General features: G+C 32.6%; 2 protein-coding genes across 4 annotated transcripts; both read left to right on the plus strand.

Moving 5' to 3' along the window:
• The first annotated feature begins 8,345 nt into the window (after positions 1 to 8,345).
• LOC127718413 (multiple epidermal growth factor-like domains protein 10) lies at positions 8,346 to 25,224 on the plus strand. The gene is made up of 7 exons (XM_052224428.1): positions 8,346 to 8,531; positions 12,195 to 12,265; positions 12,799 to 12,960; positions 13,433 to 13,561; positions 14,636 to 14,764; positions 15,333 to 15,471; positions 21,292 to 25,224. The coding sequence occupies exons 1-7, from the start codon at positions 8,407 to 8,409 to the stop codon at positions 21,815 to 21,817; spliced, it is 1,281 nt and encodes a 426-aa protein (XP_052080388.1). The 5' UTR covers positions 8,346 to 8,406; the 3' UTR covers positions 21,818 to 25,224.
• Positions 25,225 to 29,655: 4,431 nt separating this feature from the next.
• Positions 29,656 to 104,389, plus strand: LOC127718412 (serine/threonine-protein phosphatase 6 regulatory ankyrin repeat subunit A-like). Of its 3 annotated transcripts, none has more exons than XM_052224426.1 (28): positions 29,656 to 29,757; positions 36,981 to 37,088; positions 37,548 to 37,734; positions 40,268 to 40,576; positions 47,814 to 47,895; positions 52,641 to 52,693; positions 52,990 to 53,100; positions 58,515 to 58,604; positions 62,214 to 62,288; positions 63,069 to 63,118; positions 63,681 to 63,769; positions 68,420 to 68,563; positions 70,926 to 71,049; positions 71,854 to 71,927; positions 75,874 to 76,014; positions 77,689 to 77,797; positions 78,955 to 79,064; positions 81,792 to 81,941; positions 82,854 to 82,932; positions 83,454 to 83,539; positions 84,978 to 85,118; positions 85,470 to 85,560; positions 93,335 to 93,420; positions 94,788 to 94,922; positions 98,318 to 98,471; positions 99,843 to 99,937; positions 100,376 to 100,516; positions 104,144 to 104,389. In XM_052224426.1, the coding sequence occupies exons 2-28, from the start codon at positions 37,059 to 37,061 to the stop codon at positions 104,256 to 104,258; spliced, it is 3,051 nt and encodes a 1,016-aa protein (XP_052080386.1). In that variant the 5' UTR covers positions 29,656 to 29,757; positions 36,981 to 37,058; the 3' UTR covers positions 104,259 to 104,389. The 3 variants fall into 3 exon arrangements, with proteins under 3 accessions (XP_052080386.1, XP_052080385.1, XP_052080387.1); XM_052224425.1 differs by having other exon boundaries at positions 29,687 to 29,761; XM_052224427.1 differs by lacking the exons at positions 99,843 to 99,937; positions 100,376 to 100,516; positions 104,144 to 104,389 and adding an exon at positions 95,938 to 95,980 and having other exon boundaries at positions 29,687 to 29,761; positions 98,318 to 98,454.
• The last annotated feature ends 39,790 nt before the right edge of the window (positions 104,390 to 144,179 follow it).

A 144,179-nucleotide genomic window follows, 5' to 3' on the forward strand; every position in this document is an offset into this window, starting at 1 on the left:
AAATCATAAATGATAAATTTTGAAACCGAAACTGTAAAGGCAAAAGACATACAAAACATAAAATGACATACGAGGGTCATTCTTGAGTGAGGACTTGATTATTCTGCTTAAACATTTATCTTGGAGTAACGGATGAATCTTCGGGTTTTTACCATTTTTAGTAATATGGGATATGCAACTGTTGTTTCTATACATTAAAACATTTTACTGTCTGTTTGGGTTGAGGAATGTATACTGTTTTTAACATTAGTTAACTTATTTTGCCAGTTGTTGTTTACTTTTTGACTAATCCAAAATTTTTGGATTTAAAACATTATATTATTATATTCATTTGATTATTCAACTACTATGCAATCAATATCTATTAATTGTTTTTTTTTTTAACTATTTGTTAATCATTTATGCTATTTTGTTATGCTTTGCATTTTTTCCCTTTAGTCATCATGACACCTACTATTACATATAAACATACCGTTAACCAAACAGTTTTTACGTATAAAAACTTTTCAGTTGACTTTGCAGCAACTCATTTAAGTGGATTTTAAAATTTAATTGTGCATTCAAATAATAGAAGATCCGATTTGACAATTTTTTTATAATTAGCTGAATACACGGAACTATTGCTTCATGTTATTTTGATAAATAATTGACCATGTATCAAAACTTTGCGCTTGAGAATTTAATATAAAAAACCAAATATTTTTTTTTCATTCCTTTTGAAGACATTAACTTATAAAACAACGTATTCAAAAAATAAGCCGTGAATAAAAAAAACGCATTATATCAAATATGACTTGAACAATATTAACAACTTCCATTATGTAGGGATGAATTTGATTTGGTCCAATTTTTTTTTCATTTAAATACGTTAATAAAATTCTCATTAAAAATAGTTACTGATAAATTGTTCCTTTTGTCCACTTCTCACAACTACTTGGGAAGATTTCAAAGAGCCTTTCTTGAATCCCATGAATGTTTTAATGGAACAGCTCTTATAATTAGTAGTAATACCATATGTTCATTTATTCTTATGCTTGTCCTAAATTGTAAAAAGGGACATATACAGAATCAAATACTTCTTATTGTTTGATAAAATAAGATTTGAGATTTGTGTAGAAAATGTTGGATTTAACCTGGTTTTATAGCTAGCTTAACCTCTCACTTGTGTGACAGTCGTATAGAATTCCATTCTATTGACATCTAATTGTTTGCAAAACAAACAGACATTATCGTACTTTGACCTATAATGGTTTACTTTTATAAATTGTTACTTGGATGGAGGGTTGTCTCATTGGCACTCATACCACATCTTCCTGTATCTAATAATAGGGAAAAATTGCAAAAAAAAGGGTACAGCAGTCGACATTGTTTTATAATCATAATAATTATAAAAGAAACAAATATGGCAACAAAGAAAAACAAAATAACATATAGACACTCTGTAGATATTATATTAGCAAAAATGAAAGACAAGAATACAAAAAGTGGCCATATCACGATAACATAATGGCGAGATGTATGTATACCGAGCCACGCCTAAGGATATTATCAAAAGTGGACTAAACAGTGAAGGTTGAAAATATACAAAGACAAACAAGTTCAGTCAGTGATTTCAATGTACTTATATATATATATTTATTGCCATAACTTAATTGATTTTATCCCTCCGGCCCAAACATTTATGCATCGATCCATTTTTTAGATACGACATCCGGGTGCGGGATTGTCTCGCTGTGTTGAAACCCAATTTATGGCCTTTGCATGCCTTCTTCTTTTTGGTCGCGTTGTTGTCTCTTTGACACATACCTCGTTTCCATTCTCAATTTCCTATTGCATATCAGGAATTATAACATACTATGATATACAATGATTCTAAATGATGTGATATAATAGAAAGGATGCCAGGAAATACAGTAATCAGAGATTTGTCTCAGCAGGTTTATTTTACAGTAAAAAGTAAAATCACAAAAAAACCGAACTCAGAGTATAAATTCAAAACGTATAGTCCCTAACCAAATGGCAAAATCAAAAGCTCAAACATATCAAGCGAATGGATAACAACTGTCTTATTCCTGACTTGGTACAGGCATTTCTTATGTAGAAAATGGTGGATTAAACCTGGTTAACGGGTTGATACACGAAAATTAAGCTACTAACATTTTGGAGAAACTTAATATATATCTAACTAACTGGGTGGTTTTTAAAGACCTTGACTGGCTAGTAAGCCCTTGCATGGTCGGCTCGGTGCCAGAAAATTAAGCTACTAATATTTCAGAAAACTTGATATATATCTAACTAGCTGGGCGGTTTTTAACTACATAGACTGGCTGTTAAGCCCTTGCTCGGTCGGTTCGGTGCCCAAAGGCGTTTGGTTAGCATTTAGATATTTTGTTGTCAAGTTGGAAAAATTGGGTTTTGTAGTGTATGATTTACACCAAGCAAAATGGTTTTTGTCATCGAAAGTAGTACGCCATTGAGCCATCTATCATAAGAAAATGCCTGCACCAAGTCAGAAATATGACATTTGTTTTCCATTCGTTTGATGTGTTTGTGCTTTTGATTTTGCCATTTGATTAGGGACTTTCCGTTTTGAATTTTCCTCGGAGTTCAGTATTTTTGTGATTTAACTTTTCAGTAAACCAACATCGTAGATAGCGGATAAAGTGGAGCCGACCAAGCACGTTCTTTCAGCTGTACTGACTGAGACGTGACTGGAGATGATGATGATGATGATGATGATGATGATGATGATGATGATGGATTGATATATATCATATGACAGTGCATAGATAAATACAGCCCAAACATCACTAATTATAAGAGGCGTACAGACCACACAATCTTTAACAGATTTTACAAATTAAACATTGACAAACAACAATATAGGTATTTTCAAATATATTCACACCAAGTTACAATATAATGGAATTTGATGCAACTGTCATATAAGTGAGAGGTTTAGCTAGCTATAAAACCAGGTTCAATCCACCATTTTCTACATAAGAAAATGCCTGTACCAAGTCAGGAATATGACAGTTGTTATCCACTGGTTTGATGTGTTTGAGCTTTTGATTTTGCCATTTGACTTTCCTTTTCAAATTTTCCTCGTAGTTCGGTATTTTTGTGATTTTACTTTTTACAATGGGTATTTCTCTGGGAAAATGGTCTTTTCATTAGATGATATTGCACTTAAAACTAGTTTTACATGTGTTACTTGTGGAGCAGGATCTGCTTACCCTTTAGGAACATGTGAAATCACCCCAAGTTTTTGATGGGGTTCGTGTTGCTCAGTCTTTAGTTTTTGTATGGCATGTTTTGTGTACTGTTGTTTGTCTGTTTGTTTTTCCTTTTTTAGCCATGGTGTTGTCAGTTTATTTTCCACTTATGAGTTTGAATGTCCTTTTGGTATCTTTCGCCTCTCCTTTAAACTGTCTTTAGTCACTACGGTAACTCATAGATGTATTTTTGTGTATTTTGATTTTCATGCATAACACCTATCTGATGAGTCGAGTGAATTTCATCTGATGTTTTACAGTTTGATTTTATCTTGTATAGTTCAAGGTAAGTGTAAAGGTTTGATTGTTCCGAGACATGTTTCAGACCAGTCACCGATTGCTGTCTACCTTAACTCTAATCAGCTTAAATCATGGCTTTTGGTTTCTCTTTATGCCTTTTATGTCAACGAGTACTCGAGTATTCGAGTATTGCTCGGTAGTACCGAATATCGAATACCAAAACGATACACGACTAATCGGTTTCCTGTTAGAATATTGATGTATTCTTTATATAAAATTGATCTTCTTGAGAACATCTTCGGAAAATTAAAGAGACATCACTGATTATTTCATACCAGTAAATAAAATGCATTTTGTTTTGAAAGCTTGTGCTAAATTGTCATTTAAAGTGCCTCCGAAAATACGTGGGCTATACCTAGGCTAACACTTTAAACTAAACATTTCGTAACATCGGTACCGTCAGAACAAATATTTTCGTCTGCAAGACTGTAATTTTCAAAGTTGCAAAACCGACTATCCCCAATAACAGTTGACAAGAAAATGTTTCCAAATAAAACAAATTCATTGCATCCTTTGGTGACTCTCAGTGAGCACCTTAACTTCTAATCCTTACACCTTTGTAACTTTAAATATGCTTTCTTAAGAGGGTACAGAACACCTAAGAAATGACAACTCTTACTCATAGCCTGTTTCGTTGCAGCGTTTTAATATCACATGCAATATGCAAGATTTTAAGAGATCCAGATCAGAATGTTTACATTGTTGCTAAGAGCAGACGTACACCTATTGTTATTCGTTTAAACTTTGAATTCATTTATAGTAAATAAACTCATCATAGATACCAGGATTGAAATTTTGTATTTGCGCCAGACGCGCGTTTCGTCTACAAAAACCTCATCAGTGAAGCTCGAATAAAAAAAAGTCAAAAAGGGCAAATAAAGTACGAAGTTGAAGAGCAATGAGTAACACATTTTCCATAAATGAATCTTCAAAGAGGCCAAACAGGAAAATTTCAATGCAAAATAAATTTAAAAAAGAAATGCAGGAGGTCAGATTTTTATCAAATGGGCAAATGAACTTCATTATGAAGGGAAACAGAAGGACCAAGACGTATTTGGCATCTTTATTGACCACTACAACTATATTCATAACTTCATTGATATAGCAGCAGATACTGAAGTTACTAATCCCCTGTATGGGAAACCACAATCCTAGGTTTTGGGGGAGAAGAAAGTTGAACTAGATCTGCTTGCATCGAGCTTGCATCAGGCATGTACTGTTTTAAGACCCCTCTCCAACTCTCCAATACAGTAGGGGAAAAGTAATTTGGGCCTAGCGGCGTTTGAATAATCTCCCTTATTCATAGAAAGGAAAAATGGGCTCACGAAAGAGAAATGACTTTGTGCGGTTTATAACGAATTAAAAAAGTATGCCTGTGCTGTCTTAAAACTTCTATGAAATTATCAGAATGACTCCAATCAGAAATCTGAATATCCTATTGTTTAAAGTTAGTCTGACTTCATTACCATGTTTTTGTTTTAGATACGCAGAGAGGGTACACAATACGACTCGTGTTTATATCAAAAGAAAGTAAAAATGCCTAATAATAGATTATACCCAGATAAATAAATAAGCCAAGGACAATTCTGCTTCTATTCGTACCAAATTGATTAAAATCAAACCAGAATTGACTCCACGATACTTTTTTTGAAAACCGTAGTGCATCATTTACAAGTCGAGGAATAAAATCAACAACAAAAAATACCCATCAGATTCAGTCCACAAAACTTTACACAGAAACTAAGAATTGAGCACTCTAACATTTATCTCAATAAGAAAAAAACTATATCATTCAACTCTCAGTTTTCAACTTTATCCTTCAACAGATGAAGAAAATAAACAGGTGTCTTCTACTCCGTCCGCAATTTTTGGGGAAAGTAAAATCTAACTTTAGAACCATGGTTGAAATTGAAACTACACATGTATGGTAAAAATAGAACATGTTATTTCTGCTTTATCAAATTCTAATGTCGAAAGGAAAGCGAAAGTTGTTTTCTTTTACTGTGCTTTTGGTTATCTTTCCAAAGTAGCGAATGCAATTTTGAAGTAAAGTTTCTCTTCTCAAGTCTCTATTCAAAATAATGACCGAATAGAGTATAAATGGGGCAAAAAAATAATGTGACACTTGTAACTGCAATTTGTTATTTGGTGGAATGAGAGGTGAAATGAGTTAAGACTCTGACCGGGTACATTTTGATAGCATTTTACAGACTGATTTGTTCTATTTTGTATCCAATTTTCATAACCTCTGTAGAAAAACTATCAAATTCTATGTTTAACGCACTTGATTATACATGATTATCTCACACGGTCAGCTCTATTCTATCACCTAGTTCAAATTTTCAAGAGCCGTAGTTCTTTGCATCAATGGATTCGTCGTTATATTTTGGAATCGTATATCATTTTTTTTTTTAAATCTGTGGACCAACAAAATAGAAAATTATAATGTAAAAATATCTGCCGATTTTTAAGATTTTCCCTATGTATCCTTTGCATTTTTGGCGTCTCATGCTGTTAATTTCAACAGCCTGTATCTCAAAAACAAAAACGGTTACCCCTTTTTTATTTTATTTTCTGCTGTACTTTTACAAGCAGAATCCGAATGTGAAATTAAAAACAAATCTGTGGAGTGGTTAAGTACGTACACTTCGCCTTCATCGAAACTAAGCCTTTTTTGATTTTTTTATAGAAACTATATGTATTTGTTGTCTTGATAACAGATAATTTATGTATTTTGTATGCATGGAATTTGTTGATATGTCATAATGTGTGTCTATATTGTTGTATGGTTGATTTGAATAGCTCATTAGAGCTTGTGTAATATGTGTTTGTTTACTAAATATCGACTCTCAATAAAACTTTGACTTCAATTGAATTGAATTAACAAGCCAAATATCTCTGACCTAGGTCAAAAGACACCAAGTCATGGCCTGCTCAAGTGTTTATTGCGAAAAATACATTTATCGTCCTCGATGTAAAAGTTCAAAGTCATATGAATGTCATAATTGTAAGGGCAGCACACCGCCTCATGATGATACATCCACATGCCAAAGATTTAAGGTCTAGGTAAAAAGACAAAACAGTTATGGCCTGGTCGTGTTTCTTGCTAAAAAATACATTAAGTTGACCTTGAGGTCAAATTTGAAGGTTTTACGAAGGTCATCATGATACAAGACACTTAACCTCTCGATGATACATCCACATGCCAAATATCTATGGCATAGATCAAAAGACAAAAAAGTTATGGCCCATATGTACTATCAGAATGGATCTTGCTCTTATTTATTGAGGGTGGGGGTATATTTTAAACTTTAAAAAAGAAAAAAAATCTGGTGGTTAAATATTTATAAATTTTTGCAAGAATAACAGACTGATATAGCACTACAAATGGTTAGTTTAAAAAAAAAAAAATTAAACGACACATTTTATTTTTTTTTTATTTTTTCTTCAAATACTTGACCCATCATAGTCATTTTTGGCGGCTGAATCTGAGACCCCCCTTTTTTAGTTCGGACAAAAATTTAAATCTAGAATAAAAAAACTTACAAGTAAAGGGTATCGGTGAACTAAAATTCGCCTCAGTTTTCACTATAAACTATGCCATTGTCAATTTAGGATAATTTTTCAAAAATATTAACATATAAATATACCCCTATATCAAAAGTTCTGAAACTTCCAAGCTTGGTCAATATTAGCATGTAAAAGATGCCACATTTGAGTTGCCAAATCTTTTAAACTGATAATTCAAATCTTTTGAAATTTTTATAAGATGTTTAGCTAGGCCTAGTTCATCAATGAGAGAAAAACAAGAAAAATTAAACGACAGGTTTTTTTTAGGTGTATGGTGTTGGGTACCCCCTTAACGATTACCAAATATTTTGTTTGATATGGTTTTTCCTTGTTGTAATTTTTAAACAGGTGTTCATTATATTATATTGATTAGATTATTGTTTTTTTTATTTAATTAGTACTTGTTGGTAATGAGCTATTGCTTATGGTGTGTATTTCTTTGTCCACGATACTTATGTAGATGGTTTTTGTCCGTTGAACTACAAACCACCGAATGTAAATTACATATTTTTGTGTTCCCGTGTTGTTGATATATTCTCGAGCGAGTACTCGAGTATCGCTCGATAAAAGTAACGAGTACTTAATTAGAAATTGTTCACCGAGTTGACATCTCTACTATTATGTATTACTACATGTATATGATATAGCTTTTGTGTATTGATGAAGGGTATAAAGTGACTTATAGTAATGTTGTTTGCATCATATTCCTTTTCGGTCTTTGTTGGATAGTCGTCTCATTGGCAATTTTATCACATCTCTCCTTTTTTTGGATCAAAAGAAAATATTCATATTCGATAATTTTTTTCCGTTAAAAAAATCTTTACTATATAATTTTCGGTTTTGAAGTCAAAGGCAGGATCAATTTTTCCTGAATAAATTACACTACAGAGTCATTAAAATTACACTATATTTCAGCTTCATTTACAGGTATCTTCTTCGCGTTACCATAAATTAACGACGTATTTATAAACATAAAAGTCCTATATTCAATAAATAAAATCTGAGTGAATTAAAGAAAAAAAAGGTATAATGTAAAAGCTCAAATTGTAACCAAACGAATCGATATTCTTCCCCTGATAAAAAGGAAAAGGATACAATGATTTCACGACGCCAATATGGAATATATTTATTTCCTTAATCACTTAAATCAGTGTCATCCAATTAACATCGCATGATACGGAAGTATGAAATATAGTACATTGTATTAATTGGAAATGATATATGAGATATCATATTTCCTTGATATTGGACAGACAAAAACATGAGCGCTATGGAATTTAAAACATTTTTCGTGAAAGTGACATGTCTTTTGTTTTTGAGCAGGGAAATCTTATGTTTATTGAACAGAAAAGATCCGAATGTGTGTGAAATATATGCTTCTGGGGGGTAAGTATTTTTTCTCTCTTTTTTCTTATTCGATTCAAAGCAACGTCGTCAGTAATTATCCCCAGCTTCAATAAGTTTATTTTTCTACAAAAACAAATGTCTGTAAGGAATTTCTACTATCTTAAATCTTAAATTTAGTTTTATTATAAGTATCAGTTAATTGTCATTTGTAGCAGTATTTTAGTTATTTGTACAAGGCCAACTGTAAACCGCTTTGCGATTCTGATAGTATGAGAAGATCATCAGCAATCCTAAGACTACTGATTAATGTTTGATAAAAGGCAATCGCTTGGTAAAAAATCGCACTTGCAATCAAAACGCTGAATTTTCTGACCAGTTATGACTTTCGTTCGGACTAGTTATTGCACATAGATATTGTCATGGAATATAAGCTGCTTTATAATTAGTAGTAGTTCAAAAGGAAGAAATATTCTGTAATATTGTTCAAACCGAAAGAAATTTTACAGTATTTGTTCCTGGCAGAATAAAAGATATAGAATAAAATTGAGAATGGAAATGGGGAATGTGTCAAAGAGACAACAACCCGACCACAGAACAGACAACAGCAGAAGGCCACCAACAGGTCTTCAATGCAGCGAGAAATTCCCGCACCCGGAGGCGTCCTTCAGCTGGCCCCTAAACAAATATATATACTAGTTCAGTGATAATGAACGCCATACTAAACTCCAAATTGTACACAAGAAACTAAAATTAAAAATAATACAAGACTAACAAAGGCTAGAGGCTCCTGACTTGGGACAGGCGCAAAAATGCGGCGGGGTTAAACATGTTTATGAGATCTCAACCCTCCTCCTATACCTCTAGCCAATGTAGAAAAGTAAACGCATAACAATACGCACATTAAAATTCAGTTCAAGAGAAGTCCGAGTCTGATGTCAGAAGATGTAACCAAAGAAAATAAACAAAATGACAATAATACATAAATAACAACAGACTACTAGCAGTTAACTGACATGCCAGCTCCAGACTTCAATTAAACTGATTGAAAGATTATGTCTTCATCATATGAATATCAGGCACAATCCTTCCCGTTAGGGGTTTAGTATCATACCATCATAACATATATGAGAAGAACATAACCCGTGTCATGCCAACAACTGGTTTTTAAATAAATGTGTTTAGTGCCGATGCAAAGATCCTATAAGTGAATCAATATTAACGCCAAAATATGCAATCTTTAATGACCTGACAACAGTATCGTAACTATATCCCTTCTTAATAAGTCTATTTAAAGGTTTTGTTAGTTTCAGAGGTGAATACTGACATTTTTGTGCTTTATAAAGAATATTTCCATAAAAAATTGGATGTGAAATACCTGAACGTATAAGAAGTCTGCATGTTGAGCTATATTTACGAATGATGTCCTTATACCGATGATAAAATTTAGTAAATGTTTTGACTAGTTTGTGATATCGAAAACCCTGGTGTAATAATTTTTCAGTAATACATAAATTTCTCTCGTTAAAATCTAAAACATTGTTACATACACGAGCGAATCGTACAAGTTGAGATATATAAACACCGTAAGATGGTGACAAGGGAACGTCACCATCTAAAAATGGATAATTAACGATAGGAAATGAAAAATCATCTCTTTTATCATATATTTTAGTATTAAGCTTTCCGTTAATGATATAGATATCAAGATCGAGGAAAAGGCAGTGGTCATTGTTAGTATTAGCTTTATTTAAAGTAAGTTCAACAGGATAAATTTCTTTAGTATACATACTGAAGTCGTCATTATTGAGAGCCAAAATATCATCCAAATATCTAAAAGTATTATTAAATTTGTGTATCAGATGTTGTTTCGATGGGTCTTTACTGATTTTTGTCATAAATTGTAACTCATAGCAATGTTTGTATCAACAGGAACAGATATTCAAGCATTGTATATATAACACATAAGTTGCTAATATCGGTTAATGTAGTAAATTCGTTAACTACTCGAGTTACATTTTCAAAAAAGAAGTCTTATATATATCAAAAAACGATTTAATGAGAGATAAAAATATGGACGAAAAATCTACTTAAAGCAGGCCCATTACTACTAGTACATGATTTCCAAATATGTGCCAGTTTTTTTTAATTTGCTTGTTAAAGTTATTAACAGTAATCCTGATGGTAGCTAGACTGGCTTTTTGTCTTTTCGTGATTTTTGTTTGTTGTCACTTTGACACATATTTATACTTTACATAGACAATTTAAATCTGGCGGTAAAAAATAAACCAAAATACATTTTTAACTTCTTCCGCCCGGTAGTATAAATCTTAAGACGACGTTTCTTTGCTTGTGTTGGATGTATAAATAGACAGCCACGTCCGATCGATTGGGGAAGTTAAATCCCACGCCTCATGTAGGGAGAGTATCACACCCTCGGCCCAAAAATATCCTTTGAAACACTTTTCTGAGGCTCTCTAGGTTGTCTGTAGCAAAGTACGATTTCTGCTATATCCGAACTGCATACCCTCACTTGCAAGTGGCAGTCAAAAATTTCTGTCCTTCATCCCCATCGACCTACATTTCAGAACCAACCCGAGGCAACTTAGTAATTGTTAATTTGTTCTCGTCCTGAATATATTTGAAATAACTGTAACTGGCTCAATGAAACATGCAACAATCAATCAATTAATCAACATTAACTTTGTTTTGTGTACATTTCTTGTCAGTTTCTGTGAGCTGATTTTGTTAACATGAAATTTTTGTATTATTTGAATATCAAATCACACATGTGTTGTTAGTTTTTAAAATGAGTCATTTCCAGACTTCACCAGAGTAATGAAATCAAAACATTTGACTTCTACGAGGGTCTGGATAGGGGGTACTTCATTTCCTGTGTATGCTGTGCAATAGTCAAATAGATAAACAATACTTGAACTTTTTAAGAAGAAACATCATGGGTAAACACTAATGGCTCTCTATCTATATTGGGGAAGTATTTGGTGATGAACGTTTCATAAATAAAAATATATCAAATCTGTTTAAGTAATACCGTATAGCGGGTTTATTTTGCGGGTGTAAAATTTCGCGATTAAGGGGCTACAAAGTATACGAAAAAATTTTGCGGTTTTAATTTTGGCGGATTCTTAATTCCCAATTAAATATTTTGGCGAACACTGAAATACTGTGAAATATTAATATAAGCGTCTCAAATTTGCCTGTCTCGTGCTATTTTTGCTAGTTGAAGTTCGTCTTTGAACAAGAAAATCAAACTGCGAGCAAATAACCTTAATATCATTCAATAAAACAAGTTTCTATTGCCGACATGGAAAAAAAAGATAGATCGTTCACAAATCTCTTACGGTATTACAAAGTACCGAATTGAATGAACGTTTGCATACATTTTCACGGAATTTATTTTCCGTGATTTTTATTTATCTACCAAATTAAGCAAAAAAGCAAAAAAAAAAAAATACCCCGCGAAAATACCACGCTATGCGATAATTGTTTCGTTAAGTTAAACGTTCTTCCAATTCTTTGCAATATACAAATGTGCACGTGACTAAAGAATTACGGTTGCTTAATTTGTTTGAATTTTCTTTTCTTGGGTACTAGTATATTTGTTCCCTCCTTTTGAATATCAGAAATGTCTATCTCCATTCAACCTCTTAATATATATTGGAAGGGTCTTGTTTTTTAATTTAGTGATGACATCTCGGAAGCATATACAGTGGAATGCTGTCTCAATTACTATGAAGAGGACGACATCTGCAAACGTATGTATTTTGTGCTTCTAAGTTTATATATCAGCATACTTAATTTAGATTATGTTAGTGTATTTATTTTTTATTATTTTATTTTTGAACAATGCAGCGTAATCTCACATAGATAAATATTCATATACACATGATTTGATTATTTGGTGTTATAATTGCATGCGTTTGATGTGTTTGAGTTTTTGATCTTGTCTTTTTATAAAGGAATTTCTTTGGAGTTCGGTGTTTTTGTTATTTTACTTTTTGCAGATCTTTGAAAGCTACTTTTTGATAGCTACTTTGCAACGCAATTTTTTGGAAGGACTAATAGTCCGATACTTACTGGCCTGATAAAGAATGGTATGTGTAAGCCTCCAGATGTTGTTGGGTTGCGGTCTAATTGACATTTACACTACGCCTTTTTATATTCATGACGATCTTCATCCTTTATGGGATACTGATTTTTTTCACAAAATTAAGGTATTGTTCATAATAATATGCTCATTCTAATTTGCCCTAGATTTTAATAACGCATTCTTAGACATTTGTTTCAGCCTGTAGACCCGGAAAGTTTGGACGTCAATGTTCGGAAACATGCATATATGGATATTTCGGCATTCAGTGTAAAGGTGTATGTAACTGTACCCGACATGAAGGTTGTTATCCGGTGGAAGGGTGTAAATGTATAGACTTCACGGGGAAAAACTGTAAATATAGTAAGCTTAACCGTTATTTACAAAGTTAAATCTATTTGGGAATTTTGGTTTTTTATTATTTTTATTTTTATATACCTCACATGTAAAACGTAATAGAGCAGATACTGAGAGATAAATATTCTGTCGTTAGATTATATGTATGACCATAGTAATAACATTCCTCTTTCAATTTCTACAAAATATGCTTGAAACTTCATCAACCTTAGTTTTAAAATATTAAGTGAGTACCACTTTTTATTTAAAGAAATCAATGTGTCAAATGTCATGTAGCTTTTGCTTTTTGAGATTTATAATATTAAATGAATGTAAACAATTCGTACCATTTCTTAGTATTCGCACTTTTTGCGAATACCATGTGTTAAAATTTCAGATAGTTTTGCATTCAAAGTTGCATGTTAAACACAAACTATAACTCGTGTGAGAATGAATTGACAATTCATGAATAATGATTCTTTTTCCCTGGTTAAAATAGCATGTCCAGAAGGATATTACGGAGAAAACTGTGTAAATGTCTGCCATTGTTTACGTGGAATAAGTTGTGACTCTGTAACAGGAAGTTGCCTCTGTCCTGCTGGATTAACGGGTCCTACATGTTCCACAAGTAAGTTGCAAAGCCTTCATCCCTATCGATTACTATACAAGTACAATTATAGGACTTACTCTTGGTTAAGATAGCCTGCCAAATACCTGTTTACTCAATGTCACTTTCTGTTGACTGCTACAAACGTCACATGTTTAATGTGATGTAATGGCGCATGGAACACCACTATATGAGAAGAAATAAAAAGATCATAAGCTCCCCCCCCCCCCCCCCAAAAAAAAAAACAAGAAAAAAAAAATAAGAAAAAAATAAATAAAAACAATTAGGCAGACAAAAATAACGGTCATAAGAAATTATGCAACAGACAAACTGCAGTGCATCGAGCATAACCCATAAATACACCGAGCAACACACAACTCACCTTTAATCGTTTGGATCTTATGTGCTGAGGAAGGACCATCAGATTCTTAGGGTTTCAATATTATCACTCGTCGTATATATATTTTGCTCATTTATAGAAAAGTCATAAAAGATAAAAGCAGAGGGGGACAAATTAAGCATTAATATATGTCTGCAACAAGATATTTCGAAAATGTCTCTTTTTATCTAAAGCAGCAGGATGAATACCCAGGTGACTATTTCTGACGGAAGTAAACTTTGGAGTGCTGAATGCAAAACCAAATGAAATAGTCTTTAAGGTTAAACAACCTGGTTCAAATAAAGAATCACTATTATAACAAACAAAAAAAGGGCAAAACAATTTATTATTAATACGTGGTAAACTACAAACTGTCGTGTTCATTACAAACAGACCCAGTAAGCGTCATTCATTTTTATACCAACGCAACACAAGTTCTTAGGGGTTATATGAATCATGATGTCCGTCAGTCGTCAGTCTGTTTGTCTGTTCATGTGTCTTGTTATCGCAACATTTCGTAGTCCGTGTGTCTGTCCATATGACTTGTAAGCGCAGCTTCTCCTATCACACTTAATCAATAATAATGAAATTTTACACAGTTGTTGAACACTATGTAAACTTGTCGATACATCAATTTTTAATTGATTTAATTTTTTTATTCAATAAATGTTATAAAATGATATAAGAATTGAATTCATAATTTGTGTCTATTTCAGAATGTTCTAAGGGCATTTATGGAGAAAATTGCTCTTTCAATTGTTCTTGTCCAACTTATTCTGTCTGTGACAGTGTAAGTGGTAATTGTTCATGCAGTCCTGGTTTTACAGGTGAAACCTGCGCCAAAAGTGAGTACATGTATAACATTTTCTCCAAGAGTGGTCGATTGAAACAGTGGTGTCTTGAACGTGTGATAAGATTTTGTGTTGGGAAAGATAGGTTTCGATATGACGTAGTTTGAGTTTGAGTTATTTTCCTTGGTCGCCATTTCGGAGCTGTAAATGGTTAATTTTTTTATTTGACTTACCAAATCGAAACATGAAGTATAACCAAATCCGATAAGTGATTCCTTCTAAATCGCAGTGATGAATCAAGCAAGACAAAAACAAAAAATTGAAACTGATAAGAAAAAATCTTTTTCTAAAGCCTTATAACTGACTTATGAATGAATTTGTGCAAACAGACTTCTAATAAGGCATTTTATGACCATACCTCCGTATTTACAGAAATGAGTTATGCAGTATGTGTTAATAAATTAATGCTTTCAGAAGGCGAATATTCTGTATAAATTAAATAATTGTGTTTTGACTTTTGAAGATTAAACTTGCTATTGCTTTAAATAACCTAATGCTCTATGTCAATACCAACCTATAGTCTTACAAAATAGGAGCATTCATAAACTTATGTAAATTGTAGGATGTCCCAGTGATTTTTTTGGACAGAACTGTTCTCAAAGATGTCAATGTGTAAATGGTCTGTCATGCCATCCAGTTCATGGAACGTGCCGATGCCAAAACGGTACCCACGATTGCGACAAACCGAATCTTAGTAGCAGGTAATATTTCTCTCAAATACAGAATTTGTTCCGTCGATCGTAAAACAAGGAAGTAAGCAATACTTAATGACGAGAATGAGAAAACAGAACTAAGAAGACATTAACGCCTGTATACACGTAATTGAATATTTAAGCATTTACGCCAATGTATAACATAAGTCTAGAACGACAACATTTCTTGATGAATTTAACTAAACTTTTGGTATATTATGCTTGTGAAATGTTAGGACTCTTATTTTAACGTACAATCCCGAATATTCTGTAATTCTGAATTATAATTTGATATAAAATAAAGAGCAATGATATGATGGCAAATGAGACAACTATCCAACAGAGTCCAAATGACATAGGTTTTAGTAAGTATAGGTCACCATACGACCTTCAACAATGAGCAAAACCTATACCATATAGTCAGCTACAAGACACCGACATGATAAAATGTGAAACAAAAAAAAACACAACAGCCTGGTGTATGACAAACAATGGAAAATAAACAAGTACAACATACAGCAACCAACGACAACCACAGAAGTATGCTCCTGACTTGGTACGGGCTTATATATAGAACGTAGCGGTGGAAAGAATGTCTCGGAGCTCTTACCCTCCACTTACCTCGGACAGTGGCGTAACAGCACAATATAAGAACAAACTTTTTAATTTGTTTCATATGTCGCTGTGTATTGTTTACAAAATGCAATAAAAAGAGGTTACTGTAGTTAACCGATGTTCAAAACACTCAAATCCAATTTGAACATACAAACCAAGATAACAATAAACGGATTTAACTGCATGAAATTCACCATAAACCAGACAAAATGCACCGACAGGGTTAGCGTGGCACACGCTATGTATGCATGCCATGCATATCCAGACTTAGTAAAATGACACGATAATGAATAGGAAATTATCGTTAAATTTAAAGATCAGACGAACGTTTTGATTGTTAAAGAACTTAGACCAGGGAAAACACATACCTTGTTGTTTGAATGAATTGATTGATTATTGTTTGCTCTACGTCAAGTGGCAAACATTACGTGCATGTTTAGGAAGAGAACAAATTGATAATAAATACAGTAGGTGAGCCCTCAAATTATAGGTGGAACATTCGGAATGTCACGAGAAAAGCAGGGTATATTTGATAGGACAGAAAAAAAAAATGAAAACATCACGTAATGAATTCCATGCTTCCGAAGCGCTTTTCTGGATTACCCTTCATCATGAACGCTCAAAACCAAACTGTATCCTTGCAACAGGACACTTATTGATACCGCAAAAGAGTTATTCTATACACGAGGCATCGGATTTGACACAATGATCAAACCCATACGCATATCAAGCTAAAGTAGACTCGACTTGACAAATGTAAAATAATTCAAACGAGAAAACGATTAATGCACTAAACAATAAACGAAAGAGAAATATAATTAAAAACCAATTGTTCGTCTTTCCACCCGAAACGATATATTTGATATGAAAATCATAAAATTTAGTTTAACAAGTCATTCTCAGGGTCAAATGATTGCTTATTGTATACTGATTCCAAAAATATATGGTTTCTATACACTTTTGTTTGAAATAAGGGAGATAATTAGTTACTTCCGGTTTTAAAAATGTCACTTCCGGTATTATTTGATAGTTTACTTGACACTGATTCCAAATATATATGGTTCTATATACTTTTACATTAAATAAGTACAAAAATGAGCTACTTCCTGTTTACACAAGGTCACTTCCGTTGGTTTTTTTCAGGGTCATATGGCTTGCAACCTTATGCACAAAGTGCCATGGCTTTATCATGTATACCAATGAAGTTAAAGCAAAGGTCGAAATCTAGAACGTCCAATTTACCTATGGCCTTGACCTCAATTTCAAGGTCATTAACCAAGGACCTCAAATCAAAAGATCCTAGGTCTTTATTATATATGGTTAATGAGTTATATCATCATACGCATTATATTAAATATAAGAGGGGATAAACTCTCATCAAATGTCAACGTACCTTTTCAACCAAAATTTAATTGTTACGACATGTCGCGACTAACAATTTAGTAAAAATATGTTGTCGTTATCTAATGCAGTTTTTGAAAAGTGAAAATAAGCCAAAATCAAAATTTAGAATATGACCTTGACCTTTGACATTGATCGTATTTTTCTTTTTTTTTGGACCAAGAACCTTAAATCCAAAGACTCTAGGTCTCTATCACTTATGATTTACCAGTTACTAATGCATATCACTTATATCAAATGCATAAGGGGAAATAACTCTCAAATGGAGTCTTCGGATAGCTTCGGTCCAAATGATCATCCTAATCCTGAATATATAACGAGCAATTTGGTAAAACAAATTTGTCGTATTCTTATACGGTTGCGAAGGAGTAGTTGACACAAGAAAAACAGTGTTTGGGGAGATAACTCTTACACAGAAAGTGTTCCGTTAAGCGGTGTCAGTTTTAAAAGCGTATACACTGTTCCATATCATATACCAAATTTCTAAGCGACATCTTATGAAACAACAATACTGCGCAAGAAAAAAAATTTGGCGGAAGAAAAAAAAAAAAATAATAATTGAAAAACCAATTGTTCAGAGAACAATTGAAGGTCTTTTCACTTCTTACGATTTATTTTGATATGTAAATATTAAAATTTGGTTTAAATTGTCAATTCCAGTGTCAAATGATAGCTCATTGTTTGCTGATTCAAAAAATATATGGTTTCTATACAATTTTGTTTGAAATAAGGGAGGCATTTTTTTACTTCCGGTCTGTAAAATGTCACTTCCAGTATTATTTGATAGTTTATTTGAAACTGTTTCAAAAATATATTGTTCTATATACTTTTACATGAAATAAGTACAAAAAATTGCCACTTCCGGTTCACACATGGTCACTTCCGGTTTGCTTTTTGAAAGTCATATAGCTTGTAACCTAATACACAAAGTTCTATCACTTAATGGTGTACAAATATGAATTTAAAGCAAAAGTCAAAATCTAGAACGTCAAATTTACCTATGACCTTGACCTAAATTTGAACGTCATAAAAGAAGGACCTCAAATCAAAAGACCCTAAGTCTTTAATATGTATGGTTAATGAGTTATATCACTATACGCATAATTCTATAAGAGGGGCGAAAACTCCCAATTAATGTCTACGAACCCTTTCAACCAAAATTTATGAGTTACGACATGTCACAAATGAATTTAATAAAAATATGTTGTCTATATCTTGTACGGTTTATGAAAAGAAGTGAGAATAAGCCAAAATCAAAATTTAGAATATGACTTTAAACTGTGACCTTGATCTATTTTTTTTCTGGACAAAGGACCTCAAATCATAAGACCCTTGGTCTCTATCACTTATGGTTTGCCAGTTACAAATGCAAATCACTTATATCAAATGCATAAGGGGAAATAACTCTCATATGGAGTCTTTGTATAGCATCGGTCCAAATGATCATCCTAATCCTGAAGATATAACGAGCAATTTGGTAAAATAAATTTGTCATAATCTTTTACGGTTGCGAAGGAGTAGTGGCCACAAGAAAAACAGTGTTTGGGTAGATAACTCTTACAACGTAAGGTATTTGGTTACGCAGTTGTCAGTTTTAAAAGCGTATAAACTATACGATATCATATTCTAAATATCTAAGCGACATCTTATGAAACAACAAAACTACGCAAGAAGAAAAATTAGGCGGAAGAAAAAAAATAATAATAATAATCAGAACAAAATCAATAGGTCTTTCCACGGAAAAGTGGAAAGACCTAATAATAATCAGAACAACATCAATAGGTCTTTCCACGGAAAAGAGGAAAGACTTAATAGTCAGAACAAAAGCAAAAGATCTTTCCACGGAAAAGTGGAAAGACCTTATAATAATAATCAGAACAAAAGCAAAAGGTCTTTCCACGGAAAAGTGGAAAGATCTAATAATCAGAACAAAATCAATAGGTCTTTCCACGGAAAAGTGGAAAGACCTAATAACAGCAACACACATTAATCACTTAACTCATATCTGTTCCGTAAGTCTATAAGACGCACATAGCATTTCATCTGAGATATATAAAGGCCTTTCTATAAGATAGATATGTAACTATTTAACAACAGAAAAACTGAAATTGCTATAATTGGTATATATATATATATATATATATATATATACTTGTTTTAAGCCGTTCATCATTCATGTAAATAAAAAGTTCTGTAAATTTGAAGCAGACCATTTTGTTTCGGTAGTATCCTTAATATTAAGTTCACTTAAAAGTGGAGATGCAAGCCCTCGATAAAATAATGGATATGGAGTAACAGGATATCATCATTATATCTGGATTCGTTATTGTACAAAAAACAGGGCAAGACATATTGTCTTTTGTTGATTAGAGAGTTTTGTATAATTTTTGGAAAGGATAAAAAAGATGGTAATTGATTTAGATACAAACTTTGTACCCCAAAAAATATTGTATAGCAGTTTTCCGCTGATTATAGATTTGTCCATTTTATTTTGTAATCTGAAAATGTGAATGAACTTATTAAAAACTGGTAAAAAGTGATATAATATATTAAACATTTGGTGTAAAACCGCAAATGACAATTTGAATAATTAATATGTGCTTTGTTAGAAATATATCCATATTGGCGGAACCGATTAATTTAAATAAAGAGCTTTTTTTTATATCAATATCAAAAGGTTATACAATGTCTAATGAAAATGCTTTTAATCTAAGTTTTTTGTAAAATTTTCACATATCAAACAATACTTTTTCAATAACATATATTTCCTGAACCGGAAAATATTATCATTGTACAATTATCACAATTAATCACAATTGACCTCAGTTTTATTCACTTCCTTTTCATAAATATAAATTGAATATTACTCTCAGTATAGATGATTTGTTTCTAGCATTATATATAAATGACAGGAAACGACAGGGATACACCACTTGATGAGAAAGCAATGCAAAACATATAACAGTACACATAAATAAATGATTAATAAATGAATGTAAAGCATAAATGAATTAATAATTTATGCAACTTAAAATGAACGATTTAAAGTTACATATAATTATGTTCAAGATACGTGCACTGCTGACATTTAAATTATTAGTAATTGCTTTATCACTGAAGAGACATTTTTGTCGAAATGCGCATCTGCTGCAGCAAAATTGGTACCGTTAATCTTATTATAAGAAATTACCGTTGACCATTATTATACAATAAAAAATTCTGGGCATTGGACCTGCGTTGATGAGGTCTTTAGGACACGGTAAAGTACCTTCTATAATTTCAGAAAGAATAAACATATTTCTTCAAGGTAGCATGACTAATGAACAGTTCATTTTTAGCACTAGGTAGATGGTCACCAAAGGTATCACCAGCTCATAAGTCAGTGCTTTGGTACTTTAATTCCCCGTTGATAAATTGTGACATTATTAATAACTCTAGGTTCCAACTTTCCAACTGAGGGAAAATTTACCTTAGGTGTAATCTTTTAAATTTCTCTTTGACCGTATAGCTCCTCAAAATCCTTGTTAAAATATAGTGTTCGAAAGACATTTACTAGGACAACATCATATCGTCTTTCTTTAACTGTTATGCTGGATATTAGGAAAAGAAAATGGCAGTAATTTAATTAATTACATGAAGATCGGTAAAAGAAGTGAAAGCTAGTAAATGTGATGAATAGAAACAGTTAGTATGTTTTATTAATTTTCTATTTCACCAAAAAATTGATAAATAATGCATTGAAAAATGTTGGTTTTACTGTTGATATTTTTTTCCTTTCACCTTTGATTATAAGAATAAACATTTTCTTTACAGAAGTTCTATCACACTTGTAATAGCAATATCATGTTCTGGAGGATCTTTGATAATTGTTTGCTCAATTATCCTAACTGTCTGTTTTTTAAAGAGGAAGCATGCTAAAAAAAGTGTTAAAACACAATCAGGGAGACCGTTACCTGACATTTATCATTATGATGAAATAAATCCTTACGACGAAATTCCTCTGGAAGACTTGCCAGTAGCTTCAGATATTTCTGATATTGCACCATTACAAGTCCGTAGATTATCTTTACCACATGCAAATGGACAAATGAATAATCGCACACGTAACGAGGAGAGCAGAGGATATATATCTCTTCCAAATTTAAGGAACGACAGAACATATTTCACTCCTTACAATTCTTTGCAATCTGTTATAATTCATTTGAGAAACAATTCGACTGAACAATCTTTGCGACGAGTAGGTAGTGAACATAGTGGATATGTACATCCATACCATGCACTCCGTTTTCCGTTTGATCGTCAAAAATACACAAGCTTTAAAAAAAGAGATAGTGTATAGAATGTCATATGAAGAAATAGGAGGTTCGGTTGGAGTCATTGAAATCTCTTAAAAGAAAAATATAGTTTTTGCCTGAGGCTGATACAAAGGTCGATTGATGCATGCACACTAGGAGACGATCAATACACCGAGACACATAACAACGCTGCATTAGGAGTCCATGCGATATCCTCAGATTGCTTACTGAAATTGTAAATTCTATACTGATTTTCGATATTTGAACATAGGGTAACATCTTTTTCCTCTTATTTGCGTAAGTTAAGTAGTAGAATATACGGTGCGGAAGCATGTAAGCAAAAGGCAAGGTCTTCATGCATCATCCGCAACGATCAAGACAACATGTCTTTTTTGATAACTGAGATACGATCCATCATATATTTTAGACCATTCCTTCCGGTAAATCTAAATTTAATATCCGGTAGGCCTTTTCCTAAGACTTATAAGTACAGTTCTCCTGATTAATGTTTGGTTGTCTTGGCTGTAATTGAATCATGGCCTATATTTATTTTGCAAGATAGTAAGGGTAATCGTACCAATGTTGTGATTAGATCTCTGAATATAGTTTACATTGGCACTAATATCGATTCTGTCATTAGCAAATTAAAACATAACTAAATTTGTATTTTCTTTTCAAACGGGATGTATAGAGACACTCACACGTTCATTTTTATCTATAAAGAAGTCACTCCTACCGATTTTGTCATTAGCAAATTAAAACATAACTAAATTTGTATTTTCTTTTCAAACGGGATGTATAGAGACACACACACGTTCATTTTTATCTATAAAGAAGTCACTCCTAACTATCCTACTACCTGTCGATACATTTATTTTTGGCATTGCACAAGTAATGTCTTCTTTGACTGTTCATGACGTTAAAATACTAAATCCCTGGGATGTATTTTAGTGGATTTTAGTCTCTGATGCATGATTTTTTTATTATTAATTGTTTTGGCTTTTAACTAGCTGTCAGTAACTGCGAGTACTCTCAAATCGTACTTTCTTTTTAATTTGACCTGTTGATACTATTTGTAATGCTTTTTTGTTATTTAATGTTAACATGGATCTTGTCTATATACCAGCTTTGATTATTTGGTATTTAATTACTACAAATTTTCACTTCTTCGTACTATGAACATCAAAATTATTTCATTTTTCCTTAGATGCTGTTCTTGGACCTGTACAGGAAGTTTTATTTAGCACTAATTGTATATTTTTATTGTTGATATTCACCCCATATGTACCAAGTGTTAGATTAGTTTTATTGATATTAAAGAAATTTCTTGGTATTCCTAAACGGAAGATTTTAAACACACAGAAGAAGAAGTATACTTAACAACAAAATTATTTTCATTTACCTGTGTATAATATGACGCAGGTTTCTTCAAAAGTGATGATTTTCTATAAATTGTTTGAAATTTCACAGTGATATCATACTTTAACTTTGTTTAAACCTGTTTATTTACTTTTGACTTTAATTATTTATCACTTGTAATTTTTTATTAACTGTGTATTTGCATTCAGGTGTCACAGGTCAAATTTATTCGTTCATTGTGTGTTAATTTACGTTTTTTGATTGAGTTAAGCCTTCCAATTGATATTTTAAAGTGTGTTTTTCTATGTTGTGATGTTATACTATTGGTTCAGAAAAGGGAGAAGGTTTGGTACCATTAAAACGTTTAATCCCGCTGCAAATGTTTGCACATGTCCTAAGTCAGGAATCTGATTATAGTAGTTGTCGTCTGTTTATGTAGTTCATACGTGTTTCTCGTTTCTCGTTTTTATATAGATTAGACCGTTGGTTTTTCCGTTTGAATGTTTTAACACTAGTAATTTTTTGGGGCCCTTTATAGCTTGCTGTTCGGTGTGAGCCAATGCTCCGTGTTGAAGGCCGTACCTTGACCTATAATGGTTTCTTTTATAAATTGTAACTTGGATGGAGAGTTGTCTCATTGGCACTCATACCACATCTTCCTATATCTATGTATTTAAAGGGTCGAATATAAGCAGACAAGTCTTAATACAAAATAACTGGATACAGACATGAATGTAATGGTCTACATACGTCTTCCAAAATTGTTTTCATATTTTGGCAAACTGGAGGTTTTATAGTGATATATATGGAACTTGGCAACAATACGATGAAATAATGTTGGTATCAACTACGTTGTATTGTAGACAGGGTTTCCACTGGCGGCCGTTTTTGCGGAACAATTGATATTAAGATAAATTAAGGGTAAATTTATAGGAATTATACAAGGGGAAAACTTTAACTGTAAAATCATGATGTCATTGAACTCGCAATCTAGATACAACATAATTAAAAAAAAAAAATCAGTAAAATCTATTAGAATAAATGATATGAGAAAATTTCACTTTTCATCAAATTCTGTAGTTTAATGATATGATGATATCGGATATGTTCCTTATGTCGTAACTACAATACCCTTCCCTTTTCACGAATGTGACCTACCGAATTATACTATTTACCGGATTTGTAATAACATAAGCAACACGACGGGTGCCACATGTGGAGCAGGATCTGCTCACCCTTCCGGAGCACCTGAGATCACCCCCAGTTTTTGGTGGGGTTCGTGTTGCTTAGTCTTTAGTTGTCTATGTTGTGTCATCTGTACTATTATTTGTCTATTTGTCTTTATATTTTTGGCCATGGCGTTGTCAGTTTGTTTTCGATCTATGAGTTTGACTGTCTCTCTGGTATCTCCCCCCCCCCCGATGATCACCTCCAAGAGTAGCTCCGTCAACTGGCCAAGTCAACTTTACTTTCAAATCATTGTAGGATTATTGTACCTTTATTCAGAAGTTACACCGGTCGATGTTATGCAAAAAAAAAAAAGAAAAAAAAAGGTGGCAAAATTTTATCAGATGCAGAATTTACTTAAAGCATCATTATGCATTCAAAGCAAACAGTAATGCACTTCAAAACTAAAACAAAATCCCTAAAAAATTCAGAACAATATTTATGGGGATACCTTTTAAAGTTTTATTTACTACGAAATAGCACTCAATCAATTGAATGAGAAAGTGCAGTAGTAGTGTTTCAAAAAGATTAAAAAAATATGCGTCATACGAAAATTAAGTGGGTTCCTAACAGAATTTATTCGATTCTCATAGGTCTTTTTTAAAATTTTGTTTTTATGGTTAATGTTATTTGCAGAATATTAGCTAACCTTACATTAAATATTTTCTGCTTCATGTGGCTGTTATTTTTCATTGAAACATTAGTTATGCCTTTAATGTAATGGTCAGTGCATGATATGATTGGACGCTAAATATACGTGAATTGTTCACATTCCCATATCCGAACCTAATTTAAATCTGATCATGACTTTAGTGTATTTCTTTTTTCGATCACTGATTGTCATGTAGTTGTAAGAATTAACACATTAACCTGTACATTTTTACAGTATGCCATATTGTTTAAATATACATATGAAAATTATATGTTGTTTGTGTTTTTTATATTGCTCTTTTGTATGGTATTTGTTGACATATAAATTACGTCACCTATTGTGAATATTTTGTTCATGTATATTTTTAATTTCATTTGGGGAAAGCATGATCAGCAGCTAATATTTCCCTTGCGCTCTATGCAATAAAAGGTCAAAAACCATTGGAAAAAGATGAATAAATAAATCTGTCTAAAGGTTTTGAACTAAAAAATAAGAAGATGTGGTATGCTTGCCAATGAGACAACTCTCCACAAGAGACCACATGACACAGAAATTAACAACTATAGGTCACCGTACGGCCTTCAACAATGAGCAAAACCCATACCGCATAGTCAGCTATTAAAGTCCCCGAAATGACAAATGTAAAACAATTCAAACGAGAAAACTAACGGCTTAATTTATGTACAAAACAATGAACGAAAAACAACTATGATATACAGCAACAAACGACAACTGCTGAACTACAGACTCCTGACTTTGGACAGGCACATACAGATTGCGGCGGAATTGAACTTGTTTAAAAAAAAAAAAAATGAAAACAACAGATTATAAATGTCATGCGTCCGAAGCGCTATCCTGGATTTACCTTCATCAGGAATGCTCAAAGTCAAATATTTGAAAGTCAAAGATGTAAAAGAACCGAAACAGTTGAGGAGCTATATGACCAAAAAGGACATAAAATAGTAGCCAAATCCATCTCAGGTAAACTTTGCATGAGGGCGTTATAACCTTAGTTTCTTTATAATTTCAAAATTTATTCGCGAAAAATTGTTGCAAGGTTTGTTACAAATCATGTCAGTACATAAAGTACTGACTACTGAGCTGGTTATATCCTCGGGGACTGATGTGGGACCGAAAAAACATGAGTATGAGGTATTTCAATATTACCCAACACACAAGACCGTAAGCTCACTCTCTATCACGTTTATTTGGTAATGAAACAACCACATAAGTTATACATGTATCAGCGCGTAATGACATCTACATAAAATTCATAAAAAGAAAGTAAATTTTCAAATGGAAAAACGTTCAAAGACAAAGGACGTATTTTTGTTAAACCGAAAATTGTGGTTACAACTACAGATTACTTTGTGATCGTTTTATGGCCATTATTGCCCAACTCACAATTAGTGGCATAACAATCTTCCAACATATATTTAACACAAATGTAGAGGACAGGCGAAAGATACCAAAGGGGCATTCAAACTCATTAGTCGAAAACAAACTGCCAACGCCCTGTCAAAAAAAAGACAAGAACAACAGCATTAAAAACACAAAAATAAAAAAAAAATAATCAAACTACAGACTGAGCAACATGAACCCCATCAAAAACCGAGGATGATCTTAGGTCCTCCGGGAGAGTAAGGAAGGGGGAACAGATCCTGCTCCGCATGTGACAACCGTAGTGTTGATCGTGTGAGTAAAAACCCGTTGATGAGTCTAATTTGGCATTTCACATTCGTGGAAAAGGAGGTTGGTATTGTGTTTATGACGATTGGAACAAATCCGTTGTCATCTGTGAAACTGATATTCCGTAACGATCAACAAACTTGTGATGGGGTCCGTAAAATTTACGAAGGGATGGCTTCAACTTCACCACGTGGAACTCTTGGTTTAATAACTTCCTTGTGATCAACAGCCCTTTATCAAGGACATTTTGAAAGGGAACACGAGTCTAGGAATATGTATTAATTGGGAGATATATGCTTCTTATGCAGGCGTTGCTGGAATTTAACTACATAGAAATGAAAATCACAATTGGAAAGCTGAAATCATCTCTTTGTCGAATAGTTTTGTTCTCAACCCACCCTCATTGTCAATTTCCAGATGCAAGTCAAGATATGAGGCATAACTACCCAGCCACGTCCACTCTGTGTTTTTGTTAGATGTATTTTTATTTGTATCCATCTGATAAGTTAAGCTTTTTCAACTGATTTTTATAGTTTATTCTTATGTAGTACTGTTACACCACTGTCCCAGGTTAGGAGGAGGGTTGGCGCTTCAAACTAGTTTAACCCCGCCACATTCTGTATGTGCCTCTCCCAAGTCAGGAGCCTGTAATTAAGTGGTTGTCATTAGTTGCTGTGTAACATATTTGTTTTTCGTTCATTATTTTGTACATAAATTAGGCCGTTATTTTTCTCGTTTGAATTGTTTTACATTTGTCATTTCGGGACCTTTATAGCTATGTTGTATGGGCTTTGTTTATTATTGAAGGCCGTACGTTGACCCATAGTTGTTAATTTCTGAGTCATTTTGTCTCTTGGGGAGCGTTGTCTCATTGTGCCACATCTTCTTATTTTTATATTAACTGTATCTGATGTATCCTTTATTTGAAGTTCAAGTTAATTTATAATTTTTTGTCAGGTCAGGGATTTGTATATGTCACTATACGGTATGGGTTTTGCTCATTGTCGAGCATGTATATTGACCTATTGCTGGGTACACTTACGTCATTTGGTCGATAGTTGTCTCATTTGCAATCATATCACTCTTCTTTTGTATAATTGCAATGTTAATTAATTTTTGGCAAACATACATATTTAAAATGACCTATAGTATGACATAGCGAACCATTTTTCAAAATCAAAATGGCTGATGTCAGTCACAAGCGACAGTCATTTTCTAGATGGAAATTGAGATAAAGGAAGGACATTTTTGAATCAGTGTTATTCTTTATTGGGAGCTTTAATGAGACAAATTCGATCAATTAAGTCACTATACGTTAAACGATACAAATAAAGATTATAATGTTTATAACAGAACGTGAAAATAGAATATCATACTAGTGCCTTCTTAATCTTAATATAAAAGAGAGGGGAAAGATACAAAAGGGACATCCACACTCACACGTCGAAAATAATCTGACAACGCAATTGCAAAAAAACGAAAAACGACAAAAAGACAACCAGCAGTTCACAAAACACAACATAGAAGTCTAAAGACTAAGCAACATGAGCCCCACCAAAAATCGGGGGGAGAGGAAAGGATGGGGGGGGGGGGGGTCTCAGGTGCTCCGAAGGGTAAGCAGACCCTGCTCTCATATAGCACTTGTCGTGTTGCTCAACTCTAATGATGGAGGATTGATTTATATATAAAGGCACAAGTTGTCACGAAAAGAAACACAGTGGGTTCAGATAGGAATGCTGACTACCGGGAAACACGCCCACCAACCCTAATACCTATACACCAAGTTTAAAAATAATTTTGTAAACATTTTTTTGAAGCATGATTTCATGGATTTGTACTGCCTTTAACATGACACTAAGACCTACGTACTTAGTTCTTTGACATGAAGGGATTTTGATTTGGGATGGCGACCATAGATTTTGTGAAACAATATTCGTCTTTCTTTTTAATTTTGCATAACTGTGTTGCAGAAGTGCTTTTTTTTGAGGTGTCATAATGAATATTTAGTGTTAATTCGGTGGTCTCATATTTTACACACTGTAAAAATTCATCTTAAAATTGTTCATCTTACTGTTATTGAAACAATTGACAACACAGTTCGTTCATACAACACGTCAGATTGTTATTGTTCAAAAACTAATCACGTCTTATTCCACATACAAAGAGTCAGATTTGATTGATTTTGTTCAAAGTTTGGGTAGAAAAAAAATTTCAAAGACGAATTTACGTTTCTTAAACAGCTGATGAAAAGCTTGACAATCAGTGCATAGACTAGAAATGTTTCTAGAATTTTGTTGTTAGAACCCTCAAATTTGGATAAACATTCGGCTTAGCAAATCCTTAATCTGAATATCTAGTCATTAAATTCCAAAGTTGCCAAAATGTATTTTTTGCATGACTAACATACTGATTATGCTGCCTAAAAGGTGAATTATACAAAGTTAACATAATTTAAAAAAAGATCACAGTACTTTTAAAAATTTTCCCAGGTTGAAATACAAAACTGTTACAGCAACAACAACCATTAATAAAAAAAAAATGATTTTGGCAAAATAAGAAGTATAAACAAATTCATTATAGAAGAAGGGGTTATCCTAATTGATTAGGTAGTAAGACGAAAATTAATTAAAAACATATGTTAAACAATACTATCTGTTGAAGTCATGACTTATTCGAAAAGGGTTTTTAAAAACATTAAATCATGACAAACCTTTCACACTTGTTTACCTTGTACCTAATGTACTAATGTAGAATACATAATTCGAATACATTAGACTGTACTCTAATAGTTAGGTTAAGTGTTATTTCTTAATATATTACGAAAAGGTTAACCACAAATATATCATCACAAAATCAATAATTTGTTATTAATACCGATCTAAAAGTTTGTGCATTTAATATATATCCTACGAACCATATCATGTTTACGCGACATGTCTATTTAGAAGATTTCAAATTCTGCCTAGTCAGGGTAAATAAAGGTAAACATTTGTCGTCAAGACCGAAAAGCCACATTTAAATTTCTTTTTTAAAAACAAAGGTGTTCCACTTACGACAGTGAGTATGTAGTTTACGTATCTTGTGTGTCAGAATTGTAGAAATATTATTTCGTATATAAAAAGATTTCAGTAATATTATTTTGTTAGATTTATTACACAAGTTAGAAATAGGTAAATCAGGTTAAAGTTGATCATATTGCATTTCATATCGATAAACAAACTTTAAATTTAATACTAGTATATCTTTGTGCTTCAGTGAAGCGAATGTTTATTACGACTTTTAAAAAGTGTATGTGTAATTAGCGGCCGGTCCATTATTTGTTACTCAATATGCGATATAAAACAATGTTTGTTTCTGTTTTAATTTTAGTTGTTATTAAACTATTTTAATTCTTAGTATACTATGCTTGTGTATGTGTTACAAAATCTCAACCTCTCATATGTAGAAAAATTTCTTATTTCAAAATGATTTTTTTCTATGCTTTTGCATTTGAATTAAAATACCCAAACATATACGTTTTTCTCTTCGATTTTCTGTAATAGAAAAGAAGGCTACGGTGTCTTAATTCATGACACAAATTCCCTAATTGTCATTGACGAATGTGAAAGCAAAATACATTTGAAACAATTCACCTTTACATAGATACGAGAGCTATATACGATAATAAATTTTTACATTGTTAAAAAGGAAGTGTAAATAGAATTACCACCGGACCAACATTTACGAAAATAAGTTGAAGTGTAAAAAAATATACTTTTTGAAAATTTTATGATGTTATATAACCACATTGATGGACAGGTATTAGATTTCGCACATCGAATATTGAAGGGGGTTTTACTTCTGATATTGGCAAACTAACTTACTTAATAGTGTTTATTACTTCTCCGCTAAGCAAAAGTTACAATAAGTGGGATAAAAGGTATATAATGTTGTACGCACCACAATCACACAACTATATCAAACTGATGAGCATGTAATTGATGACATAAAATGTATATTAAATAGGCAGTACGGAACAAATATGTATTACTCAGTTTATAAATCAAATTAATCTAATTATGAATTCAATGAATAAAACTGATAGTAAAAAAAACTGGCTTACGATTGCATAGACCAAACGTTAAATAGTTTTTTTTTTCTAGATTCAAAAGATAGCAATAGAGTAACAGTAAAGTCACTCGATCATTATGCATCTCTTACAGATAGACATACTATAGATTAGTACTTTGTGTTTCCATGAACCGAAAACATTTCTTCATGTCCATTTTTTAATGTAGATACATGTTTTTTTTATAATATTTTATTTGGTAAAATAAATTGTGTGTGTGTGTGTGTTGATATGTCAAAAAATATCATCACACACACTAATTTATCGATGAAATACACTTAAATCAAAAGGCATTTTTCATATCATTCCATTTGAAATAAGAAGAACTAACGTATTTTTTAGCGAATAAGTGTAATTGAATTGAAAGCATATAGTGTATTTCTTCATGACTCAAATATCATACCTGTAACTTTGTACAACGTATGTCATATTTTACTTATCAGTTGTTCAATTTGCTTACTTATTTTAATAACGAATTCTGGCTGTATACAAATTTGAAGTTTTGTGAAACAATCTATTTTTATTTTTTGCTTTTCAATAAGAGAATCAAAATTTATATAGTTTATATTTTATTATTCAGAAACTAAACAAACGGATGAGACACAAGTTTTACAATTTAGTAATGTCTTATCCAGTACATACTTAATTTACAAATACATGAACATTAAATGAAATATACAATAAATATGAGGGTTTGGATGGGGGGGGGGGGGGGTCCTTCAGTTCTGTATTCTTCACTTTTTTAGGCCATTTTTCTCTATTCTTTATACTTTTTGCCCATTATTATCTATTCCGGAAACCCCTATCCACACCCTCATATATATATATATATATATATATATATATATATATATATATATCGCCAATGGCAGTCAGCAGGGTTTAAGAACATCCGTTGTTCGACCTGCTAGTCAAATGCGTTTTCTTAAAATATACTTTTTTACTTTTATGTTCTTTTGGAAAATGTTGTTTGTGCTGTATTTAAACCCATCAAACAAGAAATTTATTTTGCATGCACACGTATAAAAACTGCAGTTTTTATCCAACGCAATCATAGGTTTGAACGTTGTTTTCAATTTAGACTTGTTTATATTTTTTCGTTTGGGCTTGTATTATATTTGCAATCGGGTTAATATGGTCCGTTCATCCTATTTCGACTCTTCAAAATTCAAGAGTCTATCCTTGAATGAGGTAAACTATATGGCCTTCCAAATACCGTTTCGATTCCTAACATCACTGAAGAGACATTAATTGTCGAAATCCGGATCATGCGATATGGTGTACCAAATTTTGCACTTCATGTTTGCAGTATACCATCTTTTCCGCAAGCTTATTGTTTTTCTGTTTGGTATTAAATTAATAATTAAGATCATATAAACCCGAAGGCAAATATAATACAAGCCCAAACGAAAAAATATAAACAAGTCTAAATTGAAAACAACGTTCAAACCTATGATTTCGTTGGATAAAAACCGCAATTTTTATACGTGTGCATGCAAAACAAATTTCTTATTAGAGGGGTCTAAATACAGCACATACAACATTTTCAAAAAGACCAAAAAAGTGAAAAAGTATATTTTAACAAAACGCATTTGACTAGCAGGTCAAACAACGGATGTTTAACTGACTGGTGGGCGTTGTTTGCATGTTTGATAAAATCATCCAGTTTTTGTTGGGATTCAATCCATTCCATGTCAACATCATCGATGAAACAGACCAAGACAGTGGTTTAGATAAAGATGTTGAAATGATTTGTTTCTCTAATTTGGCCATAACAATATTGGTGTAAGACGGTGCCACTTTCGTCCCCATCGCTGTCACGTTTATCTGAAAGTAATGTTCACCATTGAAGGCGAAATTGTTGCATTTCAGAACCAGAATAAACAGCTGGACTAAACATTCGGTGGGTGGTTCTAAAATGTTGCGCGAGTGCCATATTTCCTTGCACGATTGTATACCGTCATCATGAGGTATGTTGGTATACGATGAGATGACATATAAAGTGACAAAGAGAGTTTCCGGAGGAGAGGGTTCATTGATTTTTACGAAGGTAATCTGTGGTGTCTTGAATGTTAGATCGAAGATTTTCTACATGAGATCTTGGAAAGTCTAAGAATTCCGAGATTTTCTCAGTCGGGTTGCCGTTTGCGGATACAATTGGTCTACCAGGGTTGTTAACCTTGTGTATTTTGGGAAGAGGATACAATCGACCAGGCTTGACGTTCTCTGGTTTTAAATATCCGATTGTATCCTCATCTATGTGACCGTCATTGTGCATGGTTTGTAACGCAATAATAATTTTGGAACTAAACTACGAAGTAGGGTCATGGTCAAGCTTCTTATAAAATCTCTCATCAGAGAGCTGACCCTCTAGTTCCGCGATGTAGTTAGTTTTGTCCATAATGACAACGGCATTTCCCTTGTTTGCTGGTTTTAGCACAATATCATCTCGGTTTTTCAGCGATTGTATGGCTGTTTTCTCGTCAGAAGAGGTGTTATAAAACGACGAGTACTTGTTGTTAGCTAGATGAACAACATCCGATTTGATTTTGTCGATAACTTCTTCCAGTATAGCAGATTTGCTTGGTTTTGGAATCCATGAACTTTTCTTTTTAAAGCGTGGAATTTTTATTCGAGTCAGAACTGTCGGAGTCTTCCTCTGTGTCCTCTGGTTTGTCACCAAAGTATTCTTTAATTCTAACTTTTTACAACGAAATATCCATGTATGCACTTATTCATGTTGATGGAAAGGCGTTGAATGGGTATGGGCTATACATATATTCAGGACAAGAACATGTAAATGTGATATGAATATGAACCATGCAGTGCATGAATATTTAACCCCGCCATACTTTGTATATGCCTGTCCCAAGTCAGCACAGTGGCTAAGTCAAAGAACATTTAAAGTTACTAGTCGTAAATTAAAAAAAAATGAGATTATGCGGACTATTACTGAGGCAACATGAATGAAACGAGCAATGGGATACTCCATACTTGTTTTTAACCTTCTTATGGGACAAAAGTAAATTTTTCAAAAACTTACAGTAAATTACCAGGGCCATTACTAAAACAAGTAATTTTCAAAATTACCTATACAAGTAATGTTGAAAACGAGGCTATTTTAAATATTATTTAGATAAGTAACTTTTCTAAATATTATTTTTATAGATGTCCTTTCATACAGATTTTACTACCTTTATCGAATGTTGACAGTCATCTGGTTATTTTTCCATGAAATATAAAAACTAATCCTCATGAAAAACTAATTGCCTTTCTGACGCACTTATCTTTCACATCGACGCTTTTTGGTAAAAAATTGGTCTCTTGGGACTATTAAAATATTTTTTTCCTTTTAAATCTTAAAGGTAGACAGATATGAGTAGATAGACACTTGTGATTTAATTAAGACATGAAGTTATTTATAATTTGTAACCCAAAACAATTACTTATGTTCCTTAAATTATTGTAATTACTCATTCTTTCGAAGATGTATAAAATAACTTATTCAAATAATATTTTTGTCATTATTTTTAAAGTGACCTTTGTTCTCTATACTCCTCTCAAATTTAATAAATTTCTTATTTTATGTTATAAAATGATGTAAAAAGTCATGAAACTACATCTAGTCCATGCTTTCACTGAAATTTAAAATTAATCTATTGAGTAATTTAACATTTGTTTTAAAAGGAACTAAAAAAAAATAACTTGTTTAAGTAACGCCCCTGGCCACAAATATAATGGTCACTTATTGATACAGATTGGATCTGAAAATAGAAGTGAGACAGATGATACCACGAGACAATAAAAAATCAAACGTCCAAGTAAGATTTGAAATTTCCTGTCAATAAACTGAGAAACTCGCTACGGCAAAGTTCACTTAGATAAATTATGCAATTTGGTTTTCTCCTTTCTGGTCATTAAGTCCATAAATATACGATTCTTGGCTTTCAAATGTGAAGTTTGAGCGTTCGGACGAAGGTAAATGTAAAACATCGCCTCGGACAAATAAGATTTATCAAGTGTTTATTTCATGTAAAGTAAAGTAAAATTGAGAATGGAAATGGGGAATGTGTCAAAGAGACAACAACCCGACCACAGAACAGACAACAGCAGAAGGTCACCAACAGGTCTTCAATGCAGCGAGAAACTCCCGCACCCGGAGGCGTCCCTCAGCTGGCCCCCAAACAAATATATATACTAGTTCAGTGATAATGAACGCCATACTAAACTCCAAATTGTACACAAAAACTAAAATTAAAAATAATACAAGACTAACAAAGGCTAGAGGCTCCTGACTTGGGACAGGCGCAAAAATGCGGCGGGGTTAAACATGTTTATGAGATCTCAACCCTCCCCCTATACCTCTAGCCAATGTAGAAAAGTAAACGCATAACAATACGCACATTAAAATTCAGTTCAAGAGAAGTCCGAGTCTGATGTCAGAAGATGTAACCAAAGAAAATAAACAAAATGACAATAATACATAAATAACAACAGACCACTAGCAGTTAACTGACATGCCAGCTCCAGACTTCAATTAAACTGACCGAAAGATTATGTCCTCATCATATGAATATCAGGCACAATCCTTCCCGTTAGGGGTTTAGTATCATACCATCATAACATATATGAGAAGAACATAACCCGTGTCATGCCAACAACTGGTTTTTAAATAAATGTGTTTAGTGCCGATGCAAAGACCCTATAAGTGAATCAATATTAACGCCAAAATATGCAATCTTTAATGACCCGACAACAGTATCGTAACTATATCCCTTCTTAATAAGTCTATTTAAAGGTTTTGTTAGCTTCAGAGGTGAATACTGACATTTTTGTGCTTTATAAAGAATATTTCCATAAAAAATTGGATGTGAAATACCTGAACGTATAAGAAGTCTGCATGTTGAGCTATATTTACGAATGATGTCCTTATACCGATGATAAAATTTAGTAAATGTTTTGACTAGTTTGTGATATCGAAAACGCTGGTGTAATAATTTTTCAGTAATACATAAACTTCTCTCGTTAAAATCTAAAACATTGTTACATACACGAGCGAATCGTACAAGTTGAGATATATAAACACCGTAAGATGGTGACAAGGGAACGTCACCATCTAAAAATGGATAATTAACGATAGGAAATGAAAAATCAACTCTTTTATCATATATTTTAGTATTAAGCTTTCCATTAATGATATAGATATCAAGATCGAGGAAAGGGCAGTGGTCATTGTTAGTATTAGCTTTATTTTAAAGTAAGTTCAACAGGATAAATTTCTTTAGTATACATACTGAAGTAGCACACATACACCTTATTAGGGTTCTTTAAAGTTGGTTCGAATTAGTTTCTCTTTAGATCTATATATGTTACGTATTGCATGTATTGTTTGACACACAATACTTAAAACGATAAAATAGAAATTATTAAATAGAAAGGAACATATGTCAAAAAAGGATCACCTGTGTAAAAGAAAAGATTACACTAGAATTAAACGAATTCTACATTTAATCTGTTTGCAATTATTCACCTTTTGATATGATTTAAGCTTTATTTGTACTTGTACTTGTACAAATAACGTCTCCTGTTACTCCGCTTCCATGTTGAGCAAAGGGTTACGTGTATTTCTTTTTGTGTAACAGTTCATTTTGGGGTTCTCTTCGCAGTCCGCATTTAAACTTTGTCGATTTAAAAAAAATCAGAGACAACTATTTAGATTTTAACAACTTAATGATCAAAATTTCTTATCTGAATTTGTTAAGACGAGACGTCAGAGACTGTTTCCCAGTTGTTTAGTACAAAGACATGGGATTTATTCTGTAGTAATGAACAGACAGTACGGAATTCTAATATTTTTTTTTCTGATTTGAAGAACATTTGACGTTTCACAATGAACTGTATGATTAAATAAAAAATAATTTAATTTACAATAAAACGAAATTACCCGAGAAGACTAGAAAGATCAATCATTACATAGGCTGATTTATGTTTTGACAGATAAGTTAAACATGTTTTAATGAGAAAGAACTGTGGTTTTTTTTTGTGTTGTGATACAAACAAATACATGTAAGTACCCATTTCAAAAAGTAAGGGGGAAGTGATTTCATTAAACTGTATTTAATTCCTCTTTTGAACTTATTAAAGATTATATTGTATTTTTATACGTTTGCAGTTAATGATGGAAGCTCAACATCACCTGTGTATCAAAATGATTAAAATAACCACATGAAAAAAGAACATTCGGCAAACAATGATAAATTTTTCTTTGACATCTCTTCTGGTAAGTATTAAATTCAATTAAGCAAACTTACGTACTATGAATACCTATTGTCATTTTGAAAAAAAAGTAAAATAACAAAAATACAGAACTCCAAGGAAAATTTAAAACGGACACATTCCTTATTTCCATTCTCCATTCTATTTATCTATTTTCAAAATATTTCGTAGTGAGTTATAAAATATGGATATGTGTACAGATGCTGTCGTAAGCATATAAAACACTTCCACGCTTTACAGTTAACCCATTAAACTGGTAAATTGAAATGTGTCGGATCGCATACTAAAGGCCATCTATGACATGGAATTTCCATAACGGCAAACTTAGTCACGATGGCGATCGACATACTTTAGTATGTAAACATTATATGTCATTTCACTTATCTACCAGAATAGATATTTGCAAACTTGCAATTTATATATCCACCATGACACTTATAATAGCTATTTTTTTTTATTTCAGATGGCCGTGGGATGCTCTAAATTAATTCATAATGTGACGATCCGGTGCCCAACGAGTGTGGAAAGAAGGCTACAAAACTCATACTGGAGTAGAATTTACTGTTCGGCTGTTAATGTTTATCATTGCATCAGAGATGAAAGAGATAATTTAGTTGCAACATGTAACGAACCTGTACAAATACCTCAAGGTATTGTAGTTAAACATCATACTATGAAAACTGTTTTCCCTTTTTCTTTTGATATATGCTTTCTTAAGGTTATCTTTGAATTTCAGTCCAAGCAATGTACAATTTGTTCTATTCTGATGAATGAGTCGATACCTCTGATGGTGGACCGGTACTGGCATGGAACATGGGGTTCGTGTTGCTCAGTCTTTAGTTTGCTATGTTGTGTTTTGTGTACTACTGTTTGTCTGTTTTCTTTTTGTAGTTACCACATTAGGAACATATCCGCTATCATCTGTGAAACGGATATTCCATAACGGTCAACGAACTCGTGAAGGCGTCCGTAAAATTTACGAAGGGATGATTTCAACTTCACCATTTGGAACTCTTGATTTAATAACTTCCTTGAGAACAGCAACCCTCTATCAAGGAAATCATGATAGGAAATACAAGCCCGGGAATATCGTATCAATGAGGAGATATATACTCTGTATGCAGGCGCTGTTTTAGTGTTGCTACATAGAAATGGAAAGTTCACAATTGGGAAGCTGAAATCATCTCTTTTTTCGCTAAGTTTTGTTTTCAAACGACCTTCATTGTCAATTTCTTGATGTAAGTCAAGATATGAGGCAGACTTAACTGTATATGCTGTATCCTTTATCTCAGGTTCGATGAGATAGATGCGTTCAACATAGTCACCAAATTTTGAATTATTTAGTGAGAGAACATCATCTATATAGCGGAAAGTAAAGTTACAGGATACTGTTTACTTCTTTTCTTCTTCCTAAGAAGTTCCTGTATGAAGTCAGCTTCATAAGAATAAAGGAACAAGTCGGCTAGAAGAGGGACACAGTTTGTTCCCATTGGAATGCCGATTGTTTGTTGAAAAACACGTCCTCTAAACGTAACAAATATGTTGTCAATCAAGAAATCAAGCTTGATAATGTCAGTTTCAGAGAATTTTTTGTTTGAATCACAACAATAACGTAACGTTTAACTATCCCAGTAGTAACGTTACTTAGTTACATATCTTAAAATTCCGGTGAAAGATGAAAACGTTAAAACAATGATTTCTTTATGATTTTCTACTAAAATCTGATTTTTGTGTCTTTGATAAATGTATATTCTTTATATATATATAAAAGTCTAGATATTAGTCAACATATATTACATATGTAACTATCAGAAGCTTTTCCCTCCTTTCAAACCTGCAAAATCATCCAAAGTCCACAACACTGTTTGTTCAGATATAACTAGTTAACGTCAGACGCTTAAATTTGTCCTTTTACGAACGCTCATTTGTATTCATTTTCGAAAACACCTAAAAGATGTTCACTCAAGTAGATTCAATTAGACTTTAGACCCGACATTATAGACGGTAACAATTGCTTACCTTATATCATTATCTCAAAAAGAAAAAAAAAAAGATCTTGTGGGGTTTTATTCCTCAGTGGATTAATGATAACTTTTGAAGATACGAAAACTAAATATATTTTTAATGAAAAATGTCGTTGCTTGGCTATGTTTTTTTAAGCTTAGTATACAAATTGGAGGGTTCTTAATATCAGTCTAGACACAGATATTTGTAATGGTCGTGTTTATGCAAATTAATTGTTCGGATACGTTTGATTAATCACACTTAAAGTGTAAATACACAAGTTTGACAGTGTTACATATATTTATAAGGAACACAAATTTTCAAACAGATATTAAGGCTCGAATTAAGAATCTTAGCATTACCTTATATTATCATCTCAAAAAGAAAAAAAAAGATCTTGTGGGGTTTTATTCCTCAATGGATTAATGATAATTTTTGAAGATACGAAAACTAGATATACATATATTTATTAGAAACACAAATTTTCAAACAGATATAAAGGCTCGAATTAAGAATCTTAGCATGATAAAATACCACCCTATGCCGTATGTGATTGTTTCAGGAACCTATAGTCTAGCGAATGTAGTTCGTCACCGCATATCACAATTATTTTACCATAACGATTGTTTTCGTACAACGTGCTTGCAATTTATATTTTACGGGTTTTTCTTGCTAGCAGCTCGTTCTTTGACGTGCTTTATGAACATTTTTAGAAAGGCAACGTGCGAGCCAATTGTTTATTCTTAGTTCATTGTGGAATGGCAATTTTATTTCTTGTGATTATACCCGCGTTACATGTTCATAACTTAGATAATACGAACCCTTTCGCACATTTTGTTATACTTTATTACATGCTATACAGTATGCCCCTTTTTTATTTTTGAAAGCATATGGGGACATCAACTTGTCTAGTTCGTTTTCCTTTGGTCTATAGTGTATTATTGTCTCATTGGTTAATATCACAAATCAATTTTTAAGACTGAGCATGAACTTTGGCTAACAGCATTAAAGAGAACATTTTAAAATCCTAAAACAATCCAAAACTTAATTCACCAAGTAAGATAACTACTAAAACTTTAAAACTTACCATAAATAAAAAGAAATAATACTGCTGTAAAGCTTAATATCTCTAGATACCCTCTGGACTCTTTGTGATCACTGTTTCATTTTTATTTTCAGGAAACTATCCAATCTATTTACACAGATCAGATAAAATACACTATGAAAGATGTCCAAAACATTTATATCAACCATTTCCCGTATTGTCATATGAAATTTCAGACTGCGAGTATGAAAAATCATCATGTAACGGCATTGGCCAAATTCCATGTGGCAATGGTAATACAACTGATGATTCTACATGTGGATGTGACTATAAAAAAGGATATGTTATGAATAGTCAAACCAAATGTTGCTCTCCATCAAGGTTTGAAGAATGCTACTGCCAATATCATACGTGTGACAACAATCTGCAAGAACTCGACGCAGGTATGTAACGAGTTGCAATGTAAAGGTTAAGATTCTTTCATTGAACTTTATTCCAAAACGGAGCGTCTAAAATGTAACATTTTCTTTGAATGCTCCTGTTAAAAGTGCAAAATATGGAATGAAGATATTGCAAATAATTTGTAAACTTGTTTGAATACCTACGAATATTAAACTAATTATCGGCCGATAAAGGGCATGTTACATAATGTATTACAATGGTAACAAGTAGACATAATTAAAAGAAACCAATAATGATAAAGCTTATGATTATATGACCATGATAAAATAAAATGTTTTTTCCCGTTTATTTTGTCAGGAAAGTATATCGTGTATATTTTATCTATCCGTACTCAATTTAAAATAAAAGTATTGAAAAGTGTTTCACACATTACAGCATGTAGACTTGAGGGTGTAGGTAAAGGTAGTATTTTTGGTTACCTTGCTTGCTAGCTGAATCATAGAATCATTATTAGCTAAGGTACTACCATCCTTTGGGCGGAGTCAATACGTAAGCACCAATCAAAAGTATAGACAGTATATAAACATTGTGGAACAAGTTTAATAAGTCAATTTAAAAATATATTTTCAATCTAAATTTTCAATCTGGTGTAAATTATAAACTAATTCATAAGCATGTTGAAGGTGTGTTTGATTTGTCAATTTTATTCCAATCAATCACCTCTGTCGTTTACATCTAGATTATTTACATGTGCTATTCTATACTATAAGCAGTAGTTTACAATGTTCAATCAATTTTGAAAAACAAATCTGATTATATCCTTATTATATATATATATATATATAAATCCTTATTATATGTATATAATAATGATATCATTTTTGATTTTGGTGGGGGGTGAGTGCTTCGGGGGAGTGCTTCGGAAGGTATAGAAAATAAGCTTGGCCGTGAAAAATCTTTGAGATCATCTGACCATGTATTGTTTTGTTTTGATAGATATGAACAATAGCGAGGAAATCGATAACGCCAGTCTATCTGAGTGGACAGTATTAAATAGAATAAATAATTTTATTTTACCATTTTCTGCAGTGATGAAAAAAAAAAATGCACATCAAAGTTTGGGAATTACAAAAAGGAGCATTTTTATATTCATGTTTCATGCAAAGCTGAATCTAGCGTATTACATCGAACTGTGTAAATGAACTTTCCCTTCAAATAGAATTTCATCAAATATAAAAAAAAAATGATTGCAATAGAAAAAAGAAGGAGCACATGTCTTTAGAACTTTGTTCTCTGTGGATAGACAGTTGTAATAAAAGATTCTATTTATGTTTTCGCCACATACAGATTTCATTATCTGTTTTGTGTGTCAGTCCATCATATATGTATAATTTAGTTAAAATAAAACCTTTCACATTCACATAAAAAAAACCTTGAAAGAAAAATGACAGAGGTAATTGATTGAAATAAAATTGACAAATCAAACACACCTACAACATGCTTGTGAATTATTTTATACTTGACACTTGATTTTAAATTTAGATTGTAAACATATTTTTAAATTGACTTGTATATTATATACTGTCCCTACTTTTGATTGGCTCTCTGCTTAACTACTGACTCCGCCCAAAGTACTACCTTAGCTAATAATGATTTCATGGTTCAGCTAGCAAGCAAACCAAAGATACTATCGTTACCTACACACTCAAGTCATTCTACTGTAATTCCATCATGTGAAGTCCGTCGATTAGGAACTTTTGATGAAACGACAATATTCAAAATTGAAAAATTACCTGCAGTATACAAACCACTTATTTGAGGAATATATTGAACCGCTTTATTTTAAAAGAGGGGCGAAAGATACCAAAGGGACATTCAAACTCACAAGCCGAAAATAAACTGACAACGCCATGGCTAAAAAAGAAAAGATCAACAGACATACAAAAGTACACAAAACACCACACAAAAAACTAAAGACTGAGCAACACGAACCCCACCAAAAACTGGGGTGATCTCAGGTGCTCCTGAAGGGTAAGCAGATCCTGCTCCAAATGTGGCACCCATCGTGTTGCTCATGTTATTACAAACCCGGTAATAAGTCTAACTCGGTAGGTCAAATTCGGGAAAAGTGGGGCGGGATTATATTTAAGCAATTATCGACTCGCAAAAGTAGTCTCTCCACCAATCTTGAGTTGTTTTTTATGAATGAGTTACACAGGTCACGTACTTTATATGGCATTTTTCACGTTTAGCCTATTGACTGACATTATCCACGACTGAATCCGTCAGTACTTTTAAGTTGTGTTTCAAATTGATGGATTAAGGCTCTCGATATTTGGGGCCTTTGGATAACATATTTTCCAGAGAAGTATTATTGGCAAATTTCGTGTCGCCAGTTATAACGCGGTCAATCGGATTGTATACGAACGGGAAGCTAGAATAGGTGCAATCAGGGTAAGACTTGAAATCGTCAATATTGAGATCCTGAAACACGGGTTTGTAATTGAAAATTTTATTTTCATTTGGTATAAGAAATAATTTTTAAAGTAGGAGGTATTTTCGAGTGAACCAATTTATAATGAAGGATATTTCCCACGTTCTTTGTTGGCAAAGGAAACTTGTAAAAATGATCTATTCTCATTTTTTTCGTTTGTTTTATGTAAAAAAAACATTTTGCGAAGAACCACACTGATTACCACAGAAAATACACCAAAGATGATTTAATCAATTTGCTGGACTTCTTGAGCATATTTGTTTTTGATGGTGGATTTATATTCAAGCAGACAGTCCGGACTCCAATGGGAACTAATTGTGATCAACTACAGACAGACTTGTTTTGTATTCTTCTTAAAGACAAAACGTAAAAGCATGTTGCAAATTAATTTAATTTCCGTTTCAGATATATTGATGATGTTCTTTCACTTAATAACCCACATTTCAATGAGTGCTTACATTTCATATATCTCAGTGAACTTAAGATTAAGGAAACTGCCGACAAATTGAATGTCTTCTTTCATATCTTGATCATTTCATCTATATTAACACAGACAGACTACTTAAAACTAGAATCAATGACACACTTGATGATTTCAACTTTCCAATTGTATGGTATTTATATATCTCAGTTAATACGCTACATGCATACATGTGTACAATATTGCTCATTAACAGCTGGGATGTGCTCCATTCACAAAAAAATGTGCAAACAGAGTTATGAGGAAGAACGACTGAAATCAAGATTACATGAGTTTAACGGTCATCAATGTAGCGGTGTGTTAGCTCACTTGAGAATCGCTAATTTTGTTTTGGAGTTCATGCGATTCCCTCAGTCCTTGTTTGTTACCTTGATTAGCCAAATTCATTGAAGTTTAGTCTGTAGGGATTTGGGACCTTATTTTTTTAATGAACGGGGATTTAAAATAAAGTGAAATGTGGTATTTTCTATAACACTTAATTATTAAGAATACAGTATTTCTGCAACTGAATGATTATAAACAGGTAAGAAGTATTTTCGCCTCTTTATGTATGCATACATGATCAGCTTAAATTTGTAAATGTCACAAAAAAAGCAAAAGACGCGTATTACTTTAAATTAGGAATTGAGGTTTCCATGAAATAATGGTGATAATAATAAAAACAAACATTCCGAAGGATGTAAACAAGTAGAACAAATATCGATTACGGTACCAATTTTCCTGCACCAGATTCTCATTTTGAAAATAAATGTCCCGCTATTGACACTCAAAGAATTTGATTTTTAAGTAAAGGTTTATGAAAAGCAATACAAAGGAGTATAGTGTTTTTTTTAACCTTTGTATATTGGTCATATTTTGTTAATTGTTTTATTGACCCGACGAAACATATTGACTGAAGACAAAGTCCAAAGTCAATACACTTTGATGGATCAATAGAAACATGTACTGACCGATTTGAAAAAGCTATAAATTCTTTATAATGATATCATGTAATTCAAAATTTTTAACATACCTTTCAAAAATGATCATTCAATGTTTACTTTGTTTTAAGATCTATAAAATTGAGAATGGAAATGGGGAATGTGTCAAGGAGACAACAACCCGACCATAGAGCAGACAACAGCCGAAGGCCACCAATGGGTCTTCAATGCAGCGAGAAACTCCCGCACCCAGAGGCGTCCTTCAGCTGGCCCCTAAACAAATATGTACACTAGTTCAGTGATAATGGACGTCATACTAAACTCCAAATTATACACAAGAAACTAAAATGAAAAATGATACAAGACTAACAAAGGCCAGAGGCTCCTGACTTGGGACAGGCGCAAAAATGCGGCGGGGTTAAACATGTTTTTTGAGATCTCAACCCTCCCCCTATACCTCTAGCCAATGTAGAAAAACAAACGTACAACAGTACGCACAGTAAAACTCAGTTTAAGAGAAGTCCGAGTCCGATGTCAGAATAGGAAACAAAAGAAAATAAACAAAATGACAATAATACATAAATAACAACAGACTACTAGCAGTTACTGACATGCCAGCTCCAGATCTCAATTAAACTGATTGAAAGATTATGTCTTCATCATATGAATATCAGGCCCAATCCCTCCTGTTAGGGGTTTAGTATTATACCATCATAAAATATATGAGAAGAACATAACCCGTGTCATGCCAACAACTGGTTTTAGAATAGATATGTTTCATTCCGATGCAAAGGCCCTATAAGTGAATTAATATTAAAGCCAAAATATGCAATCTTTAATGACCTGACAACAGTATCGTAACTATATCCCTTCTTAATAAGTCTGTTTAAAGGTTTTGTTAGCTTTTGAGGTGAATACTGACATTTGTGTGCTTTGTAAAGAATATTACCATAAAAGATTGGATGTGAAATACCCAAACGTATAAGATGTCTGCATGTTGAGTTATATTTACGAATGATGTCCTTATACCGATGATAAAATTTAGTAAATGTTTTGACTAGTTTATGATATCGAAAACCCTGGTGTAATAACTTTTCAGTTATACATAAATTTCTTTCGCTAAAATCTAATACGTTGTTACATACACGAGCGAATCGTACAAGTTGAGATATATAAACACCATACGATGGTGACAAGGGAACGTCACCATCTAAAAATGGATAATTAACGATAGGAAATGAAAAATCATCTCTTTTATCATAAATTTTTGTATTAAGCTTCCCGTTAATGATATAGATATCAAGATCGAGGAAAGGACAGTGGTCATTATTAATATTAGCTTTATTTAAAGTAAGTTCAACAGGATAAATTTCTTTAGTATACATACTGAAGTCGTCATTATTGAGAGCCAATATATCATCCAAATATCTAAAAGTATTGTTAAATTTTTGTATCAGATGTTGTTTCGATGGGTCTTTGCTGATTTTAGTCATACATTGTAACTCATAACAATACAAAAACAGGTCCGCAATAAGTGGTGCACAGTTAGTCCCCATTGGAATTACTATTTTTATTTATTGTATAATCAATATGAGCTTTTTCTCCAGCAACATTTCGTATTCATTTCAAATAGGTCACACAAACACAAATGAAACAGTGGCAAGAAAGGTGAATACTGTCTAATGCTCTGTAAATACCCATTCCGAACATGTTTGTCAAAATTTAAAATTTTCCATCCAACTCAGCTCTGTAAAAATTTTCAAATTCAAAACTGGATGCGTTCCTGCTGTTTTTCTACATATCTGTCTCAAGTCAGATGAAAGCTTGATTCTAATTGGCTGAATTAATTTCCATATCTTAATTTCAATCAAATACCAGAAAGGAGAAAACACGGATGTTCAAATGCATTAGTCAAAAAACGACGAAAAGACATTCAGTTCACAAAACACAACAAAGAAAAACTAAAAACTGAGCAATACGAGCCACACAAAAATCGGGGGTGATCTCAGGTGCTCCGGAAGTGTAATCAGATCCTTCTCCACATGCGACAACCGTCATGTTAGCTGATTAAATTTAATAGTCTTTATCAATTTTAAGTAACGTGAGGTTAGCAAAAAAAAAAAAATAAAAATAAAAGGGAAGCGTTAGATACCACATGGAAATTCAAACTCATAAGTCGATAACAAACTGACGAAAATACAAACAATAGTACAACATTAGCAAGCGCTTTTTCAGTAAGACAAAGTCAATCACATTTTTGAAGTATAAACTTGAAATTTATTGACGATTGAAAGCATTTAAATAATATGATTATATAATAATAAAAGTTATTGCAAGTAATCAAAATTTATTATTTTTTTGGTAATTTATAGTAAAAAATCAAAACAATTTTAGGTAAATCAAAGTAATATTCCATGATATTCAAGTAATCCATAGCTTGTGAAATTAACTTACATCAACAAAACATAACCTCGTAATGCTCTAGCTTGTGGTAGAGTGGTCAAAACAAGAGTGGAATGTTGTGGGTAAGATCCGCTGCAATTCAAACCAAAGACTTGAAAATTGGTAGAAATAATGCCTCTCCCCTATCTCGCGACAGGTGGGAATGAAATAAAAAAAACTGGTCAGCCAGGATTCAGAAAACATGTGTTCGTGTTTGGTGACATGTGAATGTTACCTTGCAAACAAGCACGTAAAAAATCCGGCTCAGTGTGCTGGTCTAGTACACAATGATGTTCAAATTAATATAACATTAACATGCTCACGTCCTGATATACACATAATATCACCAATGGACATTTAGGACAAATTGTTTAATTCATAAGTGATAAACAATTAATTATTTACGCTTGAAACATGTGTGAATTATTCAATATATACCTGAGCCAGTATATAGTTTATTCATAGTGCTCCGAAGTTAGAAAATATAAGCTAGCTAGCTTTCAAACACAAATCATCCAATCATATCATTCCACTTTGTAGTTAAATCTACATGACATAGTAAAGATTTATAATTGAAGTTGTTAACTTATGAAATAGAATTTAATCTTTTTTTATGATTTGTCTACCCGTTAATAGGTATAATTTTGTTTATAATCAGCAGTAATTTAACTATCAGTAGTTATATATTATTCAAGTAAAAATACCACTTTAGTAATTTCCAGCAAATTTCTAAGCATAGCAAGTTTTACTTAGTAACAGTAGGTAACTAGAAGAAATTCCCTGCGAAATATATTTACTTGAAAAAAGTTTAGACAATTTTTTATTTTGGAGTTACAAGCATTTATTTTTGGAGCAAGGTTACCAGCACAACATAAAAGTGTTTGTCACAACAATTTATGTCCAGGAGAACTTATTTGAATATTATATGTTTTTAATTTTAGATTTCAAATGCATAAATAAATGTATGGACGGGTATGAGAGATCAACGCAAAATATTTGTGAACAAATATCCGACACAGCTAAGTATGTTTTGACATTAAATCACTGTAAATTACCTGGTATGTTTACGCTCTATAAATAAACTCATCACAGATACTAGGATTAAATTTTTTACGTCTACAATAGACTCAATAACACCTTTGAAACAAAAAACTAAAAATGCCAAATAAAGTACGAAGTTGAAGAGCATTGAGGACCCGAAATTCAGACAAGTTTTGTCCAATAAAAGAAAGGTTTCTTAATTTGCCACCAAAGTTATTTTTTATACGAAAAAGACAACAAAAACAAGTCCATGCATATGAAAGTACTTCAAAATGATAATATTTTGAATACCTGTTGCAACATATTTTGTTCTTTTCAACGTTTCATATTTCATTGCATTATGCAGGTCATATATCCAATAAACAATATTGATACCCACTAGAAAAGAACATCTATCCGTAAGAGAGCCTATGATGTAGATGAAGTAGCAATAGATCATCATACTTTGGCCAAGAGTTATTATGTGTGTATAAACAAAATTATAAATCATCTACGAAGCTCTTATAATCAAGTTGATATGAAATACTTCCTTTTGTTGCTTAACTACAGATTTGCGGTTACCATCACGCATTGGTGTACCGATACGTCACGTCTGTATTTCAACTGTGTTTGCAGTCGTATATCTTCAGATACTAGAATAATCGTCTAATCTGTAACTTTACCGATTGTATCCTATTCTTGATTGTATATTTTGACTGAGTGTGGATTTGAATTGCGGATGAAGCATGCATACCAGGAGACGCTAACGCTGTCGATGAACCCAGTTTCGCTATTTTTTGAATTCATATCATTCCCGCAATTTTTTTTTGTTTCCTTGATTTGTCTTCTCAATAGCTTTATGAGGTTTAAAAATCGGCTAACTACTGACATCCGTTTTTTATTAGCGTTTTTCTGTTCGATTGCATCAACATTTTATAGTTGGTAACATGAAATCAAATGTGCAATATTTTTATCATTACGTTTTATTTTATACAGTATCAGTTCAGCAGTACACTCGTTGTCCGTTTAACGTATATATTAGCTTCATCTTCTCAACATAAGACTGTATGGTTTTGTGTCTAAGGGAATCATGTTTGTTATATTTCCGATAAAAACCTTATGAAAAAAGTAAAATAACAAAAATACCGAACTCCGATGAAAATCCAAAACGGAAATGACAAAATCAAAAGCTCAAACATATCAAACGAATGGATAACAGCTGTCACATTCCTGACTTGGTTCAGGCATTTTCTTATGTAGAAAATGGTTGATAAAACCTGGTTTTATAGCTAGCTAGCTTGTGTTAGAGTCGCATAAAATTCCATTATATTGACAACAATGTGCGAACAAAATAAACGGACTTATTAGGTACAAATGTCAAAAATAGGGTACAGCAGTCAACATTTTGTTATAATCGTAATCACTATAAACACAAACAAATATGTCAACAAAGAAAAACAAAAGGCATATAGACAAAGCACATTAGCAAAAAAGAAAAACAGGAATACAAAAATTTACCATAGCTCAATAACACAATGACGGGATGTATAAGAACCGAGTCACATCAAATGGATATTACCAAAAAGTTTACTAAAAAGTAAAAGTAATAATTTCCAAAGACAAAGGAAAGAAAACTATAACACGTATTTAAGATGATAAACAACGTCAGTACTTAGAATCTATACTTCAAAACCATCTCGTATTGAAATGGTTTTTATTTTATTTTTAAAATTAAAAATCTACATGTATGCTTCGTCTATTTTATGCTTGTTTGTGTTCAATAACCGTATCGTTCTAATTCAAAACATGCTTTTTAGTCGGGTTGTTGTCCCTTTGACACATTCCCCTTTTCCATTCTCTATTTTATGAAAAACTAAAATCAGTCAGTACACATTACAGTGATTGTTCTTTATTGTGCATATTTTTATAAACGATATATGATCTAGATAGGAAAAGTATGATATTTGTGCTGACGTAAAACTGATTTAACCTCGTCATATTTTGTGACTCTACTTGGTCATCCAATTGACACTTGATTCTTATATAAAGATAAGACGATGTGGTATGATTGACAAATAGACAATACTGCATCGGAGACCAAATGACGTAGAAGATTATTCTGTTTTAGCGTTGTTTTCCTCTTATAGTTGATGTGTTTCCCTCGATTTTGGTTATTGACCCGGATTTGTTTTCGCATAATCGATTTATGACTATTGAAAAGCGGTATTTTTACGAATGTGACCTACCGAATTAGACTATTTTAGGCTTTGTAACAACATAAGCAACACGACGAGTGCTACATATGGAGCAGGATCTGCTTCCCATTCCGGAGCTTCTGCTTCCCATTCCGGAGCATCTGAAATCACCCCTAGTTTTGGTTGGGTCTGTGTTGTTTTTGTACCCCTATTTGTGACATTTTGTTCACGCATCATTGTCAATATAATGCAAATTGATGCGACTGTCGTACAAGTGAGAGGTTTGGCGCTATAAAACCAGGTTCAATCCACCATTTTCTACATTTGAAAATGCCTGTACCAAGTCAGGAATATGACAGTTGTTGTTCATTCGTTTGATGTGTTTTATCATTTGATTTTGCCATTTGATAAGGGACTTTCCGTTTTGAATTTTCCTCGGAGTGTTCAGTATTTTTGTGATTTTACTTTATACTACTGTTGCCTTTTTTTGGATACGTTTGTTGATGCTTGTGTAGTCTGTTTATACTGCAAACTATTTTTGAATGAATACCTATTGTCCTTTTTATTTATTCAACACGACTAACTTATTTGATCGGATTAAGGTTCGGGTAATTGTTAGGGCTAGTCCTAGGTTTATCGGATTTTTGTTCTTTTTACAAATTATGAATAGTCCGCGATGTGCTATACAAGTATAAAATAAAACGACAAAATAGTTGCTAAAAGAGTTCAAATAAGAAATATTTCCGAATTATTTTTTTTTATGAAATAACTTTCACTTTGATAATTAACAGGTGTAATACCACCAAATCATAGTACGGCACATCCGGTTGCATACGAAAAAGGGTCGAAAAAATATTCCCTTGAATTTGACAGTTGTAGGAAATTAATCCTACATTTCATAGCAGTAAACAATTTCTGAGTCATGAACATATATCTTGGGTGTTACATTTTTTTTCATTTGGTGTTTCTATAAAATATTTTGGAAACTTGAGGTTACATGGTTACTAAAGCTTGTACACAGGAAAAAAGGGGTGAACATTTGATTGGTTAACTTCCAGTGATGGTAATTATCTTATAAGCAATGAAATGTTATGTAAAATTTTGTCTGTAGTACTGGACAGGATAAAACGTTGCTCATGCCAAGTATTTCTTTATTTGAAACAAAGATAAATTCTGCTCAATTTTTTGAAAGTGCAAATTTAACAAAGACTTATAGGGAAATAAATGGTGGTATTACACCTAACAAGTATATGGTAATTTTGCCTTTGCAAATGTTTGTGTTAAATAATGTTTGGAGGTTTCATGTTTTGCTGAGGCTTTAACTTGATAAATGCATACACACTTAGTAAACTTGTGGCTCAATAAAACCCTGCATATCTAAAAAATAGATGAATTGATTTCCTGTGTGAATTGTTTTCTGATCACTAACTAACATTTAGGTTACTATTTCTTTAATAACTTCGGTGTTTTATGTTTCATATTTTAAGTAAGAAAATAACAACATTGCGAACGAGGGTGACAGGGGAAAGTAGTACAGGAAGACGTCCTAGTACAAATGTTGTATCTAATCGAAATAAATATCCAGGAAAAGAAGAAACAGAAAACAGAAACACGGATTTCACAATTTTCATAACCATCGTTTATTCCCAAACAACCGAAAAAGTTTGTTTTTTTTTAAATTTCAAAAGTTTGAAATACAAATTTACATAAACTTCAAAATCATTTACAACAAATCGTCAATTCTATACACTTTCTTTATTCCTGTTTTGTAAAGCAAAAACATATATCTAGTTAAATCCAAAAACATATCAGAAGATGTAATCTAATTGGCGATGATAAACCAATCAATTTAGACCAAAGGACAAAAATGTGAACAATAGCACATAACCGCAATGCCTTCTACAATTAATTGATTGATTGGTGTTCAACGCCATTGGCTATTTTTGGCAGTCAGTTTTTGTTGTTGGATGAATTCTGTATGCATGGAACCATAGACCTTCAGTCGGAAAATTTACAATCCAATACAAATGAGATTAGAGTCAAACGCACCTGACACGTGCGGTATTTGAACTAAAATCTCAGTGTTGACAGGCAAGTGAAACAGTAGTTAAACTACTCTCACCACTGGCCAACGAGGTCCTCCTTCTACAATGAGCAGAACCAATACAGCATAGTAATTAAGTTACCTAAATGACAAAATGTGAAAAATTGCATGAGAGAAACCGAATGGTTGGATTTCGACTAGTATAAAAAGTAAAATAACAAAAATACCTAACTCCAAGGAAAATTCAAATCAAAAGCTCAAACACATCAAACGCATCGAAAACAACTGTCATATTCCTGACTTGGTACAGACATTTCCTTATGTAGAAAAAGGTGAATTGAACCTCTCACTTGTATGTCAGTCGCATAAAATTCCATTATATTGACAACAATGTGTCTAAATTTCTACTTGTTTAAATATTGAAAATGGGAGCTTGAATTCTGATAATAAAACCGACATGTATATTCATGTAGAATATACCACAATTTACTTGTTGTTATTGTTTGTAGGTTTAAACCAAGCAAAGACGTTTCTACAACCTTTGAACCTATTTCACTGCCAGGTAGTTTTTTTAAAACCAATAGTTTATGAAGACCAAATTGATCAATTTATATGTTTGATACATGTATAACCGAGGCAACACATTGCACACTGAAGATAAATTTACATTTTGTGAAATGTCTCAACTTTGCATTTAAACATTATTTATCTGTTAAACTACAAACATCCTGAAGCTTGCATTTCTAAGAATAGATTTCAGTAAATATAAATTACCTTTGAATCAAACTGCTAATGTTTTGATTTGAAAGTTTCCATGTACTAAACTATTTTTTATCTAATTTTTTTTTCTTTTTAAAGACAACGGCAAAGGGAAAGATTTACTGACAATGCAGAATGATGATGTCATCTTCTACGTCATCACATGTAGCGGCGTCGGTATTTTTCTATTTAACGTGATTTTTATAATAAGTAAGTACTTTAACATTTTCCTTTTTAATGTAATTGTGCTTTTTAAATATTCAATCGAGTCGTAAGTTAATGTAATTGTCATCTCATGTGTAGTTTTCTAGCTGGCATGTCAGTAAATTTATGTTATGTTAATTTATGTTATCATTGTCATTTTGCTTAGTTTCTTCTCTTACATATTCTAATATCGGACTTGGACTTCATTAAAACTGAGTTTTATTGTGCGTATTGCTATGTGTTTGTTTATTCTACACTGGCTAGAGATATAGGGGGAGGGTTGAAATCTCACAAAACATGTTTAACCCCGCCGCATTTTTCCGCCTGTCCCGAGTCAGGAACCTCTGGCCTTTGCTAGTCTTGTATGTTTTTTTAAATTTTGGTTCATGTATATGTTTCGGAGTTTAGTATGACGTCCATTTTCGCTGAACTAGTACACATTTTTGTTTAGGGGCCAGCTGAAGCCCGCCTCCGGGTGCCGGATTTTCACGCTGTACCAAAAACCCATTGGTGGCTTTGTCTTGTTTTCTACTCTTTGGTCGGGTTGTCGTCTCTTTGACACATTCCCCGTTTCCATTCTCAATTTTATTTTACTCTTTTTGTGGAGTTTTCAAGTTTATTACAAGAGAACTGTATTCTTTCTAGATAATTTGATTTAATTGTTGAATGTTTCAGGTAAAAACACGACATTTCGGATCCAAACACTAGAAAAAAATAACACAACATTCGAGCGGTAATAGATAATTTTGTCGTGTCTTTGCGAAGCATTCCTTAGTTTGAAGGTCTTTGTGGAAGGATATAAATGAAGGCTGAATGCAATAATAATATAATTGAATGCAATAGAAGTTATGGGAATCGTACACATATTGCTAATAAAATCCACAGGCTTATATCTTGCGTATACAAACATGACAAATGCATATAGAAAACATTGCTGTTAATGTTTTTCTTGGATTTGATAAAATTCTTGAAGCAGTATACAATCGATGACAAAGACAAACTGTGGGATTCAATTAGCTTAATTTTAAACTAGAACAGTAAATCAAGTTTCTTATTCCTGGAGATAATATATCCCTTTCTTTGGTACTTTTTTAATGCAAAATCGTTGTAAAGCTTTTGTGACAGCATGTCAAAATGTTTCATTATCTATTACTGTCATAATTTGAGACCTACTGCTGATAAAAAGTAAACAGTCTTTTTTTTTCTAAAATTGGTTGCTCCAACAGTAGGTTTTGTGTGAATAAATATGTTTTGTGATGACTTTAGTGAATCTTTCCACGTACTTGTTTATGCTTATTATTACAAAAGAGAGGCGAAAGATACAAAGAGGATATTCAAAACTCAAAGATTTAAGAAAGCATCACAAAGTCATGGCGAAAAGACAAACAGGTTAACATAATTACACAGAACACTGAAACTGACCTACATGAACCCTATAAAAACGGAAATGAATTCATGTGCACTGGAAGGGTTTGGGGCAGTTGTGAATGTTAAATTTTGGTGCGATATTTTATATTCCTACTACTGAATCGTTTGCACTTGAGCCATTAGGTAAAAAAAATGTTACGGTATCAATTCATAGACTGAAACCCAGCAATGCAATCTTAACATAGCCACACGACTGTTGGATGCAGGAATAAGTCAACGTGCTGTTGCTAGACAATTTCACCTCAGAAATTCCCCTTTCAGTCCTTACAACAACGGAACATATATATATATGTCCAATAAATTCACAAACTAGTATGATGTTGTTAACGTAAATAAAAGTGTCAACCTAACAACTCCAGAGATTTTCTGAGAATACTTCTATATATCTGACTTAGCCCAATTCAGTGTCTGTATCTATAGTTACCATGGAAACTTCTAGAACACTGTAGAAGTTTAAATTACAAATCGTAGATTTTGATCTTTCTTGAATATTATGCAAGTCAAATAGAAAGTTTTAATCATTCCATGATCAGTATCTACGATTGCTCCAGTTATTTCTAAACTTCACACTTACATTATTTGGTAAACAACTATAGATAGGTCACAATCTAATTATTAAAACATCTTATAAAGCCACACCAAACAAATAAGGCCAAGATAAATAATTATAGTAATTACAATCTCATAGCAACATTTATAGAATTTCATAACCTAATGCTATTTGCGAGATAGATTTACGATTTCAACGTGAACTGTTAACCAAGTCAATGGATTTCATGGCAAACAGATTTACGACAAAAATGTTTCCAATATACGAGTATTAAATCAAAACCGTATAATTGCCAAAACAGACTGCAATGTGCGAGACAGAGGCATAATAAGAAGGTACAAAACTAAATTTAATATATACGCCACATATCTGGTCAAATTCTCTTTGAATCATTTAGAGGTTGGTTACACGCAGGCATTTTCATCAATGGAAGACATACCAACATTATTTAAAAATTGAACTTGACGTAGTCAATTCAACTTTCAAACTGTTAACTTTATTCAGAAGATGAAGTAATGAATGCATTTTATTTCTATATAATGTTGTTTACAAATATTGCATATTTCAAAATGAAAATTGAAATACAAAATCTAGTGTTGCGTTATTACAGACCACCAATATAGGATCCTAGATATTTTGAAATATCAACAAAAACCAATGTGCTGAAAGAGTTTGCATTTTGTAGAAGCACTAAATAACTAGTTTAATATTGTAGTTTGATTCCTTATATATCAAATGATCATTGACATTCTCCGCCATATGTTTATATTGTATATTGATTGTAATGAATATGAAACATTTATTGTAAATATATATTCTATAGTGGAGTGACAAATCAAGAAACGGGTTCTTATTTGACGACTTAAATGGACCGACAAAACTGCAGGCCAAATATGTTATTTTAATATCTTAATCCTTCTTTTTTTGCCCGGTCGTAGTCATTCCCTGGGGGGCATTTTTTGGGTAAAATGGAATTAAAAAGACATGTTAATTTTTTCTAAGAAAAACCAATTAAAGTATTAGTTGGATGTGTTACAAGAACACTGTGCTTAAACAGCTGTGGGTAACTAAAGTTATCCATAGCCTAAGATGGAGCCGCCTGGCGTCGGTAAGAAACTCCTACATAATAAAAATACCATGAATACAACACAAATGTTCAGTAATAAAAAAGTTGTATCAATCTTTTATGGAAACTCCTAAACGTAAAAGGTGATTATATACTACAAAATAAACGATCAAAGCACGATTTGCAAAAACACTCAGGATGTCCGTAACTTGAAAACAACTTGTCCGTAACTTTTTTCATTATACCAATAGGGATGTATACTTGGACATACTATATTATAGTATAACAGTCCCAGTCGTACCTTTCAAAGAATCGATATTCGTGGATGCAATAAGAAAACATATTATAGAGATTGCATCGAATACATATTCAGAAATACATGATTTCTGGTATTATACCCAACTAATAAACGCGACTCTTTAAACTACATGTGTTATTATTCTCCCTGCCATTTTACATCTAATGACATAGATACCATACTTTATCAGTCAATCAGCCAACACAATGGAACTTCAAAATGTAGCATAAGGAAACGAGTTTGGGCGAAAAATCAGGTCATGCAGCTTATAAATCTCAACACTTCCCACTGCAGATATCACAAATTTCAGATCAAATTACTCAAGGCTTTAAACAATACATCAATAGTGAACATATGAAAATCACCTTTAAGAGAACAAGTTCAGATATCAATCCTGAGCGAAAATACACAGACGGGGCTGTCCAGATCCCTGAAGAAGATATTTACGCTTTAATACCAGAAGTTATTGAATCCCTGAGGTCAATGAAATGTTTAGAAGATTTAAAATCTACCTTATTTGCTGTAATAAACGGACACCTGTTCAACAATATAGCCTTCCATTTACTCTTAGATTGTTGCAATTGTTTTTCACAGTCCACTATATATAATACTAGGTATAGTGATGACACCATACTTTTGAAGCTAACAATTCGGAAATTATTTAAAGGAAAGGGTATCAATTTGGTCCGCGGCTACAAAGGCCTATGGCTCAACAGTGAACAATCTATAAAGCTAGAAGAATGTAAGATAAATTTCGACGTACCATCAGATCCCGTTTCATGTAAACACTCTGCAAAGTATACTTTGGATGCTGGTAACCAGGTTTACTGGATTTATCTATCAACATAGTATCCGAAAATTGGAATAATTTAAAAAAAAATAACGGTAAATCTTCAAGTCTGATTTCTCTTTTCTCATGGTTATTTTGACGTATATCGTAATTGTATAAAACTATGTAATAAATAAGGGGTTTGATAGTGTTTATTGTCCTTTAATTGTTGAAATTATCAATCTTACAATTTTGAAAACAAAAGTTACCCACATTCGAAAATGAAGTTACAGTCTGATTAGTTTTGACCAAAAAGTTACGGACATCTTGTGCATTTTTTAAAATTGGCCTTGCGCTAAAGTGAAATCAAAATTAACTAATGTATGGTAATGGTTAGTGATTTCTTTATTCAAGAATCTTATAAATATTTACATAGTGCATATAAAACCTCGCAAAAAGTAGTTTTTGTATAAATCATATATCAACGAGTTTAGAGACCGCCATCTTGGGCTATAAGTTACCCAAAGCCGTTTAAGCACAGTGAAGAAGGCTTCTCATTGCCTGATTTGTGACATCTACGAAGACTTACTTGTTCATAAAAAAACCTGTGTTATATCTTTTCTTTTGAAAAAATACTGCAGCTTCCTACTTCACGAATTGAAATCAACGTATGCTATAGAAAAAAAACAATGTAAATCAGAACAACATTATTGAAAATCAATCGTTATACGTAAACAGTAAGGGAGGGAGAATCAAATGTAGGGTTCAGTAGTTCCATATCAATTCCTAACGCCATTTAAGCAGCTAGCCATTTAAAATCTATCTGGATAAATTCTGGCAGAAATTAAATTAACACGGAAATGTGACAATAACTATAAATGAAGACCAAACGTTACATGCCAGCAGCACATGCATACGGAGTATACGGAGTATATATCTGAAGTTGATACGATATTCCAGGGCTTGTACTTTCTTTATAGAAGTTTGCTGATCACTAGGAAGCTATCAAATCAAGAGTTTCAAGCAGGGAAGTTGAAATTATCCTTTCGTGAATTTTACGGACGCCATCACGAGTTGGTTAACCGTTATGGAATATCGGTTTTACAGTTGACGACGGATATGTTCCAATTGAAGTAACTTATCTCACCCCCTTTCCCCCGAATGTAACCTATTCAATTAGCTGTAAGCTATAAGATTTTATACTGTAAGATGTAATGCTTTTTAATAGAGTATTAGTATTTGTGTTACTTTTGGTTCCAAGTATAGCATACAATAAAAAGTGTGTAAAAGATTTAACGTTTTATTTCAGTATATGGATCGATCAGAAGTACATGGAGACCGTATCAATTAAAAATCCTTACATGTTCTGGATTTATATTCTTCATGTGCTTGTTTTTTGGTATGTATAAAATTATCACAAAAATATAAAGCTGCAAGGTAAATTCAAAAGGGGAAGTCCATAAAAACTGACAAAATCAAACGTAATCAACCAACGGAACAAATGGAAAACAACTGACATACTTGTAGCTTGGTACAGGCATTTTCCGAAGAAAATGGTCGGTTAAACCTGGTTTTATAGATAGATATAGCCACGTGTATGACAATTGTTTATTTGAGCAAACCGAACAGACATAATAGGCTAATGGGACAATAACTGGGATCCATCAGCCATAACTGTTTACAAATACACCAGGGACCTACAACACAAATGATTAAAAATTCAAACAAATATACAAATAAATCTAACAAAGACTCCAACGAAATAGATGTTGTAGTTTATAGTAAATTGACAAAGACTCAGATAAAAAAAAATGTTTGTTGATAGTACATACCATATATACATGAAGTATGTACTTTCTCGATAGGTACAAATTTAGTAAAATATAACTACAACTGTAAATAAATGGAAAAAAACAGCACCTCTCACGTTCGAATTAAACCTAGTGATGAAACTGAACAACGAACGCCCAAAGTGAAAGACCTGATGTCATACGAACAAAAGAAACATGTTACACGAATAATAATAAGAGTTTAGAACATATTAATATATTTCATTTTTTTTTATTTCACTTGCAAGATAAATGAGGATGTTAAATTTGATGTATGCCTTTTTGTGCTTCTTCGTTACATTTGTTTGTTTTTATAGTGATTAAGATGATAACACAATGCTGACTGCTGTACCCCTATTTTTGACATTTTTACCTATTTTGTCTGTTTATTTTGTTCACGCATCGTTGTCAATATAATGGAATTTGATGCGACTGTCATACAAGTGAGAGGTTTAGCTAGCTATAAAACCAGGTTCAATCCACCATTTTCTTCATAAGAAAATGCCTGTACTAAGTCAGGAATATGACAGTTGTTATCCATTTTTTGATGTGTTTGAACGTTTGATTTTGCCATTTGATTGGGGACCTCTCTTTTTGAATTTTCCTCGGAGTTCAGTATTTTTGTGATTTTACTTTATACATAAAAGATAAATCATATTGTATTTTTGCATCAGGTAAAAGTTCAATTACTGCATTAACTATGCTTTTGATGATCCTTATAAAGATTAATTATAACTTTGCTTAGTTATGTTCAAATCTCCGTTATTACTGCATCCACTGTGACTTCGGTGAATCTTAATCTAAATAAGTTCAAATATTGCTAATAAAGTATTAGTAAAAAGAAACAGCAAGATTTGTAGTTGTTCCGGATTATATGAGTATTTGGACCATATGCGTATATAATTATTTGGTCTGACCATACGCGTATGGTCTGTGTAATTAACATGTAAGCAATGAAAAGTTGTCATAAATTAACAGTTTCTAAAAACGGAGTTTTGACTTATTTCGTCATTGGTACATGATTGATGAAATGAAAAGTATTTTAGTCACAAGATAAAATCTAAGGCTGGATGTTTCTCGGGAAACGTTAGCAGATCTAGCACCAAATATTACACCTTACTGTCGTATGAATCATTTTAATGAACATGAGTAGAAATTAGAAGAATCAAAATTTCTTCAAACACTAAGAGATAAAAGTCTGATTGAGATTAAGGCTATGAGGTCGTTGATACAAATCAGAATTAAAAAAACTGGATGGGTCTATGCATACCTATGCTACATAAATCTTTAGAGACCCAAATGTTGCAAAACACCAGTTCTACCTCTATGACAAATATGGTTTTGTCCCCGCAGTTAAAGCTCAAAACAACATCGTTTTTGTGTGTAAATCGCATGAAATAAACTGCTTGTTACATGAATTAGGTATTGACAATTCACTTGGAAACCCAACATCTACCCCAACGACACTTACGAAGGAGCTCCTCTAAACCTCTTTCTAAATTGTTAACATCAATCTTATCAGCAATAAAAGCCGGGCCTCAAAGTGATTGCGAAACTACCTATTCTAGAGGTGGCGTGAATCAGATGTTGATACTAAAAAAATCAAAAGAACTTTTAGAGAACATACAATCTAGAACTCTTTCATCTTGCAATAGTATTAAAACTTTTGACCTTTCTACACTTTACACATGTATTCCCCATTCCAAACTAAAAGAAAAATTGAAAGAGTTTGTCATCCTTTGTTTCATAAAAAGGAATGGCCTACGTAGATATACGTTTCTTATCTTAGGGAGGGATAAATCGTACTCTGATTCAAACAAAAAATTCTCTGAAACTGACATTATCAAGATGCTTGTTTTCTTGATTGACAATATATTTGTCACATTGGGAGGTCTGTTTTTCAACATACAATCGGCATTCCCATGGGAACCAACTGTGCTCCTCTTCTTACCGACTTGTTCCTTTATGATTCCGACTTCATACAGGAACTTCTTAGGAAGAAAGAAAAGAAGTTAGCAGTATCATTTAACCTCACGTTTTAGCTATATAGATGATGTTCTTTCACTAAATAATTCAAAATGTGGGACGATGTTGAACGCATCCTTCCCATCAAATTTGAAATAAAGGATACAACAGACACAATTAAGTCGGCCTCATATTTTTTTGACAATTTGACAACAAAACATTACGACAAAAGATATGATTTCAGCTTCTCAATTGTGAACTTCCAATTTCTATGTAGCAACATATGGAGTATATATCTCGAAGTTGATACGATATTCCACGGCTTGCATTTCCTATAATGGTTTACTTGATAGAGGGTTGCTGCTCACAGGGGAACTTTTAAACCAAGTGTTCCCATCATAAATTTTACGAACGCCATCACGAGTTGGTTGACCGTTATAGAAAATCCGTTTCACAGATGACAACAGATATGTTCCAATTGTCGTGACTACAGTCCCGTCCCCTTTTCCCAGAATGTGACCTACCGAATTAGATTTATAACAAGCTTTGTACTGAAATGAGCAGCACGACGATTGCCACATATAGTGCGCAATCTGCTTACCCTTCCGGAGAACCTGAGATCACCACCAGTATTTGGTGGGGTTCCTGTTGCTCAGTATTTATTTTTTTTGTGCTGTGTTTTGTGTACTGTTGTTTGTTTGTCTTTTTCTTTTTAGCCATGGCGTTGTCAGTTTATTTTCGACTTGTGAGTTTGAATGTCCCTTTGGTATCATTCGCTCCCTTTCACCTACGGGTAAAATGACAAAAATTCCAAGGAAAATTCAAAACGGAAAGTCCTTTATCAAATGTCAAAATCAAAAAGCCCAAACACATCAAACGAATGGAAGCAAGATCACATATAAACCAATATGCAGACAGGTTTGTCAAATATTAAAGGAATGGAGATAGTAACTAATGTCGATTTTTGTACGCAGAAAGAGCGGACGAAGTTAAAACTTATTTGAAAATTACCAATATGGTCTCAATACTCATATGGTCCGGCCCGTTAATAACCAAACGAGGATAAACGTATGTCATATAGTGTTTGGTAATAAGATATGATAGATACAGTCTGGCTTTTGAAAAAGAGAGATATTGTGAGATCATTAATTAATGATGATTGTTATTGACTGTAGTGATACATTTATAAGTTGTATTCATGTTTATGACTGTAGGATTTTGCATTGGATTTGCTAATGAACAAAGAAATTTGGCATACGCTTTCACCATTATTGTTTTGATATTATTAAGTAAGTATGACGTCAAAGTACATTTCTGTTAACTTACCTGTTTTTCATTAGATATAGATGTGTAGTTACTCACCTATATTACTCTAAATATAGTTTATTTATTGTGATACTGCTTTTGTAATTCATTCTATTCCCTCAGTTTTTGTTTGGCACGTCGATTTTTCTTCTCAATCAATTTACGAGATTTATTCATCGCCTTTAGATTCATGTTGTTCTTTTAGCAATGTCAAAATTAGAAATAATCGCTAGTTACCAATACAACGAATGAAGATAGTATTGCTAAGCTAGAAAAAAGGAAAGATGATAGATATAGTTGAAAAATGTTATCAAACACTACACAGAAAACTAGAGATTGAGCAGCTCTATCCTCAAAAGAAGGCTTAAGTACTCAAGCCAGGATTTGCTACCCTCGTGGGGTTCATTTGAAGCAAAGCATTCTGCAAAACTAAAAAGGAATAGCATTTTGTATTTAAACAATCGAAGAAATGGGGACGAACCAGTAGCACAAAGTAGAACATTTCCTTGGTCAAATTATATATCTGTCAACAAAATATAGTATGCTGAACCACATATCGTCTTACAATAACTTAAAATGTCTCATCACTCACGTCTGTTAATTGCTTGCACATAATTTGTAATCAAAGTGAATTAAGAAGGTAAAACAAAATGGTGCCTTTTGAATTAAGACATAACTTATAACCACAAAAATGTATCTTCTTAAATTTGAATTACACAAATGCGTTCATTTTTAAATTGAGCTCTTTCCCATTAATATTTCAGGTACAACTTGTTATTTAATAAATTCCCTGTCAGTTCATGAGATGATAACAGTAAGTTAGTCAATGCATTCGTCGTTCATACATTATTTGTTTTAAAAAGGTCAATAAAAGTTCAATTCAAACGAAATAAGAACATGTAGAACAAGATAAAGCTCCTTACCTTTTTCCTACTTTAACATAAATGTTTAGTTTCAATAACATTCAGTGTTAATAAAAATGAAAAAAAAAGGATAAACAAAATCCAGTATTCGTATTGTATAACTTGCATTGAACCTGTAAATATACTGCATTACAGCTGTTACTTTCATTGTTTACCTTCCGTATGGTCCGGATCCGTATTTGTTTCATTTCATATGTATATACCTTTATAGAACAAATGAACACTTTTACAAAGTATTGTAATCTGTTGTTCACGCATGTTCCGAAATGATGATAATTAAATATATCAGTGTATACTTAAAATATATCTACATAAAACCATGTCTGCACAAAATACATAGATACACAAAGACCAAGATAAGAAGGATTGCACGCACCCCGTGATGCTTGGAATAAACAGAAGTATGCAAAGCATAAGGAAGTTTTAAATATGTCTATATATTATATTGCACAGGATCCAGAGGTATACAACGAAGAATATGATATAAGAAGTTTTCGTCTCTTAAAAGCTGCTGCCAACGGTAATTTGGATGAAATGAGAAGGTACATTAATTCTTCACGGTGTTAAAGTGAACATAATTTGCGATACATCTTGGTTCAAAATGTTTTTGTCTGACTCCTTCTGTCCCAATTGTTATAACATAGAACATAGAATTATCAACCAAAGTTTCAATATCATGTTTAATAAAAATAAGAAGATGTGGTATGAGTGCCAATGGGATTGTTTGCTGTATCACTTGTCTAAACTACGAACATAACCTGTAAAAACCGGCTATGGGACCATGAAAAAGGGCCGGTTTTGACATTAAGTCGGTTTATTCAAGTTTCCGTTTTGACAGGGAGTTATTGACTTGTGTCGCCAGCTATTTTGCATGTGAAAATTCTGTCTCTTTGTTAATTGTATACTAGTAAATACAAAGACCGTAATAATCTATTTATTAAAAGTTATGTCATGATTTGTGTGAAAATATTGTGACATAAACATTACAACTCTTAGTGTTTCCTGCCTTTCCACCATTTAACTATGCACGATTGTTGTTCTGAGTCTTCGTATTCATTGGCTAGAAATTTCAGAAATTGGTTTGTCCTCAAATTAAAAAAAAACTTTTTTTTGCATATCCTTGTGTGTCAAATCGACCTCTGTAGCATCAGTCTCCGACTTGTCAGTTTCAGTCTCACTTTCAGTTCATTGTTTCATAGGCATCATAATCCTCGCGTTGTTTGAATTGTTCAACGAGAGTTTTGTTTTACTTTCATCGTTCATTTCCAACGTCAGTAAAGCCGATTAAAAAGCAAACGTTTTTTTAAACGAAATTTCTTCAGGATCGAAACATTGTCGTTCAATATATCATACCCATAAACTCGACAATGAAATGTCGTTGTCCCGGTCTTCTTCATTATCAGGTTCATTTGTATTGGGGTTCATAGCAAGGAACCCAGCATTTCGAAAACACAATGTAAATTTCTAACTCCGAGATTTAAAAAAAAATTATCAAAGTTATAACGTGAGTTCTATTCAAGATATATTCGGCGTTTCTTTTAGTTTATTTTCATTAAAACTTAATAGTGTTTCAATGATAAAGTTCACAACTATAAGTTCACGGTATAACACCTTGCTAATTGATTATCCTGAAAAAACCAATTGTATAAACAATTATATTTTGATTGCATATCGATCTATACTGTTATCATATTAAGTTAATTAAACAAACCGGTTTTGACAGGTAATAACTAATGTAATTAAGAGTATTGGGACTGCATAATTAGAACGGATTTCGGAAAACACAGCGTCCGGCCTACAGGGGGTATTTTTACAATGACTTTGAATGGGACTTAAATTTTCGGCCAGAATGGTCCGGTTTACCCAGGTTTTACTGTATATATATTTTTCTAATTCTTTCAAGATTTTTCCTTTTCCTGACCTGTTGATTATTTTTATTTAGTCAACGTGTGGTTCGTTTGATCTCAGTTCTTCATTGGTCAAAATTCAATTAAGTCGTCGAATTTCCTATTGTGACGTCATGCAAAAAGGTGACCATGGCTGATGACGTTACATAGAAATATATATATATTTTAGTAATGATTAAGACCATTAACCATTAATCACAGCAGTTCATAAACATTGTAGTTCCTGAATGGTACAAACTTCCATTTGAAGTAATCTGTTTGAAAAGGTTACGCACCACCTGCATATGGAGTATATATCTCCCAGTTGATTCAGTATTCCAGGTCTTGCATTTCCTATCATGATTCTTTGATAGAGGGTTGCTACTCACAACGATTATCAATCAAGAGTTCCAAGTGGTGAAATTGAAATCATTCCTCCTAAAATTTTACGGACATCATCACGAGTTATTTGACCATGTTCATGATGTTGGAATTCACAGATTACAACGGATATGTTTCAATTGTCGTAACCACAATCCCGTCCTCTTTTCCCTGAATATGACCTACCGAATAAAACTTATTACCGAATATGTCCTTATCTGAGCAAAACGACGGGTGCCACATGTGGAGCAGGATCTGCTTACCCTTCCGGAGCACCGGGGATCACCCCCATTTTTTGGTGGGGTTCGTGTTGCTCAGTCTTTAATGTTCTATGTTTTGTTTTGTAAACTGTTGTTTTTATTTTTAATTCCTCTTCTTTTTTGCCAAGGCCATTATATATAGATGATGAGGCCCGACCGATTACTGTCTTATGAACATTTGAAGACGTTATTTTGTAGATTTATGTTACATTTAATTTTCTTATTCAAGGTGCCAAATAAGTGGTCTGTCATACTTTCTCCGTTTTGTAAAAATTGTAGACAGTCGAATCAAGATTAGAATAGATGAATCATTTCCGTGGATAATATTCCCTAAAGAAAAAAAGACGGGAAAACCCTTGCATTTATTTCACACAAGGGCCGCTTTTTTGCTGTAACTCAGACTCATTGTTACAGTTTGTATATCTAATATCCTAGCAATACCAATATCTTGTACATTGCAAAACAAAATTTTTGTATCAGCAATTTCATGTCCTTTTGCTGATTTCACAGAAACCTTCAAAGAAAAAAAAAATCTAGATCTGTCTGGACAAGTACAATTTATAAAGCAAAAGGAATGTATTTCACCAACAAGCTGTCAAAAAGAACGAGTCAACACTTTTATACACCAATAAAAATACAAAAAATTCCAAATTTGAAATTATGTATGCAAGGTTATCTGATTTGTATGATACACATTTTTCATCAGCTAAATATTGTGATTTCAGTTGAAATTGGCATGATTTAATAATTCTAAATAGAATATGCAGGTTGTTTTAAACCAATACTTGATATTTATTGATTTATATATCAAGCGTTAACTCTTACAATATGACAGATTTAACATATATACAATGAAAATGTAAAGAAATCTATCGATACCTATAACATTAAAATAGGAGAAAAAAATGGAATCGCTCAATATAAAATGCATGAAATTTGAGCTTCATACAAAAAAAAATTTAGAAGATACTACTGTATTGAACATGAGGGCACCACTGCTCCTCTTTCAGAACTATTACACTCTAGAAATGAAGGAGTTGGTAAGTAGATTTACATATAAGAATCTTCCAATTTGAAGAAAAAACAAGGGTTTGAAAATCAATTTGGCTTTGTAATTTACCATCCAAAACAAGTATTCATTATATCTTAGTACACCTTATCGCTGTTTAGTTCATTCTGGGAAAAACACAGTCATTTGGACAACTTCTTGTTTAGGTCAAATGACGCAAAACAAAGGTCATCAGCAATGAGCCCATGAAGGAAGAAATTCATCGACTAAATACTGTGATTTCAGTTGACATTGCCATGATTTAAAAATTCTAAATAGAATATGCAGGTTGTTTTAAACCAATACTTGATATTTATTGATTTAAATATCAAGCATTATCTCTTACAATATGACAAATTTAACATATATGCAATGAAAATGTAAAGAAATCCATCGATACCTATTACATTAAAATAGGAGAAAAAGTCAAAGCGCTCAATATAAAATGCATGAAATTTGAGCTTCATAAAAAAATATTTAGAAGATACTATTGTAGAAGTAAATAAACTTGTAAAACAACCAAGCTATACAGGAGACACATTTTGCTGATTAACATGTTCCTGTAGTACTAATCATTCAAGTGTACAATTTTATTTTGTATTTGTTTTACTTTTTTAATTCGACATAATCAATCATTTAAAAATGAAATTGTTTCTGTAAAAAGCAATGAAATTGTTATACTTCATAAATGATAGTTGCTTTCACCATATAGAGTAGAAAGACAATACAAGAGAGACAGACTACAATGTGCTGAAAAATGAAAATAAACCGACATCAAACAGAAGAAAAAAATATAAACGCTATCAAATATTGGGCTGAACACAGGTGCTCATGGGAGTTTGTTACTTTTTCTATGTATTGCAAATGTTGAATTGCTCTTCTCGCTTAATAACAATTACATTTTGATTAAGTATTTTGTTTGAGGCGGTAATATTAATTACCATCGATGGTTTGAAGTAAGGGAAAAAGTAGTTATATAAGGAAAATAGAAAAAAAGTAATCTAGGAAAAAGGAAGCCTGAGAGAAAAATGAAAGGAAACAGGAGACCGGTGTATAGCAAGTGGACAACCCTAAAATAATTCTTATTCAACAATGTCCAGAATCAATCTACATTATGTCATTGATCTTATAATCATGTTTTGATAACATTCAAAGAATTTGAAATAATATCAAAATCATAATGAGAATATTAGGATAAACGATTAAAAGTCGTAAGTGCCGACAACAACATTTCAGTCAATGAGGGGATACAATCTCAGCTCCATTACTGGAATAGTCAGCATTTCTGAGTTGTTATTGATTGTAATTGGTATGGTCATAATTAAATTCATAATACAATTGAATTGACTGTTACAAAATATGGAATCTTTCGAAATACTTAGGATTGTTTACCCCAGGAATAAATTACCGTAGCTGTATTTGGCAAAACCTTTATGAATTTTGGGTCCTCAATGCTCCGTCACATTGTACTTTATTTTGCCGTAATAGCGCTGTTGTGATTCAAGCGTCACTGATGAGTCTTGTAGACAAAACGCGCATCTGGCGTACAAAATTGTAAACCTGGTATCTATCATCATGATCATGAGTTTATTTTAGTACGGCATATATTTGTTACAGGTTGAGATATGAAGACTACATCGACATGGATGTTGTTGACATCAATAAGCGTTCTGCACTGCATCTAGCTGCATGTGAAGGTCAGAACGAAGTATTGGAATATATTTTTCGTCATAACTTTTGTTTTCTGGAAGCAAAAGATGGGTAAATATAGATTGATAGAAAATATATATGTCATTGTTAAAGCATTAGTTACAAACAGATTTGTGATGATTATTTATCTATGATCAATTTATTACCAAATTGCTTTTCACGAAAGTTTGAGCCAAAATGTGATAGCCCCTTTTCCCTTAAGATGTATATCAGAAACTGGAACAAAAGATATTCTTTTAACCAATAACAACAACGACAGAGTAAAATTATTCGCTTAAATAATGGTCGTTCACTTCGTTTAGCGTTTACATATTCGATAGAAACGTTTTGTGCATCCATATTCACAATGTTCAGACTACACTATAAAAGGGAGATGATTATAAAGAAACAACTTCACGAGGGATCTCCTCTTATATAATGGTTTACACAGACGTGCCGCGGGTATATGTTACTTTTTCCAGAATATTTGATGTATCAATGGGGTGCAATCATGGGGGTTATATACCAATGTGAAGATAGTTATATGTCAATGAGTCATGAATGTGCATCTGCTTATGTGTGTGTAAAACTCGCTACTGATATTTTTAGGTAATATATATGAATGATCGCGTGGGGTTAAGATGTCATGTACAGATTATTTGTCTAGCTGACAGCTGGGAAACAAATGAATGGTTAATTATTTTCCTATTAAAAATATGTATGTCTATGGATGTTTAGTATACAACAATAAGAGAGCAACCCAACAACACAGATCAAACATAGATGGATAAACTACTGCCTTCAATAAGGTCCTTAGCATTAGACAAACACACGAACACCTGGCGGAATTGTACCAGTTTTGAAGAAATCAAGCTATTCTTGCTTTATATATATCAAAAGACACACAAACGAACGCACAGTAAAAGTCAGTTTAGAAAAAAAAACACGTTACTTTATGATATAGATAAATATATTGACAAATAAAACAATATCAAATAATGCAATATCGAAAAATTGTCTCAGATACTGATATCAAGTCAACAAGTTGAAGGCCGTACGGTTGCGTATAATTGCTTACATCTACTTCATTTGAACTTTGGTGGATAGTTGTCTCATTTGCAATCGTACCACATCTCTTTATTTATATATGTATATATATATAAATGACAGTGGTTTTTATGGACTGATAAAAGCACATTAAAGGGCAAGCTAAATCCTGCCTCGAAGTGCGGTATTTTCTCGTTGCGTTAAAGGCCCGTTGGTAGCCTTTTGCTGTTTTATGCTCTTTGTTCGGGTTTTAACTTCTTTGACGCATTCTCCGTTTCCATTCATTATTCTACAACATCATTTAATTACAAAAATCAAACAAAATAAATCTATGGTTTGATTAATTACCATTTTTCAGCAGAATATATCCGTAACAGATATACCAAGCTGCTGCTTCAGTAATGTTTATGCATCAAATAGAAGTCAGATAACTCTGAATATACACAACAAGTCGGAACATTTTGTTGTATCAACATGATCAACATATACCAATATGGTCATTATACTGTCTGGTTAAAAGTTTAAAAATGTATAGATATGAAATATCTACTTGTACTTAATTCTATGATCTGGCTAGTATCTATATTTAGTCTATTGAACCATTGGGTCGATCCCAGTGCTAGTGGAGGTTTCTTAGCGAGGTTATCACCAGCCCAGTAGTCAGCACTTTTGCTTTGACATGAATTATCATTGGTATGGTCATAATTATAAATCAACTGTCAATAAAGCTTAACATTTTTCAAAATACTATGGATTTCCTTACCCAGAACATGTTATCTTAGCTGTATTTGGCAAAACCTTTTTGAATTGTGGGACTCCAATGCTCTTCAATTTCATACTTTATTTGACCGTCATAATGTTTTTATTCGAGCATCACCATTGAGTCTTTTGTAGGTAAATCGCGCGTCTGTCTTACAAAATTTTTAGTCATGGTATCTTGGTTAATTTTATTAAAGAAACGGTACAATCTATTGATTGGTAATCAACATTAGGTATAATTAAGTTATTACTTTTATCAAGCTCTCTCCTAGTTTTTATAGGGACAGTTTTTATTAACATTTTAAGTGTGACTTTAAAAAGTTTAAGTTGATGGTATTTTATATAAACAGGACTGCTTAACAGTGTGTGATATTGAAACGTATGTCTTATTATTCATATCATGTTAATGCATTTTCGTCTTTTAAACTTTTTCAGAAATGGATCAAACATTTTGAAAACTCAGTTGAATGAAATTAAAGTTATTAACTATTTAACAATTTAAAGGGATTCATTTGTTTTCATTACGACCAAGTGAGACATGAAGATTAAGCATGGAGGTAGACGAGTCAATTAAAGTACACACTCATCATTACCTCCTACTGCACTAACATGATTTATTTATTCATAGATGGGATAGGTCAGCTGAAGATGACATTAGATGGCATCATGCGCAGCGTCAAGATGAAAAATACGATACTGCCTTAAAGATACTAAATACTAACAAAGACAAAAACATCCATAAACGGAAAAAGGTAACACAATTTAATACGATTTGAATAATTAAACTAAGCATATACAATATTTCAAACATGCCAAAAAGCCCATATTGCATATTGGAAAGACCTAACAAGAAAAGAAAAAGCAGTTATGTCATTTAATGCGCCTTACAATTTTCGTCATTTCAAATTTACCGATTAGAAAACAGTAACAACACAAATTATGAATGTATACGATGAAAAAAACCCTGAATTTAACAACGTGTTATGTTCTGAATGTCTACATCCTCACACTTAAATAATTATAAGACAAACCTCAGATTGTTAACACTTTTTCTTTCGTTTATAAATCATTGAAAAACACAGATTCAGTTCTCATTTGTGCACATAAAGGCCTGAACTAAATCATAGCATATAATAATAGGAATAGAGGCGTCATTCAATACGTTAGGAGCTAAAAAGTAGAAAGATTTGAAAGGTCCTAACAAGACATAATGTAAAACAAATTTTAAAACCAACAGCCTGATTTTAGTAAAAAACAATTACCAAAAAACAAATAAAAAACAGCAACGAAATACTTCGTACTATATAGAACATCAGAAATGGATAGTTTTGTGACCAAACCACCTGCAAATGCATTCAAATGCAAAATCATTCAGTTAATTTAAATATGATTTATAAAGTTGTCCTTTATAATTAATGCAAATATACATACCCTTGATAATGTTGATGTCTAAGGTTATTCTTTAACATTTAAATGGTAATGTGCAATCATTATTGTTATACAAAAACATTGATCAACTATTTAATTTCTGCGTCAATTATTATTGCATGAAAAAGAAACAGTTCAAAGAAAGAAAAGCCCTAGAACTGATAACAGCAGCTGGAAAGGGTGATCTTCGTACAATCAAGCGGTATGATAACATTTTTACGTATTGATGCTTTTGATTAATAAGAATAATTATCAGGACAAGGGATATAAAAGATAGGCAAAAGATACCAAAGCGACATTCAACTCATAAGTTGAAAATAAACTGACTACCTCATGGCAAAAAAAAAAAAAAAAAGACAAAAAAAAATAAAAAAATAAAAAAAAGACGAACACTGTGTTCTAATGTTCAAATCTAGGTATCCTCTATGACACTTATCTAAGTTGCATGTACCGGGAATTAGACAGATGTTTATCTCTTGTTTCATTGGTTAGTAGCGTTTGATTTTGTCAGTTTTATAGACTTCTTTTTTAATTTGCCTTGGAGTTTGGTATTTTTATATACTTTTTCGTCAATAGTCTATTTATAGAGAATATAAAGTTAAAAAATTGTTAACCTTTTGACCTTTTTAATAATTCTTTTTCTAAAATACAATGGCTCTCTTTTAAAAAAGCAAAACGAGAAAAAATATGGACAAAGATTCAAAGGTAAACAACTGAATGACACAAATTTTAACAAACCCATGCCATGATTACAGTGAAGATATCATTAGAATACCAAATGTACTAGAAAAAATTCTTAATGATTTAATGGATCTACGTAGCCAATGATTCTTAATGATTGAGAAATTGTTTTCTGATTAACGTCTAATGGGGGAAATATTTCATGCGTGTTCAGGACGAGAACAAATTAACCAGTATACAAAATATAGGTCCTTCTATAGGAGTAGACCAGAATGAAGGAAAGAGAAATTTGGAATCTTACTTGAAATTTTTTTTTATCTGATAGGGCAATAAATTTAAGCCTGCAACATTCAACCAACGGACCCTCCAAAGAGTTGGTTCAAGGTTTATTCAACGTACAGTGGGTGTGGAACACCATCGGTTGATACAGAAATAACGAAAAAAAAACAATTTTACAACTAGTGTACCATTTCAGTATCCCGTTGAGATGGAGTGATCATTAAAATGAGATTGTTCAGATACATTATACATGTACACACATTGCTTTAAATCCACTGATTACGGTTAGGACGCTTTGTTGTTGAACATTGTTCCCTTCAAATAATATATGTGTGTAAAAAGAGGCATGAAACAAAAAACTAAAACAATCAAAAGACAAGCAACAGTATAAAAAAGAAAAGAAAAAGCAATCTAAATACTGAGCAATCGAAATCCATCAAAACAAGGATGATCGCAGGTGCTCTTGAAGAAAAAGCTGATCATGCTTAACATGCGACACTAGTCGTGTTACTCTTATACTTTTTTCTTTGATAAGTTATATCACATCCCACAATAGAAGATTGAAATTTGACTCTTACAATTACATATCACCAAATTATTAAACAATCGATAATTTAAAACCCTGAAACTTGAGAGCGAATTTGGTAATGAAAATTTGAAATGGAAATTAGGTTTGCATGACAACTGATAAATAACACTGTTACCGGTATAAACACACTGACATAAAAAGCATAACGTACAACACTACGATCAACACGAACCCATTTTTAAACAAAACAAAGGGTGTTCGCAGGTGCTCCGGAATGAGTATGTTGATCCTGCTCCACATGTGGCACCCGTCGTGTTGCTCATTTAAGTACAAATCAAGCATGTTATGTTTAAATCCGAGTGGAAACATCCGATTCAAACCGTCCTTGATTATGTGGTTCCCAATAATTCCGAATCCCGGCTTTGATTGCTTGTAAATTCGGTGTTAATAGTTTATATCAGAAAGAGGTTATGACACTTATGTAATGTAGGTGTCAATGAAGATTATTTTCTTCCTCTTAAGTGGAAATTTCCAATGAACATAGAATAGACCTAAGATTTTTCTAGATTTCCTCTTTGGTAAGTATCGTTGGGGTATATGATGAGTTGAAAAGGGAATCGTCAATATCTTATTTCTGTTATTAAGCAATGTATGTAATATGATTTACACATACACACGATATTCTAATGGTTTTTTTTGTCATTGAATAGAACAAGTGATTAGCAGCATTTTGTCCTTAAAGATCGATTTATCATATGTATTCATAGACCCATGAAGTGTTTAAATTCTAAGTTGTATCTACGACCTCACAGCCTTAACCTATTCGAAAGGATTATCTAAGTCTTCTTTTCTTGTGTTTTGCCTATTTCCTTGCACAATCTTCGAGTTTATCAGTATTATGAAGTTGTGTTTTCAATTGATGGGTTAAGACGAATGATATATCAGGTCTTTGGATGACAATTGGCGCGGCATTTTCCATGTATTAGAAGGAAAATATAAATAATTATATAGTATAAAGGAAGTAACTTTTACATTATCAGCAAAATTTGAAATTTTGGACCAGCAGATTTCTTAAATATTTTTTTTCTAAAGCTCACACTTTTAACTTGTGAAATGAGAAGATGTGGTATGATTGACTTTAAGACATCTATCCACAATAAACAAAAAGATAACAGCAACTATAGGTGAACGTACGGCCTGCAAAAATAAACCAAACTCATACTGCATCGCAAGGTATAAAAGGCACCGACATAACCAAATAACTTTGAGAAAAAAACAAATGGCCTGGTATATGTACAAAACAACAAAAGAAAACAAATATGATATACAACAACGAACAACCTTTACTGCTAAAAACATATTTTCCCAATGTGAAGATACTTAATTCCATTCGGCAAATGAATAAACAAAGATAAGCAATGTTTTTCGTCTTTGATAATTGAATATTTTTTCATACTAGGGCCTTATAAATATAAAAATAAGGTGATGTTGTATGATTGCCAATGAGACAACTATCCACTAGTTCGAATGAAGTGGATGTAAGCAATGATAGGCAACCGTAGGGCCTTCCAGAATGAGGAAATCTCATACCGTATAGTCGGCTATACGTAAAAGACGTTGACATGAAAAATATGAAACAATCCAATTGAGAAAACCAACAGTTTAATCCATAACAAAACAATTCGAGAAAAAACAAATATGACAGCAATGAAATAACAACAACCACTGAACTACATTCTCCTAACTTATAGAATGTGGCAGGGTTATACATGTTTGAAGGCGCCAACCCAACCTTTTAACCCGGAACAGTGGTGTAGCAGTACAACATAAAAATAAACTATATACATCTGTCGACGTACACATTTTTTAGTTCTAGCAGTTACTGACCGCTAGATCAAAGCCAATATCAACTAATAAAAAAACCTTATATATCTAATTATACACTAATCGTTTACATCCTTGATCATTTGGCTAGATGTCTATTTGACAATAACACTTTTTTCAATATATTGGGATAAACATACAAATTATTATTAAAAAAAAAAACCGGTACAAACTTTTCTACATTCTGCGACAGTTGCACATTTCGACAATAAATGTCTCATCAGTAATACTCGAAATTGAAAAAAGAATAAAATCCCAACCTTAAACAATCGTCAAAGAGCTGATAAAAAAAACGAAAAGTTGGAATTAAAGATAAGAAAATGTTATAAAAACAACATGATAAACACTTTAAATTGACTAAACTTGCCTATCTTTTTGGTATGTTTTAGAAAAGAACAAAGAAATAATTGAAATGAAGATAACATTCTGGAGAGTTGTCTCATTGGCACTCATACCACATCTTCTTATATCTATATAATATGCCCTATCTACAATATTGATATAAAGTTGTTCATGATTAACATTATATGCATAGAATATAAGGAGGCTATTTCGCCAAGTCTCTTAACTTGCTTCAGTAGTTATAGACAGACATTTGCGTTTAACTAACACAGGATTTGACCAATGAAATGTATACATGATATATGCTCTTACCAAAGTTTTGCTTGGCATACAATAAGATATGGACTGGAGACAATGGTTGGATTGGCTTGTTCTTATAAAACAAATACTACTGTGTAAAGCTATTTAATCAAAAATGATTTTTCACCTATAGGTTAAATCAATTGGGCACTGACATGAACTTGGCAGATTACTCAGGACAAACAGCATTACATGCTGCTGTTGACAATGGAATGGTCCATATTGTGAACTATCTTATAGACACGTGTAATGTATCACCATTTGTAAGATGGAGGTAAGAAACAAACAAAGAAAAAATGGTGCCATCTTTGTCGCTGTGAATATGAAGGGATATATGGACATCTAACAAAAATGTTTATGAGCTCTGTCGCCAGGTAAACTCAATTTGCGACAGTAAAACTACCGATGGACGTCCGCAAAGCTTGAAATACAATACAGTTGTCTCTTAATTTTCGCCCATCAGATGAACTTGACATAACTTAAGTCTGTGACCTTTGTAGTTAGAAGTATCACTATTTTTTGGGTCAGATCTTGTCAAAAACGTTACGTCGAATGATTTATATGTATGGGAAATGATTAGCACGATACGGTTAAGCTGAGCTCAAAATTTGTTTTCTTCCTTTCCTGCAAAATTGACCACATACAAGTTTTGCTGTTCTATGTTTCAAGCGTTTAATTCGTTTCAAAGTGCATATAATGAACGGAGAAACACGTAGTGTTGTCTGTTAAGTAGATATATCATTTGTTAGTTTTGGTAAGATTATATTTATTTTTGCAAGTGATTTCGATTTTGATGATTCCTCCGAATCCCTGATATTGATTCGTGTATATATGAAGTTATTATTTTTTTTTATCAATTAACTACTCTGTTATTGGACTTAATATGATGAAAACTGCCTATGCAATACAAAAGTGTTAACTCGGCCAATACAGATTAACTCTGCCGATATTTTTTCTGTATTGGCCGAGGTCTGGTCCGGTCAATACAGAATTTCGGAACGTCTCTAGTTTTTAGCTCAAAAGACATGATAAACGAAAACTTAATGTTAACTGTCGTTTGGAAGATGCGGTTTCATTCACTCACCATAAACATGCCGCAACGTTCAGTGTGGCAAATATTTCTGGCTGAAGACGATCACATTCATTTAAAAAAGCATTTTATAAGCAGACAATTGAATTATTTCAGGTTCGGGCATCGAGTCAATCTGTAGAATATCACATGGTTCATTTCTTGTCGACCTCATAGAGTGCATTTGATTTTATTGTTTACTTTCGCTTCTCATGTTTTTGTTAGGTATCATATATTTTTCAAACCTTACCAGACATATGGATTGTTGAAGGTTGACCTGTAATCTATTGTAATTTGTTCCAAGTCTCTGTTCTTTGGTCATTGTTTATGGATAGATGCCTCAGTTGCAATCATATTTAACTCTCTCATGCAATGGCAGTAGCTTTCCAATTACTATTTTTGTGTTGCGTCTAAATATGTATTGTAACACTTTATAGTGACTGAAAAGGGTTAACAAATCATCAAAAAATGTAAAAGACACTTCCAAACAAAAACAAAAAAGAGGTTAACACTGTAGTTAGTTAATAAAGATATCATTGCGTGATTATTTCTGTATTGGCCGTGTTATTGGTCCTCTGACAACTGTATTGGCTTCAGCCAATACAGCAAGCCTCGGACCAATAACAAGGCCAATACAGAAAAAATCTCACATTTTAATATCATAGTACAAATAAAGAAATACTATGATGAAATTTATTCAATATCCAATCTCCATGTCTATACTTGAATTTAAGAGGAGACTTTGCAACACCAAGTGCAAACGGGAGAAAGCAGTTATCTCATACTTAAGTTAACAAATCCATCGAAATGAAGATAGATACAATTTTGTAGCTCATACTTCGAAAATGTTTAGTAATAATATCCTACTTATATTCGTAGACGTGACAGACGCCCTATTGACGTTGCACTGGCTCATGGAAAAGAAGAAAATTTGGGAAGGATCAAATCCTATATGTCAAGCATACTAAAGAATGGCACAGACAGGGCTGTAAGTCAAACGCAGATTACTCCTTAATCCTCTTGCATGCTCTGAGAAGAGAAAAAAATTATTTAACACATTTCAATGAAACATACGTATACCAATCGAAAAAAACCTCATCAGTTGCGCTCGAATTAAAGCAGATTGGAGGCAAAATTTATTATGAAGTTGAAGAGCATTGAAGCGCTGATTAAACCGGACAATGAAACAAACATTCAGTGCTACATGTATACATGAGATAGATAGTTTTTTTTTTAATTTAAAGTAATAATAAAATTTTGTATATCATCAAATTTTAATGAAACAATATCTGAATATTCATTTTAGCTACTGGGCTCGTAAAAAGCTTAGAGTTTTATAAGTAAAGAAATATTGTTGATTATATTTGACATAACTATCTTAAGATCAGATTCTGAAAGAGTCCATGAAAGGAACAAAATAGTTTTCATGCATTGTCCATTAAAGAATAGAAACTTCCTATTTGTGGTATACATGGTCTGAATATAGTAGATTGTAAGTTATGTCCATGACGACGCAGTTCGCTTATAGATGCAAACAAAATATTTTTTAAGTTTCCCCTAGGTTGTAATTTTACTACTATGTTAGTCTAGTTATGATAATTTTATCATTGTTTTTTGTAAACAAAACATTTCTGTGGAGAACAGTTTCATAATCCTATTGTTGTGACAATTGTTCAAGACAATATCAGTCAGAATAATGTTCACACTGTAAGTAATGTCCAGATATTTAAAAAAAAAGTACTTTATTTTATCTCAAGATGAGTTGTGTAAAGTTGAATATTTGAAACATTAATGTATCGTTACTATGATGCTTTTTGATATTAAATCAACGTGCAAATATTTCAACTTTATTGAAATGAATGTAGAGCTATTGGAGAGTAAACGCTATAATACAATTGTATTTTTTCCGCTATCTTTATTGAAACTATAGTGAACAGCAAAACGTAATTTTGACGGAAACAATAAAAGTATTAATATACCTTGTAATTTGTGACACAGAAAACCATAAACTGATAAAACAAACCACCCTTTATTTCAATTGTTTGCTTTTGAAATCATAATCATCTTCATCATCATGAATATCGTAATCCTCATCAAACTATCAAAAATACAAATCGTATTCTTTCAATTGTGTTCGCTGTGCAGAAGTATTCAGAACAATACAAAACAAAAGTGGTTATACTACCACCAGAGGATGTTGCGATTGTGCGTCTCCTGAACTATGCTTCAAGAGGTGATGTTGAACAAATGAAAGGGTAAATAAATCGTAGAAAAATTTGTAGATACTTTACTATTACATATATTATATATTTATGACATTGTAGTATTTTACTATTAACTATGTATTTTAGCTTAATTCCCAATTAAACGACTGTAAGGAGGGTTCTTATTTCCTGTCTATAGCGTTCAAGGTGCACCGGAAACATTTTTGCACAGATGAAACGCGACTTTAAATGACAAAAAAAAAAAGAGAATGCAATTGTTTGTAAACAGTGATCGCCTCCGGACAAGAGTCTTTGGTTTGATCCCCAAACGGGGTTAGTTAAAGACAGAGAAAAAATACTTTCGAAATTGAACAATGTACAATAAACCTACACCTTGACCAAAATAAAAATGAAAAAAGCGCCCTAAACCAAAACATTGAAGTTGTATACTGTGGATTCATCTATATTCGTGGGTACCAATTTTTGTGGATTGAGAAAAACCTGCACTTTCGTGGATATTTGATTACGTGGTTTTGCAAAAGTCTGCATACAACCCTATAAGAAATTTGCAATACGTTGCACATTTAAATTCGTGGTTCACCTGTACCAACGAAATCCACGAAAATTGGTATCCAACGAATAATAATGAATCCACAGTACCTTTAATTATTGTTCTCTCTCCTGTTATTAACATTTAGAAGTAAGATGGAAGATTGATCAACTCGCATTCGAAAAACTAGCTAAGTAACGGGGCATGTCGTTCATTAATCTTATTTTGTGAGTCCGCATTAAAACATCTGCATTGTATGTCAGTCCCGAAAATTATGAGATTGTCTTTTACTGGTAGGAATATCTTCATATATGTGAAACTATTTTAATGTCAGTATGAACTCCGAACAAGTGTTTTTCTAGCTTACTATAAGGTCGTAAATATGATAAATTCATTCTCGTAAACTAGGCAACATTCAGTATACACGTTGGATAGTAATTTTTCATGTCAAGTCAATCATCCTATGATTTTTCTAGAATATACGAGACTATGAAACTGCATTTTATCAGTGTATCTCAGAATCAGGGTGATGTAGTATATTAATCATAGTCTTTCAATGACCTAATATTGTATATACAGGATAAGCATATCTTTCATTGAGCGAGAGCGTAGAGTTTAATTATTATATTCTTCCAACAATTTGATACCTGCAATAACATAAGTACCAATTTGGAGCATTTAAATAATTGTCTTACGATACACAATGTCAACAACGATAACAGAGAGAGAAAAAACATGTCAATACAAGATCGTATGTTAAAAAAAACATACAACACCATAGCCAAAAATAAAAACGACAATAACAAACAAGAATAACAAAACATTAAATAGAAACCTTTCTTAAAAATACCAGCACGTGACATCGCATAAGTTGACGTCTATACAAAAAGTATTATCGGCTATCTTATTTCAATTAATTTTGTAAAAATTGATTTCACAGTGTTTTTGTTGAAACTGGGCGAATGTAATGGATATTTTGGTATTGGTTACTGAATAAAAATAGTCTCACAAAAATTAATAATTTTATGTTGTTGTTTTCTAAAACAAGTAATTTTGTAATACATATATAAATACGGAGATGTGGTATGATTGCCAATAAGAAAACTATCCAACAAAGTTGAAATGAAGTGGATGTAAGCAATAACATGCAACCGTACGGCCGTAATGAGAAAAAAACCATACCGTATGGTCGGTTTTGAAAGGGCCCGAAATATAAATATGGAAATATACAGTTGAGAAAACAGCGCTCAACCCTCCCCACAACCTGGGACGGTGGTGTAACTGTACAACATAGTAACAAACTATAAAATTTATTTGAAAATAGCTTACCTATTCAATTCGATACAAAGCAGAAAAACATATAACAAAAACACAAACCTGACGTAGCAGGGTATTTATATATCCATTACAACACCAAAAAAAAACAAAGTACAGATCTGAAAGTACTCGCAGTTACTGGCGTCTAGTTCAAAGCCAATAACCAATAATAAAATGTTTCTAAGATTTAAATATCAATCAGTACACATCCAACATCTAAAAGATTTAGTGTAAAGACCTCATTTAATAGTTAGAGAAAAATGACCTCGTTCAATGCCACAAATATAGGTATCGACAGATTGTAGTACCGTAAAAAATTGAAAACAACACGTTTAATAATTTCATGCGTTCGAAGCGCTTTTCTGGATTTATGTGCATATGTATATAAAAATTTAAAGATCTTATTACAGTGTTAAATTGGTAACCTTTTAGAATAAGCGTATTTAAAGGATTGATAAGATTACCCGGATTGTAATTTAATATTTCCTATTGTATTTTACTCCAATAATTATACCGCATTTAACAAAGTTGATTAGGTTCTTTCCACTTACAAAAAATACTTAATAGTGAAAACTATGATAACAAAAAAACCGAACTCCGAGGAAAATTCAAATCGGAAAGTCCATCATCAAATGGCAAAATTAAAAGCTCAAACAAATTAAACGAATGGAAACTTATTACTATTAAGTATTTTCTATATATTTTGTATAAGATATACAAAATGATTGACAAAACTTCGACCTCTTTGTCAGAATTTTGATACGGGTACCCTACAAATCTCTTAATCTACAAATGATGATTACTTGCGACAATCACGTTAAATTGAGTAAGTACAATAACATGCATAACCAAATCGTTGTTGAATTTGCTTTTTGCATTTTGATAATATATTGATCGGATTTACATTACAGTTTCAAGGCATCAGGTTACAGGATGGATGTCTATAATTATGACAGTCAAACAGCGCTTCACATAGCAGTAAGGGAAAATCAAGAGTATGTAGTTGACTTTCTTCTGGGGGAATGCGACCAAATAGACCTTGCTCTAAATAAAAAAGACAGGTGAGTTAAAAAGATGATGTCAATAATCTATAGAAAAACTTATATAAGAATTCATATATAGAAAAACAAAATAAACCAATGACCAAACACATCATTCTCGCACAAAGTAAATTGTTATTATAGATGAGTCACTGCTTGGTGGCTTAATTGTTTATGCTAGATTAAAACTAACAATCATTGCAAGCAGTATTAAAATATAAGCATTTTAAAAATAACTTTCGCTGATTGTTTTAAAATTTATGCACATGAGTCCGGTTATATATATATTTTTTTAAATCAATGTCCTAAAATTTATTAAATTATGAAAATCTCACTGAAATATCTGGTGTCTTGATTGTATATGCTTTCAGTTCCTGAGATCACCCCCGGTATTGATCGGGATCGTGTTGCTAAATACCAAGTTTTCTATGTTGTGTTTTTGTAGACTATTGTTTGTCTTTTTATTGTGTTTCGTTACTTGTCAATGCGTTGTCAGTTTTCTTTGTGATTTTAATGTCCCCTTGGTATCTTCTTACTTTTTAAAAGTTAATTGTATTGTTTGTGTGAAATAGCGCTTCACACCTATTTAAAGTAAGACTCCAAGATGTTTTCTAATGTGAGAACTATAAACCAATAACCAAAGGACAAGGATTTGAACAAATAAAGTTCACATTACGACTTTCAACAATGAGCAAAACCTATACGATAAGGTATGCCACAAAGAACTAGAAATAACAAAACGTCAACCAATTGAAAAGACTATTTTTCAGTAAAAAGGAAATTATTAACTTATTTCAAACACTCATCATATTGAGTTGAAACAACACATTTTGTGAATTTCTTAAATACCATAAGAGTTTTGACGTATAACACCGCTCCTTAATATATCATTGAAATTTAATATTAGTAACAATGACAGTAGTTTTATTAAAGATGGATGATGACTCCCTGGGAAGTCGCAAAGAAATCGGCAATGAAAAGTGTGTATTATATTTTTTTGAAGAATTGCCCGGTAAGTACATAATTATTGAGCTAAATTTAAGTGCACAGAAACATACCTCAGCTAGAAGATATATGATTATTGATATATTTATTGCTATTTATTGTGTAGCATTTTAATCTTGGATACTGCATTAGCTCAAATATAGCTTCAAATTATCTAAGTCATCAATGACAAAATTTTGTTTACTTTAGTCTGGGATAAGATGATTTATCTATTAGTTGTGATTGACATTGGAATTAGTAATTGCTAGTACTCTAAGATCGGCACTTTGTGTCATTTACTTTTTACGTTAAATACTTTGCGTGTTTCGTTCCGAACTGATGAGGTACGCCATTTCTAACTGATTGTCCTTATATTGTGCTTGAAAACTGGTAATTATTATCTCTTGTGAAATAATATTGCACTTTCAAACTCGTGCATTATTAAAAAAACAATAGTTGGGATAATATTCATGAATGTTTTTGCAATAACCCTATACATGCTATATACATAGTATATCAAGCACATTTAATATATCATTATTTTTGTAGGAATTAGTGGAAACAGAAAATGATGATATTAAGACGTGTCAATTGCTGAATGCAGCTGCGGAAGAAAATCTTGAAACACTTAACAGGTAATATTTACAGACAGTAAAATGTAAATAAATATTCTCATTCATGAAATAGTTCAGCATCCTTCCCAGTAAGTTATCAGTTCACATTGAATCTAATTAAACTCTGACAAATTGCAAACCAAGACGAAAAAATGAAACAAAATGTTTTGTTAGAACAGTACAGAAGATCTTTTCCCTTGATTTTTTTCTATTTATACATGTAAATAAATACACAAAAAAACACTCGATACATTTTGTGCGTCCAAAACGCTTTTCTGAATGTACTTTCGTTAAAAGCTAAACATTTTAAAGCAAGGGATGTGAAAATATGTAGAACACTAATAATGACTATGAGTTAAATAGTTAAAAAACAAAACATCACCTCTAAAAACACAAAAACAAAAATATGAAACTGAATATAAAAGTTATTGAAGACACTAATCAAAGATACCAGGCATATAACTTGGTCAGTTGAGAACAAACTTTGCGACAAAAGAGATGATTTCAGCTTCTCAATTGCAGCGCCTGCATATGGAATATATATCTCTCTGTTGATACGATATTCCATGTCTTGCCTTTCTTATCACGATTTCCTTGATAGAGGGTTAATGCTCACAAGAAAGCTTTTAAACCAAGCGTTCTAAGTGGGGAAATTGAAATCATCTCTTCAAAACTGTAACGCACGCCATCACGAGTTGGTTGACCGTTATGAAATCGGTTATGTTCCAATTGACATTACCTAAGTCCTGTTCTCCTTTCCACGTTTGTGAATTGCCATATAAGACTTATTAACGGATTTGTTCTTACATGAGAAACACGGCGGTTGTCACATGTTGAGCAGGGTCAGCTTAATCAAACGGTGTACCTGAGATCACATTCGGTTTTCGGTGGGGTTCGTGTTGCTCAGTCTTTAGGTTTTCTATGTGTTTTGCATTCTGCTGTTTGTCTTTTTGGTCCTTTTCTTTTTTTGCCATGGCGCTGTCAGTTTATTTTCGACTAATGAGTTTGAATGTCCCTGTGATATGTTTTGCCTCTCTTTTGATACACCAGACGCGCGTTTCGTATACATACGACTTACCAGTGGCGCTCGAGTTAACACGGTTGGAAGTCAAAACCAAATACAAAGGTACAGAGCATCAACCACCGAAAATTCCGGAAAGTTATGCCATATACGTCTTGAGTCAAAGACAAAGTTATACAATGTCTATATAAAAAAAGAATTAGACGCGCCTGGACATATATTGCGACGTCGCTTTTCCTAAGAGATTTATACTGATAACTGGAAGAATTCAAGTTCTGAATTAATGGATTAGTCATATCTCTATTGTCGAGAACCATACGCTGAAGTGTTATGGATGCCACTTTTGTTTAAATGTTTTAGTGATAACTGCATCATTAAGGTAAATGCCACATACACTTTAATTCATGTAATAATTTGTGTATCAATTAATCTTTAAAGCTTACATGAACAGAATGTCGACATGAATCAGAGAGATTACGACGGGAGAACTGCTTTACACCTTGCAGTTTGCGAACAGAAGATAAAAGCTGTTAAGTTCCTGATAAATAAAGCAAAAGTTGATATGACAATTCCAGACAGGTAACCAATTTCAGATAGTATTCCATCCTGTTAATCTAAAAATGTTTATTATATATCTATGCTATAACACATATGGTCATGGTAAGAAAGTATATTTTAAGATATAGATGTTACTCATGTCAGCGGCATTAAATTGCTATAATTTCAGTTGATTATCTGAATTTATACATAGTTGCATTGTACAGTTAGGTCCATATTCAACATATATGTTAGATAAGAAAATTAACATACAAATTAAATAAGTATAATTATGTACTGCTTACCTTTCATTTGATTCCATTTTAAGACCAAAAACAAAAAGTGTTCAACATGTTCAAATCTTACTTTATTTTATGTTATACACTTCTTAAGATATAATCGACTTCCTATTGATGAAGATACAAGTGCAGAAATTAAAGACTTACTGGAACGCTACAAGAATGATGAAAAAACGAGAAATGAGGTAAATTGTACATTAAAAGATATTCTTATAAATGACGTAGTAATGGCATTTGAACGGGATTATCTCTTTGACCTTATGTATATTGCTTATATTTACAATGCTGTTCAGGCAACTTTTAAAGAGTATATGAAACTGAAACAATATGAAAATCGAACATAACATCAAAGTTATTTTCATTACACGTAGAATAGTAATATAACTTTGTTTAGAAATCCAACCTCCTCATGACAATTTGACGTTAGATTTATTTTGCAGTTTCTTTATATCATTTTTGTTCCTAACGTTTCACTAATTGTATCTTCGAAATCGATTTACGAGATATGAACACCTTTAAAGTACTGTCATCTTATTCAATACATCTCTGGCTTTCAAATGTTTATGTATTAGCGTTCCTGATGAAAGGTAACCCACAAAAGAACATTGGTCGCACATAATTTACAAGGTGTTATTTTTATAAAATTCACCTTTGATAAATTGAGAAATCATAAAGATCTAAGGTTCAAACTCCTTCATGCAAAGTTGATCTAAGAAGAATTTGGCTAATCTTGTTTTTGTTGTCATGTACATGATGTATCTCCTAACATTCCTACTCATTACTAAATCCTTGATTTTCAAGTTTTTTAGTTTAGGAAATCTTAATGAAATTAAATCAAGAAAAGCGCTTCGAACGCTCAAACTTTACACGGTGGTATTTTCATTTACTAGCACGGGTTCTATACCACTGCTGATGGACTTCTATCCCCGATGATATCATAGTCAGTGTTTCGTACTGGCATACTTTATAACATTTTTTTCTTAAATTCATCAAGAACTAAGGATCAAACTCCCTCGGGTAATTTTGATATGAGATGAATTTGGCTATTGTCATAAAGCTCCTTTTTACATCCTTGACTTTCGAATATTTAGATTATAGCGTTCTGGAAAAAAGCAAGTCAATGAAATCAATTTTGATTCACGAAATGTAGATAGTTTTATGCCATTAATAGTTTCAGGCTTTTTAGAACAAAATATTCTAACTAGTATCTAGCAGATTTGTACAGAGACAACTTTGTACAATTATATTTTCATGATGCGAACTTTAAAAATGTTAAAGGTAAGGATTCTTTTATATGTTTTAATTTGCATTCGTGTTGGATTTTGTTTTATTTTGCCTTTCTAAATCTGATGTTATGTTGAAGCTTAACATTTTGTTTTTGTACTCGGCCTGTGTATTAAATACCTTATGCTACACAAAACTATGAAAAAAAGCATATTACAAAAAAAAAAATGATAGAAGTTTGAATGAAAAGATAGAGGTCCCTTTATTTTGTGTTGAAATAATATATTCCAGTAAAAAAGTAAATGGCAAGGAGGCTGCAACTAACCGACAAACAGACACAATAACATGAGGTCAACAAATTATTGATGCAACACTATTTAAAATATCATAAACAATTCACAAAATATAAAAATACAGATAAAAAAGCTGATCGATTCGCATAAGTTCCTAGAGTAGCGATATCGATATGTCACAATTAGGAATACAATACAATACAATACAAAGTTTTTTATTGTCAATTATGACGCCCAATAATTTGAGCAGTACAATTAAGTTCAATTTCATACAAGTGATTACATATTGATTACATTGATTATTAACAATTAAACAAAATCAAGTCTTTCTCAGCAGAATAATTTCTACAGGAATAATATGTATAGTTTTACAATTTAATATAGATGGACAAACTACCGGTGACTAAACTGTATCTAGAATTAAATTTCTCTTTTTGAATAAAGTACACAATAATAAACTTACTTTTTTAATTATAACATTATCCTCAGATGAAATTAACCATATCAATTTTGATTTATTTGGGAGGATTATAATGTTTTTGTTAACCTTATTTAAGTAATTTATATATTCAGATCTTTTATTTTCTAAAACAGGACACTGAAGAAGAAAATGAATTTCATCTTCAACTTCAGTGTTGCATAATTTACATATTCTATCCTCCACTCAAAGCCCCACATATCTGCCTCTTTCAATTTCTAATTTATGTGCACTGACTCTGAACTTAGTGAGCAGTCGCCTATCACCCTCATTCAAAATTAATAAGTATTTTTCCATACAAATCTTTTCTTAAATAATCTGTAAGTTCTTAGTTTATTTCCATGCTGTTTATTTTGTCTATCATTGTAAAGTTCAGATTTCCAAAAAACAAGAATATTTCTGTTTTAATTTCCGGTAAATTAGTGATTTTAAATCAATCTTTGAATGTTAAACAAGTTTAAGATCTATATCAAGATATTTCATAAGAATAACAATACAACTATACCAACTATTTTTGTTTAAACTATTTAGTGATCTAGAGACATTCAGAGCTTCAGAGAGAAGGATATCATCAGACTTCAATACATATTTATAATATCTAAACATATTTAAAGTTACTTCAAGAAATGAGGGATATCTTCCCATTTCACTCCCATATAACAACACAGGTTTCACAGTATGATCAAATATATGTGAAAGTGTGTTAATTTTAGGTTTATATAAGTTAAAACTTTTTTTATATTTAAATACAGCTTTCAATCCCCTTTTATATAAATTTTCTTTAGCCTCTGTAAAGCTTCCACTTGCACTTACATAAATTCCTAAATATTTATAACCCCTAGCCCTTTCAATAGGTACATTATTAACATTAAACATTTTTTCATACAGTTTTCCTGTTTTATTAAATAATACTGATTTAGTTTTCTTTATATTTATTTGGAGCCCCCATTTATCACAGTAGTTATATAGTTTATAAATACACTTCTGTAAACCATCAGCTGTTTCTGACATCAATACTAAGTCATCTGCATACAATAAGCAATTAAACTGTAAGGAATTTAAAATAGCAGGTTTACATGTGTGTGTTACAGGTCTCATCAAATGAGTCAAGAATATCATTTATAAAAATTTTAAATAAAGTGGGACTTAAATTATCCCCTTGTTTGACTCCTGTGTTAGATGTAAAGTTTTCAGTCATAGAATATTTGTCTACCTTTACACAAAGTTCAATATTATTATACATATCTTTTAGAGTGTTATAAAATAAATCACTGACCCCAATATTTCTCAGTTTATAAAAAAGTCCATCATGACTAACAGTGTCAAAGGCTCTTCTTAGGTCAACAAAGCATCTAAAGAATTTTTTATCGCGTTGCTGAGTATACTTTTCTATAAGAGTTCTCAAAACTAAATGATGATCACTGGTGCGCTTGCCTGTACAGAAACCAATTTGTTCCGGTTTAATAATATTTCTACTTGCCAAAAACTTCTCTAAACGAATATTTATAGGAAACAATCGGTAAATATACAGATTAGACGACTATTTTGGTATCAAACATGTCGGTGAGACATACCGTATTGGTCAACCAATTCGTGATGGCGACCATTTAAACTGATGTAGTATCGATTAACGTCACTCTGTCTCATAACTCCGTTGGACCAGTTTATGTGTAGAGTGCATCTTACTCCTGAGAAATGTGAATTTAACAAATGGAAAGTTAAAATCATTGCGTTTGTCATAGATTTTAGTTTGAAGTTAAACATATCGCAGATACCAATTTCAAATTGTGAACGTCAGACTCATTAGTTACGCCCGAATCAAAGAAGTTAAAAAGGTAAAATAAAGTATAAAGTTGAAGAGCATTTAGTACCCCAAATTCAAAAAACTTTAGCATAATAAAACTTAGGTAATCTATATGGAGTCTAAATGTGTCAATATCGAGGAAACAACAAACAATTCTGTCCTTAATGGTTGTCTGAACAATATATAAAGCTCTTTATAGCCAAAGTTAAACCGGTTTAACGATGGTAAAGTATTTACTACCAGCACAAAATTGGTCAAAATTGTAAACGTTTTATATGAAATAAAGAACAACCCCTTACTTCCTGCTGTGATATCTTTGTACTGAAAAATTCCGTTTAATCACATCTTTTTTATTGAGCATAAACTGGAAAATACAGTATACAAAGTTATGTCTGTTTTGTTATTTGTTTTACCTTCTATTTTGGCCATGGTTGGTTTGGAACTAAAAAATACAAACAAAAAGAAGAAATATTTCCACTGCTCTATTCTTAACTCACCATTTGTAGGTTACATACCAGAGTATTTTGACATATTTCTCCATCACACTTTATTCCATGCTTTCAATAATATCGATGTTGTGTTGCTGGTTACAATTAAGCTTTTTTAATCAATAGTTCTAAATTGTAACGTTGAAGTAATATTTTCTAAGTTTCGCAGATGCGCTTTAGATTTCTTGTCTTTTACACAATATCAGTGTTTCATAGATGATGATTGATATCATTCAATGGATGCAGCCACAATACTGTCTTATTTTTAGCAAATATGAAACATCACCGGATCTTCCTTTAAGATATGATAACATATGAGCACTTTACTTCATCAGAGGTTGTTTGGTTGCCTGTAGCTCAAACTTTATTTGCTTTTTGGCCTTCCAACTATTTTGTTTTTAACGTCACTGGTGAGTTTTATGTAGTCAAGAGTTGCGTCAGGCGAACAAACATATATGCATGATATCTTTCATTATTGTTTTGCAATGCTTCCTCTGGTCGGAAAAAACAAATATTGGTGAAAATACATTGCGAAAGAATATAACGGTTCGATATATTACATCTTGTTTATTTTGTGACTTTTTCTCTTATACGTCAACTTTAGGCTGTGTAACCTGAACCCGTCACACGTTCGAATGTTGACAGAAAATATACAATCAGCTGATGGAAAAAGTACAAGCATGTAATAGCTGTTAATAAACTAACCAGGTTCAATCCACCATTTTCTACATAAGAAAATGCCTGTACCAAGTCAGGAATATGAAAGTTGTTATCCATTCGTTTGATGTGTTTGAGCTTTTGATTTTGTCATTTGATTAGGGACTTTCCTTTTTGAATTTTCCTCGGAGTTCAGTATTTTTTTTATTTTACTTTCTATCAATAAAAACACATAAAAAAATAGAAAAAATATTTGATTTTATTTAGAGCCTATCGGAACTAGACGGAAATATCCAATAAATAGATTGAAGACAAATCCAAATTATAACCTACTGTGGTTTTATTTACGCAATAAGGGGGCAGTCATATTTTGTATGCATGTGTTATGTAATTTTAGAGTCTTCATCAATGTGAAAGAAAACTATTATTCTAATTATAGGTTAGTCTATGGAAAGGTATATACTATGAAATTTAGAGCGAGGGGCTTGCCCCGAGCTCTTAATTTCATAGTATATACCTTTCCATAGACTATCCAATTTAGCACATATTTACAACTCGAGTAATCTTTTAATTGGTCTATTGATAGTTTATTTTGGCTGACTACTTGTATCACAGGTGTTTGTAAAACGGAGCTCATTAACGAGTTTTGTAAATCTACTTACTAGTATCATTGTAAAATATGTGATTTCAAAAGGCCCTTCACTCCAGAATGAAAAGATGGTAGCTGCTAGTGTAAGTATGTATACTGATATAAAGCGGTGTTTTACTATACATGTTCTTCTTACAAGGTAAGATGACAAAATAAATTGACCAAAAGCAGGCAATAATTAAATTGCAGTGGAAGCTTTACATGTTTTGAAAACATTTTTTAATTTCACAGTAAAACTAAAGCTATAATAAATTTGAAACATATAGATAGTTTGTCCCCAAACATATAGTCTAGCAGATAGGCATTAAAAAGCAACTACAAATAGATCAAAGATTATAGATTTTGTGTTTTTTTTTTTATTAGTTCAAAGTAAAAACTAAAAGATTTATCAGAATATGTTTATATATATAGCTTGCACATTATTTTCAGACATAATCACAGTTTTTCAATTCATGACATCGTCCTGAACATGCATGAAATATTTGCCACTGGACATTAAGCAACCAATAATCAATAAATCAATCAATTCATGACGAAATAGATCACTTTCCTTAAGAAAGTTTAAAAAATTATCACCAAGTTGCTTTAATTTTCTTTCACAAGGTTTCATAGTACACACTTTTCTGTGTACAAAGTAATTGCATGGATGATACATTATCATAATTTTAAGATATCATTGTACTCTAATCAAGGTATAAAGAACCATGTGTATTACCCTTTATTTAAATGATAACATTTGCAATTGTCAAAACATTTTTTAGATCCAAAGATTTTAATAGCAGGATATTTAAAATCAATGTGAAAACTAATTACAAACTATTTAATTTAATTTGGAACACAGCATTTTATTTCAAAATAGCCAGTGGCAAATTTTGTTTTAAATATCTTGATTACGATACAATGAAATCTTACCCTTGTGGTCATTCATGCGTAGTTACTTAGTACACAGGAAAAGTATGTACTATGAAAATTAGAAGGCAAATATAAGCAATTTGATTGGACGAGAAGTTGTAAGTATGTGCTAATTTAGTGTGTTAACTAATTAAGATGCTGATTATTAAATAGAAATGTGGGGTTAATGTACATTTGGGCTATTGAATATCACATGTTATATAAGATCCCAGATGTACATTAGACGAAGACGGTGCAAATTAAAATTAAGATTTTTTGAAAAATACGAAATAAGTTGGCGAAGAACAAATTGCAAATGGCGTAAATATATTGTTTTGCCGAAATATGTAACGAAAAAGAAAATTGACCTAGGGGGAACCCAGATTTGTGTTATGCGTTTTGACCTTTTTGGTTGTTTGCTTGTCAATTATATTTTGTCTATCATCAAATTATTTCCTTTTCTTGATTAGTCTTTATGTTTAAAAACTGGTATTGATTTTTTTGTTCGTGACGAAATACACCACAATAATGCGAATGAAACAATTATCAAATTTGCTAAATAAAGGCAACAGTTACTCACAAGCAAAACAAACACATCAAATCACTTAATAGAAAACATAAGGTGATCAACTAGCAAACTTATACTATGAACTGAGTAATTATCATTGTCGATTTCACTTGAATGATAAAGGAACTTTCAATTTTTTTTTGTTAAAAATTTATGTTTTGTCAACGAACACAAATTTGCAGTTATGAGAAAGCATTCAGCTAGAGCTTGACGGATATGTAATTCAAGCCGACAAGTTTTAAACTCAAGTTATGAAATATAATATATACAAATTTGTATAATGAGAAATGATTATTCAGGTAGTAATGGAGTAAAAAGTTAAATCACAAAAATACTGAACTCCGAGGAAAATTCAAAATAGAAAGTCCCTAATCAAATGGCAAAATCAAAAGCACAAACACATCAAACGAATGGACAACAGCTGTCATATTCCTGACTTGGTACAGGCATTTTTTTTATGTAGAAAATGGTAGATTGAACCTGGTTTTATAGCGCTAAACCTCTCACTTGTATGACAGTCGCATCAAATTGAATTATATTGACAACGATGCGTGAATAAAACAAACAGACATAATAGGTAAAAATGTCAAAATAGGGGTACAGCAGTCAACACCGTGTCACAATCTTAATCACAACAAAAACAAACAAATATTAAACAAAGAAGCACAAAAAAAAAGCGTATATCACATTTAACAACCTTGTTCATTGCTTACTTTTTTTGTATTTTATTTATGTATGCCAAATCAACCCAAAAAGGATCGAGGGATTTTAAGCACTGGGACCGAGTTGTAATTTTAACATTAACTCTGGCGTTGAATCGCGTGTTTGACGTCAGAATGTAAACGTCACACAGGTAGAGATATAAAATAATTTTGTCGTTCAAAGTATTGTTCTTTTATGTTTTTAGTTTAGTATGTCAGCTACAGAAGATACATTGATGCATGTAATGAAGGCTTCTACAATGGGGATTTTGAATAAACAAACTGATTTACGGTGAATATATCAATTAAATTCTATTATTTCTAAAATTAACAGTACTTGGTCCTCAATTTCTATACATGATTATTCGGGCCAGTATAGATTATTGAGGTTTCTACACATTGATGTCGTAAACTATCAGCCGCGAGTCACAATATGAACATTTTTGCGAGTGAGCGTCACATTATGTCAAACGACTGATTTGTAACGATATCTATGCGTAGAAACCCGATAATATGTTCATCGTTCTAGTTTCAGTTTTTTAGTCTGGAATTAAAGTGCATATTACGTAATTAGTAGAAACATCTTGACTTCTATATTGATAATTCTAGCATTTTTTATTCAACATGTTCAAAGGTCAAAATGCAAGCCGTCCTTGCTAAATCAATTTCAATAGATTTAACACCTTGTCCCTTGGGAATTCAAAAAAATATGTCATTGTGATAATTGGAAGTATGCTACTCCATGAGGTTTAGTTGACTTTCGAACGTTTTGTTTGCTCTATTAACGCCTTTTTCCTATTATGCGTTTACAAATGTATATGCGTGTTACCCGTTGCTGTAAACTTTAACTACTCAGCGTAAATGAACGACGGTTATTAAGGAAACACATGTTTATCATAAGAATATCGTTTATTAAATACCCCTGCTGATTGACTAATAGTCCCCAAAAGTCATCCATTGGTTTTGAATCATGCAGTTTGCTTGTGAATTTTGCAGTACGTTTTAGCGTGATATTGTAGTAACACACTGATTTGTACTTACTCAAGCAAATTAAAAATGATGTCATGGAGTTTTTGGTATTGTGTTATTAAAGAACCCAAACGTCATTTATTATGCAAGTAACAAGAAACAAAAACTTGTGTCTTCTTATAATGTTTTAAATTTCTTCTGCCACAACACAATGTAAGCTTACCATACAAGTTTAAGTACTGCTATATATAAAACGTTGGCAGAGACATCGGAAACATGATAAAAGAGATACTGTAAAAACATTGGAGAGAGGTTATGTTTTCATTTTAACACGTTACTGCAACAGATACAAGTGACAAAAATGAAAAAGGATTTTCTTGTTATCAGATAATTCTTCTGAAATGTTTCGTAGATTGTAATACATGTATCAATTGCAAGAAATATTTTCATTTTGAAATACCTTTTAAAACCGAACTAAAAAAAGTGTAAGACCAGTCAGAGAGTCAAAAAAAAAAAGAAAAAAGGCTGAAATGCTTGTTTGTTCTCATAAACGAAAATGGACAACACTTTCGTTTTTATCCACCATGTATCACGCTCCTTGTGGCTTTTGTCAATTTTATAAGTATCTGTTTTAAAACAAAAAGAATGCAACCATAATCATTACTACCCATTCCTTTTCTAAACTGACAGGTACAAATACTTCAAAATGGATAGTTGTGATTACTTTGGAGACACTCCATTGCATCTGGCTGCTGCTAATGGTAAAAAAGAGGATGTTCAGTACCTATTATTCAAGCGAAGAGCCTCACCGTTTGTTAAAAACAAGTATGTTTTTTGAGTTCAATATAAACGTGTGCAGTAAACACTTCCTTTTTTATGCAAGCCTGTGTTCTTAATAGCATTCACAGACCTTTTCCATGTTAGATGGTACATTTTCAACTTTTTTTTTAATGACAGTATCAATATGAAGTAATATATTTTTTGAAATCTGTCTAGGAGATGTTTACAAAAAATTGTTTTCTCTTGAATGAACTTAGGAAGCCATATCAATAAGTGTAAAGCTCCATTCTATACAAACCTTGAATATTAAAAAAAAAAAAATAGATTCACTTTAAAAATACTCTGCAATGATTTGTTATGTCATAGAGCATATGTTAAAGAGAAACATTTTCTTTTAAATTATGTCCTAATATCTTGTATATAATGAAAAATGTTTCCTTAATTACGTGTCTAAAAAGCTTGACAAATTTAAGCACATTTTCAAGCAACCTAGAGCAAAAGTGTGACTAGGTAAATATTTTTCGTTACAAACAAAAAAAAAAAACAAAAAAACAGAAAGTGTTTCCAATCTTGTAACTCATTTTTATCAGTGATGATGGTTTTGTAACATGTTGCTACTGCAACTGGAAAATGTCAAGGAATTTTAGTTACAAACACTGTATATTCCTAAATTTGTCTTATGTATACGGAAATCCAGACAAAGAATGCTATAAAGTATACTATATTCTTATTATCAAAGTTTCATTTAGGAATATTTTATGGCTAATGGTTTCTTGAGAGTTTTTCATTAGGCTGCATGCAATTGTGTGTTGACTGAGATGCTCGGATACATTCCTAATGGTCATATGCTTACCGTTATATATTTTCTGTTTCTTAATATATGTGTTTAAAGATAGAATTTGGCGATCAATAAGTATTTTGGACAAATAAACGGTGTATTCAGGTGTTTGGGGTTGGGGTTATATAGAGCATGTAGGCAATACGCGCTCTTTTTTATTGAAAATGTCTCCTCTTTTTTCGCACAAATTTGTTTAAAATTTAGTTTTCTTTTTACACACAGCCTTTCCCTTTACCCTGGATAAATGAGATATTAGTCCTAAATGGTATTGTATGATTTTGAAAATTTTCATCTCATTTATTCTAACCTTAAATATACATTATAAAAAACAGATTTTTACATATCTAACAGATAATACCTAATTTGAATTTACTCTCATTATTGATTTCATTTCGGCCTCTAAGCAAAGCACATATGCATACCATTAAAAAATGACACACACGCTAATTTTTCTGGATGCAATCATTGTCATGTTATCCAATTATATCTGTATATATTGCTCACCCGATTTTGTCAATACAACATAACTATAAATATCTGTCATAAACGTAGGAGGGTTAGCTAGCTATACAACTAGATTTAACCCGCCATTTTCTTCAGAAAATGTCTGTACCAAGTCAGGAAATGACAGTTGTTTTCAATTCGTTCCGTTGGTTGATAAAGTTTGACGTTTGATTTTGTCATATGTTATGGACTCCACCCTTTCTGAAATTACCCATGAGTTCAGTATTTTTGTTAATATCGTTAGATGGCTTTAAACCAGTTTTATGTAAGGACAACACTTCCATTTGAATATTTTGTTCATATGTCGTTAAAAATTATAATACAGCCAAAGCTACGAATTGGATACTTCTGCTCAAGAAAAACAAAAAATAAATAAATTAAGAAACTTAATAGACACAAAATGTTGTTCAGCTTCATCAAAACTATTCTAAACACTAAGGTTTTTCCCAAAGGCATATACTACCTCTATTTGCTCTATTTGGCACATTTGTTGGAATTTTTGGTTTTTATAGCTCGTCAAATTTCTTTTTGATTCGATCTTCCAACAGTTTTGATTTGAGTGTCATTGATGAGTCTTATATAGAAGAAACGCGCATCTTGCGTACCAGAAAAGTGTAACAAAATACTGAACTCCATAAAAAGTCCATAAAAACTGACAGAATCAAACGATATCAATCAACGTTACAAGTGAAAAACAACTGCTATATTCCTGACTTGGTACAGATGCCAAGACCATAGTGTTGTACGTCAGACGCGCGTTTTGTCTATAAAAGACTCATCAAGAACATAAATTAGACAATGACGTCACCAACAAAAAAGCTTTTGTCGTTGATAATACATATCGTCTTTTGTATACACTTTCTGGAGTAAGTATTAAGTAAATAGAAATACATGGGTAAACAAAATAGAAACAACACTGTAAAAACCTTTTATGTCCGAATTGCATCTCAGGAAACTCCAGCGGAAGGAATACCGAAAGTTAAAAAGTTAAAAAGCCGATGGCGGGATGCATAAATACTAGTACACGTCAAAATTCATACGACAAAACAAAACATAATATCACGAAGACAAATAACTGGGAAACTAAAGTTACATAAAAAGATACACAACTTCAGCGCCTATAATCTAGAAATTAATACCATCTTGTTCGATTTGTGAAGTAGACACTGAATATCTGATGAATATTGATCTTTGATGAATTGTTTCTTGCACACAATCCATCCATTTTGTCTATCCTGACTATATAAAAATAAAACTTTAACTCACAAAAGCATGAATGTAGCATATAATCACAGGATGACTACTTTGTCTAAATTGGAAAAAGAAACAAATGTGAACCAGGATAGTCAATAAATAAGGAAAAAAAATTCTTGGAAAAAATATAAATATACCCACAATATATAAAAAGTAAAATAACAAAAATACCGAATTCAACACGGAAATTATCTGTTCGACAATAGATTACTCCGTAAAACTGAGTACAACACCAGAAAATCGACGTCATAAGGTCTTTTAAAGAGACATTTTCTGTAAGCATCAAAATGGGTTGGCCACGGCTATTCTCCAGCATAAACTATCGGTCCCCTACATTTAAAAAAAATCTAAAATCGCAGTTTCAATCATAGTTTTATTATAGGTTTTTGTTTATTACATCCCTTGCATCAATGTCACTGCTTAATTTGCCGCTAATGTATGAGTCGTGCAAGAATCGCGTGACTAGTGTACTAATAACGATTTAAATGATTTGATAAATATTAACATTCTTTTATAATCAAATATTGTTTACAGGCAAAATGGATATATTTATGTAATAAAAAATAAGCATGTATCATGTTGACCAAAGTTGTTAAGAATATATCTATAAGACATAGAGTCTTAAATCATGAAGATTAAATCTAGAACAATTGAATTGGATTTAAAAAAGGTATCAAACTTTCACCTTGTCCAGCTATCAATTCAAGTTTTAAGCGTTATTGTCAATGAATTACGCATTTTTATTGTTTAGAATAAATCATACATATTTACCAATGTCCTGACAAAAACTCAAATACTTTATGTATTTTGAGGAATACTATTTTTTATCTCTATTACTATTTAGCTCTCGGAAAACACCTATTGATTTGGTTAAAGAGAACATTGAATTTTGGAAACTGAAAAATAGTGGTATCCATACCGGAAGAATCAAAGAACAGTTAATCGAGATACGTGATCTAATAAAGAATGAAATGTCTGATGCTGAAAATATGAACATAGTAAGTAAAAAGCAACTTGTTATATTCAAACTGATATTTGTCTTAACTATTTTTTTTGTTAAGATATAAATTTCTTATCATTATAACAAAACAAGTTTTATGATTTTTTCCCTCTTATTATCAAAATATATAGAAAGTCAGATAATGTATATTATAATGTATATTAGTCGATGACCTATAACGCTAAACTAAATGCTATTAAATAAAGAAATTGATATTTGAAAAAGAAATTAGAATACTCACTGAGCTTCATACTGAAAGTTAATCAATTAATAAAACGACTTTGATAAAGAGTTGAAGATTAATAAAAATAACTTGCTTCTCTGATAATTACAGGCAACATAAAAACAACAAATGTGTATATTTTTACATTTGCATGCATTATTATCTATTTTTTTCAGTTATCAGAAGAACAAGTATGCCCCTTTTTTTCTATACTAGGATTTTTCTTGAATAATTGAATTTCATTGACAAAATATACTAATGGTGCAACGATCAAATTTTGGTAAAAAATACTCGTTGAAAAAAAATTAGTTTAAACGATTAGAGTTCCAAAAATTCACACTGAAAAAGCGGATACATGTGATATGAACAATTTTTGATATTCAACATGTTAAACATTTTTATCTAGAAATTTCAGAAATATCATCATAATAAATGGACGAGTAAAAATTTCAAAAAAACAAATTCAGGTGTTATTTATTGTATCTAGATTTCAAAATAATATGTTCGATACATTTCAGTTGTCAATTTGAAATCAATGCAAAATTAATAGAAATGTGTAGCTACTTAATACAGTTTTTTTTAATATATAACTAGTCAATAAGATGGTCGAGAGGTTAAACAAATGTATCTGATTGTTGTCATTGGAACAGCGTAAAAATTGTAGACGAAACTCCATCATTTTTTTAAGACTACGTCTTTATTATAAGATTGTTTTTCCAATAGAAAAGTCGATATACAATGTACAAATTACAGGGATACATTTCAAAGAAACTAAGTATTGTCCGTGAAGCTTTACATGCATAAATACAACATTTTGTATTTTTAACAATATTGTCTTTAATATAAAAATCTTATAACGTTGCCTCTAAAATAAACAGTCCATATCTCTATTTTGTCTGCAAACATAAGATATATGATAAGGATGGCGTATAGTTGACGTCATTTGGATTCAAGTGGGTAGTTGTCGCATTGGTAATCATACCATATTTCCTTATTTTCCTTATTTTAATGTCAATGTCATTAGTACAAAAACTTTATGTGGTACGATTGCCAGTGAGATAAATATCCACAAAAGACCAATGTTCATGGATCTTATCAACTACAGCTTCCAATGTCACATTTCAGCCTTTCTTGTTTATATTGCAGGAAGAAGACGATACATTTAAAAAGCTGAGTCCAAAGGAAAAATTATTTCTGTTTCATAATAGAATTTTTAAAGGGGATATTTTTGCTATTCGAAGGTAACTAATTTGTTAAATTGCAAATTGGCATGCGCCAGGTTCATGTTAATATTATTGTAAATCAAATACAAAACATACGTGTTGCTCTTTGGTCGGGTTGTTGTCTCCTTGACACATTCCTCATTTCCAGTCTCAATTTTATTTTTTGTGACATATCCTTGCTAACAAATTACTATAGTGGAATGCCTTTAACGGATGACTTTATACAATTTTGATAGGTTGTTGATTTTGTTTGGCCAAAATCTTAGTTTATTCGATTTTATAAATTGTTCGTTTTTATTATCTTACATAAGTAGGGACATAGAAGAATTGCATAAAGTTACCAGGCTTCATATTTGGAACGCCAGATAAGCGCTTCATCTGTATACGATTCTTCAGAACTTCGAAAAATTGGAAGGGTAAAACTACATATTAATTTTTTTTTTGTAAATATTGTAGGTTTATAAAGACAGATAGAGATATATTAAACCATATTGACTACGATTCTAGGTCTGCATTACATATTGCTGCAGCAGCTGGACATACTCACTTGGTTAAATTCCTCCTCAATGAAGGGGTCAATAAAGATAAACAAGATAGGTAGGAAGACCATTACGTTGTGAATTAAGTTTATTGTGTTGCATATTTTTATATATGTACAGTTGAGTGCAGACCAAGCATTACATGTAGACGCGCGGAAAGGTAACGCGGCGTTTACTCTGCGTTAACTCCAAAATTTTAGTAGACATACAAAGTAAACGGGCGTTTACTTTCACGTTTAGCTCCGCGTTAACGCGAAAAAGGCGCATCATCTAATATTGTTCAAAGTAAACAGGCGTTTACATTCGCGTTTACATCCGCGTTAATGTGTAAAAGGCGCGTTTTCTATTTTTTGGTAAAAAGTAAACGCACGTTTACTACTGCATGGTGGGTTACACCAATGACTGGACCAATAACAGGACATGTAATGACAGAACCAAAATACAGATAATTTTTTTATTTATCATAGGATTTATCTCAAATTTGAAATATAATAAGATTTCATCATTTAAAATTTAAATGTAAGATAAAAAAACGAAAACTAATTTTTTTCAAAGCTTGCGAATATTGACCTTGGCAATGTTAACAATGACCGGACCAATATCGACAATGACAGGACCAAATGAAAATGCTAATTACATTTTTATTTCTAAAAGGATTCATCTCAAATTTGAAATATAATAAGCCAAATAATTGTGTTCATTTTATATCTCAAAGTGGATTGTTAGACATAAAAAAGGAAGAAATTTAAGTTGAAAATTGCAAAATTTGTTGTCGCATCAAAAAAGTGCCAAAATTTTCCATTTTTTTAGAATATTATACAACGGCATTAAAGTTCTGTTCTTTTTGTCCCTAAAAATTAATAGTTTTACACAAATTGAGAGCTCTATAAGTCTACGGTTACAAATATGTATGTCAATAGCAATAAAGATATACTGGCCTGATAATTGAGTAATTTTTATGCCTCAGGATAAATTATTAGGCATAAAAGTGAGGAAAGTAAAGTTTAAAATTGTTAAATATGTTGTCGCATCAATATAAGGCGTAAGTATTTTAACTTTTGTAAAAATATCATGTTACATTATAAAAATTCTGTTCTTTTTGTATATAATGAGTGAGATTTTTACACAAATTGAGAGCTCTATATAAGTCTACGGTTAGTTATTTGTACTACGATTAAAATAAGAATTGCCAATATTTTTTTTTATATATTTAAAGCTTGTAACATTGTACTGGCGGGATGAATTCTCTTTTTAAACCTTAGAATGGATTGTTTGACATAAAAGGGAAGGAATTATTTCGACGATTTTTTTTTTATAAAAAACAATTCCTCATGTCTGCAGGGATGAACAGGTTTAATAAAATTGACATTATACATCGTATATATAAAAGTCAAATCATTTTTAAATTCAGTTTAAAACCATGAACTACTACAAATATTTTAAAATTAGTGTACTGTCTGAAAACAAAGTTTCATAGATCATTTTATGTCGTCTGTTTTATTTCAAGTCTTGAAACATTGCCAAGTTAAATCTACCGTAATGAATATTGTTGTTGAAATATAAAACTTTCCTTTTTTGAGGTTTTGCCGTATTTGCCTATCCAATAGTTTCTGAAAATATAGCGATACTTTGTTTATTTATCATTTGCAATATATGAATATGCCAGAAAAAAAAATGTAGTGATAATTTTCACTATTCATAACAGTTAACGGGAAAAGTAAACGCGTGATTTCTAAGTGCAAGTACAGGTAAATATGTATAATCTGTAGTAAACGCCTGTTTACTATTGACTAAACGGATACAGAGTAAACGCGCGTTTACTCGAGTAGACATTAGAAATTTCCATTTTTACCGCGTTAACGCAATTGTAGTAAATAAAGGCAACAGTAGTATACCGGTGTTAAAAGGTCATAAATCGATTGAGAGAAAACAAATCCGGGTTACAAACTAAAACCGAGGGAAACACATCAACTATGAGAGGAAAACAAAGGAACAACAGGAACACTGAAGTGCAACAAAAACAAAAGCCAATATACATAGAAACGAACTATTTGATAACAACTAACATATTCCTGACTTGGTACAGGACATTTTAAGAAAAAAAAGTGGGTTGAACCTGATTTTATGGCTAGCCAAACCTCCCGCTAATATGACAATATTAAAAAATATCGCTAAAATGACAACACTACGTGACAGAAATACAACACAAACACATGCAAGAACACACATCAAAGAGAAACGCAAACAAATAATATAATAGTCGACACAACATGCAAACCGCATGTAGTTAACAAATGAAATATGTGCAAGCGGCGTTAACGTGCGTTTACTTTATGTTATGCTTAGTCTGCACCCAACTGTAAGCATTTCTAAATTATATTAATTTTGATGTTTTAATGCTTCATCATACGTTCAATAACTAATTGGTTGATCAATGTGTCTGTGTCGTAATTAAATAAAAACAAGTTTCTGAGGCCCAAGTTATTTATAAAAGAGGTGCGAAAGATATCAGAGGGACAATCAAACTCATATGTCGAAAATAAACAGACAACGCCATGGCTAAAATAGAAAAAGACCAATAGACAAACAATAGTACACAAAACACAACATAGAAAACTAAAGACTGAGCAACACGAACCTCACCAAAAACTGGGGGTGATATCAGGTGCTCCGGAAGGGTAAGCCAATCCTGTTCCACATGTGGTTCCTGTCGTGTTGCTCATGTTATTACAAACCCGGTAATAAGTCTAATTCGGTAGGTAACATTCGGGAAGAGGGTACGGGATTGAAGTTACGACATTAGGAACATATCCGTTATCATCTGTGAAACGGATATTCCATAACGGTCAACCAACTCGTGATGGCGACCGTAAAACTTACGAAGGGATGATTTCAACTTCACCACTCACTTGAGACTCTTGGTTTAATAGCTTCCTTGTGAGCAGCAACCCTCTATCAAGGAAATCATGATAGGAAATACAAGCCCTGGAATATCGTATCAACTAGGAGATATATACTCCGTATGCAGGCGCTGCTGGCATGTTGCTACATAGAAATGGAAAGTTCACAATTGGGAAGCTGAAATGATCTCTTTTGTCGTAAAGTTTTATAAATACCTGCAATATTTTCTGATCTGTAAATTAACGGATATTTTCTTATTCCAGATTACGAATTTTGACTGAGATGGCACACCAAGCATCGCCCCTTTTGTATTTCATGCAATTATCGCCGTCTTTTGTTTTGGTTTAAATTTGTATCCTGTCAATGAATCTGAGATTTGAACATCGGTTAACTATAATTTAAAACATTAAATATATTTTTAAGTAACGTTACTTATAAAGTGTTCTTCATTTTTAATTTTTATTTTTTTAAAGCGTGATAACCTAAACAAATCTAAGTTGTCAATGCTCCTTACTCATTAACTTGTACATTTATTGGGAATGTATAAATAAAATGCAACATCTTATGGACTAGCCAGAACACATACCCATGCGACAATGAATACACCAGAACGGAAAGAGAGTTTGGTACTTCTGCAATGAATGCTTCCTCTGAAAATTGTGAAAACGGGAGACATAACTGTTAAATCCTTATAAGTACTATTTACTGGTTAATTCTTTATCAATCATTAGTGTAGTCAATGCTTGTTTCTACATCTGCTTATTCATAATTTTTGCACATTTAGATATAGATTGACACCTTTGGACGAAGCGAATAGGAATGGAGATGACGAAATGAGAAAATTGTTGACAGAAATGCAGAACACGTCAATGTTAAAAAAAGACATTAAAATTCAGTGATACCAAGGGTTTCTTGCATGAAAAAAATATCGCACAGCAGTGTTAGCAATTATTAAGAACTGATCAATGTTAAACTATTGTTTGTTTTTGTGATCTCATTTTTTATATTGTTAGAGAAATTTGTACCTTTATTTGTTATGTTTATTCCGTATTTAACGATCATATGTAATAGAAGAAATCGTGAATCCGTCCATTTTGTCTATACTGCTACATAGTAGATTTGTATTTTGTTCATAGAGTTGTCATTCATTGTCCTTTCAATTATTTTTCAGAGACGAGTAGCATATGTTTTGGATTCGGTCTATTCGTTGGTGATTATACATATTAGATTGTGTTTGTTAACATTCATTTGATCTGTATTGAATAATGGAATTTGTTTGAGATATCCAAACATAGCATACGTTAATTGTTAATTGTATTATAAAATAATTCAATTAGAAAGTAAAAAAGTAGCTATTATTTCACGTAAGTAAATGACATGAGATTACAAACATACACGGAGTTTCTAAATCAAATATGGTCGAATTAAATACTTTGACACCTGGTGTATTCTGCCGTTTTCACTCTTTTTTATGGTATACACCTTTCCCTTACTATAGTCAGCTTGCAGCTGCTAATTAGACTTTATAAAACGTCACCAGTGACTGAACAGAAAGTTTATAAACCAGGGTTATGTCAAAGAACGTCTCGTCCTTTTTCTAAAAAAGTTCATCGGATGATACCAAGACCTTGTTGATAAATATTCCGTATCAACTTCCAAAATAATACATGACGGTCTTTAAGTATAGATTCTGTGTACTGACGTTGTTATCATCTTACTTACGTATTCTAGTGTTTATTTGTTTTTGTAAATTATTAACCTTAACTGTTTATTCCATTTTTGGTAATAGTCTGGGTACTTATACATCCCGCCAATGTGTTGTTGTGCTGTTGTCATTCTTTGTATTCTTGTCTTTCATTTTTGCTTATGTGCTTTGTCATTTTGTTTTTCCTTGTTGTCATATTTGTTTGTTTTTATAGTGATTAAGATTATAACACAATGTTGACTGATGTACCCCTATTTTTGACATTTTTACTTGTTATGTATGTTTGTTTTGTTCACACATTGTTATCAATATAATGGAATTTTATGCGACTGTCATACAAGCGAGAGTTTTAGCTACATGTAGCTATAAAATCAGGTTTAATCCACATTTTTCTACATAAGGAAATGCCTGTACCAAGTCAGGAATATGATAGTTGTTTTCCATTCGTTTAATGTGTTTGAGGTTTTGACTTTGTCATTTGCTAAGGGACTTTCAGATTTGAATTTTCTTTGGAGTTCGGTATTTTTGTTATTTTACTTTTTTCTATGTTTATGAGAAGTCCTTTTTTCCAGTATCCTGATAGAAACACTTTTGTCCCCGCCGAAAAAGCTGAAATTGATTTAAAGTCTATAAGTCTATAAGTAACAGCGGGATCATAGGTTTGCATTTCTGTTACTGTGGATGCTTTGTTGGGATTTTTCGGAAAATACCTCCCCCATATGCAAACTCTTCTAGCACCGACCAAAAATGTTCCGGATTGGGATCATTTGTTTCTCTTTTCTTTCTTTTCTTATCTTGTAAAACCTTCATCTGCAATACATTTTCGTTTACCTGCATGTCCATTTTTGTTTGTACAAACGGCTTGTAACGTCACAATGCTAGTTAACGTTGCAAACGTCAATACTTTCGCGAACAAACGCACTTTAGCGTATCGCGGCATTGAACTTTAATGTGTTCCATTAAATAACACAGACCATCGAACTTTAGCGCATCAAACCATCGCACTTCAGCGTATACCATCGCACTGTTTCGCGACCATCGTGTTATAGTGTCAATATCGCACTTTAGAGTCCTACATATTTATATAAATAAAGATAGACCCACTGGAATCTTTAAACCAGACGCCGAATAGCAAATAGACTCAATTCCTTTTTTTTGTACTGTACTTCGTCTTACCTCTCTTTGTCAAATAGCAATGCGCTCACTTTCCATGTTAAAATATCATCTGAAGAAATGTTTTGGTCAGTACTATCCCTTATAAAAGGTAATGTCGTATCTAATTTCAAATATATCAAAGGTAAAGCATATAGAAATATTGTAAAAAATAAATATCAAATTCAGGTCAGAACTACACATCTTTCCTTCAACGTCAACACGGCGGCCATATTGTTAACAACGGATACGAAGTTTTCCCCTATAACATTTTGACCCTCAGCGCCATATTAAAAATGACGTAAGTGCTGATGCAAGGTTAAAATGTAAATTAAAATCATACCTAATATATATTACGTGACTATTCGGGAAGGTTAGTGCCTATCCTTTGAGTAATTTAAATGTATGGCATAAGTATTAATTATTATTTTCCATGCATTACATTGTAACGGAATACATTTCTATTATCTTGTTGAGTAACAATAAACTGATAATGTAATTTTGAAGAAAGAACATTTGAAAATTAACTTATATTACAAAAATACATTCCGTTACAATCAAATCACTAACTTATTATTGTTATACAAAAAAGGACGAAAGAACGAATCCGTAAATCTAACTATCATACAAAATATAAACATGTTTGTGAGGCTTACATAAAGTAGGGATTACAGGAAAAGCTGTAAATACTCATGAGAAGACTATAATGTATTTCCAATTTATTAGTTTCGTATAGAGCTTTGTGGTTTTTTTAAGGAAGAAAAAAAAAAAAAAAAAAAAAAAAAAAAATAGGAATGCATATTAATTATGTAACGCAAATATGTTTAAAAAAACTAATTTTCTTTTACTCTCATGTTTCAATCGTTTGTTCAGAAAGGTCGTTCGTCTTAATTTGGAAAGATATGTTTTATGGTTTTATCGTACTTTTCAAACAAATGATTTACTGTTACTGTAATGACTTGAAACTGTAATTCGTTATAAAATTTTAGGAAGAAGGGTTCTTTTCTCTGCAATGTTATTTGACGGTTATTTTCAAAGTCGATTATCTCTTAGAACCCGCCTTATTAAAGCTCCATTTGTAAACATGATTGGATAAATTCTATAAATGCCACCAACACCAATTATAACTTTAAATGACATTTCGATGTCATTGATACATTTTTTTGAAACAAGGTTCCGTGTTGAAGACGTTCCAACATCGAGACTGTTACTCGTATGAAAATATTTTTTTTTACAGAAAAGTCGATTTCGTCATTACAATTGAGTTTGACTGGGTCAATTGATGTAATCATCCTTTTTTTTTTACTAAGATTTAGTATTGAAGTTCAATATATTAAATAGTACAACTATATTGAATTAATAACAGTATGAAAATAATATTCCCGTTTTGTTTAAGATAAATGTGTTTGTCAGTTATCAATTTTCAACTGAGAGGATCATTAAAGATTAGGCGGACATACCGATATTGAAGTAACGTTCGTTTCCTTTGCTTTTTTTTTATTATAATGTCCTTATGCACTTATTTCTTATGTAGAAAATCCACCATTTTCTACATAAGAAAATGCCTGTACCAAGTCAGGAATATGACAGTTGTTATCCATTCGTTTGATGTGTTTGAGCTTTTGATTTGCCATTAGATTACGGACTTTCCGTTTTGGATTTTCCTAGGAGTTCGGTATTTTTGTTATTTTACCTTTTATAATATTCATTTGCATCTTCCATTTTAATATTTGCTTGCAAATATCAACGAAAATAATACATTTGCAATATAAGATAAACATACACAATATGTACAATACGTTTTATAATAGAATGATATCACCGTACCTACGACTCGTGTTTGGGGACTTTCCTTTTTGAATTTTCCTCGGAGTTCAGTATTTTTGTGATTTTACTTTTTAGAACTTTCACCAGCTTATGACCGGCCGTTGGTAAATCATCTACAAGAAAGAGCATAAACTACCGAGCAAAATGATAATTTTTTTATGTATTTATCATCAAAGACGCCTGAACAGAATTACCAAATGTAAAGCCAACTCTGACTGATGCAGATGCAACCTTAGGGTTTTAACAAAACGTTGTCAATGTACCGAAAACGTACAGACTAGTTACATAGTTTAATGTCAGACAATGCACCTAGTAAAGATTACATGGGAAAATCGTTTAGGTCTAGAGTGAAATAAATTATAATTTCAGTTACTACTATTTAAATTTGTGCTGATTTAACATCATGCAAAAGACAGTTGTTGTATTATATTCATTTAAACCCGTCTGCAATAATGAAACCTGATAAATTTGACATGTTTCATATATATTGAATATATATAAAAAAAAAAGATGTGGTATGATTGCCCGTGAGTCAACAAGAGACCAAATGACAAAGAAATTAGAAACTATAGGTCACCGTAAGGCCTTCAACGATGTGTAAAACTCATACCACATAGTGAGCTTTTAAAGGCCCCGACATGGCAAATGTAAAACAGTACAAAGGAGAAAACTAACGGCCTCATTTATATACAAAACAATGAACGAAAAAGAAAGATGATATACAGGAACAAACAACAACCACTGAATTACAGGCTCCTGACTTGGGACAGGCACATACAGAATGTGGCGGGGTTAAAGTAGTTTGGAGGCCCCAACCTCTAATAACTAGGGGTAGTGGTGTAACGGCACAACACAATAATAAATTTTACAAAACAATAAACATAAAAAATATGAAAAACAGCCAAAAAAAAAAGAAAGATCATCACTAAATTACAAGCTCCTGACTTGGGACATGCATATATAGAATGTGGCGGGGTTAAACTAGATTGAATGCGCCAACCCTCCGCTAACCTGGGACAGTGGTGTAACAGTACAAGATAAAAACAAACTATAAAAATCAGTTGAAAAGGGCTTAACTCATCAGATGGATACAAAGCAGAAATACATCAAACAAAAACAAAGAGTGGTCATGGCAGGGTACTTATAATGATAATAATAATAACTATCAGGTTTTATATGGCATGTTGCCTTATCCCAATTCAAATGAATAATAGGTAAATACATTTACCTTTTTTGGTATACCATTCATATCTTTTATAACAGAACATTAAATATGTTTTTATACTATGGTACTTTAATTCGAATGCGTCCTGACGTTGAGTTTCAGCTTTTATAAGTAATTTTGTTAGATTATTTTAGCTATATTTGGCAGCACATTTCGGAAATGTTTGGCCTTCCATGCTTTCCAACTTCGTACTTTATTTGACTTTTTGTCTTTAATGATTCGAGTGCCCCTGATTAATCTTTTGTAGACGATGCGCGCGTCTGCGTTTAAAGTTATAAGCATAGTATCTTTGATGCGTTTTTGTTACTACGTTAAAACTGCCTCAGAATTTTGGAGTATAGAAACATAGGTTACTATTTAAAAAAGTCTAACTTAGTATGCAGAATCCATCATGCAATAGTTGATGCTAACAATGTATCAGTGTCTTAACTCACAAGAGACAGTATAAATTTTAATATAAGAACAAGGATAATTGGAATGACTTTAAAAGTGTCATTTCTACACCAGAGGCGTTGATGAAAACAACGAATTGTCACCAAACTTGGACTCATAAGAATGTAGCGGGGTTAAGCAAGTATGTCAAGCAATCAACCCTCGCTTAACCTGGAAAAGCACAACGAGATCAAAAAGTAAAAATCATAACTCTTTTATAAATATCAATCGACTATGAACTACATTAGGAATGTTATATCGAAATTGTAAAAAAAAACAATCAACTACAAATATTTCTAGATACATTTCTTTTGTCAAGAAAAAAATTGCCTACGGCTTTTTATTTCCAATATTGGTATCATTTCACGATTTTTTCTTACCGCATTCAGTCATCATCCTATAGACTTTCTTTAAGGTCTACTATCATGTATGACAATGGAATACTTTGCCAAAGTAGAGTGCACACGCTGAAATGTCTCGCCTGCTTTACTCATCATGATTGTTTCTAAGTCTTCAAGATAAAGGTTTTACTACAAATATCATGTAAACTAAATATCAATAATACAAGATGTCAAGTCAAGGTCAAATGAACCCTGCAAAATCAACATGTACATATTTAACGTATTGTTTATAGAATTAAACCTTTAATGTCATCATTTGGATGTTTTTCTTTGTCACACTTCGTTTAATTCCTGTCGCAAGTCTTCAATATTACACAAATAAACATAGATTACATTGCTTGCAATGAAATAAAGTGATTTCTCAGTGAAATGAAATTCGATAATTTCACATTCATACAACAAGGGGTTTTGTCAAGATATTGTCGATGATGTAACGTCAAAATTAATTGAGAATGCACAGAAAAAAGATATTGTTCTTTGTATTTTGTACTTTCTTTTCACAAAACAAAGTTCATGGTCAATTTAATAAAAGGTATAAATAATCCAAACAGTCAAACATCGAAAAAAACAGAGAATACAGATAGTTTACTCATGCACCACGCGCAGTCGTGAATAAATGTTTTGCTCAATCACTCATTATAACGTTTTTTATATAAACTTAAATTCTAAAATCAGTTATTTTATAAATTAAGGATGTTCGCTTGTCATGTTTTTGAATTTTTGTCAGATTTTCGGAATCCTCTGATTTTATCCATTTGAATGCCTTAAAAAATTTTGCCCGCTAACCCCTACTTTTCTTTTCATAATTTTATTACACATAGTTTAAAAAACCATATTTGAAAATTTTATAAAATCCTTGTAATTTTTTCATTATTTTTAAAAGGAAAAGGGTGCCTATGTTAAATGTATGAAAAGTCTAGAGAGAATAACATCCCGCCAAATTTTCAATGGCTTATATTTCAAAAACAAGCACACAGACCCTTAATTTTTTTCTACTTTTTTAATTCCTATGTTTATATACTATCAATTTATAACAGTCTTTTAAAAAGCTTGTTATTTGAATACAGAGTAGCGAACATCCTTAAATGAGACAAATGGGTTTTAAAAGAAGTGTGCGTTTGTTTGTTATTCTGTATATATTTTCGCTCTAAATTTAGAGGTGGGATAAGGTGTAAAATATTAAAGTTTTATACCTAATATATGTTAAGTGACTAATTGGGAAAGTAAGTGCCTATCCTTTGAGTAATTCAAATGTATGGCATTAGTATAACTATTGTCTGCATTAGAATGTAACGGAATACATTTCTATAATTATGTTGAGTCCGTTAATTAGTTATTATGATAAAAACAATAATAAGACATAATAATGATAATAATAACAATAACCATTATTTCAAAATTATAATAACTAGAATCAAAGCAATAAATTGATAATGAATATATTACAAAAATACATTCATTTACAATCAAAACACTACCTAATTATTGGAATACCAAAAACAACGAAAGAACGAATCAGTAAATGTAACTATCATACGACATAGGAACACGTTTGTTAGGCTAAATTAAAAAGAAAATTAATGGAAAAACTGTAAATACTCATAGCAAGAATATAATGTATTTTGAATTTGTTAGTTTCGTATAGTGATTGTTTTATATCTTTTTGAGGGAAAAAAAAAAAAAAAAAGAATGAGTATCAATTATGTATCACAGATATGTGTTATAGAACTAATTTTCTTTGGCTCTCGTGTTTACAGTACACTGGCAAAAATGCCACACATGTGTACATGCGTGACACTTGCGTTTCACATGCGTGTCACACGCATGTGAAGGAGACGTTTCATGCCACGCATGTGACACATGTGTGGAAAACACATTTGATACGCATGATACACACATGTGATCATGCGTTTCACATGTGAATTACATGCGTAAGGAAATACACCTGTAACGCGGGTATGTTAAGGTAATATTTTCAGGGGGAAGCAACTCTTGGTGTTCTCATGAATATTCATCATCAATGGCGCGTATCACATTTTCAGCGTCTCAGTTGTCGATGGTCTAAATTTTCAATTGCTCGTTTATTATGTCCCTATCATTTACAATTTCTATATTATATGATGTATTTTGATCTACACTTTCATTTATTAAGAAGAAATAGTAATAGTTTTGTTGCACTAGCTTGTGATTACTAGAAAATATTTTCAGTCGATCGGGAAAAGTTGGCGGGGCTTATTTTCCTTATTTGGAAAACTGATTCGTTTTGAAGCTTGACAATTTGATTAATTGAAGCACCTGCAGTCGGCTGATCAATTAGCTGAGACTTGGTAGGCCGTTTGTGAAGGAAAAGCGGAATTTAAGCTTACAAGTAGAGCAATGTGGCTGTTATTGTCTCTATGTAAGTATAAAAACACTCGTTTTTCCGTTTTATTAGGTTTGTTTCGTCATTTTGAGTAGAAAAGTGAGACCACGTGCCAATATTTAACTGTGGAGGCTGTAGCCTGATTAAAATATACTGAGCCGGGAGCAAGACCATGCGGTCGACATGTGTTAATCAAATTGAAAATAGTAATTCTGTCACTTGCGTTGCTGAGGTTTTTCTCATGTTTACTTTTGTGATCTAAATTTAAACTGCTGTAGACTGTAGTACTGAGAAAAATAATTTGTAAACTGAGAAATTTCTGTGGACCTTAAATTTCACTCATACTTTGAGCATTATCTGGCATGTAGACTGGAGCTAAAGACCACCCTCTGGCAGCAGGCATTTTCAACAACAGACCTAGTCAAATTATTTGCATATATATATATATTGCTCTAATTTTTGTTTTTTTAGGGGGGGGGGGCTTAATTTGAACTTTTTTCTCCATTGGCATTGTTGTTGAATGAGTATACAAGTATGTATTGGTGCAATGATGTTCATCAGACATGACAATTTCATATATATATATATATATATATATATATATATATATATATATATTGTATCAGAACACAACATGTATATAGTATAACGAAGTATCAGTTTTGTAAATAATATCAACTTATGTCAAAAGCACAATTAAATGCATAATGTCAGTGAAAAACACACTTGCCAGACCACTAGTCCAAATAATTATAACGTCTTTAAAGGCTATTTTAATTTTTGTCTGTGATGCCTTCCTACAACAGAAAAAAAAAATTAAAATAGCCATTCTAGACGTCATAATTAGTTGGACTTCCAAACCATCATGCATCTATTCAAAATTTTAAAATATTGACACTTTCCTAGTGATATTAGTGGAAGCAGGACAAATCGCCCCACTGGCAAATCGCCCCACTTTTTCACCAACTCGCCCCAATTTAAAAAAATATCGCCCTAAACTGGTTTACCAACTCGCCCCACTTTTTAAAAAATCGCCCCACTTGTGAAAAGGGTTAAATCCCGTTAATTTTTCTCCTGCCAACTCGCCCCACTTAATGAAAAAAAAAGGTAAAATATAGATGAATATATAATTTTCAGGTCTGCCAACTCGCCCCACTTAAATGAAAACTAATCTACACAGAATACATAAAAACGAAAATTTATTAGATTATTATTATTGAAATTGAATGATGTTTCACTTTCTAAAAATATAATTGTAAATACATTATTCATTATCATGTAATTTTCGTATTAATGGAGAATAACTTTATTCTTGTAAGCTTAGTTATTTGCATAACAATTGAATAAAAACCTGTTAATTGTATCATAATCCGATATTTTATCATAACAATTGAAGGATTTCAATTTGTTTTTATATCACTAAACGGATTGGTTACTTTTGTCTTTGAATTAAGAATAATTAAACACTAACGAGCAATCAGTGAAAGGCAAATGTTACTTTCAAGTAAATATCAAAGAGAATGTCCATTCATTCTAGTCAAAACAGGTTTTGTTGTTGTTGAAAAATTGATTGGTAAGTTTTGTTTATGGTTTGAAAACAATAAAAATTGAGAAATTTATGGCTTGGTTTCAAAATTATAAAAAGTAAAGTAGCCTTTGTCATGCATTTACTATGTCTACTGTGTATCCTTGTGCTGTATTGAAGGCAGCATATCTACAACCAGATAAAACGTCACAGAAATGCTGATGCTTACTTCTTTCTGCTTTATTTCAACCAAAAGAAAATAACAAAAAATCCTGATGCATTTCTAAGGTTTTCACAAGTGGGGCAAATAGGCCTAAATTCATTACAGTTTTATTCTTTTATTCATAAGTGGGGCTAGTTGGTAGGCTTTAATTCTGTACATACTTTTATTTATCAGTGGGGTGAGTTGGCAGACATAAATTCAACGGCATTACTTCCTTTTTCATAAGTGGAGCGAGTTGGCATGACTCAATTCAGGATTTTTCTATTTTTCATAAGTGGGGCGAGTTGGCATGACTCAATTGAACAGGATTTTTCTATTTTTCACAAGTGGCATTCAAGTCGCAGAAATACTGATACTCACTTCTTTCTGCTTTATTTCAACAAAAAGAAAAGAACTACAAAAACATGTTTATCTAAGGTTTTTATAGGTATTGATCAGAGGCGGATTTAGAGGGGTTTTCAGGGGGCCCGGGCCCTCCCTTATGGGGAAAAAATTGATTGGTTGATTATAACGGGAATCACTGAAACATGACAGGAGCGTGCCCCCTCTTAAGCAGTCAGTGGGCCCCCACTTATGAACACTTCTGGATCCGTCACTGTTGATTTTATTTATAAGTGGGGCAGGAACATAGATATACAACGGGATTGCATCTTTTTTTCATAAGTGGGGCGAGTTGGCATTACTGTTTTCATCGTGGTTTATCTATTTGTCATGAGTGGGGCGAGTTGGCATACCTTATTTAGCGGGATTTTAACCCTTTTCATAAGTGGGGCAAGTTATCCAACCTATTTTCAATGGGATTTTACCCTTTTTCATAAGTGGGGCGAGTTGGTAAACAAGAGTGGGGCGATTTTTTAGAAAGTGGGGCGAGTTGGTGAAAAAGTGGGGCGATTAGGTGTGGGGCGATTTGCCAGTGGGGAGATTTGTCATGGATTCATATTAGTAATTATAGATCACCCACTATGACTAACATTTTCTTGTCTTTAAAACCGATACTCCCCCAACTTTTGTGGAACCTGCATTTATCTTCAAAAACCATTATAATTAAGGGTACATACAGCATAAAAAAATAAGTACGATGAGAAGAGAAAATCGATTTAAACCACATTTAAAAGTATGAGACTCCGCAAAGATAAAAAAAAAAGATATTCAGTCACAAATAATCTTTGCCTTTAAATCTTGATATTGATCCATTTTAATCTCTGGTTCAGCATGTTCAGACGCTAACCAAAGTGAAAGACATTTGACAAAAAAAAACAGTAAAAGGGCCTACCCCTTATGTTGACCATTCTTTTAAAATTCATTCTTGATTACAAATTTCCTACCCCATAAAAAATGACATTTGAACAAAAAGGAAATTGTCCACAGCTATTTCAATGTACATATACAGTCGAGGATTTCAAAAAGTTTTGGTTCAACTTTTAATAAAAGGCCTAGGGTGACTATTTTATCTTCTGAGAAGGGCAAGATGAATTTTGAAATTGAGCATTCTAGTCCGGAACGAATGATAATTTCATAACCAAGAGTGCTCAAGACACGATTTAGATTTTTTTGAATTTTCTGCAACTCAAAATGACTGAAACAGTTGTGTACGAAGAAGATAATGAAATGTGCGTTTCCCGATTCAGGAGCCTATTGTTCAGTGGTTGTCTTTGATTCATTTTTGTCAATCTCATATTTGTCTTTTCGGAAATTGTTTTGTTATGAATTAGGATCTTCATAATTTAATTGATTCATGTTTTTCGTGTACATGTAGGTGGCCTCATATAGCCAACTATCTAGTACTGTCTTTTTTCTCATAGACGAAGGCCATTATGGTCGTCTCTAGTTACTTACATTCACTTCATTTGCAATTGACATGCCCTAGCCATTCAGTTCTTTTCATGGGGTGTAGTTACAGAAATTAGGGTTTTGCATCATCATCAGGACATAATTGATGATTCTTTTACTTTTTCTTTATATGAATGTATTACAAAATTTATAAATAAAAACATGACCGAAATATATTTTTACAGGACATGTTCTGTGTCCTGTGTTATTTTCGACAACTTGGGGGTGTTGCATTGACTCGCCACAAAATTTGAAAGAAATGAATAGTCTTAGTTCGAACAGAATATTGACTTTATTTTATTGTGCTTATTTACTTAAAAAACTCTGACACACCCTTCCTTATATGAGCCTGTTTGAACTGTAAAGGAAAGTTTACTCTTTGGCTATCATACAACAAAAAATTCTCCTTATTGTTCATGTTGTTATATAGCAACAGAAAATATTGTAATGTGTGACATTCATCTATGCACCCCTCTATTTTATTATGTGCTGACGTCTTAAGGATATGTAGTCCTACAGAGTTCACGAAAAGTTGTGGTTCAAAGGTTTTGTCCACCATTATATTCTAAAGACTGACACAATGTTGGTATTTTGCAACAAAAGTGATATACATGTACAGCAAGGAGGGTGGTAAAGGGTTATTTTCGTGTTTTGCTATTTTTTATTTCACATGCAGCCGTAAAAAAGGTTCATTATTCACCATGTTTTGTGAAATCGGTGAAAAGATCTACTTGCAAGAAATGTTTGATTGTTTGTTCCTCGTGAAATGGCGATTTTATTTTGTGTTCTTCCGTGCAGATCCCCCCCCCCCTTTACGCCCCGTAAAAAGGACCAGCAGATTTTTTTCAAGAATTCGGTCTGATGTACACCCATGTAATACGTTGATGAACATGATGAACATTGTTTTATGCAAACATTTGTTAGATATTTGAAGTTATCACATGCTTTTGGTATGTGATAATGTATGTTGAACAAAATCTAATATTATTATTCTGAGGGAGGGAGGGGTCCAAATCCTGAAATCCTGAGGTCTTGAATTTAAAGAAATTTAAATCCCGACATCCCGAAATTGAAAAAAAAACCTGGATCCGAAAGGATCAATCATGAAATCCAGAGCTTAAAAACACTCGATCCAGACGTCCCGAAAAAAGGTCCTGCCCCCCTCTATTCTAAATAGAAACTACAATGTGTCTCTGAACTGAAGTACTACATGTGCATGGTAATATAAGTGTAAACAATTTTAATGAGCATGGTCTTGACTAGAATCAAAACTATAATTCATAATTCTACATATATTTATTTTATAACAGGTGTTGTTCTGTGATTTTTACATCTTGGAAGGTATTAAAATAATAATATGGTGGTTCACTCTGCATTGAAAGCCACAGCAAATCCATGATTTAGATATATGTTAAATGTCTTAAATTTGTATCCCCCCCCTTTTCTTACTAGTCTGACAATTTGAAAGAATATGGAAAAAATATAAGTTACATTCAAACAGTCTGCCCCAAATTTTTTAACTAACGACAAGTCCGAAGACAAATATTCAGACATTGCCTTGTGTGTCAAAACAGAGTTTTTCAAATATAAACTTAAGTCTGAATAAAATTTTACAATTCTGAGCCATCAGACTAGTAGTTAACAGTTTAGGCTATGCATATTATGGCAAAAATGTTGAAAACAGTCCTGTTTAAACTATATTAACCATGTTAACTCCAGCTATTTTTAAGTGGCTCTTTACACTACTGGAACAATGCCCCGTAGATTGGCCGTGAAAATGTCCGTAAAAATGCTGGTGATTTTTACCATGTTTGTCACGGTTAATTTACGGTGGGCCGTGAAACTTATCCGTGACAATGCCGTGGAATGACTGTCGTGAAAAGGCTGTGAAAAGTTTGTGAAAAGGCCGTGAAGAGGTGCCACCTGAAAACTTGGGTGAAAAGACCGTAGAAACCCTGTGAAAAAAAAAATGTACACCGTGAAAAAGTCGTGATAATGCACAATGTGCCCATTGTGAAAAGACCGTGAAATGTAGATATAGTACAGTATATGCCTTTATTTGTCGTGAAAAGGCCGTGAAAAGGTACCAACTGAAAACTTGGGTAAAGAGACCGTAGAAACCCTTTGAAAAACAAAAATGTATACCGTGAAAAAGTCATGATAAATTATGTGCCCATTGTGAAAAGACCGTGAAATGTACATGTACTACTGTGATAAACAGCCATTCACTGATTGTGAAAACTCCTGTTAAATGTTAAATGTATTTTTAGGGCATAATTGAACAAAAAATTTAAATGCTGTTTCAATCAAGTGAAGTGAAATGCCTGAAAACCTAGTGTAAACATCTACAGACAACTTATTTAAGTACAATGCAAGTGAGACTATGAAAAACCATATTAAAATGCTGTATTTTTTTTAGTAATAAATGTGACAAAGAATAAAAATATTAATTTTAATAGAACTGTAGTAATTATGTAAAGAAAACATAAAAGCACACAAATGTCAATGTGATTAAGTAGCTAAAGTCTGCTGTAACATGTATTGTAGAAATTTTGTACATCTCTTGGGTCTGATTTTACCACTTCAGCAATATTTGTCTAATGTAATCCTTCACTTCACTGCCTTTTTGAATAACTAATTCCAGAAAAACATTTATAGAAGTTCCTGTTAATTCCCAGGAAATACTTTTAACTGAAAAGCTCTTCTTTCCAACTGGATTCCTGAACTATTTTATATAAAGACTGCTATATCCTTTTGCTCTTCATTCCTAGAATAAATAAAGAAACATTACATATATTATACATGTATATAAAAAAACTATTTATATATTCAAATTGATTTTTGGCATTTATGTACATACATGTACTTAAAACAGCTACAATATTATTCCATGCAATACAGGACTTCACGGTTAATGACCCCATATTGAATAGGGGGCAGATTTTCATACTGGAGGTGAAAATGGTATGAAAAATACTAAAAAACATCATTGAAACAGAACAGCCACTTGGAAACATGCATAGGCTTTCCCATATTTTCATACCATTTTCCAGAAAATCTGCCCCCTATCCAATATGGCATCATTAGTTAACGAAGTTCTGTACTGTCAACTTATATTATTTTTTTTAGATTTTTTTAAAGACTAAAGACACTTTTAAGACAGACTATTAAATTTAAATGTTTCTTTGAAGTAATAATATGTATGGCTAAAGCCAAACTTGTCTAGACTAAGTAGCCGTAATGAGTCACAGCTATTTATTTTACAGGGGGCCAGGGGCGTAGCAACTTTTACTGCAGGCAAATTCGCCATACCAATTATTTTTTAAACACCTCATTACCATACCAATTATTCTTATGATATGGCACAAACCCTTCTAGAAAGGACATTTTGCCGTACAAATATTAAATACTTTCCCTGCTACGCCTCTGATTAATCCCTTTTGAACTCTGTGTCCAGATGGCCAAGTCAGAAAATACTTAAATAGCTCCCGACACATTCAAAGGTTACGCCTCTGATTATCAGAGTGAACTCCATTTCAGAGATACTTATTGCTATTATAATCATTTCCAATTATCTATGTCTATGTCCACGTAGTGTACTGTACATAAATGTCATTATTTTTACGTGGCCAGTGTGGGGGAAAAGGACCCCCCCCCCCTTTTTCCCCAAATACATAAACAAAACAAAACCGTAATCGTATTTAAAGGATCCGGTAAGTGTTAGAAAACATTAACCGAAATGATTAAAGGAATCAAGTGCAACTGACTCAAATATAAGTGAATATATACATCACATGCATGTTTGCGCGGTTTTTGCAAATTCAGTGAAAATCAGTTCAATGGAAATGCTCACAAACGTCATCAACATTTTGGTGATATGATGCATAAAAGAATAAAATATTAATAACTTAACTTACCTCAAACTTGCTGTCACTCGTCTTGCATCTATAAAGTAAATATTAATCGTCCTTCGGCGTCTTTCAAATTTCCAAGCTTTTGCGGAAATGTTACAATTACTCTAAAAGAAACACGAATCCCGATACGGTCTGATATTCCGGGAAGTTCTCGTTTTTACATGTTTCGGTTCCAATATTAAAATTAATGTTTACATTGTTTATAATAATGTACAGACGAGAAGCAAAATACTTTTCTTTAAATACAAAATATTTATTGGCACAAAGTCATTAATTATAACAATGAATGGTTCCATTTAAAAGTCAGTCCTGTACAGTAGTATTGCATATAATAATATTTAAACAGACATATATATTTATAATGAAAAGTTTATAGGATATTTAGAAAAATGTGAGTGGAAATAATTAGACCATATTACAATAATCACATGGGATGTTTTAAATCTGAATAAGGATAAGAAAAAATTGACATGAAAAAATATCACGGCCTTTTCACTGGTTTCAACAACCAGTGAAAAGGCCGTGATATTTTTTATTAAGCATGAAAGGACAAATTATCACGGCCTTTTCACAGGATATTGAAATTTCACGGTCTTTTTCTAACATCAAATATTTTTCACGGCCTTTATAAATATTTTTTTTACAAAAGTCACGGGGTATTTTCACGGGGTTTTCACGGCCCTGTGATATTTCACAGACATTTCACAGCCTTTTCATGGGCTGTTGTTACAGTAGTGTTACTCCAGACTTGTGACTGGCAAGTTGTACTGTATTCATAATAATAAGCACCTTTGATATATTCAGAAATTATAAATGAGGTATTTAAAAACTGTGAAAAGGATAAAAGACCCAGATATTGACCTAAATGATTATTGTGAGGATATCTTTTTTAAATATGGTATTCTAATTTCCATGCACAAATGTACAATTTGGTTGTAAGCTTGAAAAAGATTGCATGGTTTTAATTAGATTTTCTGTGCGACATGATTTCAGGTCCTTTTATAGCTGACTATGCGGTGCATGAAAATTGGCGAATACAGTATAACTTGGCTGCATTACCCACCTCCCACCTCAAATTTCAAATAATAAAATCATATACCAATATTTACATTGTCTTTAACAGTATGTTCAAAACTGTAATGATTTTTTCTTCTCTTTTTCTTTTTTTCTTTTCTTTTCTTTTTTTTTTCTTTTTTTTCTTTTTTTCTTTTTTTCTTTTTTCTTTGGATTACATGTATATACACAAGTTTCAAACTTCTACATGTTTTTTTTTTCTTTTTTCCTTCTCATATAAATATATATACATGTATGTACAAATTTCAAATACTTTGGATTTTAAAGTTATTTTAATGTTTATTTCTAGAACTCAGTACTGATGCCCCAACGTTCAAGTAGTTGTTTTGTTTGCTGTTGGAGTGCAGTTTTTGTCTTCATTTGATTGTATTTTCCGAGTAATTTAAAGCCAACAATCATCTTGGCTCTCTCATACTGGGCAGTAAAAGACTTGTTTCCCGAATTTCTGTTGCAAGTCTTCTGTATTTTATAAAAGTTTGAACTTCTTCACCAGATCCAAGAATTGTATCAACCAATGTTGTTGTTGATATTTTTTCGGGAAAAAATAATTTATTGATTTGTAACTAAGAAGACTAATGGTTTATATAGATTAAACAGAGGTTTTTATTTTTTATATATCAGAGCTCCAGATAAACTGTGTATTTGCGTGATCACGCAATAAAAGTAATTGAAAACCCAATGTAAGTGCCCATCGCAGAGTTCTAAAACCCAATCCATGCAAAGGAAAACCCAATAATTTGTCAAAACCATGAGTTCTTAATGCTTTAAGTCGCTATCGTATGTGTTATATACCCTTATCTATTACAAAGTCGTCGCATAAATCTATAATTGAAATATTGAAAATAGGAAATATTCTTTCCTTCTAAAAATAGAGCGTTGAAATTTTCCATTGCTTAAAGGTACAAGTGGTGATGAAAACATTTCGATCTTATCTGTCTTAATCCAATTAGCGTTCGTCATGTCGTCTTAAATCTTTTCGTATTGCTCGGGATAGGCCTGAAGACTATATATATATATATATATATATATATAAACAAATCTAAATTGAAAACAACGTTCAAACCTATGATTGCGTTGGATAAAAACCGCAATTTTTATACGTGTGCATGCAAAACAAATTTCATGGTAGAAGGGTCTAAATACAGCACAAACAACAATTTCCAAAAGACCAAAATGAGTGAAAAAGTATATTTTAACAAAACGCATTTGACTAGCAGGTCGAACAACTGATGTTCTTAAACCCTGCTGACTGCCATTGGCGATTGCCAAATAAACGGATCACAAGATGTAATAAAATAGATCTTATTATTAAATTATTACCAAACAGAAAACAATAAACTTGCGGAAAAGATGGTATACCGCAAACATGAGGTGCACAAATTTGTACACCATATCCGGATTTCGACAATTAATGTCTCTTCAGTGATGTTAGGAATCGAAACGGTATTTGGAAGGCCATATAATTTACCTCAATTTAGGATAGACTCTTGAATTTTGAAAGAGTCAAAATAAGATGAACGGATCACATAAACCCAAAGGCAAATATAATACAAGCCCAAACGAAAAAAATAATAAACAAATCTAAATTGAAAACAACGTTCAAACCTAGGACTGTTGGATAAAAACCGCAATTTTTATACGTGTGCATGCAAAACAAATTTCTTGGTAGAAGGGTCTAAATACAGCACAAACAACAATTTCCAAAAGACCAAAATGAGTGAAAAAGTATATTTTAACAAAACGCATTTGACTAGCAGGTCGAACAACTGATGTTCTTAAACCCTGCTGACTGCCATTGGCGATTGCCAAATAAACGGATCACAAGATGTAATAAAATAGATCTTATTATTAAATTATTACCAAACAGAAAACAATAAACTTGCGGAAAAGATGGTATACCGCAAACATGAGGTGCACAAATTTGTACACCATATCCGGATTTCGACAATTAATGTCTCTTCAGTGATGTTAGGAATCGAAACGGTATTTGGAAGGCCATATAATTTACCTCAATTTAGGATAGACTCTTGAATTTTGAAAGAGTCAAAATAAGATGAACGGATCATATAAACCCAAAGGCAAATATAATACAAACCCAAACGAAAAAATAATAAACAAATCTAAATTGAAAACAACGTTCAAACCTATGATTGCGTTGGATAAAAACCGCAATTTTTATACGTGTGCATGCAAAACAAATTTCTTGGTAGAAGGGTCTAAATACAGCACAAACAACAATTTCCAAAAGACCAAAATGAGTGAAAAAGTATATTTTAACAAAACGCATTTGACTAGCAGGTCGAACAACTGATGTTCTTAAACCCTGCTGACTGCCATTGGCGATTGCCAAATAAACGGATCACAAGATGTAATAAAATAGATCTTATCATTAAATTATTACCAAACAGAAAACAATAAACTTGCGGAAAAGATGGTATACCGCAAACATGAGGTGCACAAATTTGTACACCATATCCGGATTTCGACAATTAATGTCTCTTCAGTGATGTTAGGAATCGAAACGGTATTTGGAAGGCCATATAATTTACCTCAATTTAGGATAGACTCTTGAATTTTGAAAGAGTCAAAATAAGATGAACGGATCATATAAACCCAAAGGCAAATATAATACAAGCCCAAACGAAAAAATAATAAACAAATCTAAATTGAAAACAACGTTCAAACCTATGATTGCGTTGGATAAAAATCGCAATTTTTATACGTGTGCATGCAAAACAAATTTCTTGGTAGAAGGGTCTTAATACAGCACAAACAACAATTTCCAAAAGACCAAAATGAGTGAAAAAGTATATTTTAACAAAACGCATTTGACTAGCAGGTCGAACAACTGATGTTCTTAAACCCTGCTGACTGCCATTGGCGATTGCCAAATAAACGGATCACAAGATGTAATAAAATAGATCTTATTATTAAATTATTACCAAACAGAAAACAATAAACTTGCGGAAAAGATGGTATACCGCAAACATGAGGTGCACAAATTTGTACACCATATCCGGATTTCGACAATTAATGTCTCTTCAGTGATGTTAGGAATCGAAACGGTATTTGGAAGGCCATATAATTTACCTCAATTTAGGATAGACTCTTGAATTTTGAAAGAGTCAAAATAAGATGAACGGATCATATAAACCCAAAGGCAAATATAATACAAGCCCAAACGAAAAAATAATAAACAAATCTAAATTGAAAACAACGTTCAAACCTATGATTGCGTTGGATAAAAACCGCAATTTTTATACGTGTGCATGCAAAACAAATTTCTTGGTAGAAGGGTCTAAATACAGCACAAACAACAATTTCCAAAAGACCAAAATGAGTGAAAAAGTATATTTTAACAAAACGCATTTGACTAGCAGGTCGAACAAATGATGTTCTTAAACCCTGCTGACTGCCATTGGCGATTGCCAAATAAACGGATCACAAGATGTAATAAAATAGATCTTATTATTAAATTATTACCAAACAGAAAACAATAAACTTGCGGAAAAGATGGTATACCGCAAACATGAGGTGCACAAATTTGTACACCATATCCGGATTTCGACAATTAATGTCTCTTCAGTGATGTTAGGAATCGAAACGGTATTTGGAAGGCCATATTATTTACCTCAATTTAGGATAGACTCTTGAATTTTGAAAGAGTCAAAATAAGATGAACGGATCATATAAACCCAAAGGCAAATATAATACAAACCCAAACGAAAAAATAATAAACAAATCTAAATTGAAAACAACGTTCAAACCTATGATTGCGTTGGATAAAAACCGCAATTTTTATACGTGTGCATGCAAAACAAATTTCTTGGTAGAAGGGTCTAAATACAGCACAAACAACAATTTCCAAAAGACCAAAATGAGTGAAAAAGTATATTTTAACAAAACGCATTTGACTAGCAGGTCGAACAACTGATGTTCTTAAACCCTGCTGACTGCCATTGGCGATTGCCAAATAAACGGATCACAAGATGTAATAAAATAGATCTTATCATTAAATTATTACCAAACAGAAAACAATAAACTTGCGGAAAAGATGGTATACCGCAAACATGAGGTGCACAAATTTGTACACCATATCCGGATTTCGACAATTAATGTCTCTTCAGTGATGTTAGGAATCGAAACGGTATTTGGAAGGCCATATAATTTACCTCAATTTAGGATAGACTCTTGAATTTTGAAAGAGTCAAAATAAGATGAACGGATCATATAAACCCAAAGGCAAATATAATACAAGCCCAAACGAAAAAATAATAAACAAATTTAAATTGAAAACAACGTTCAAACCTATGATTGCGTTGGATAAAAACCGCAATTTTTATACGTGTGCATGCAAAACAAATTTCTTGGTAGAAGGGTCTAAATACAGCACAAACAACAATTTCCAAAAGACCAAAATGAGTGAAAAAGTATATTTTAACAAAACGCATTTGACTAGCAGGTCGAACAACTGATGTTCTTAAACCCTGCTGACTGCCATTGGCGATTGCCAAATAAACGGATCACAAGATGTAATAAAATAGATCTTATTATTAAATTATTACCAAACAGAAAACAATAAACTTGCGGAAAAGATGGTATACCGCAAACATGAGGTGCACAAATTTGTACACCATATCCGGATTTCGACAATTAATGTCTCTTCAGTGATGTTAGGAATCGAAACGGTATTTGGAAGGCCATATAATTTACCTCAATTTAGGATAGACTCTTGAATTTTGAAAGAGTCAAAATAAGATGAACGGATCATATAAACCCAAAGGCAAATATAATACAAGCCCAAACGAAAAAATAATAAACAAATTTAAATTGAAAACAACGTTCAAACCTATGATTGCGTTGGATAAAAACCGCAATTTTTATACGTGTGCATGCAAAACAAATTTCTTGGTAGAAGGGTCTAAATACAGCACAAACAACAATTTCCAAAAGACCAAAATGAGTGAAAAAGTATATTTTAACAAAACGCATTTGACTAGCAGGTCGAACAACTGATGTTCTTAAACCCTGCTGACTGCCATTGGCGATTGCCAAATAAACGGATCACAAGATGTAATAAAATAGATCTTATTATTAAATTATTACCAAACAGAAAACAATAAACTTGCGGAAAAGATGGTATACCGCAAACATGAGGTGCACAAATTTGTACACCATATCCGGATTTCGACAATTAATGTCTCTTCAGTGATGTTAGGAATCGAAACGGTATTTGGAAGGCCATATAATTTACCTCAATTTAGGATAGACTCTTGAATTTTGAAAGAGTCAAAATAAGATGAACGGATCATATAAACCCAAAGGCAAATATAATACAAGCCCAAACGAAAAAATGATAAACAAATCTAAATTGAAAACAACGTTCAAACCTATGATTGCGTTGGATAAAAACCGCAATTTTTATACGTGTGCATGCAAAACAAATTTCTTGGTAGAAGGGTCTAAATACAGCACAAACAACAATTTCCAAAAGACCAAAATGAGTGAAAAAGTATATTTTAACAAAACGCATTTGACTAGCAGGTCGAACAAATGATGTTCTTAAACCCTGCTGACTGCCATTGGCGATTGCCAAATAAACGGATCACAAGATGTAATAAAATAGATCTTATTATTAAATTATTACCAAACAGAAAACAATAAACTTGCGGAAAAGATGGTATACCGCAAACATGAGGTGCACAAATTTGTACACCATATCCGGATTTCGACAATTAATGTCTCTTCAGTGATGTTAGGAATCGAAACGGTATTTGGAAGGCCATATAATTTACCTCAATTTAGGATAGACTCTTGAATTTTGAAAGAGTCAAAATAAGATGAACGGATCATATAAACCCAAAGGCAAATATAATACAAGCCCAAACGAAAAAATAATAAACAAATCTAAATTGAAAACAACGTTCAAACCTTTGATTGCGTTGGATAAAAACCGCAATTTTTATACGTGTGCATGCAAAACAAATTTCTTGGTAGAAGGGTCTAAATACAGCACAAACAACAATTTCCAAAAGACCAAAATGAGTGAAAAAGTATATTTTAACAAAACGCATTTGATTAGCAGGTCGAACAACTGATGTTCTTAAACCCTGCTGACTGCCATTGGCGATTGCCAAATAAACGGATCACAAGATGTAATAAAATAGATCTTATTATTAAATTATTACCAAACAGAAAACAATAAACTTGCGGAAAAGATGGTATACCGCAAACATGAGGTGCACAAATTTGTACACCATATCCGGATTTCGACAATTAATGTCTCTTCAGTGATGTTAGGAATCGAAACGGTATTTGGAAGGCCATATAATTTACCTCAATTTAGGATAGACTCTTGAATTTTGAAAGAGTCAAAATAAGATGAACGGATCATATAAACCCAAAGGCAAATATAATACAAGCCCAAACGAAAAAATGATAAACAAATCTAAATTGAAAACAACGTTCAAACCTATGATTGCGTTGGATAAAAACCGCAATTTTTATACGTGTGCATGCAAAACAAATATATATATTTGTATATAAACGCCTAAAAAGTTTACACAACAACACCAATAACAAAAAAGGAACTATAAATGTAATTATTTATAAATATTTCAGATAACAGATATCCTTCATCAGTAAATATGATTGTGATGTTGAATGAATCATATATCAGTCTACTTAAATTAATCTATAACAATCTTGAAATTTATACAATAAAAAAGTCAAACCGAACATCAGGTAAGACGCTTGCACAATTCTAAATATGTGTTAAACACGACATAGGTTATATGACTAATTACAGTAGAGAGTTCAAATATATGCTTTAAATAAAAATAATGATGTGCGATATGAACTAGCACAATTCTAAAGCTTTAACGGTGGCGACAGTTATGATGTTTCAAGAACGATTGCGTCAATAAGAATTCCAAATAAACAGCACTGAACGATCTAAATTTAAAATATTTCAAATTTGACAACGGTAGAGTAGTTACAACAGAGTCTGCGTATTTAAACATCGCAAACAAACGGCCGTTAAAACATGATAATAAATTTTGACTAAGGTTAACTAGTTGAACGTGGCTTGGCACTTTTACATCCCTCAAAAAATTAAGCAATTTGAATTGGTATATTCAACAGATTTTAGAGATGAGTAAAGTAAAGATATAGAAACAGAGACTGTAATAATAAGTAATATAACCCAAATGTGAAGCACTGCATGGAGTCGAACTACATCTTTTCATTTATCCCATTTGGTGCCAAAGTTGTTAATTTTCTTATCCAAAATCTTTCCTGAGTGAGTCTATCCTCACTAGACCAAGCAGAGTTGTGGTCAATGATTGCAATGGTCAGTCGATTGAGATCTGCCTTAGTGTGGCCAGGGGATCTCAAATGTCGACTGAGAGGGAGGTCTGGCTTGCATTGGTAGTCGCTACGATGACCGTTCATTCGTTTGTGAAACGGCTGTTCTGACTCGCCAACATACTGTTTACCACATTTACACTGTAGGAGATACACAACATTTGTAGTCTTGCAATTAACATTGCAAAATATGGTGTATTCTGTACCAGTGGAGTGACTGTTAAAAGTCTGGGCAACCAGTATTTGTTTGCAAGTCAGACATCGTTTGTTCCCGCAACCCTTGCAAGAGCCCACAGACGAAGAGCCTGCTTGAGAGGATAAATCAGCTCTCACCAGCAAGTTTTTAAGGCTTTTGGGCCTACGGAAAGCCAGTACAGGTGGCTCGGGAAAGATCTTGGATAGTTTAGGATGTTTTTTGATTTCTTTCCAATTTTCGCGGATTAGGTGAGATAAGTTGTCAAATTTTGGATGGTAAGTCAACACAAAAGGCACCCTCCTGTTGACCTTTTTGACTTTATATTGTAAAAGTTCATCTCGGCTGATGTTGTTAGCACGAGAAAAACCTTTATCAATGTCTTTTCTTTTGTAGCCCCGATGTTTTAGGTGACCGCGAAGTTCTTGTAGTCGTTTTTTTGCAATATCATTGGTGGAGCAAATCCTTTTTATTCGTATGGCCTGGCTGTAGGGAATGCTCTTGGTGCAATGTTTAGGGTGACAACTCGAAGGAGATAGATATTGATGTTTGTCTGTGTGCTTGCAATACAGATCTGTAAATATGTTTCCATCCCTCACTTGCGTTGTAGTGTCAAGAAATGTGATCTTAGAGTCAGAGATTTCATATGTGAATTTTATTGAGGGATGGGCATCGTTGGCATGTTGAATGAACAAATTTAGTTCTTGTTCAGTATTATCCCACTTCATGTCAATATCATCGATAAATCGGAACCAAGAGAGGGGTTGATAAAGAGAAGAATTGAGAATTCTCTGTTCTAATTTCCCCATAAAAATATTGGCATAAGACGGGGCCATCTTTGTTCCCATTGCTGTTCCATTAACTTGGAGAAAGTGTTCACCATTGAATGTGAAGTTATTGCATTGTAATACCAAAGTTCCAGATTTCCCTACAGGCTTCAATACCATCATCATGGGGGATGTTAGTATAGAGGGAGGTAACATCAAGCGAGACAGGGATCGTTTCAGGTGGGAGAGGGTTCAAAGATTCCATTTTCTTAAGATAATGTGTTGTGTCTTGTATATAGGATGGTAAATTTTCCACATGTGGTCTCAGATGAAAGTCAATAAATTCTGATATTTTCTCTGTAGGGTGGTCATTGGCGGAAACAATTGGTCTACCTGGATTATTGACTTTATGTATTTTGGGCAGAAGATAGAAACGCCCCGGCTTTGATTTTTCAGGTTTTAGATATTCAAATGTGTTTTCATCAATATGTCCCTGTTCACACATGTTTTTCAGGTTTGTGGTGATCTCTTTGCTGAATTGAGGGGTGGGGTCAGAGTCTAATTTCTTAAAAATCTCTCATCAGAGAGTTGACGTTCTGCCTCTTGAATGTAATCATTTGTCCATGACGACAACAGCGCTACCTTTATCTGCTGGTTTTATTATAATGTCGTCTCTGTTTTTAAGTAGCCGCACAGCTTCATTTTCTTCAGACGATAAATTGTTGAATGTTTGGGAAGTGGCAGTGGACAGATGTGTTACGTCGGATTTAATTTTGTCAAGGATAGGTGGAATAATATTCTCCACAGTAGTTCCGTGAAATTGATGGATCTATTACACGCTGAAGCGTCTCATAAGCATTTAAATTTACAAACTAGTTATAACCATCTTTACAACAAATCATGCCAAGAACTTTCCGGTCCTGAATTGCTCACCATCAACGAGCGCCTCCATGACATCTTGCGCATTGAATCCCGGAAATTACACAAAAAACAAATTAACAAATTTAAACGAGACGGCGTACTTTTAGATACTGTTGTAAGAGAGCAGACCACCTTAACTCCCAATCGTACCATCATAACCGGAAAAAAATCCCGGAATCGCCTATTCAGGAGAAAAAAACAAAGTTGTATGAACTCTACAAACACTAGAACTGTAGTCAATTTGTCTTCAGTTGCTTTGTCGGAGACCGAGACTAAGGTACTGTCAAAAGGTCTTAATTTTTGTCCCACGCCGGGCAAAATAGATTCTATACTTTTGGAAGATGACCTAGACAATTTAACAAGATCCCTCAGAATCAAGGAATATTTTTCCAAGGACACCACAAAAAGTACCACTGATCATGCTGATAGTGACACAAGTGATCCCGACTCAGATGACGACCAAGAAGATGTCGATATTCCCACATTCAGGAAAAAAAGTTCATGGATTCCTAAACCCAGTAAATGTGCTACTTTAGAACATATTATTGACAAAATTAAATCCGACGTAACACATCTGTCAGCTGCCACTTCCCAAACATTCAACAATTTATCGTCTGAAGAAAATGAAGCTGTGCGGATACTTAAAAACAGAGACGACATTATAATAAAACCAGCAGATAAAGGTAGCGCTGTTGTCGTCATGGACAAATGTGATTACATTCAAGAGGCAGAACGTCAACTCTCTGATGAGAGATTTTTAAGAAATTAGACTCTGACCCCACCCCTCAATTCAGCAAAGAGATCACCACAAACCTGAAAAACATGTGTGAACAGGGACATATTGATGAAAACACATTTGAATATCTAAAACCTGAAAAATCAAAGCCGGGGCGTTTCTATCTTCTGCCCAAAATAATAGTCAATAATACAGGTAGACCAATTGTTTCCGCCAATGACCACCCTACAGAGAAAATATCAGAATTTATTGACTTTCATCTGAGACCACATGTGGAAAATTTACCATCCTATATACAAGACACAACACATTATCTTAAGAAAATGGAATCTTTGAACCCTCTCCCACCTGAAACGATCCTTGTCTCGCTTGATGTTACATCCCTCTATACTAACACCCCCCATGATGATGGTATTGAAGCCTGTAGGGAAGTCTGGAACTCTCGTAACACCTTACATCAACCGACTGAATGTCTCATCCAGTTTCTAACTTTGGTATTACAATGCAATAACTTCACATTCAATGGTGAACACTTTCTCCAAGTTAATGGAACAGCAATGGGAACAAAGATGGCCCCGTCTTATGCCAATATTTTTATGGGGAAATTAGAACAGAGAATTCTCAATTCTTCTCTTTATCAACCCCTCTCTTGGTTCCGATTTATCGATGATATTGACATGAAGTGGGATAATACTGAACAAGAACTAAATTTGTTCATTCAACATGCCAACGATGCCCATCCCTCAATAAAATTCACATATGAAATCTCTGACTCTAAAATCACATTTCTTGACACTACAACGCAAGTGAGGGATGGAAACATATTTACAGATCTGTATTGCAAGCCCACAGACAAACATCAATATCTATCTCCTTCGAGTTGTCACCCTAAACATTGCACCAAGAGCATTCCCTACAGCCAGGCCATACGAATAAAAAGGATTTGCTCCACCAATGATATTGCAAAAAAACGACTACAAGAACTTCGCGGTCACCTAAAACATCGGGGCTACAAAAGAAAAGACATTGATAAAGGTTTTTCTCGTGCTAACAACATCAGCCGAGATGAACTTTTACAATATAAAGTCAAAAAGGTCAACAGGAGGGTGCCTTTTGTGTTGACTTACCATCCAAAATTTGACAACTTATCTCACCTAATCCGCGAAAATTGGAAAGAAATCGAAAAACATCCTAAACTATCCAAAATCTTTCCCGAGCCACCTGTACTGGCTTTCCGTAGGCCCAAAAGCCTTAAAGACTTGCTAGTGAGAGCTGATTTATCCTCTCAAGCAGGCTCTGCGTCTGTGGGCTCTTGCAAGGGTTGCGGGAACAAAAGATGTCTGACTTGCAAACAAATACTGGTTACCCAGACTTTTAACAGTCACTCCACTGGTACAGAATACACCATATTTTGCAATGTTAATTGCAAGACTACAAATGTTGTGTATCTCCTACAGTGTAAATGTGGTAAACAGTAAGTTGGCGAGTCAGAACAGCCGTTTCACAAACGAATGAACGGTCATCGTAGCGACTACCAATGTAAGCCAGACATCCCTCTCAGTCGACATTTGAGATCCCCTGGCCACACTAAGGCAGATCTCAATTGACTGACCATTGCAATCATTGACCACAACTCTGCTTGGTCTAGGGAGGATAGACTCACTCGGGAAAGATTTTGGATAAGAAAATTAACAACTTTGGCACCAAATGGGATAAATGAAAAGATGTAGTTCGACTCCATGCAGTGCTTCACATTTGGGTTATATTACTTATTATTACAGTCTCTGTTTCTATATCTTTACTTTACTCATCTCTAAAATCTGTTGAATATACCAATTCAAATTGCTTAATTTTTTGAGGGATGTAAAAGTGCCAAGCCACGTTCAACTAGTTAACCTTAGTCAAAATTTATTATCATGTTTTAACGGCCGTTTGTTTGCGATGTTTAAATACGCAGACTCTGTTGTAACTACTCTACCGTTGTCAAAGGAGTAGGCACAGTAAGACCCCTTTTTGGCCTCAAACTATAGCAGTTTTACAAAATTGTTAAAATGTAAACTTTTAGCTATTTATTGGAAAGAAGAATAGTTCTGTTACATAAATATGGGCTGTTTTTGACAATACAATGCACATATATCGGGTACTAGCATCATTAAGTCATGCTAAATTACTGAAATCTTCGAAATTTTTGCATTTTGGTTAATTTTTAGACGGTTTCCGTCTGAAATGAAAGTGGCCGCATTTTGTGTTCATTCTTAATATTTAAATGTAAGTTGTATTTGATGATAATACATAACATATATAAAGGATGAGAATGAACACGGATGCGGCCACTTTCATTTTTGACATAAACCATCTGAAATGTGACATAGTATGGCATATTTGATAGATTTTTCATATTTAAGCTTGAATTTGAGCGTCTTTAATGACTAAATCAGTTCAAATCTTTCACATAAACTAATTGAATCGACTGAAGTAGACACTTAAGTGTTTTAAAAGTGTCCAAAATCTTTCATCAGATGAACCTGAATTTTGAGGCCAAAATCGGCCCTTACCGGACCTACTCCTTTGAAATATTTACAAATTTAGATCGTTCAGTGCTGTTTATTTGGAATTCTTATTGACGCAATCGTTCTTGTAACATCATAACTGTCGCCACCGTTAAAGCTTTAGAATTGTGCTAGTTCATATTGCACATTATTATTTTTATTTAAAGCATATATTTGAACTCTCTGCTGTAATTAGTCATATAACCTATGTCGTGTTTAACACATATTTAGAATTGTGCAAGCGTCTTACCTGATGTTCGGTTTGACTTTTTTATTGTATAAATTTCAAGATTGTTATAGTTTAATTTAAGTAGACTGATATATGATTCATTCAACATCACAATCATATTTACTGATGAAGGATATCTGTTATCCGAAATATTTATAAATAATTACGTTTATAGTTCCTTTTTTGTTATTGGTGTTGTTGTGTACACTTTTTAGGCGTTTATATAATTTATTTATTGTGTACATGTATCGTTACTCGTAACGATCCAGCGCCCTCGTGGGAAAAATCGTTGACTATTATTCAGACGTTTTATATATATATATATATATATATTTAGCTAATAAACATCTGCTACTTAAAGTCATATGAAACGAGTGACTGATGAAGAATAATGTTTATCCAATTCTTGAACCAATGCATGTATATGTCATTAACTTACTCTTCTGTGCACAATTTTATCATTTATTACGCAATTGTATCGTATAATCGTCATTTTTTTTCTCTCTCTGTTTGTTATGATGTGAAAATATAGCTGCTGATTACTTGTCGTGTTTGAAGCCGAAGTTTACCGATTGTCACCTTATAGTAAACAATCAACAAATAATCATGGATATTGAGCACATGTTTAACATGGACAATTAGATAATAGTTTATTTCAGTGATAGATCCACGCGTATTGCAATCACAGGAGTTTTACGAGAAGGGTCACGCTAAGGTCACTTTGCATACGGCAAATATGTCGGCGAATTGCTTCCTTGAAGCAAGCAACTAAAAAAAAGTAAACTTCTTCTAAATGTGGACAAATTAAAGAATTTTCTTCAGAAAAAAGTATATGTACATAAGTTTAAGAATGAAAACAATCCATTTCGTTATATAAAAAAACATATGCACCATTTTTTATACGACCGCAAAAAAATTTTGCCTCGTATGTTGGTATGATGTTGGCGTCGTTGTCGTCGTCCGAAGACACATTGGTTTTAGCACTCTAACTTTAGTTTAAATGAATGGATCTCTATGAAATTTTACCATAAGGTTCAATACCACAAAAGGAAGGTTGGGATTGATTTTGGGGGTTATGGTTACCCAACAGTTAAGGAATTAGGGGCCAAAAATAAGCATTTTTGTAACTTCAAGACATAACTTGTGTGTTAGTGTTTGGATCTCTCTGAAATTGTACCACAAGGTTCCGTATCATAAAGGGAATGCTGGGATTGATGTTGGGGGTAATTGCCTCAAAATTTTAGGAATTAGGAGCAAAAAAAGGGGCAAAAAACAAGCATTTTTCTAGTTCCATGACAATCACTTGTGTGTAAGTGTATGGATCTTTCGGAAATTGTACTACAAGGTTCCATATCACATAGGGAAAGCTGGGTTTGAGTTTGGGGGTAATTGCCATAAACGTTGAGGAATTTGGGGCCAAAAAGGGGCCTAAAAACAAGCATTTTTCTAGTTTCCAGACAATAACTTGTGTTCAAGTGTATGGATCTCTCTGAAATTGTACTGCAAGGAACCATACCACAAAGGGAAGGCTGTGATTGAGTTTGGGGGTGATGAATCATAAGGGGGTTCAAAAAATTTGGGGGAGGGTTTTTTTTTTCTTTAAAATTTTCCATTTTAAATTGGTTATTTCTGATTTATATATAAAATCAAATAATAATGATATGGTTTGAATAGGTAAATTAAAATTTTTGAAGTTCTTAGACCACATTCATTATGTGTCAGAAACCTATGCTGTGTCAAATATTTAATCACAATCCAAATTCAGTGCTGTATCAAGCTTGAATGTTGTGTCCATACTTGCCCCAACTGTTCAGGGTTCGACCTCTGCGGTCGTATCAAGCTGCGCCCGGCGGAGCATTTTATTTTAATTTGAGGTTTCATATGACTTTAAATTTCTCTTTGCCAATAAAAAAAGAAAATGCCTTCCTACCTACATGTACCCACTGTCTCAATGTTTGGTAGGGTTTGGGCAAACCAAAATATCTTTAAGTGTGGACTAAAGTTAAAAGAAATTAGTGCTTTCAGACTGTAGACAAATTACACCATCTGCCCTTTAAATACATCAATATTAATGGATCCGCTTTTTTTTCACAATATTGAATAGAATTGAATTGAAATGGGGAATGTGTTAATGTTCAAGTGAAAACAACCTGACCAAAGAGCAGAAAACAACCAACATGTTTTATTTTAACCTTATATATACATGTATATACCTGTTTGTGTGCATATGTCGATTGGGGATTCAATTTCAGGTTCCTGACTATTCTTTAATTCAAAAGGATCCAAGTCGTCATCTGCAAAATGAAAAAACTTGTTTCTAATAGTCATCTCTTGATTTATGTCGTTTTTGAAAATAAGTATCAAATAAAAAGTGTTATTTTTGTTTGTTAGCAAATAAATATTTTTGCTTTATTGCAAATTAGATTTAAAATCTTAGGAATGAACTCATAAGAGAGGAATATATATGATATGTCAACATGTCTAAAATGTACCTACCAGATGATTCAACTTCAAATAACTTCCTTTTTGTGTTTCGTTTTCTTTCATGTCTGTCTGAAATAAAAATTCATCTTGTAATTTTTTATTGGAGCAGCCTAAAGTAAAAGTGTTGTTGCAGGGGTAACAAAAAGTATTTATACCTCCATTAATAACAAAATTATTTTGGAGATGCACTTTAAAAGCTCACCTGGCCCGAATGGGCCTAGTGAGCTTTTCTCATCACTTGGCGTCCGTCGTCCGTAAACTTTTACAAAAATCTTCTCCTTTGAAACTACTAGGCCAAATTTGACCAAACTCGGCCACATTCCTTATAAGGGTATCTAGTTTAAAAAATGTGTCCGGCCATCCCCCAACCAACCAAGATGGCCACCATGGCTAAAAATAGAACATAGGGTAAACATGTAGATTTTGGCTTATAACTCTAAAACCAAAGCATTTACAGCAAATCTGACAGGGGGTAAAATTGTTAATCAGGTCAAGATCTATCTGCCCTGAAATTTCAGATGAATCGGATAACCCGTTGTTAGGTTGCTGTCCCTGAACAGGTAATTTTAAAGAAATTTTGTTGTTTTTGGTTATTATCTTGAATATTATTATAGATAGAGATAAACTGTAAACAGCAATAATATACAGCAAAGTAAGATCTACAAATAAGTCAACATGACCAAAATTGTCAATTGACCCCTTAAGGAGATATTGCCCTTTATAGTCAATTTTTTACAATTTTCATAAATTTTATAAATTTTTGTAAATTTTTACAAACTATTTTCCACTGTAACTACTATGCCAAGTTCATTATAGATAGAGATAATAGTAAGGAGCAAGAATGTACAGTAAAGTAAGATCTACAAACAGTCATCACCATCACCAAAACACAATTTTGTCATGAATCCATCTGTGTCCTTTGTTTAATATGCACATAGACCAAGGTGAGCGACACAGGCTCTTTAGAGCCTCTAGTTTACTATTGATGCTGCAAAAATTATAAAGTGAAATTAGCGGTCCATGTTTTTACCACTTGTTTATCTTAAAGACAATCTTTAGACACTGAATGTTATGCATTATTCAAAAGAACTGAAACTTGTGAAATGAGTATTTACTTGTGCATGTTATGTTGTAAATCATTTGTTTTGTTTTCAGCTGGCTCAGCCTGTTCTATGGCCTGTCATGGATCTCGTAGCTGGGTTTCTGAGTTTGAGCTACATCTAAAAAATAGTTTTATATGAAATAAAATGTGTATAATTTGAAAGGGTAAAAACATGATCTCTTATAAAATGCTATCTTATTTTGATATAAATCAAAAGTAGACACTCAACATAGCAATGTTTTCTAAAAAAAAAAATGAAATAGAATAGCAAAATATAAATTAACCATTCAATCATTTTTGTTTTCTGTTTTCAGCTTGATTGACCTATTTGAACAACTGTCAAGGCAGGATTGCTGAACAGTTTATGGAGCAGTTGTGTCTGAAAAGATGAGTATAAAAATGCTTTAGAAATAAAAGGTTGATTTTCATTCGATTAGTTGCCATAGGGATAAATCGGCATATGCATTTTAAGATGTTGCATTTGAATTTAAAAGTGACCATTTCTCGTTTTTATATAGATTAGACCGTTGGTTTTTCCGTTTGAATGGTTTTACACTAGTAATTTTTTGGGGCCCTTCATAGCTTGCTGTTCGGTGTGAGCCAATGCTCCGTGTTGAAGGCCGTACCTTGACCTATAATGGTTTACTTTTATAAATTGTAACTTGGATGGAGAGTTGTCTCATTGGCACTCATACCACATCTTCCTATATCTATATATTGTGTCCAATTTGTAAAATACTGAAACTTCATCAATTTTAGCCTTTATGTGTTTGTTTGTTTATTTGTTTTCTTTTATTTCTAGGGACCAAAGTTACAAGAAAGCAGTTGCATGTTTCAGTAGAAAGAGAAAAGATAATGTCTGATTTATTCTTTCTAAGTACTTCTTATTTGCTAGTTTAAATGAATTGGATTTGCAAAGAATAAGTACTTGGACGGAAGATCAGAAATCTCTCCAATATTAACAAAATTTCGTCATGGCTGGAAATAGATGAGTTTAAAAATTATTTCCTGTAACTGTAAGTCGATAAAGCTATTGCATGATGTGGCTGTTCAATTTTAACTTGATAAAGAAAAAATGGAAACAAAATGTAATAACATAAATAAAGTAAACTTTCTGAAATTTTCTTACCAAACAAGTTGTTGTTGCTTTCTTTTTCCAGCTCGGTTGACTTATTCGTACAACTGTCATGGCTGGATTGCAGAGTTGTTTGTGGAGCATTGGAAACTGAAAAAGATAAGTATTGAAAGTTGTTTTACAACGAGTACAGTTTGCATTACACAAAATTTCAATTTCAAACATTTTAAGAAAAGTATACAATTAAATACAATTTCCTTCAAAAGCTTTAAAACATCCAGGAACCGTCTAAAACCAATTAACATAGTAATGAAAGGTAGTTTTAGAAAAAAATTAGAAGGGGCAAAATTTTCTTACCGATCAAGTCATAGTTGCTTTCTTTTTCCAGCTCGGTTGACCTATTCGTACAACTGTCATGGCTGGATTGCAGAGTTGTTTGTGGAGCATTGGAAACTGAAAAAGATAAGTATTGAAGGTTATTTTACAACGAGTACAGTTTGCATTACACAAAATTTCAATTTCAAACATTTTAAGAAAAGTATACAATTAAATACAATTTCAATCAAAAGCTTTAAAACATCCAGGAACCGTCTAAAACCAATTAACATAGTAATGAAAGGTAGTTTTAGAAAAATTAAGTAGAGCAAAATTTTCTTACCGATCAAGTCATAGTCGCTTTCTTTTTCCAGCTCGGTTGACCTATTCGTACAACTGTCATGGCTGGATTGCAGAGTTGTTTGTGGAGCATTGGAATCTGAAAAAGATAAATATCATAGGTAATATGAAGATTTGATATTGATCTGAATTACTTGTTTACTTCAAAAAGTTGTTACATGCACTCATAATGACTTTATTCTTATGCAATTATTTTGTATCAATTGTTCTGCGTAGCGAGGTTAACTAAATTTGCGACAGTAAAACTACATATGGAAGTCCCTCAGAGTCTAAAATACAATACAGTTACCTCTTAAGTACATATTTAAAAAAAAATAACAAGCAGAAGTCTGTTAATCCACTTAAAAACACCAAAATATTCTTACCAATTAAATCATTGTTGTTCTCTGTTTCCAGCTCGGTTGAACTGTCATGGCTGGATTGGTGAGTATTTGTTGGAACAGTCACATCTGCAAAGTAAGTTCACATATGTAAAGATTTAAATATAGTTACACACTACGTGAAATATTCAGAATTTTTACAATACTTCCATGTTACTCATATCCTCATGAATTCAAGGGTAGTTATGAAAATAAGGTGTGATATGATTGTCAATGGAATCTCCATACTACCATAGAGACAAAATAACATTCAATTATAATGTTTAACCAGAGGATAACATTGTGTGGCATGACTATAGATAAACCACCTGGTTTGTATAAATGAACTTGGAAATTTATCATAATTTCACATATTGCCTAAAATGTAAAAGGAAACTATTGCTAAAAAAACAAACAAATTATGTTTTGCTTCCTGATTTCTGTATTTGTGTTTGAACCTGATTATTTTTTATTTTGTTATTTTTATACAAATAACATGGGATAAAAGTTAACGTCTATATATACAAATGTCTTCCTTATCACACCTGTCTGTTGCTTTTTAGGGTTGACCCAAACATTCTTGCCATTTTTAGGCAGTTAAGCTGCCTTATGCGAGCACCCTAGATTTGTGTTCTACCCAATAAATGCTGAAATACGTGCCATTGTTATTATCTAGCTGGCTATCATGTTATTTATAACTAATTTGACATTTTTTTAATACTTTTATTTCTGGAATACAAAAAATATGACCAGAAAAACCTTAAATGATCGTCGAACTACCCAAAACTTTTGAAGTTGCACATAGGAAGTAGTGCTCAATAGAAATCCGTATGTAGTTTATTATCCCCTGTGCTTTTTGCTACGATGTCAAAGAACAATTGTATGAAATATCTCATCGCTGAAAATCGGTAATTACAAGTCGTTTATATTTCCCAAATGGCAAAATGCGCAGGAATATTGTTAATGTACAACAAATCTCTATAATAGAGGAAATAAAGTAATATAAGTGGGCGGTAATTTTTAACTTATCTTGCCAAATAAGGTTGTTGATATTTTATGAATGAAACGGATGGGGAAATCGACGTTGATGGGATGTTTTAAGTAATGTGGACAACTCGTCCCCGAGACAAGTCGGACCGAATCCATTCAAACCGTCTAAGAAGACAACTTTGACCGTTTGTCAGATTTACTTAGGGTTTCATAAAATATTAGACTAACATGTCTAGCGGAGCCATTAATCTTTTGTTTGTGCATTGGGGTATATTAAGGGGTATTTGGAGGGGCCTGAAGAAGGGAGGGATTTACTATAGAACCCTATGGGATTTTATTTTTTTCAATTTTAAATTTTCAAATGAATATTTCTCAAAAACAGTAAGTGATAGACACATGCCGTCTTCAGTAATGAGAACAGGACAATAAAAAAAATCAACCAAAATATAGGGTGAGTCCCTGGGGGTCATCCCAACCCCCTTCAATTTGAAAATGTACTTTTATCTTGTAAACCGTCGACGTCCCCACCCCTAAACAATATATATACTTGTATGGGACAATAAAAGAAATCAAATGAAAATAATTTGGAGGAGTCCCGGGTGTCGTCCTTACCCCTCCTATTGGAGAACTTGGAAATGGTCCAGATCCCCACCCCTAAACCATATATATTCATGTATGGGACAATAAAACAAATCAAATGAAATATAGGGGGAGTCCCTGGGGTCACCCCAACCCCTCATGTTTGAGAACTTGGAAATGGTTGAGATCCCCACCCCTAAACCATATACATTCATGTATGGGACAATAAAACAAATCAAATAAAATATAGGGGGAGTCCCTGGGGACACCCACCCCCTCCTGTTTAAGAACTTGTAAACAGTCAATATCCCCACCCCTAAACCATATACATTCATGTATGGGACAATAAAACAAATCAAATAAAATATAGGGGGAGTCCCTGGGGACACCCACCCCCTCCTGTTTAAGAACTTGTAAACAGTCAATATCCCCACCCCTAAACCATATATATTCATGTATGGGACAATATAACAAATCAAATGAAATATATGGGGAGTTCCTCGAGTCACCCCACCCCCTCCTGTTTGAGAACTTGGAAATGGTGGAGATCCCCACCCCTAAACCATATATATTTAAGTCTCCCAAACAAAGTTTGGAGACTTATTGTTTTTGCTCAGTTCTTATTATTTTTATTATTCCTCTTCTTCTTTTTCTTTTTCTTGAAAACTTGTAAACGGTCGAGATCCCCACCCCTAAACCATATATATTCTTGAATGGGACAATAAAACAAATCAAATGAAATATAGGGGAGTCCAGGGGGGTCACCCGCACCCCCCTTCTTTTTGACAACTTGTAAACGGTCAAGATACCCACCCCGAAACCATATATTTTCTTGTATGGGACAATAAAACAAATCAAATGAAATAAAAGGCGAGCCCCCTGGGGTCACCCCCACCCACTCCTGTTTGAGAACTTGTAAACGGTTAAGATCCCCACACCTAAACCATATATATTCTTGTATGGGACAATAAAACAAATCAAATGAAATATAGGGGAAGTCCACGGGGGTCACCCCCACCCCCCTTTTTTTTGAAAACTTGTAAACAGTCGAGATCCCCACTCCTAAACCATATATATTCTTGTATGGGACAATAAAACAAATCAAATGAAATTTAGGGAAAATCCCCTGGAGTAACCCCCCCCCCCTTTCTTTTTGAAAACTTGTAAACGGTCAAGATCCCCACCCCTAAACCATATATATTCTTGTATGGGACAATAAAACAAATCAAATGAAATAAAAGGCAAGTCCCCTGGGGTCACCCCACCCCCTCCTGTTTAATAACTTGTAAACGGTCGAGATCCCCACCCCTAAACCATATATATTCTTGTATGGGACAAAAAAAAATCATATGAAATAAAGGGGATCACACCCCCCTTTATATTCTTACCCCACCCCCCTTCAATTTGAGAATGTGCTTTTATCTTGTAAACGGTCGAGATCACCACCCCTAAACCATATATATTCCTGTTCGTCATTTCAAGAAGATTTGAATGACATACAGGGTTAATCCATAGGCGTCACTTATGCATATCACAAATCAATTTGTACTGGACTTTGCCCAATGTCAGGCGACCATGGGAATGACGAATTATTGGAGCTTTGTTTGGGAGACTTCGTAACAGCATCCTGTTACAATTATTTCTTGTCATGTATTGGACAATAAAACAAATCAAATGAAATATAGGGGGAGTCCATAGGGACACCCCACCCCCCTCTTGTTTGAGAACTTGTAAACAGTCAAGATCCCCACCCCTAAACCATATATATTCATGTATGGGACAATATAACAAATCAAATGAAATATTTGGGGAGTCCCTGGGGTCACCCAACCCCCTCCTGTTTGAGAACTTGGAAATGGTCGAGATCCCCACCCCTAAACCATATGTATTCATGTATGGGACAATATAAAAAATCAAATGAAATATAGGGGGAGTCTCTGGGGTCACCCCACCCCTCCTGTTTGAGAACTTGTAAACGGTCGAGATACCCACACCTAAACCATATTTATTCCTGTTCATCATTTCAAAAAGATTTGAATTACATACAGCGTCAATCTCCTAGGTGTCACATATGCATATCACTTTACTAGACCAAACTAATATGAAATGGACTTTGCCCAATGTCAGGAGACCATGGGAATGATGAATTATGGGGGCTCTGTTTGGGAGACTTCGTAACGGCATCCTGTTACAATTATTTCTTGTTTATTATAAAATTTTATTGATGCAAAAAATGAGTCTAGGTTAATTGAATTTACTTTAACTATTAATAAATTATTTCTGGGCCTATAATAATTTTCATTTATGGCTCATTTTAAAGAAAACATATAAATCTTTCAAGCAGTGTAAAGCCCGAGAATGTTTGACCAACTGTTTTATAATCACCTGTCATTTTATTCCAAACTTGGTATGAAGTAACATCATACATATGGGGGTGAAGACGGGGGTCATTTACATTGATATATGAGTTGCTTTTGAAAACCTGGATGAAATATTAATTAATTTGCCTTAATAATCAATTCATTAAATGAACATAAATGTACAATATACGAATGTTTAATGTTTGTTCTTTCAAATCTTGAAAAAAAAATTGAAGCAACACTGCCACAGTTTTCATAATTACGTTTGCCTTGGTTTTTGGTTAACTGCCTACAGCGCTTACAGTGCTTTGATTGAATATTTTTACCCTAGTGAGAGGCAATGAAAATTCATTGAATTGAAACTTGACAAGACAATTTCCCCATATTGAATTTATTTTTTCTATTTCAGATTTAATAGATTGGTCTCTGAAATGGGACAATGTTGGACCTTCTGGTCTTGTGGATGGTTGGCTCTGTCCATCATGGAATACCACATCATGGTTTTCCCAGTGCCACCACACCTGTTCACCACTTTCCAGAAAATCGGCTATACGTGCAAGATTTTGTTGAAAAATATGTTGATTTGGCTTGATCATAGCTTCAGTGAATACTGTATCTGGTCTTTGTGGAAGAAGACGAGCTTGCTTATAATAGAGTCTTGTTTTTGATAGCTATCTATCTTTTCGCCTTTTGACTGCTGAGCATTGAATCTCAGAATTGCGTTGTCAACAATCCAGCCAGGTTTCCTGTTTGTTGTACCAACGGA

The sequence above is a fragment of the Mytilus californianus genome, unplaced genomic scaffold (assembly GCF_021869535.1).
Source record: "Mytilus californianus isolate M0D057914Y unplaced genomic scaffold, xbMytCali1.0.p SCAF_10, whole genome shotgun sequence".
NCBI classification, from domain to species: Eukaryota; Metazoa; Mollusca; class Bivalvia; order Mytilida; family Mytilidae; genus Mytilus; species Mytilus californianus.

Excerpts from the sequence above, each read along its gene's own strand:
- LOC127718413 (XM_052224428.1), top strand. The coding sequence starts at position 8,407 with ATGAGCGCTATGGAATTTAAAACATTTTTCGTGAAAGTGACATGTCTT. Across the intron at positions 8,532-12,194 it reads GAAATATATGCTTCTGGGGG|TGATGACATCTCGGAAGCAT; the intron begins GTAAGTATTTTT and ends TTTTTAATTTAG. Across the intron at positions 12,266-12,798 it reads AGAGGACGACATCTGCAAAC|CCTGTAGACCCGGAAAGTTT; the intron begins GTATGTATTTTG and ends CATTTGTTTCAG.
- LOC127718412 (XM_052224426.1), top strand. The coding sequence starts at position 37,059 with ATGATAAATTTTTCTTTGACATCTCTTCTG. Across the intron at positions 62,289-63,068 it reads TATTGTTTTGATATTATTAA|GTACAACTTGTTATTTAATA; the intron begins GTAAGTATGACG and ends TTAATATTTCAG. Across the intron at positions 98,472-99,842 it reads ATGCTGAAAATATGAACATA|GAAGAAGACGATACATTTAA; the intron begins GTAAGTAAAAAG and ends TTTATATTGCAG.